The sequence below is a fragment of the Eucyclogobius newberryi genome, unplaced genomic scaffold (assembly GCF_026437365.1).
Source record: "Eucyclogobius newberryi isolate DKJ021-1_F unplaced genomic scaffold, fEucNew1.0.hap1 SCAF_21, whole genome shotgun sequence".
Lineage (NCBI taxonomy): Eukaryota > Metazoa > Chordata > Actinopteri > Gobiiformes > Gobiidae > Eucyclogobius > Eucyclogobius newberryi.
In genome coordinates, this window is record NW_027315846.1 from 13380115 (window position 1) to 13503375 (window position 123261).

Consider the following 123261-nt stretch of genomic DNA (forward strand, 5'->3'; position numbering starts at 1 on the left):
GTACTAGCCTGAATGCCCTAAGCTTTGAAGCTACAGGCTCTTGTGGCGGTTGTTTGGGTTGTCAAGACTAGACTTGCAAACTTCCTCTGTGGTAGTAAAAGGTGATTACACCAACTAAAGCCACCTTGACTCAAAGGGTCTCAAAAATGGTCCCTTAAAGTTGGTAAAAAGTTCATAGATCAGATCTCATCAGACTACTATAATTTTGCATCTCACTAGGGCTGAAACAAGTTCATTTATAATCAGTTGTAACTAATAGATTGTTGAAATAATTGACAACTAATGTAGTGATGGAATGATTGTCATCTGAACTGTACAGACTCCACGGAAGAGGTTTTATGACTCGGACAAAACAAGAATTACACCAAGATGACACAGAAAAAATGTACGTTTAGTGTTCACTTTAGGCTTCACTTTAGCCTCATCTGGGTCTAATTCAGTAAAAGTCAAATTTACAGGCCTTTTGCAATCCAAACAAGTAATCAATTAACCTAAAAAATGGTCGCTTGACTTATCGATGAGTAAAATAATCATCTGTTGCAGTTGCTGTCCAGTTATAATGCGCATATTCTTTGGATGCGGTGCGTTCGGGCTTGTTGCCATGACGTTTTTTCCCCTTTTATACTTGGATAAAGATGCATGGACTTTCTTCTCCCCCAGATTTTTTGTTCTTTCTGTCTGACATTTGTTTCTCAGCTGTTCTCTCCAAGGGCAGTCTGTATGACGGATGATGGTAAATTACTTTTCCTCCACAATAATGGACGGAGACTTATCTTCTCTGGGTTTCTGGGGAAATGATTTAAAAGTTTGTGAGAAAAGGCGGATGTACCTTTTATCAACAGTTTTTACAGTTTGTATAAAGGCAGGTATTTGAGACTGTGAGAGTAAGCATAAGCATAAGCTGGTCTAAATTGGGTATTTGGTTGATACTTGATATAATGTCTTTTCTTGCATTATTGTTGGTGAAATCTGTCAAACAGTTGCACAGTTGGTGGTTGGTATCAGTAGTGCAAGCTGTTGGTTTAACCTCATAAGTTTCTTTATTTTTTGTACATGTTTTAAAAGAATAAACACAGAACACAACACGGCCAGAGAGCAAATATCATAGCAAGAACATAACATCAACCAATCATCAACAACAGAAAAGCACATTTAAATTAGAATAAAAGTCCAAAGTCTGTCAAATTTGTCCGTTGCCAAATCTAGTCTGAAAAACCCCATGAGTTTCACATAGTATTTTGGGTATTATCTGGGCTCTCGCTGTTCATTGTCTTTGGGGATGAACTCTGTGGCTCCGAGCTGAGCATCAGGAGCAGAGAAAGTGAAGCTCATTGTTGGAATTTGCTGCAGCCGGGCTGTGGGAGGCCTCCGTCTCTGCAGCTCTATGGAATGCAAAGGCAAAAATCCCTGAAGCTTTGCTCATTTGCACTGGGAGATTGGACCCAAGATAGTTGTTGAGAGGAGCTCCGCCGGCCTCGCTCTTCTTGTGCCCTCCAACGCTGCACAGCTGAGAGAATGTGACCCACTGGATCACGTTTCATGCTGGATGTTGCGTTTAAATCCCTGCTATTTATTTTGAAGTTAATAATTACTTTAAAAAAAAAGTTTATCCTTGATTATTTTCAACCAGTGAAAGTTATTGAAGGGACATGACTTGTTTTGTTCAGATTGTGTTGATCACTCATAAACATTTACGTGTATTTTTTACAAAGAGTATAAGTAGTATAGTTTTTTTTTTAATCTGTTATTAAGTTATCTGCATCTTTATTATTATACTTCTGTACCTAATCTGTGTTGCAACATCTGAATTTCCCCATTGTGGGACAATAAAGGTTATCTTATCTTATTTTAGTTCTTACAGTTGATTCTATATCGTTATCTTTGATTTCATTTCATCAGATGAAAAAGCAAACACAAATATAAGTGTATATATACAAGTCAAGGTGGCTTTCTCAAACGTCGGTTCATTAAGGAGAATTCCTAACCCTGTCATGCTCTGAAAAGAGAACTTTAAATCTTCGAAGGGGTTTTCTGCAGCTGACAGTCAAACAATAACTGTCCTACAAGCGCAGCGACAATCTGTCCCTGCTCGGCTCCGTATGACTCATGCAGAATGGCTTTGGCACGTCCACATGTGTCTGCCCGAATGACTTGCCCCACTTCGGAGGAGCAGAGGGTCCACACATGGGCCTCAGATGGGCTGGGTCAAGGCCAGGCGCTCTCGTCATCTTGGCTCGGACAAGAATAAACTCAAAACGTTTAAAATGCTCCGCGCAGCTTTTGCCTGCATTAAGTCCATCAACCATCATGAAATTTGTTTGGGGCACGGTTGCGCCATTTTTGTAGAATAGAGTAAACCACGCTTGTGTGTAAGTAGACATGGCATGGTTTTATTTTTGGATAGTGAGGCAATGACATCGTATAATCTGCCTTTTTTGGTGGTGCAAGTACCACGTTATTACCGTATATAACCATATTATAGATGGCTTGCAAACTTTGTAAATAAATAAATAAAATGTATTGATTATGGCATCTTTTTTGGCCCACCGTCATTAAAATCAATTACTTTCTAACTTGTTTCGTCGAGTGTACAATAGGGAGTTAGAGTTGTGGGGTGCTTTGTGCTTTGTGCAGTATACGCAGCCAGTCTGTGCAGGGCTCCAGACTGTTTTATGACTCCCGCTTTCTATGTCTTGAGAACACATTAATTGACTCTTTTAACAAGTCCTGGAAAACCTCCTTAATTTCACATTTGCTGACTTGGTCCAAACCTAATCTCCCTTCAGAATGGTATTGTTTACTAAACATGCACAGTACAGCTTCCTCCATTCTTTTCCATGTCGACTGAGTCACTCCACTCCCCGTCCCTCAAGCTTCCTGAAACAGCACAAAGCAACAATAAAAGACCAGCTTGATTTCTGGCACAAAAAGGCTCTGTTATGGTTCAGTAAAGCTATTGTTTTACATGATGAGATGCACCTCGGGGACTATAGATTAGCTTGGACGTGGAAGGAATGTTTAGTATGACAATCTAAAGACAGAACAATAGCTGTTTAAATATAGTCTGTGGTGTATTAGTGGTTATGCGTAGCTGAAGTATTTTCATTGGTACAATTGGCAATGGCTTTTCTTTTCTTGGGTCACTCAGGACAAATCATTGGGCTTGTAGCTTGCAGTGATTTTAGTATCGGTCTTATGCTGGTTGTCTTTTGTACTTGTGTACTTGTTTCATTTTCTCAGTTGCATTTACTTCAGTAACTTTGTGAAGACATTTTACTTCTCAATTCTCTCAAGTGACAAACGTTTTATGTTGACAATATTCAATGATTTGAGCGTTTGTGTTTCTTGCAATGCTCCGTTAGATGTGATTTAGTGTTTTGGTTTTGTTAAATTGCCACACATAAACTGTAAATTATATGTCACGTCCAAACAGTTCCAATTACAGTTATTCTTACATGAGGAATAGTTTCCTCAATTACTTTTTCACTCTTCCTCAAGTAAATTCTTATACTTGAGTAATATTTTTGTTTATAAGAGTTTTTGTTTATAAGAGTTCTTCTATTAAAAGTGTTTTTTAAAATTCCTATAAGTTATCTGTCCTTTTCCTCTGTATCTACCTGCGTTGTAACAATGAAATTTCCCCATGTGTGGACAATAAAGGAATATCTTATCTTATCTTATATTATTTTTGCATAACGTAACTCTTGAGTGTGATTGTTGGCTCATCCATCCACCTCTGCTTGCGGTCTGACATTTTGATCTGGAAGTGAAATCCTGGTATTCCAATACATAATATCTGTGAGTGATGATTACATGGTATCAGTGGTACATCTTTAGAGGCTCTCTCTGACTTCTCGACAGAGCTCCAGGCGAGTATCAGGACATGTCTGGGCACAGCTGTCATCCCTCCACCGCCGCCCAGCCTCAGAGAAGTGTTGTCAGAAGGTTGCCCCCCTCCTCACCTGGAGATCACCCCCCTCTCCCCAAAAGGATGATCACACGCAGAAGAAAGTACCTTGGAAAATATTTGACATTTGAAGAAACATCTGTTAAGCACGGCTGGATCGCTAAAGAAGACGAGGACTAAACTGACACTACAGATCCCACTAAAAGATCTTGAACATAATTATATTTAAGGTTTACCCAAAAGTATTGCCTTCTTTTCACCAGTTTGACTCTTGGTGAAGTTCATAATGTTACTTCCAATTATGCAGACGACACTCAGATCTATGTTTCACTGTCGGCAGGTGAATATGGACCAGTAGATTCACTCTGTCGCTGCATCCAACAGATCAGTTTGTGGATGTAAAACAACTTTCTCCAGCTGAACTCAGACAAGACTGAAATAATCGTTTTTGGCCCACAGAAACAAAGAGAAAGTGTTCGCGGTCACCTCCAGAGTCTCGCTCTAAAACCTACAAACCAAGTTAGAAATCTGGGGGTAATAATGGACTCAGACTTGAACTTTAACAGTCACTTCAAATCAATAACATCAGCAGCGTTTACCATCTAAAATCACTGCCAGAATTAAAGGTACTATTTAGTGTCTAAACCAGATTTGGAGAGACTTATCCATGCGTTTGTCTACAGTAGATTAGACTACTGCAACGGCCTGCTCACTGGCCTCTCCACACAAGCTGTAAAACAGCTGCAGTACATCCAGAACGCTGCTGCTCGGGTCCTGACCAGAACCAGGAAGTACCATCACATTAGTCCTGTTCTCAGGTCTCTGCACTGGCTCCTGTGGCTCAGAGAAGAGACTTTAAAGCTGCTTTGCTTGTGTAAGTCTCTCCACGGCACCAAAATCTACCCAGTTAGATATGCTCTTACCATATTAACTACCTCGTACTTTGATGACCTCGGGGTCTGTCCTCCTGCTGGTGCCCGGAGTCAGGACCAAACATGGGGATTCAGCATTTATGTTTAATGCAGCTAAAATGTGGAACGGTCTCCCTGAGGTTGTGAGACCCCTACACTGAACGTGCTCATGTCAAGGCTAAAGACAGTACTATTAAGCCGTGCCTTTGACGGAGAGAATTGTATCTATATTGATTATCTTGATTTTAATGTGAATATTTATGCTTTTATTTGATGTGTTGAGATTTTAATTCATGTTTTAATGTCTGCAAAACACGCTAAATTACATCTGTACAAATTGTGCTCTACAAAGGCATTTTGCGTGCTTACGAAAGGAATGTTTAAACTGCCAGAAAGATTTGTTTGTTGCTCACATTTTGTCCCTGCATCTTGGACGCTGTTTTGTGCACTAACCACAAAGAAAGAGGGATCTTTTAGTTCTACTTCCTGAAATGGGGTTTTTTCCCCAACCTTTCTTTCCAAACTGTCAAACTTGACTGATGGAATGGATACATTTTTATCACACCAAAACAAATTTATCGTTAGAAAAAAAAACTCCATGGCCAAAACCTAAATTAAACTAATACACTCTTACACTCTAAACTATGTAGTCAACACTTCACACAATCACATCTGGCACTTTTTTTTTCTGACTGAATAATACAGTGGGATCCTGTCACACATTAGCTGCCTTTACAAGAAGAAAGAGCGCATATAATAAAATGGCCGACTCACTCTGATAAGATCCATATGGGAGGATTTTTTTTCTGACGAATTACAGGCTATGACCTCATTTTTGTTATTTGGCCAAGATTTCACAAACATCTTCTCGGGTCTTATTAAGTTTACAGAGGATCACAAGTACCTAATACATGTTCATAAGTCAGGATAAATGGAGAAGCTGTGACAAGGAAGGCATTCAGGGTAAAATACTAATTGTTGTGTCAAAAAGGAGTGTGGATTTGTGCCGCTTTCCTTGTGTCACCATGTCACGTTTTGTCATGATCTGTAAATGTAGTGATGTCTTTTATGACCCCATGGAGTACAAGACCACAAAGTAATAAAATTCCACAGATGGTAGTAAGATGTTGTTATGAACAGGAAAAGGTTTTATCCAACTTGTGTATTTTAGGCAGAATTAGCTGTTAAAAGCAAGAACAATACAGAAAAGTGATAAGAATCAACATACGCATGAGCGTAGTAGTGTGTTTTCTAGTTTTCACGGACAATTCATGGGTTTCAATTTCCGGTTTATAACATTTTAAGGAATGTTAACCAAGATATGTAAACGTAGTGACTGTTGTCTTGGTTATCTTACTGTTAGAGGTAAAGTAGTGCTGCCCAATGCCCATGACTGTAACAGCTGTTGAAAGTATTCGCTGTCAATGCTTTTTGCTCACTCAGCATTCTTTTTCCTTTCTCTGCAGAGATTTAAGATTCAACAAAATCAAGGATCTGCAACCGGGTTCCTTCAGACGCTTGAAAAACCTTAACACACTGTAAGTAACAGACATTTCTCACACCATGCCACAAGTTTATTGTCATTAGATGTTACATGTGTTAAAGGTGTTACCTGTGATCCAGAATACACACTTTTCACATAATTGATCACACACACTTATTTACCAAGATTTAGTCTGGTCACACTGCCCCCAATCGAGTCAAACTCAAACCGTAATGTGCAATCAGATGTGTTTATGTGTTTAAGTGATGCAAGTGAAACAAATGAGTCAATTAGAACAGAATCCGGTCTCACCTCAGCTTAACAGTGTTTTGTGCTTTGCTCATTGATCCTGACTTGTCTGTCTTTTAGTCCCTGTGATATTTTTGTCTTGGTTTTTTCCTACATTGCAGCATCGTTTTGATACAGATCTGATTGGTTACTCCTCCTGCCAATCAATTTAAACTCAAACTGGAGATTAAATGTCAACCAGACTGATATTGATCTGTATAAAAATGCAGAAAATAATCATTCATCTAAAAAGTGTCAGCACTACTTTATTTCTGTGTTTAATGAAGGTGTGCCGTTTCTATTCTATTCCATTTATTTTTGTAATGCCTGAAATCACAAAAGCAGTTGCCTCTATTATGTATCCATCTGACTATAATGTCAGAATCAGAATCAGAAAAGGTTTATTGCCATTGTTAATTAACAAAATTCACAAACATAGGAACTTTGCTTTTGTGATTAAATGTGGACATTTAAATGCACGTTTTTAATGGATTGCCAATATACTCTGGATATTATTATTGGGATGATAATAAAGAATAATGAGGGATGTATGTTTTTGTCAACATTGTCTACCCCAAATTTAGAGATTGAAATGTAGGGTTTCAGTTCAGCAACATAGAAAAAAAAAAAAAAATTTCAGGATCCAGTACACTTTTAAAGAATTCTAGAATATAACGGGCCAACTTTGTCTATAGAGATCCAAAACGTCTTCACGTTCTCGTCCAGACACTGGCTAAAGCTCATGTACAAAACGCACATAGAGATACATTACCAAAAACCATGTACCAGTAATAAAAAATAAATAAACAAAAGAGCCGTGGAACATGCAGACAAGTTGCTTTTAAAAACTTACTTTTCAATGAGCTCTGAATTTAGAATGTATCATCATAATTTATCTATACTGGTTTAACATTGGCTAACTGAAACTGATATGATGTGGGACGACACAATCTTGAGCTCTATTAAGCTAAAGAACGGAATAAATAATTGCTTTTACATATCAGCCTACTTCTTACTGGTGGAAAACTCATTCTCCTAAGGAAGTCCGGATTCATGTCATATTTTCACATCCTAAGGTCAGGGGTATTTACACAAACATTCTGTCTCTTTATCTCACCACTGTAAACGGAAACTAGCCTATTGTAACCCAAAATAACCTATGCTTTCTGTGTCCCCAGCCTCCTTAACAACAACCATGTACGAAGAATCCCAAGAGGAGCATTTGAAGACCTGGAAAATCTCAAATATCTGTGAGTCATCCCCCCTTCTTGCTTTTCGATTTTCGGTCGAGTTAAATGAGGCTGCGTGCCAGGAGTCAGGACATACATTAGTAGTTATAAAGTGCCTGCTGTGTTGTCGTAGCTGCGGAAGACATCGGCTGTAAATTAAACGATGCCTTGTTAGACCACTGATTCAGCAAAATGTGTCATTGATGTTTATAGAATGGCTCCTCCTTTGAACCTGATACGGGTTGTGCTGACTGGGGACATTTGGTAGAAATGGCTGGAGCAAAGCTTTTCCAAGGGATAATATAGTCATAAAGGCATCTTAGTACGTGGTTTGAGCATCAGGCGTTTTCGCTCAGATCATACAAAATCAGCTGCCAGGAATTAAATGTGAATATAATGTATAATAGTTTAGGATTAAATAAATAGGATTCTTTTTCAATGTAACTTGTATTTTACCAGGAAAATCCCATTGAGATTACTAATCTTTTGCAAGGGAGTCCTGGCCAAGACAGCAGTAAAGATCATTCACACATTTAACCTTAGATCCTATAGATTTAAACTGACCTATTGAATTCATTTTATTTAGTTTCCAGACCTTTTGTAAGTCATGCCGTTATGTTGTTATGTTGTGTAAGCAGAATGAATAATTTGAGTGGACTAAAGACGTACATGATACTGTATAAAAATGATATTGTATGTATTATTGTCCGTATCGAGTGGATCAATTGTATGCACTTTCCGGACTGATTGTGAACCTTTACCAACAAAATATGGATTTGACAGCTCTAGTTAGGTGTTTAGATTTGTATGACTTTAACCAGCAGCAGTTTCTTCTGACTTACTACTACACAAGTACCTGTTTTATCAGCGGGTTTAATTACAGAGTGGACTTTCAGCTGTATTGTCTTGACTTGGTGATTAGCTGATTCAGTGTGCTTGGGGGCGAGTTGTGTCTTTGTGTGTGACACCTCCTCCCTTCCCCTGGACTTTGGCAGCCCCACTCTCTGTCATCTCCCATGTCCTTTACACTTAACGGCTGGGTGACTGTCTACAGCAACACTCTTACCTCTCCCACGACCGCGACCTTAAACAAGTCAAGCAAAGGACGAGCTTTGTTTGACTTCCGCCACTGCTGCACTACTGCTGTTTACGTATCATGGTTAAGATTGTAAATGCAGACAGATTGCATTGAGAGACTTTTTCGTACCGGTTAAGATTAGAATGAGCAGCTGCTAATTGAATATAGTGGTGGTTCATGAATAGTCAAGAGAATGTACACATTTTGGGTGCGATTTGTCTTGTGCTGTGATGAAACGCACACATTCACACAAGTGGCTTCATACAATTTGTTGGTTACTTTTTCTGTAGTTCCACCGACATGATTGCCCTATAAAAGGTGCGTGTGTGTTTGTGTGTATCATGTAAAATCTTCTCTTTTCCAAATACCATGTACGATACACCGAGGGTCTGTGGGTTCATCTTCTGTGTAACATTTCACATTTCATTTTCAGATAATTTAGACCATTTCTCTCGTAGACGGTGGTTCAGTGTGGCATCTGGTGTGAGTGTGTGTGTGTTACTAATGGTACCGATTATCTCTTCTTTCAGCTATCTGTACAAGAATGAAATCCAATCAATTGACAGACAGGCATTTAAGGGGCTTGTCTCTCTTGAGCAACTGTAAGTGACCAACTTCTTTCTTCACATTTTGTCTCCTCATCTCTGTCTTGTTACGTCTTTAATCTGCTGCTCCAGAGACTATGAACAATGCATGGGGCCTGGCCAAGACTAAAAGTTTAGATTTTACAGTGTATTTAACAAAGAGGGCTATGACATAATGGTCAAAAGCATTACTAACTGTGTGGGCCTAATGCAGGGCCCATAATATATTATTTCATTTGGGTGCTTTTCCTCTCCCCCTCTGTGAGCCTCTCTCTCCTGCTCAATCACCATGCATGCCATCTGTGCCCTTTGTATGCAGACTGTGCTGTCCCGTTTGACCTCTGCAAGTGTCGCATGTGGTCAGGAACCATCTCTGCAAAACTCCCATACAAAGTATTCCGCATTTGTGAATTTGTTTGCATAGCTTGCATTAATTTGCTAAAGATTGTGCTTCTGTTGCTGCATTACGACCAAAGTAGCTTCAGTGTTTAAACCTTTATGTCCAGCTGCCATTATTTAACATTCCAACACAGATAGATGACATGCTGTATGTCATTATATGTCCCTGTATTGTGAGTACCTTAAGGCCAGATAAACATCGTTTGGATCAGGTCGGACTTCTGATCGCATGCCTTGCTTTGCATTGTACTACATTGAGTTGTGTGTGCATATGTGTGCATGAGTTGGTTCTTTGTCAGCATGGAGGACTATTTGATTAGTTACTGCAGTTAATGAGTTTAGTTTTTAATGTTAAATCTTGTGCTTTGTTGTTATGTCTGGATGGACATGCTTTATCTTCTGTGCAGTTTCTATTGTTGTGTTGTCCTGTTTTGTAATAGACCAAGTTGAATGTAATTTATAACATCATATATAAATTACCATTTAACTTAGGGTCTGAACAATCAAATTATTCTCAATTTATTCTTAGATTTACATGTGATAGACTGTACGTTCTAACCTTCAGATGTGCTTCGTTCATACTTTTCCAGATACCTGCATTTCAATAACATTGAATCTTTGGAGCCAGAATCCTTTGCTCACCTGCCAAAGCTGGAGCGCCTGTAAGTCTATATTACACGTGTAACCAGCAATTTATCATGACCAAATACATCCTTTTCTTTAGCTATTCAGTACATTGTTTTGGGGGCCCTATGTTTCCCCAGTCCTTTCCTGAGATATTATTACTTGATATGAGAGGAATGCCCCTAAACATATTACATTGGCTAACTTGAAAACATTCCTCTTTGTGACGTGTTGATAATAGGGCTTACTTTTGTCCATCTATTGCTTTCCAACTATAATCAATGTGACCATGCTCTGAATTTGCAGTAACACGATTCTTTCTCATCAGATTTTTACACAACAACAGAATCACCCAGCTGGTGCCAGGGACGTTTTCCCATCTCCAGGCCATGAAGAGACTGTGAGTCAATCTTTGAACTTTGTACCCATGCACAGCTGATTTTTTTATACTCCAGTCAGTTTGAACATAACTTAAGGATTTCAATTAATGCAATCGGATGGTGTTCCCTATATATATATATTATATCCCACATCGATGTAAAAACTGTATTAAAATGGAAAACTTGATCAGTATCCAACAGACAATAACCAGTGAGCCATGCACTTTCCCACACCAAACCCCTTTGAACTCGGTCCAGCAGACTGCAATGTTTGGATTTAGTTGCTCAAGGTCAACTACACCCAAACAAATGTAGATATAACTTTACCCCAAAACACTTGTATTTATTTATTTCTGTCACACAACACCGCACAGTTAATATTACAACCCAAAACGGCTGTGTGTAATCTCTCTCTTCTGTTTCTTTCTGTTGTTCCCATGGCGATCAGACGACTGGACTCCAATGCTTTAAACTGTGACTGTGAGCTGCTGTGGCTGGCCGATCTGCTCAAACAATACGCCGAATCGGGAAATGCACAGGCCGCTGCCACCTGCGACTACCCCAGCCGCCTTCAGGGACGATCGGTCGCTACGCTCACCGCGGAAGAGCTCAACTGTGGTACGAAAAGATCAGTCTGTAAACGCATCTGATGTCTTTCTTATCTGGTTAGGCCTTAGTTATTGTATTACTTGTTTTACGGATCTGCCGCTCTTAGATTATTGATTTCTACACTATAAATAAAATAAATTATTATAATTTTTTTTTTTTACAAAGCACCGCCGAAAACGCAAAATGCATTAAATTAAATGTAAAAAGCGGTATTAAATCAAAAGATAAGAGCGCGTGAAGCAATTTCTCGCCAAACTCCTGCGGGAGTCATTTATTTTGGAAAGCATTGTTGTGACCGTAAAAATCTGTAAACGAAGTAATAAAAAAACTGCGGCCTTAATCATGAAGAAATGACAAAGAAACATGTCTATTGTGGATTTGTAAGCTTGATTTAATGGTGCACTTTGTAACTTTTCTACTCGAGAGTCCTTGTCCCTAGATATGTTATTTCTTTTCCTGAAATGTTTCACAGTATGGCTTTAAAGTTATCCCTCTCCAGACAATTAGATGACGCCATTAGCCTAAACTAGGTCCAATTTAATGCCATACTGTGAAACTTTCCTGAAAAAGCAATAACATCTGAAGCGAGCATGTGGCAAACCCTCCACATTTAAGTAAAAAAAAGAAAAAAAAGGTTGTAATATAATTGTACATTGTTAACAAAGGTGTATCCTCCCTTTGTAGTGCATGTTAAAATAACCAGATGTGTCTCAATCCCGTCAAAATATATCTTTGAATTGAGACCACATGCTGTTTTTGCTGCCGCTTCCTGTCTGTGAATCAGTGGTATATTGTGATAATGGGGCCCAGTGGCGCTATGCATTGAAACTGTGTCATGTTTATTTATTTAACGTATCACATGTATTGAATATCCTCTTTGTTTGAACTTCGACTGCTGTTTTTGAAAGCATCTATTTGTGTTTTCATTGTAATTTATTTGATACACCCAAACTAATAGGCAGTTTGTTCCTTACCAACCAGCTTTATATTTACAGTGTTGTCAGAAAGGAAAATAGTACTGTCTTTGGGAGAACATTTAACTGTAAACACATAATTGGATGGATCAAACTTGTCTATTCTTGTTCACTGTAACCCACTGCCTCATTTTTCTCTAGACCAAGGAAGTCTCTCCTGTTTAGCTCTTTCTTTTTTTAATTTTCTTTCTTGTGGCTCTTCTGTGAATAACAATATGTGTCTGGTTGTACAGCTGTTTAAACACCGTCACCCCCCCTCCCCTTCATCTGCATCAAAATCACTTCTTCAGTATCTTCCTGCTTCACTTCCTACCTTTTGTATTTTGCGTCAAACGTAGTTACAGACTTCAGAAATAAGTCGTAATATGTCAAACTTACATTGCAGAGGTACCGAGGATCACATCGGAGCCGCAGGACGTCGATGTTACGTCAGGGAACACTGTTTACTTCACCTGTCGGGCCGAGGGCAACCCAAAACCACAAATCATCTGGCTCAGGAACAAGTGAGCTTTTATTTATTCAGAGCATAATAAAACTTTGCTCTTAGTGATTGTCTTAAGGAAGTTAAAAATCAATTTAATAGATTTGAATTGGCATGATACACCTTGAATAAAGGGATGTCACGATATAAAATGTTACGATTATTGTGATTAATAACATCACTATATTCATGATTATTGTGACTGTTACTGAACAACAATGGAGTCTTTCATTTCTTCCTCTCCCATTGTCTGACCGACTTTACGAAATTGAACTTTCTGAAAGACAAAATGTGAAATTTGACAAAAACAAGACAAATTTAAAAAGGTAGTTACATTTAGAATACTTAATTTTGCTTCTAAAACGGTCACGATTATTCATTTTTGGTTCTTACGATTATATTGTGAGCTAAATTATTGATCCAGCAGAATAATCTTGACATCCCTACTTGAATATTATCTTGGAGTAAATGAAACAATTGATGAGGATGACCTACTTATTGAATTTTCTTTCTCCAGTAATGCTCTGAACATGCGCGAGGACCATCGTCTTAACCTGCTTGAGGACGGGACTCTGATGATCCAGGATACCAGAGAGACTGACCAGGGAGTCTATCAGTGCATGGCCAAAAATGTGGCCGGGGAGGTCAAGACGTCCCAGGTCACACTCAGATATTTTGGCGCTCCTTGTAAGTGCTGACAGAAAACAGATGAAAACATGTCTTAGATTATGTATTCTCAACGTATGAATTGCTTTTCCTCACTCCTTTTCTTTCTTTCTTTCTTTCTTTTTCCAGCCCGACCCAGTTTTGTGATCCAGCCCCAGAACACAGAGGTGCTGGTGGGAGAGAGCGTCACCCTGGAGTGCAGTGCCACCGGACAGCCCCAGCCCCGTATCACCTGGACAAAGGGAGACAGGACACCCATCCCCAGCGACACCCGGATCAACATCACCCCATCCGGAGGACTGTTTATTCAGAACGTGGTGCAGGCTGATGGAGACCAGTACACCTGCTTTGCCTCAAATAATGTGGACACTATACATGCCACAGCCTTCATCATTGTTCAAGGTACAACTGTTTAGGGTGAATAAAGTACAGCTGCAACATGAGTGTTATGATAAAGGCTTTAGCTTGGTTATTATTGTTATTGACTATTGTTTAACTTATACGGTGTTTGCCAAACTGAATATATATTAATACTTTATATCAATACTTTATTTTTATAGTCCATTTGTTCCTCCTTCATAGCTATCCCCCAGTTCTCAGTGACGCCACAGGATCAGTCAGTTTTGGAGGGTCACACAGTTGATTTTACCTGTGAAGCCACCGGTTACCCTCAGCCTGTGATCGCCTGGACGAGAGGAGGCAGCCCCTTACCCACAGACCGACGCCACACTGTCCTGTCCACTGGCGCTCTGCGCATCACTCGTGTGGCCGCTCATGACGAGGGTCAATACGAGTGTCAGGCTGTCAGCCCTGTGGGAACTGTTCGCACCGCAGTGCAGCTAAGCATTCAACAGAGAGGTAAGAATCACTTACTTCTTCCAATCTTCCAAATAAATAGATGAGAGATGTGAGAGATAGTTTTTCATTTGATGTTGTTATTGGACAGAATTCCATCACACTGTAAACATTTAGACTGTGTGTAATCTCAGATAGGAACTTGCAGTCACTTTTTTGGTATTTTCCCATTTTATTAAAATAAGAAATAGCTCTTCTAATCCTGAGTTTTCTGGTGATTTGCAACTACATGTTTGACGTAGAATAAAAGGTATTGTCCTTCTAAAGATTTAATGCAGTATAATGTGGGTGTTAGCTTGGGTATTACAACCCATTTTCAAACAGTGTATGTTTTGTTTGAGGAAGAGGGCGGGTTTAGGTGGTAAAAGTTAAGAGGGTGGGAGTGGAGCAGTTCCCGCCATTTATAGTAATTTGTCCATATAAGTCTCTCCTTGATAGTTGTAATATGGACTCACAGACACAAACCTGCATTATTGTGCAGTGTGAAGGCGTTGTTTGTGCATCTGGACATTTAGAGAAGTAAAGACACATGGCAGTCTGTAATCCCGAGATGACACCATGTTTTTCCATGTAGTAATGGCTGTTAACATGATTTAGAGTACACACTAAGTCGAAGCCGCCCACTAACCCAATGTAATATGTTTGTTCTTTATAAAGAGGGGGTTTCTCTTCTTAATGAGCTAAACCCACAACTAATTGTGTGAGAAATTAGACATATGCTTTAAATTCTTGTGGGTTTTGTTGTAGATTTTGCAAGAGAACAGTATGGCCTGCTGATAGAGTGCTGTGTTTTGTGGATAACAGTGCTTTAGCTATGAAAACTCAGGCTTGATTTTGAGTCAGACCTGATAATGAACTACACTCTGTTTGTGTTCTAAATGTGTGGGATTTTTCCAAGGCCAGGTGCGCAGCGTCTGGCCTCTGCATGGGAAGCTAGATGGAATTTGATGATGGTTTGTGGGAGGCAGCTGTGTGCCCTCTCCCCTTTCCTCTGTGGAGTTATGTCATCATTGTAGACAGTACAAGTCAGTGAGATTTGGTCATTGAGCAGACTGAAGGTAGCAAGTAGTAAGAAGAACAGATATTTTTGTCTAATGTGGAAGCATTCTCAATGCTTTCTCACTTACACATGGAGTATATACTAGTATTATAGACATTTTACAACTGATGTGTTTCATTTACGTCATAAGGCGCTGGTACAGCTGGCAGCCCGGTGTAAACCATGGACGCTCTCTCTTCTTTCTCACACTTATTGTGCTTTATCTCCTATATTTTGTAAATATAGTTAGTATATTTTTTCTATTTTACTGTACGATAGGGACACGCGCTGGAATAGTTTTTTAATTCAACTGTTTTTGACTTTTTTAGGCTGGATTTGAGCGTTTTTCGTTGCGTTCGTTGTGTTGTTGTGACGTGAGCTAGCTCCGAGCGAGCCCACCAGCCCCCCCCCCGCGCCCTCCGGCCGCGCTAAAGTACGGCGTGTCGTCGGTACACGTTTATATACACGTTTATATGAAAGAGGAACTTCACGAACGATCAGGACACGCACTGGAATCGCTTTAAATTAACTTGTTTTGACTTTATTCGGCTGGATTGTGTGTTTTCGTCGTGTCGTTGCGATGTGTCTTGGCTCTGAGTCCCCCGGCCCCGCCCCCCGGCTCCGGCCCCGCCCCCCGGCTCCGGCCCCGCCCCCCGGCCGGCGCCGTACCGCGTTTCCACAAAGGAGGAACTGATGAAACTGCGGAGAACAGTCGTCTTACCCGGAGATCGTCACGTTATCCCGTCGCAATACTGACCTAACCTAATACTGATGTGCAATTCTGTCATATGTGCAATTTCTGTTGGAATTCATGTGCAATTCATGTGCAATTACTGTGAAATTCATGTGCAATCTATGTGCTGTCGTGACACATATTCATGTGCAATTACTGTCGTGATCACATGCAATGGTATTTATTTATTTATTTGTCTATGGGAGTTTTTATTTATTTATAGGAGATCTTCTACTGAAAGTGTTTTTCAGACTTCCTATAAGTGATCTGTTCTTCTGTATCTACCTCTGTATCTACCTGCGTTGCACCAATGGAATTTCCCCATGTGGGACAATAAAGGAATATCTTATTTAATTGTGTTTGAATATGGTCTTTGTTTGTTATTTTAGTACTTTTTGCATAACCATTAACTTGTTTGTATGTTTTAACTCATTCAGTAACGCCTGTTTTCACAAATGCTCCAAGGGATCTGACAGTGGAGTCTGGCCAGGACGTCCAGATCCCCTGCATCGCTCAAGGCCAGCCACAACCTGTGCTCACATGGAACAAGGTTGGAAAGCAACCCTACTCAAATGACTTATTCATATTATTGATATTGATATTATATTGATATCCATTAACAAATCAACGTTACAATTTAACCAGCGTATACTGTACAGATATAATACAGATCCTTTCACACTGTTTCATAGAAGATAGTAGCTGTTATATATGCTATCATCTATACTGTCATTTAACCATCCACTGTCTCTGATAGATGTGAAGTAAATTAAGGCTTTATGCTGAGTCTTGTTCAAAGATCTGATCTCTTTTGGATTCTCTCTTGTTTTGCAGGACGGTATACAAGTGACAGAAAGTGGAAAGTTTCACATCAGCGCTGATGGTTATCTTGAGGTCAAAGATGTGGGCACCGCTGATGCCGGACGCTACGAATGCATAGCTCGCAACTCTATTGGTTACCAGGTGGCCAGCATGGTGCTAACTGTCACAGGTAGAGTTTGGCTTTCTCTGCCTACTGGCCAAAAATCCATAAAAATATATATATGTAAAATAAAATGAATTAAGAACCTTCTTTGGCTTTTTATCCTACCTAAACAACTGAGGGATTGCACAGACTTTTCCTTCTGATGCTTGGTTTCAACATCAGTAGCTCCATTTCAAGTTTCTGCCTTGTTATTTATTTATTTATTTGTTAAAGTGCATTAACAAGTGTACCCACTAAAATGGCCATTAGGTTTATTGTGATATTTTTCAAACTTTTCATTTTCTGTCTTGGAATGCATTTTTTCACACCTCGCGCCCGCCGCAATAATCTGATCATGTGTGAACAAGGCTGTATTATTTTCACATCATGCCGGATTTCATGCAGTGATTTTACTCACACGTTGCCTCATTTCCGCACAATTCCTTTTAGCTTTTCTCTCAAAATGTTGTGATCCTGCTGTGAATTCTTGGGTGAGATAACAGTGCTCCGCTGCTAAACCGTAAGCCACATTAACAGACTCAGTTGTTGTTGGATTCTCCTCTGGCTCGTGTAACAGAATCACTATTTTTCATGGCTTTATCACATGTCAAAATGCCAGAAACGTTTTACTCCAACTAGAGGAAGGAACTCAAAATGCCATACTAGTTGTATTACTTGGTTCCATTTTCTGGCTTAGAAATATTGCATACAATGAGTGCAAACTATAATGTTACATACATGATACAATTTTACTTCACTTCTTGCCTTTCAGTTCCCCCAGTAAGCAGAGAGGGAGACACGTTTGTTAGCACTTCTATACAGCAGGCCATAAGAAATGTGGACAGTGCCATTGAGTCCACAAGAAGGCGCCTTTTTGATGGGTAAGATGCGTTTTGTGTTTTGTGATTAGTCAAATTAAACGGAATTAGATTTGGATCATGTCAATGGGAGTTAGAACACAAATAGTTTGCCTCAAATCGTTCTGGCTCATGACCTGCATATTCCCAGCCTGAGTCAGAGCTTTCAGAAATAAAATATGGCCATTCACAAGCCCCTTTCTTCAAAATGTTTCAATTCACTTGATAAATTTTCAATTTCGATGTCTAATTGTTGCTTTTCTCTCTCCAGTCAGCCTCGCACTCCAGGGGAAATCCTCTCTCTTTTCCGGTATCCTCGCGACCCGTACACAGTGGAGCAGGCCAGGGCCGGAGAAATCTTTGAGCAAACACTTCTGTTGATTCAGAACCATGTTAACCAGGGCCTCATGGTGGACACCAATGGCACAGGTAATGCAATGTATCAAACAAATGTTTATTTTCTCTGAATACTGGAGGGGGGAACATTAATGCAATAATAGTGCAATAATAGTGCGATTATAGGGCAATAATAGTGCGATAATAGTACAATAACAGTACGCAGTCATGCATGTTTGCTGGTGAAAGCATGCTGGAAAAATATTTCCATCTGTAACATAAACACTGCATTGCTGAGTTATTACACACATCAATCCTGTCCACATTTCTGTTTAAAGTGTATGAAAGCGAGTTTGGACAAGTTTTTTGTGTGCTTTGAGAAGATTTTTCCAGGGGTAACAGCACTATTACACTGACGAGGATGAATTCATACTTTTAAAGACTGGCTTTCTTAATACTCTACGCTTTTGTGTGTTTCCTTTGCACAGTCTTTCGCTACAATGACTTGGTCTCCCCTCGGTTCCTGGATATGATTGCTAATCTGTCTGGCTGCACAGCTCACCGCCGTCTGAACAACTGCTCTGACATTTGTTTTCACCAAAAGTACCGAAGCCATGATGGGACCTGCAACAACCTTCAGCACCCCATGTGGGGTGCCTCTCTCACTGCTTTTGAGCGTCTCCTTAAACCGGTCTATGACAATGGCTTCAACTTACCGAGAGGAACCATGGAGCGGCCGCATAATGGATACAGGTTACCTCTGCCCAGACTAGTGTCTACCACCATGATCGGCACAGAGACTATCACCCCGGATGACCGCTACACCCACATGCTAATGCAGTGGGGGCAGTTCCTTGACCATGACTTGGATGCCACAGTTGTGTCTCTAAGTCAGTCCCGCTTTTCAGATGGTCAGCTATGCACACAAGTCTGCACAAATGACCCTCCCTGTTTTCCCATCCAGTTCCCCCCCAATGACCCGCGTCAGATCCGCAGTGGCGCGCGCTGCATGTTCTTTGTGCGCTCCAGCCCTGTGTGTGGCAGTGGCATGACCTCCCTCCTCATGAACAGCGTGTATCCCCGAGAGCAGACCAACCAGCTCACGTCTTACATCGATGCCTCAAACGTTTATGGCAACTCTCGACATGAGTCTGAGGAAGTCCGCGACCTGGCCAGCCACAGGGGACTGCTGCGGCAAGGTATTATCCAAAGAACAGGGAAACCTCTGCTGCCCTTTGCCACTGGACCTCCCACAGAGTGCATGAGGGATGAAAATGAAAGCCCCATCCCGTGTTTCTTGGCTGGAGACCATCGGGCCAATGAGCAACTGGGCCTGACTGCCATGCACACAGTGTGGTTCAGGGAGCACAACCGAATCGCCACAGAGCTGCTGAGACTCAACCCACACTGGGACGGGGACACCATTTACCACGAGGCCCGGAAGATTGTGGGGGCCCAGATGCAACATATCACATATAACCATTGGCTGCCAAAGGTAATCCTTCTGCTTGTGTAAAATGTATTTTGAGATCCATATCAGTAATTCAGTATCTAATTGAATATGGGTATTTAATATAGAATAAATGTTTCTTATCCATTATTTCAGGTCTTGGGAGAAGCTGGTATGAGGATGATGGGACAGTACACTAGTTACAACCCAAATATTAACGCCGGCATCTTCAATGCTTTTGCTACTGCTGCGTTTCGCTTTGGACACACCCTCATCAACCCAATCCTGTACAGGTTAGATGAGGAATTCCAGCCCATTCCCCAGGGGCACATCTCCCTGCACCGGGCCTTCTTTTCACCATTCCGTATTGTGAATGAGGGGGGCATTGATCCCCTCCTGCGCGGGCTCTTCGGAGTCGCTGGTAAAATGAGAGTTACCACACAGTTATTGAACACAGAACTGACAGAGAGGTTGTTCTCCATGGCTCACGCGGTGGCCTTGGACCTCGCAGCTATGAACATTCAGAGAGGAAGAGACCATGGCATATCTCCATACAATGACTTCAGGACATTCTGCAACCTGACATCAGCCCAGACATTTGAAGATCTGAGAAACGAAATCAAGAATCCTTCTGTGCGAGAAAAGCTGCAGAGGTAATCCTAACACAGACAATGCGTGCATAATCAATAGACAGAAGCTAACAAGTGTATGTAAATGTTATAGACTGTATGGCACTCCCCTTAACATCGACCTGTTTCCGGCATTGATGGCTGAGGATCTAGTTCCAGGCAGCAGACTGGGGCCGACCCTCATGTGTCTGCTGGCGACACAATTCAAGCGAGTACGAGATGGAGACAGGTAAAACATTGGTAAAGCACATCTAACTATTAATAATAGTTAGTTTTCTTACAAACTGATTGTGACTGCTTTATTATTGTCAATTTACTAAACATTTTTGAATCTGTAAATAAGCCATCTATACCAAGAACATATTTAACCATTCTGCATGGCCTTGTGTGTAGGTTCTGGTATGAAAACCCCGGTGTGTTCACCCCTGCTCAGCTGACACAGCTGAAGCAGGCCTCTCTGGCCAGAGTGCTCTGTGACAACGGAGACAACATCACTCGAGTCCAACAGGATGTCTTCAGCGTGGCCAAGCTGCCTCATGGCTTCAGCACCTGTGAGGACATTCCTCATATTGACCTGCGAATGTGGCAGGACTGCTGTGAAGGTCAGACTTGTAGATTCATGTACAATTCATGGCATTACTACATTAGATATCAAAATTTTATGGTTTGGTTGGCGAGTTGCTAACACAGTTACACAGTTGCCTTTTTATATTCACCATTATGTACCATCCATCTCTGCAATTGTGTTCCTAAAATTGTTTGGGTCTGCAAGTTTCCAGTAATTAATGGTAACATAGTTTTGTTTTAATGAATGACTCGAGGCAGCTATAACACATTAACATCAAGGACCTACTGCATTCTTGTTTGTGACTGTTGTAAAACAGTGCTGGCCCAACTCTAGAACTCTTACATCATCAAGACCATGTTTACAAGCACTGGTCATTCTAATTGTAGAGACTTGAGATGGCCTTTGTGGCTAAGCCCTGGATGTTTCACCTGAGGCTGTTGCAAATGAGTAAAATGGAGCACACTGTGGACAGTTAAGAACTAATTTTAATCAAACAAATTATAAAAATAAGACAACAAAAACATTAATAGCGTGTAAAAGAAAATGGAGGCGGGTCTAGGGGCTTTTGTTTCATAAATTTGCTTCATAAATGCAAAACCAAAGGCATTTTGAATGATTATGCCATCTACAGCATAATGAGCCTTCTTTCATATGAAACTCTTTGATGCCTTTATCTCATGCTTAGCATGTCCCAGATGAGAAGTCAAGCTAGAGCAGGTCTGTGTTGTGTCTATCACGCACTTTGATGTGGGCTTTGTGGTGCTTTTAATGTCTGGTAATACGATAAATATCAATGTTTCTAATCTGTGACGAATTGTGTGACATATCCATAATTCCCCTCTTATTAACATATAAAATGTGTTAAAATGTGCCACATTTGACTTTCAGACTGCAGGACCAAAGGCCAGTTCAATGCTCTTTCGTACCACTTCAGGGGACGCAGATCAGCAGAACACAGCTACAATGAGGACAAACCGGTCGACAGGTACCACATGACCGTCACCTGACATCAACAAGCTCTGTTTTCATGATGTGCGTAATGTATGTAATGTTTCCCTCCAGCCCAGTGGAGTCATCTGCTGAAAATGTTACTGTGAAAACACAAAAAACAACTGAACCTACCGTTAGTGACTTTCAAGACTTTGTCTCTGAAATGCAGAAGACTATTACAAGTTTACGAAAGCAGGTTTGGGCTTCAACCTTGTTTCTTTAACCCTTGTAATTCTCTTCTAGTGAACTGTAACAGTTAAAATAATATTGGTCAAATCTTTGCAGATAAAACGACTTGAAGCCCGCCTGAAGAAGACTGACTGCACTGATAGTGAGGGGCGAGAGCGAACAGATGGAGAACAGTGGAAACAGGACCCTTGCACCACCTGTGAATGCACAGTACGTCCAGCACATGCCCGTCATCAACTACACATCTGACACCATCCAAGAAGCTTGAAACACTACTGTGTAAACAACATGAATGGCCTTGTACTTAAAAGTTTAAACTACTTACTTGGACACAGATGCAATTTGTAGTTAAATGTTTAGTGTCTGTGGTGTTGCTTCACCCTTTGGCAGCACCATGCCCCTGGCACCAGCATAGACAGTCTGTATCTTTTACACTTTATAAATTGCTGGTGCACTAGTCATCCTGCCCCACTATCACTTGGCCAATGCAATGCCTCCACATTATTTATGTATTTGTTCTTCTTTTTTTGTTTTCTCTTATTTATTCAGTGCTTATAAGAAGTACCATACTAAGTCATGTGGCTCTATTGTCCAGAAATACAGTAATATCTTACTATTATTGCACCATGTGCCTGCTTTGATCTAACTATACTGTACTATTGTGTGTCCTGCAGGATGCTCAGGTGACCTGCACTGTAAAATCCTGCCCATCAGCTCAATGCAAACATCCTGTCAAGCTCAAAGGAGGCTGCTGCCCAGTGTGCCTTCAGCAGGAAGACAACAGGCACATCTGAAATGAGGACACCTTTGTCTAGTGCAATTTAGTGACTGTCAGTCACAGACGTCCAGCGCAGAACAGACTCCTAAGGTGTGCTATAATGCAACAACCTTGATTGACCCAATAGCCTCACTTGTTTTCATTATGCATTACTCTCTTTGGCTGGAGAGGGTCTTTTGTGGCCCCCTCCAGGGGCGGCAGCCTAGAGCCTGGTTTGGATCGGCTGGCAACAAGCCAACCATCGCTAAAAGGATTTATCTCTGAACTGACGGTTGGATGGATGACTGGGCAAATTGTAAACCCCAGAGACAAACCTCTTCTCTTCGAGTCCCCTGGGGCTTCTGAAGTGAAACAAACAGCCACTGTGTTTGCTCAACATTCCCAACAACGCAGAGGCCAGTGGCCATTGACAGGAAAAGGAAAAAGATGACGAGGCCACCATTTTGTTGACTCTATGAATATTCTCAGGTCAGAGATGCAGAAAACTGGTGCTGTTTTACAATTTTCTAATAATTTTATCAATTAATGCATACCCTAAGTATTTTTGTGTACAAGCCACACTATATATACATGCCACATACAGTATGCCTTTTTGCGATAAACAGTTTTATTTGATCTTTTAAGGACAGTATCTGAAAAGAATTACTTTTTTATCTAAGGTGCTTTAAAACATGTGATAAACATGTTTTCCCTCCCATTTTGTACAAAGTATTTGTGTATGAAGTAATGTGAAGACCTACAAAATGCAAAAAATCTACTGATGCTTGTTCCGTACTTCATAAACAACATGTCAGTTTAGTTATTTTGTGTGCTGGCCTGAGACGGACCATGTGTGCCCCCTTTCGGAAGGACGCCAGCGCTTGCACTGTCATCCTCATTGTTGATTTTTTTTATTAAAATGGTGTAGGAAAAGTGATGTAACCACTTAAAGCCAAATGTATTTAGTTCAATAAGCACATATGTATCTATAAAACAGCATGAATGTTGCAATAGGGTCAGGGTTAGCCTCTACTGTTGCTAACTTTACCACAGCAGTATTTTCTGGCTACATCATGAACCATTTTCATATCAATCCTCGTCCCCTCTGCGCCTGAGGACTTGCAGTATCAGTTTTGCAGGACTACTTCATGCCTTCCTTTGTCAAGCCTTCATGTGGCTTCATGTGTGTTAAGTCATGTTTCTCTAGCAGGGCCATCTGCAGTGTCGATAGAGTTTAGGAATGCTCAGCCCACAACATAATTTCTTTGCATGTTATAGTTTTTAAACCCAGGCGACGTCATGTATCCAGGCATGTGTGGAGCACAGCCCTCTGACCTTCATTCCGCTGTAATGGAAGCCATATGAAAGGGGAAGCGAGGGTGATGTTGGGGGAGGAACAACGATTGGGATTGTCAAATTAAAACAAGGCTAGACGCGCTTTGAATGGAGCACTACCTCCTGTCAGTCACTTCTATTTATGTACTTTTTATGAAGCCTCATGCACTGGTTTACCTCATGTAACACAAGACACATGTATTATCTTCAGATTGTTGTCAAATGGCTGCATCAGTTCTGTTCCATTGTTTTCATTATGTGGTCATGTCCTGTGCAAGTATCCAAATCAATTCTCTGGTGAACTTTCCACTCATAACGCTAAACACAACTAGCAAGGTGATGTGTGCGTCACGATCAACATCCATCACATTTCCCAGTATGACCGTGTTTTGCTTTGGCCTGTATGAGACGTGTGTCTTTTATCTCCAGGCTAAATCCATTTGAGCGTGTTTCCCATGCTCTGGTTTCAAAAGCACTGTGAGATGTCTCTATCACTTGCTGTCAAAAGATATATTTGTTGAACTCAATTTTGTATTTTTCTTACCCACCCCTCTTCTGGATTATCTCTGTAGTATGTGTTAATGGAATGCACTGCCTTGCAAGACTGAACATGGTTTACTCACACTGTCGCCGGAACAAGTGGTCAACGAGGATATGAAATTACCTACATTTTGTATTGTTTGCCAAAGAATGGATTGCACTGTAATGCCTCTCAACAGTAATAAAAAATAAATAAGCCATGGCTCACTATAAGTCCTCTACTCCTGCCCCTGTTTAGTTAAATGGTTAAGATAACACAAGGTCAACCGATCTGATTGCCTGCAGATGTTCTCCATTCATTAGTTGTCATTAGCTTATCAGAGCTAATCAGCACAGTTAAATGTGTTATTTAGTAGTTCAACACTAATCTAGGCATGGTCTTGAAGCCCTGGGAACCGTGCACAGTATTTATTTATTTTTTAATAACGAAAGTTAGCTCAAGTGACCCAATGAGCAATACATCATTGCTTTTTGCATTTATCTCAGTCTGCAGCCTATTTGCCTTTGTCCAGTTCTCCCTCTCAGTCCCGGTGTATCTCCCCCTGAAGACCAGTTTGGCAGCTGGGTTAGAAAAGGGATGTAGGCTCAGGAAAGAAAACTGTAACAGGAAATGAGGTTTCCAGTGGTTTTGTTGCACAGATAAAAGTGCGCCCTTCTCTGGGCCGGCTAGGAAAAGACATTATCGCACTGACAAGGGACTAACAGTAAAGGGTATATGACATGGACTCAAATAACACTTCCCTTCAGCTCGGGAAGGGGGAAATGCAGAGTACACAGATATTTCCTATATTTGTTTACATCTCCTGTATTATTTTCTTCCTCAGCAGCAACTCAAGGTCATTTTAGTTTACATTTGAAATAGAACATCATTAGTCAACTTTGGAGGATGGAGTAAAACATACAGCATTGGAACTGGATGCTTGAAAAAAAATCTAAAGTAACCTTCCTGAAATAGAGTTCAGGACAAGTATTTTCCTTTTGTATGGTGCAGGGCTTTGCAGCTGCATAGATTTGGCCCTGAGGCATGCCTCTCACACTCATCACATATTGAAATTTCATTTAGGCAATTGGCTCAATGTGTTGTGCCTTCATTGGCCAAGGTGGAGAATTCTTTCCTTTCACTGATGGAACATCCCTCTCATTTCAAAAGTGGGTTGGATGAAAGCGTGTGAAGCGACTTCCACCGAGACAAATGGGTTTAGCATCCCCAAGACCAAAGGACCACAGAGATACCGTGTCACCCCCAGTGGGAGGGAGATTCATGAGATTGCTTCCCACTAATATCAGTGACTTTACACACAATACTTCCCCCCCCCCCCAAGTTGTACTGTACTTCAGATTCAGTTATGGCGCATAAAGCAACCCGAAGAGTTTAGTAATAGATGTGTGAAACCACAGTAGGAAACACCATTGTATAATGTGGTTCCTTAGTCCTTACCCTCACATAGTAAACAGACCACTCCAGGTTTGGCTGTATATTTAAGGGTTGAGTCACAGGATTTTATGACATTTTTAAAAGGATTGCATTTATTGACTCGAACTATTCATATATATAACTGGTCTACAACAAGTGTTTTCAAAAGAAACATTAAAGTAGATTGCCCCTGTTTAATCAGTGTTCTGCTTAACATTGTGTGTCTATGCTGCCGTGTGGTCACTCTTTGAAAAGCTCATACGTGTATGACCAGCAGTTGTTAATGGATGACATCCCTCTTGAGCTGCTCCACAGCTGTGCTCCCTGTGGTCCCTGGTGCAGTTCTCAGCTTTTGTTGTCTTGAACTCGCAGTGCTTCGGTTACACTAATTAGATTAACTGTTGTAACTCAGCACCAAATCCAAGTTGTATTTGACCTCTTTCTTACTTCAGAGTATTTCGCTCCCATTTGGGAAACCAAAACTGTTTCCCCATGGTTCAGCAGACTAAACAGGTTAGCGATATAGGTTTAATGTGCAACAATGACCCTGCGATAGCGTGACTGACCCTGTATCTGACTGCTAGACTTCAGCTCATTTGGCTGCATTCCTCAGTGGACTCTACAACCTGACCCAGTAAAATGACTCCCTCTCACACAGTCAGGGGCATCCTCATCAACAACTGATGCAGGACTAAATTAATCCATTTGAGTTTATTTGTAACTCATCCCACAAACACATTAAAAATGATTTCCATGCTGCCAAGAAGAGAGTACAAGAGAGTAATTAACCAGCAGCCTTTAGCTTTATTGTAATGGCAAACTGACTGATGCAATCGTGACAGATGTGGATATACAGTGTGCACATGTGTAAACTTGTAATCTTTACATCATTTCAAACATCTTAAAGTTTCATATCATCTTTGCAAACTGCAGAGAAAGCCTCTGGGTGTCTTAAGTCAAAGACATAAAATCCCACAAATTGGAAATCAACCCGCTTTTCTTGGTTTATATGTAAACAATAGTAGTTATAGTCTGTAGTTACTCTAGATAATGGAGATACATTCTAGCCCATGGAAACGTACCCTACACTGCATTTTATGAAATGCACCAGACCCAGAGCCAACTAAGGACCAAAAAGCAAAGGCCACTGCAACATTAACAAAGTTTGCTTGGTTTATAGTGTACTACTAACAAACAGGGCCTTAGTATTCAGTCAGTATCAGACTTGCAAGTAAGGACTTGGACGTTTTCAAGTTCACATTATATAAAGTGAACTGAGGCATGTTTCAAGTTATTTCTTTCCCTTTAGAGTGCAATAGCATAAGTTGGCCTGAAGATGACTCTCTTTTCCTTGTCCTTAGCCCAAGCAGCCACAAGAGAAACTAGGTGACACCAACTCTCTTATATTATAGGCCTAAATGTATATATATTTTTAAAGTCCTTGATATACAGTGATCTACTAGAAGACACGACAGGCAATCTTCTTTTCAGTCTGTGTGGCGTTCTTTAACATTGTCTGTAAAAAAAAAAAATGAAATTACATAAAAAAGTAACAATTAAAAAATGCATTGTTTGGCATAGTTTCCCTTGCGTAGGTTAAACTTCCCCAGCAGAGAGTTGGTGGCATTAGTCTCAATGATTAATGCCACCATTAGTGTGTGGCACTAATGGTGGCATGTGTTTAGCAATCGCCTAGGCAACCTAAACAAATCTCTAATTATTGCATTGTTAACACACTTATGAATTCACTTATAAAAAAGTACACAGAAATCCTTTTACATTTACAGTAGTTTATTTGCAATGTATTGTTTGTAAAAAATAATCCACATAGAAAATAATAAAAGTGAATATACAGCACAATAAAGTAAAGTAAAGTCAATAATATTTAAAAGTGAAATAAAAATGGGGAAAAAAAATACCTGTGTGTTTGTTTGTTCGTGTATATGTATGTATATATATATATATATATATATATATATATATATGTATGTGTATATGTAAGGCAAGGCAAGTTTATTTGTAGAGCACATTTCATGAACAAGGCAATTCAAAGTGCTTCACACAGCAGGAAAAATGCATTAAAATCACAAAGAAATTACAGAATCAGAAATACAATAAAATTAACTAAAAAATGAAAACACCTAGCCAAATCCAAATTTATCGGACCACAATGGCAGGCATTCCAGACACTCCTTCCCATATTTATTTGACATTGCAGCATGACAGGTGTCTCCGGGATGGACACATCACTTTTAGATTGATTTGTTCCCATATCTGCGCGCTTTCTGCAAGTATGTATATATATATATATATATATATATATATATATATATATATATATATATATATATATATATATATATATATTTCCTCTGGGACTTTCCGGATACAGACAGACCGAATGATAATGGCGAACCAACCAGATATAGTGGTGGTTGACATGGTGCAGAGGAAAGCAGTGGTGGTGGACAATGCGGTGGTAACATTCGCAATAAGGAATACGAGAAACAAGAGAGAGGAGCTGGAGAAGGCCTGGAGTGAAAGTATCGGTGGTTCCCGTAGTGATCGGAGCACTTGGAGCAGTGACCCTCATTTGTTATTGTTTGCGAAAATATATGCGTACATACCGGGGTAGTTTATTTTTTTACCTTATTTTATTAATACATTCTTAAATTATGTATGCCATATTTGACTCTATAGCTGTTGCTAATATTATTATTTTACTATTCATTGTTTTGTTTGAAGAATGTCCCACGTAATGGCATTAAACACATCTATCGCATGGAGACAGGAAGTACAACTTTGTTATGGTTTAATTTATTTTTAAGCCAAACGCCTGCAGTGGTTTAAATTAATGCAAGACAGATGCACCGAATGCCACACTGGAGAACATTCAATGCAAACAATAGCATTTCCACGGAGACAAGCCTGGGGCATCCCTTCCATCAGAAAAGTTACACTGTGCACCTTTAAAACAACTTAAAGTGCAAATGACGGATTAGACTGCACATCTCACTAAAACGTAGAGAATTTTTTTAAGATTTAACAAAAAAAAGTCTTCCTATTATTCCCTAGTTTGACAATATTGGTGAAGCAGCAGGTAATTCCACACCACAAATATTTCCCACATGGACTATCCCATCAAACTAAATCATAATCAGACAAATATTTTAAGTCTACTGCACTGTGACTGTGACTGTGACGGGTTTTTATGATTTTCTCATTTGGACTTTATTTGATGTATTTATAACTATTGTACTTAAAAATGATAGTTTTACACCAAACAAGTAGGGTATTTCTGGAGAAAACGTTGACAAATCTGAAAAAAATGACAGGAAGTGACGTCACATAGGGCTACTCATTCCAGTCAAAGTTTATGCAGAGTTTACACAAAGAAACTTTTTCAACTATCAACAAACTGTCAAAAAAAAAATTAAAAAAATTCCATTTAGTTTTTGCCCAATGTTTGCTGGGTAATTTCCTACTGTGATGTCATCAATTACCAAATCATCAATTAGAAACCTAAAAAAATTGCTATTCTGAGGCAACATTTTTATAATATTTAGAAAAATGCTAAATATATATAGCATTTTAGTTCAATGAGTGGTCCAACCTGTCAGGGGCACTTTAAGCCAGGCAGGTCCAAACTAGGGCCCGGGGGCCAAATGCGGCCCCCAAACCAATTTTTGTTGGCCCTCCAGCTTCCTGCTATGTTGGCCCAAACAAAAAGTAGAACTTTTTGCTGTGAAATTGGGAAAATTCATTAATATTCTAGGTCTAATTAAAGGTGTGGAGGCTCATCGCAATTACGTCAAATGCAAAATGTCAAATGATTCACTTTGTCATTCAACAAATTCTACATTGTCAAGTTGTTTGTGGCCCTCTGCCCCGTTTAAGTTTCAAAATGCGGCCCTTGGTGAAAAAGTTTGGACACCCCTGCTTTAAGCACTAAAGGAGGACATGTTGGAGCTTTCTGCAGACTTGAACCCTATGGAGAGGCCGGTGATGCCAGTGTCCGAGACGGTGCGTGACGGGCGCGCGCTGGACATGTACTTCTTACTGACGCACCACAAATCCACAGCGATCTGCCTGAAGTGGCTCCTGAACTTGACCCCCACAAAGGCGTAGAGGATGGGGTTGAGGCAGCAGTGGAGGTACGCCAGGCTCCGAAAAAAAGCCATAATCTTGACCTCAAACTTCTCCATTGCGCAGCTTCTCTGTTTGAACAGCTTGAGCGTCTGTTGGAGGAGCGACAGGTTGTAGGGAAGATGGCAGAGGATGAAGACCACCACCACGGCGAAGACCACGCGGATCGCCTTGTGTCGCTGGCTACTCTTTGCCCTGAGTAACGTGACGAGGATGCAAGTGTAACAAAACACCATGACAAGAAAGGGGAGCAAAAACCCTATCGCCATCTGCAAGCACGCGACCAAGACTTTCACAACTGCGGCCGTTTCATTCGTGTCAAACTCCATCCCGCACAACATCAGCGTCGAATTTAAATGCTCCACTTCGAAACGCCGGGTGTAGATGAGCGTGGGAAGCGTCAGGGACAGAGAACAGAGCCAGACGGCGGCGCAGATGACGCGGCTGCGGAGGAGAGACCGCGCGCGCGAGGAGCCGAAAGAGCGTCGCGCCCTCACTATGGCAACGTAGCGATCGCCGCTGATGCACGCCAGCAGCAGCATGGCGCCGTACAGGTTGACGCTGTACGCGGAGCGAAGGACCTTGCACGCCGCGGAGCCCATCCACCAGCCGGTCTGCTCGTTGTGGATGATGAGAGGCAGCGCCGCGACGAAGACCAGGTCGACGACGGTCACGTGGAGGAGGTACACGTCCGTCATAGTCTTGGTGCGTTTGTAGAAGACGTACGTGACGAGGACGAGCGTGTTTCCGATCAGGCCGAAGGCGCAGATGATGGAGTGGAGGACGGTCTGGACCAGGAGCTCCTGCGGGTGCGGGGTCAGGTCACAGGGTCCGTCGTCCGTGTCGGGGCCGTAATCTTCTGTGTAGTTGGAGTCATAGTAGCTCTCAAAGTAGCTCTCAGTGGTCATACTTTCAAAAAACAACTGTGAACAAGAAGAGTTACATTGAAAAATAAAGTCCTGTAGTCCAGAGATGAAAGAGTCAAGACAAGACTACTTCACAGCACAAACATATTTATATTCTAAAAGGGATCACGTTGTAATTGAAATAAGAGTGACACGATTTATTGAGCAATGATGAATAAGGGGTGGGATCAAATACGTTTTTTTTACTTTCGCCCACTCCTTTACAGACATTACAGACATACTATTATTTGTTATGAAGAAATAAAGTTATTATTGTGAAGTAATAATGTTTTTTGGTTTTCTGAGGGAGAGACCGCCTGAATCAGAATGTTGTTGTCTTCATTGCTTTGACTTGATACCTATGATAAAACATGTTTGGAAAAATAAAAGTAATAATAATTAAATATGTGTCTGTTTGTATTTGTTGAGCTATGAATAGTATTGTAAATGCAAACATGATATGGCTCTGATGAGAAAAACGATTCTCTAAAATAGGAAACTGTATAAGAGAAAGCTATTTACACCATTAGATTTATCTTTTAACTGGAAAGTATTTTAACAAATTGTACATTTATTCATGTTACTTCGCAAAGTCAAAATTAATAGTCTCAATAATATTCTATAATATTAGTGGTACATTTCCGTATATTTAGGTAGCAGGAAAGACAAACAAAGATGGGTCAATTTTTTACAGTACACAACATGTGCTCTATTTACTTTCTTCTGGTTTGTGTAACCTAGTTTTGGTTCAATTTGACATTAGATGAGCGCACGCAATGCAAGGCTGAGCAGTGCGTTTCTGCTGATGTCAGTGATTATTATTATCTCAGATCTTGCAGGTTACAGTGTGTAGGAAGATCACAAAGGTGTGAAAATGGAATGGAAGAACAAACTTATCAAAGCAACATCAAAAATAACACTTGTGCTTTCTGACAAGTTTCGCCTCTCACATCTTCTACAATGATTACATTAGAACTGTATGTGCTTAAGTTTGCAATGAGGAAGGAATCATTTTGAAAGCTATCATTATCTGAAGGGGAACACACAAGAACCTGAAGCAAATAATACTCTAGTTCCATGTTTATGTAATGTGTAGAAATGTAGAATTTCCATATCACAAATATAAACGGTTTAAACCTCACAGCAAAAGTAATTGCATTCCCATTAGCAGGTTTTAGTGGTTGGCTGATAAAAGTGTTCATAATGATCTGTAGGTCTAAAGAAAAAGTAAAGTACTTTTTTAAAGTTTACTTTTGCAAATGTAGTCTGTGTTCAGTTAAATTCAACTTTTAATAATTGTTCTTTTCCTTTACTATTTCCACCTTTGCTATAAATATATATTTTTAATGAATAAATATGAATAGATCAAAGTAATTTAACATACCTTTAGTCAGCTCTGATTTGAAATAAGGCAAAGTTAAAGATGTTTCACAGGCAGAGCTTCTGAAACAGAAGGGTCTTTGATGTGCTGCCTCAGAAGAAGAAGCTCAGTATTAGTTCCTGTGAGTGTGACCTGTTCTGTGAGTGTGACCTGGTATACATGTGTACTGGTCACACTGCACAGGAAGATGAATCCTCTGTGGTCTGATCTCCATATTCAAATGTGATGTTTTACATACTCATGGTGTACTCAATGCTGTCTTTGTGTTTTTGTACCAGGAAAGGATTAAATTATAGAAAATAAAAACATGTTTTTTCCAGCCCTATGTCCTTTTAAACTTATTTGGAGAAACAATCTAAATTAAAGCTATGGTAGCCACCCGTGCAACCGCCTTCCTGCGCGACCGTGTTTTGTTGTTGTTGTTGTTGTTGTTTTATGGCGGTTGACATCCGAGTGTTGCATTACCGCCAGACTTTATTCCTCAGACTTTGTCGTAGTCCTAAAAGTTCTTCTTCCAGTGCCTTGACTTCCAGTGCTTTGTTGTCGTTGTTGTTGTTGTTGTTGTTTTATGGCGGTTGGCATCCAATTGTTGCATTACCGCCAGACTTTATTCCTCAGACTTTTTGTAGTCCTCAGACTCTGTCGTAGTCCGTAAAAGTACTCCTTCCATTGCTTTGGTTTTACAAAGCCCATGAGGTCATGATATGTCTTTGTGACTAGAATAGTTGTTGTTGTTTCAGAGACCAACCGGCTTTATTGTTGTTGTTGTTGTTGTTGTTGTTTTATGGCGGTTGACATCCGAGTGTTGCGTTACCGCCAGACTTTATTCCTTAGACTTTGTCGTAGTCCTAAAAGTTCTTCTTCCAGTGCCTTGACTTCCAGTGCTTTGTCCTCAGACTCTGTCGTAGTCCGTAAAAGTACTCCTTCCATTGCTTTGGTGTTACAAAGCCCATGAGGTCATGATATGTCTTTGTGACTAGAATAGTTGTTGTTGTTTCAGAGTCCAACCGGCTTTATTCCAGGGAGACTCTTCTTCATCTTCCTCTCCTCCTTTGACGTTCGGTGCTTCCATCGTACAGCTTTGTTCTTTAGGCCTCATTCTATAGGCTTTAATATTTCCACTGATGTCGCTGCTTGGTAGCCGTGCGCCTACGAGACTGGACGAGGACAGGAGACCACCCCCTCCCCCACCCCCATCTCGTCCAGTGCTTTGTCCTCAGACTCTGTCGTAGTCCGTAAAAGTACTCCTTCCATTGCTTTGGTGTTACAAAGCCCATGAGGTCATGATATGTCTTTGTGACTAGAATAGTTGTTGTTGTTTCAGAGACCAACTTTTAGGACACTCGGCTGTCGACCGCCATAAAACAATAACAACAGCAACAACAGTCTAAGGAATAAAGTCTGGCGGTAATGCAACACTCGGATGCCAACCGCCATAAAACAACAACAACAACAGAGTCTGAGGACTACGAAAAGTCTGAGGAATAAAGTCTGGCGGTAATGCAACAATTGGATGCCAACCGCCATAAAACAACAACAACAACAACAACAACAACTTTTAGGACTACGACAAAGTCTGGGGAATAAAGTCTGGCGGTAATGCGACACTCGGCTGTCGACCGCCATAAAACAATAACAACAGCAATAACCATCCATCCATCCATCCATCTTCTGCCGCTTTATCCGGGGCCGGGTCGCGGGGGCAGCAGTCTGAGCAGGGACTCCCAGACTTCCTTCTCCCCAGACACTTCCTCTAACTCCTCCGGGGGGATCCCGAGGCGTTCCCAGGCCAGCCGAGAGACATAGTCTCTCCAGCGTGTCCTGGGTCTTCCCCGGGGCCTCTTCCCGGTGGGACATGCCTGAAACACCTCCCGAGGGAGGCGCCCAGGAGGCATCCGAAACAGATGCCCGAGCCACCTCAGCTGGCTCCTCTCGACGTGGAGGAGCAGCGGCTCTACTCCGAGCTCCCCCCGTGTGGCCGAGCTCCTCACCTTATCTCTAAGGGAGCGCCCAGCCACACGGCGGAGGAAACTCATTTCGACCGCTTGTATCCGCGATCTTGTTCTTTCGGTCACTACCCAAAGCTCATGACCATAGGTGAGGGTAGGAACGTAGACCGACCGGTAAATAGAGAGCTTTGCCTTTCGGCTCAGCTCCCTCTTTACCACAACGGTCCGATGCAGCGACTGCATCACTGCAGCCGCTGCACCGATCCGCCTGTCGATCTCACGCTCCATCCTTCCCTCACTCGTGAACAAGACCCCGAGATACTTGAACTCCTCCACTTGGGGCAAGGACACCCCACCCACCTGGAGAGGGCAAGCCACCTTTTTCCGGTCGAGAACCATGGCCTCGGATTTGGAGGTGCTGATTCTCATCCCAGCCGCTTCACACTCGGCTGCAAACCGTCCCAGTGCATGTTGCAGGTCCGGGATTGATGGAGCCATCAGGACAACATCGTCTGCAAACAGCAGAGATGAGATCCTGTGGTCCCCAAACCGGACACCCTCCGACCCCTGACTGCGCCTAGAAATTCTGTCCATAAAAATTATGAACAGAACCGGTGACAAAGGGCAGCCCTGGCGGAGTCCAACATGCACTGGGAACAGGTCTGACTTACTGCCGGCAATGCGAACACAGCTCCTGCTCCGGTCATACAGGGACCGGACAGCCCTGAGCAAAGGGCCCCGGACCCCGTACTCCCGGAGCACCCCCCAAAGGACACCCCGAGGGACACGGTCGAAAGCTTTCTCCAGATCCACAAAACACATATGGACTGGTTGGGCAAACTCCCATGAACCCTCGAGCATCCGATGGAGGGTATAGAGCTGGTCCAGTGTTCCACGACTGGGACGAAAACCACTCTACTCCTCCTGAATCCGAGGTTCGACTATCGGTCGGATTCTCCTCTCCAGTACCTTGGAATAGACCTTACCCGGGAGGCTGAGGAGTGTGATCCCTCTGTAGTTGGAACACACCCTCCGGTCCCCCTTCTTGAACAGAGGGACCACCACCCCGGTCTGCCAGTCCAGAGGCACGGTCCCCGAACGCCACGCGATGTTGCAGAGACGTGTCAACCAAGACAGTCCTACAACATCCAGATACTTTAGATACTCAGGGCGGATCTCATCCACCCCCGGAGCCCTGCCACCGAGGAGTTTGCGAACAACCTCAGTGACTTCAGCTTGGGTGATGGATGAGCCAGCCACCGAGTCCCCGGTCTCCACTTCCTCTTCGGAAGACGTGACTGAGGGATTAAGGAGATCCTCAAATTATTCCTTCCACCGTCCGACGACATCCCCAGTTGAGGTCAGCAGGCCTCCACCCGCACCGTAAACGGTGTTGGTGAGACACTGCTTCCCCCTCCTGAGGCGCCGGACGGTTTGCCAGAATTTCTTTGGTGCCGACCGATAGTCCTCCTCCATGGCCTCCCCGAACTCCTCCCAGGCCCGGGTTTTTGCCTCTGCGACAGCACGAGCCGCGGCTCGCTTGGCCTGCCGATACCCGTCGATGACCTCCGGAGACCTACAAGCCAGAGTGGCCTGATAAGCCTCCTTCTTCAGTCTGACGGCATCCCTTACTTCCGGTGTCCACCACCGGGTTCGGGGGTTGCCGCCACGACAGGCACCGGAGACCTTGCGACCACAGCTCCGAGCAGCCGCATCAACAATGGAGGCGGAGAACATGGTCCACTCGGACTCAATGTCCCCAACCTCCCCCGGGACATGGGAGACGCTCTCCCGGAGGTGCGAGTTGAATACCCTACTGACAGAGGGCTCCACTAGACGTTCCCAACAGACCCTCACAATGCGCTTGGGTCTGGCAAGTCTGTCCGGCTTCCTCCTCCGCCAGCGGATCCAACTCACCACCAGGTGGTGATCGGTTGACAACTCTGCCCCTCTCTTCACCCGAGTGTCCAAGACACGCGGCCGGAGGTCTGATGACACGACAACAAAGTCGATCATTGACCTCCGGCCTAGGGTGTCCTGGTGCCATGTGCACTGATGGACACCCTTGTGCTTGAACATGGTGTTCGTTATGGACAATCCGTGGCTAGCACAGAAGTCCAATAACTGAACACCGCTCGGGTTCAGATCTGGGAAGCCGTTCTTCCCGATCACCCCTCTCCAGGTGTCACTGTCATTGCCCACGTGGGCGTTGAAGTCCCCCAGTAGAACAACGGAGTCCCCGGTCGGTGCACTGTCCAGTACCCCTCCCAAGGACTCCAAGAAGGCCGGGTACTCTGCACTGCTGTTCGGCCCGTAGGCCGCCACAACAGTGAGAGACCTGTCCCCCACCCGAAGGCGGAGGGACGCGACCCTCTCGTTCACCGGGGTAAACTCCAACACGTGGCGGCTGAGCTGAGGGGCTATCAGCAAGCCCACACCAGCCCGCCGCCTCTCCCCGCGGGCAACACCAGAGAAGTGGAGCGTCCAGCCCCTCTCGAGGAGATGGGTTCCAGAGCCCAAACTGTGCGTGGAGGTGAGGCCGACTATATCTAGTCGGTATCGCTCAACCTCCCGCACAAGCTCAGGCTCTTTCCCCCCCAGCGAGGTGACATTCCATGTCCCCAGAGTTAGTCTCTGTGTCTGGAGATCTGGTCGCCGAGGCCCCTGCCGTCGACTGCCGCCCAGATCTCTCTGCACCGGCCCCTTATGGATCCTCCTGCGGGTGGTGGGCCCACGGGAGGGCGGCCCCATGTCGCTCTTTCGGGCTGTGCCCGGCCGGGCCCCGTGGGGTAAGACCCGGCCACCAGGCGCTCGCCATGGAGCACCCATCCCAGGCCTGGCTCCAGGATGGGGCCCCGGTGACGCCGATCCGGGCGACGTAAACGGCCTTGTTCGTGTCGTCGTCATAAGAGGCTTCTGAACCGATCTTTGTCTGACCCGTCACCTAGGACCTGTTTGCCTTGGGAGACCCTACCAGGGGCATGAAGCCCCCGACAACATAGCTCCCGGGATCATTCGGGCACTCAAACCCCTCCACCACGTTAAGGTGTCGGTTCAAGGAGAGGAACAGCAATAACAGTCTAAGGAATAAAGTCTGGCGGTAATGCAACACTCGGATGCCAACCGCCATAAAACAACAACAACAACAACAACAACAACAACAACCGGCTTTATTCCAGGGAGACTCTTCTTCATCTTCCTCTCCTTCTTTGACGTTCGGCGCTTCCACCGTACAGCTTTATTCTTCAGGCTTCATTCTATAGGCTTTAATATTTCCACTGATGTCGCCGCTTGGTAGCCGTGCGTCTACGAGACTGGGCGAGGACAGGAGACCACCCCCACCCCCATCTCGTCACTCTGATCACTCTGACTCCCCAAAAGCAGACCCCCATCACTCCGACTCCCATTTAGCGCCTTTAGCCTGTTTTCTATATCTGCCCAATCAAGCTCCTTTGTTCCAAGGAATCTCCCTGCAGCTTTAGCAATGATCCTGATCCTTTCAGTTCTACTTTGAGTCTGAGCAGCACAGTTTACAACATCCACCATAAAGAGTACAAAATCCTCTCTATCCACAACCAGGGTATTCTCATTAATTCTGGAACCTGCACACTTGGGACCTCCACTCTTGAAACCTTCACACTTCTTGGGAGCCACGCTGGCCTTTCTCATTTCGCCCTGGCTGGGAGCAGCGCTGGCTCCTCTCTCTATATTTACTCTAAACTCATTACTTGAAACTTTCTTGACTGCATCTGCATAGGATATGCCTTGAGAGACCTTTATTTTATGCACCTCAGCAGCTCTTTTGCTAAACCTGCATCCTCCGTAGGCAGAGCTATGTTCTTCCCCACAGTTACAGCACTTCAGTTTTGCTCCCACATGGCGATTGCCCCGACACTGCATTCTCTTAGACTTTATTCTTTATTCTATAGACTTTATTCTTTAGACTTTATTCTTAAGACTTTACACTGTACCCCCTCCTCCCTGGCTGTACCTCCCTCACCTAGCAACAGAGACCTGCCGTTAATGCTGATGCTAACGCTAATGCTAAGACCACGGCACGAGAGGAAATGTTCCATCAAAATAAAAGAGGAAAAGGAAGTGAAGTTAATTGCGCCCCTGCTGGCCAATTGTGAAAATACACAATATCTGCAATGCACTTTTTTTCATGGCGTCTCGAGGAGAATATAAGATAAGATAAGATATTCCTTTATTGTCCACACATGGGGAAATTTCATTGTTGCAACGCAGGTAGATACAGAGGAAAAGGACAGATAACTTATAGGAAGTTTAAAAATGAATAGAAGAACTCTTATAAACAAAACTCTTATAAACAAAAACTCCTATAGACAGAACCTCTCATTTCTTAATAAGGAATGCAGGGGGGAAATAAAGATAAAATAAAATAAAAACAGCTAGCGTAAGACAAAATAATACTAATAATAATGGTAAAATAAACACTCTATTTACATCAGTTATATGCACATGAATGTGACGGTATTGCACATGGTTAAGTCAGTATTGCAACTAAGTGTTCAGGGCTAGCAGTGTTTGTTATAAAGTCTGACAGCAGCAGGAAGGAAAGACCTGTGAAACCTCTCCTCACACAGCGAGGGTGGATCAGTCTCTCACTGAAGCTGCTCTCCAGAGCGGACAGAGTGTCCTGCAGGGGGTGAGACTCATGGTCAAGCATAGATGTGAATTTAGCCAGGACCCTCCTGTCCCCCACCTCCTGCACCGAGTCCAGAGCACAGCCCAGGACGGAGCTGGACTTCTTGATTGCTTTGTCCAGCTTCTTCCTCTCCCTCTCTGTGATGCTGCTGCATGGACCCGCTGCAAACTGTCCATGGCTGAGCTCACGGTGGAGCGGAGGTGGTCCAGGAGGCGTCATGGGGGCATAGACGCGATCGGTTCGGCCCGAACCATAGACGCGATCGGTTCGGCCCGAACCATAGACGCGATCGGTTTGTCTATGCCCCCATGTGTGACTTTCATCAATGTTCAGGGGGTCAAAAATGCCAGAGTTGTGGCAAAATTATCATGAATAATAATAATAGTAAAAAATTAAAGCCGCGGTAGCGGCAATGATGGCTCTCGCCTCCCGCGCGACTGCCTTTCTGCACGACCACCTTCCCGCGCGACCGCCTTCCTGCGCGTCCATGTTTTCTGCTGCATACCAAACGACGCTCAGTAATTCACCGTTATATTGCAAGATTGTGCTGAACGCAGACCTGAGCAGGGAGAAAGAGAGAGAGCCTCGGTGACCCGCAACTTTTCATTGATGTTCAGGGGTCAAAAATTTCCGAGTTCTTGCAGAAAGAATAAAGTCTTAAGAATAAAGTCTTAAGAATAAAGTCTAAAGAATAAAGTCGAAATATAAAGAATAAAGCCTAAAGAATAAAGTCGAAAGAATAAAGAATAAAGCCTAAAGAATAAAGTCGAAAGAATAATAATTCTAATGCTAATGCTAATGCTAATGCTAAGACCGCAGCACGAGAGGAAATGTTGCACTGTTGCAACGGGCGTTCGCGCAAGCTCTATTTCATTCAAGTTCGGGCCGAGCCTTTTAATCGATGTTCAGGGGGTCAAAAATGCCCGAGTGGTGGCAAAATGACCATGAATAATAATAATAAGAAGAAGAAACCGGGCAAGAACAAAGACTCGTCGCATTCCATTCCATGGAATGGCTCCAGCCAATAATAATAAGAAACCAGGCAAGAACAAAGACTGATTATGACAAAGTCTGAGGAATAAAGTCTGGCGGTAATGCAACACTTGGATGCCAACCGCCATAAAACAACAACAACAACAACAAGACTGATTATAATCATGCAATGACACTGTTCATTTTTGCACTAATTTGACCGACTGTAAATTGTGTATGTATTCAGACCATCTATTTGATTTAATTTGTACATTCAAAATTTTATGCATGCCATTTTTCATATATTTTGCTACTATCATTCGTCATTGTTGTACAATGCACCTTAATGCCAAAGCAAGTTCCTAGTTTGAGAATTCTGATTCTGATGACATTTAACATTTAACATTCTTTAAGGTTATTTTTTATTTTTGATTGTCTGGAATCCAGAATATACACTTTTGTATTTAAAAAATATATATACATTTCTGCACATTTCAAAATGCCCAGCAGATAGAGCTGTTTAGATCATTTGACTTTGCACTAGAGCGCTGTGGTCCCCCTGTCTCCAACCTTGGCTACTAAAGGCTATTTTTGTATTTAATATGTAGACATCCCGGGTTCGAGTTTTACTCCCAGGAAAAAAAGAACTTGTTATTTGGATTTCTTGGATCACTCACAAACATGCATTGTTACCAGCTACACTGCACTTGCGCACGCACGTGCACGTAGCACTGGTAACACTGTCTAAGTATTCTTAAGTCTTAAGCATCCGCACACGCGCACACGCGCGCGCACACACTTCTACCTGTGGACACCTGAGGCGCGCGCTCGACGTGGGCAAGTCTAAACTGCGGCGCGAACCCGCTCTGCAGGTTCAGCCCCGTGAATCACTTTGAGCTCCTCATGGTTTTGTTTTCTGTCTCCTGACGAGGACCTGCTGCCGCAGCCATGAGCAAATCCAGCACTTTAAGAGTCAAGAACTTATTTAAATCTAAGTCTTTGGACAAGGAGAACAAGGATAGAAAGAGGGCAGCGACCAGAGATGGGACCCTCAGCAGTCCCACGTCTTTACCCACGAGTCCCGGAGCTTTCAGCCCGGAGGATCCCAGCACCCTGCCCTCACACATGTCCCCAGTGTCCCCCAAAGAAAAGAAGAGCAAAGGGAGATTCTCACTGAAGCTCAAGAAGAGGAAACCCAAGCAGAAAGCAGAGGATGTGTTCTACACAGAGACCGGAGAGCCAGACAGCTTCAGCCCTGGACACATGTGAGAACATATTCTATATTTTAATACATGTATTATTCTCTGCCTGTTTATGTATAAGGAAGCATGTTGTTGAGTCCACTGGGTTTCTGTTGAATTGTTATTAGTGGTGTGCTAATAATGACAAGCCCCCTTTGGTGAATAAATGGATTCACAAGTTTGTAAAATTCTACTTAATGCCCCAAGTGCTGCACCAGCTCCACCCTCACAGACCACCAGGTGACAGGCGAGGAGAGCATCTAAGTGAGGAATTAGAGCTGCGTGAGGTAGCTGTTATTCCCTTTGGCTATTTTTTTGATTTGTGACTGATTGCTGAGAGCTTTGGACGAACTAGTTTAGTCATGCAATGCATACCCAGGTATTTTGTGGTAAATACATAGTTTCTGCATCATTAATTATGAGTAAGTTTGAGAATTCACTTTGCACAGAAGTAGAAAGTCTTGCCTTGTTTCTTTTTGCAATACATAAGTCGCTCCTCCCTGAATACAGCAGAATTATACAACAATAGAAGTGTATTCGGGCAACAATACACTTTGAACTGCCTTTTCAAACACGTCAGGTTCATCAGCTCTGCACACGATCTATTCAAAAATGACCCGACTCAGCTCTTGTTGATATTTTGACTATTGTTTGCGGTGTCTTGTATTAAATGGCAGGTGAGGTGACTCTGTGAGGAATAATGAAGAGAACCTGCTTCATGGGTGTGGCATCAGGCTGTTGAAGGAAATGACATCTTTTTTCTATTTGTGCCGGGTTTAAATCATCATGAAAACAACACATTAACAAGGAAATCGAGAAACAAAGCAATTTATTGACCCATGGCACAAGATAATCGTGATTATTTAGCCAGGCGATTTATAGAAAAGTGTTTTTTTTAGAGTTCAATTGAATCGATTTTAGAAGCTCACCCTTTCCTCAAAAAGTGCTTTTTTATCTCACTGTTTATGTCAAATTAATCATTCAGACAGTTTGATTTCATAAAGCAGGTCACGTATTGAGGACATTTTTGTTGTTGTTATTTTGATCATAATGTTAATAATCGCGAATATTGTTAAATTGCTACGTTTATTCTCACAATAATTGATAGACTGAAATTTTAAATCGTGACATTCCTTGGCATTTTAAATTTGTATTCTCAAAAACAACAGTAATAAACACTGTACCATTTAAAATATTGTTGACGATTTCAGTAAATGTTGATTGTAGGCCAAGTATTAAATAATAAAGGTTGGTGTAGTGGTTTAAAGTTGCACATATGTGGTTGTTTTTCTCTTCTTCTCCCCATTTCACAGCCTTTGATCTACATCCCTGTTGTTGTGATGATAGTATGCATGAAGTGGAAGTGCTGGTACAGTTATGGTTAAAACACTAGAGTGAGTGATCTTCTAGCTCTTGATCCAATTGAAAAAAGCACACTCACAAAACTGTTTATTACTTGTTTTTCTGCTTTAGTCTGTCACCCCAGAGTTACTCTCCTCCGTGTCCTCCACAAAAGAGTTTAATAGTCCTGCAATAACAACAGCAAACTCACCTGTGAAGAGAATGGCTAGAGCATGTAAAGCTTTAGTTATTACAGTCATATCTTCATGTTTTTGATGTATTTTGATGCTCTTTGTGCATGTAAATAATGGCAAAGGGAAGTGAACTTACTGTAACCTCCTCTAATGCTATGTTACGGCAGCGTTAAGGCTATCATTTTGTGCCTTCATGGAGATGCAGTTAAGTAGCCGACTTGGAAGTAGAAAGTTATATGGCTGTAAATCCTTTTTGTCGTTTTAATCGGTCAATAGTACATTAGGACATTAGTCGACCAAGATTTTAAATTATTTTATTCAGATTGAAAGATAAGATAAGATATAGAATGAGTTAGCTGAAGATTTTGGAGTGAATCACGAGTTAAATCTAACCTCTATACCTCACATATTGTTTAAATACACTGTTTACTAGTTCTTCTCTGTAAATGTTTTTTGCATTAACTCAAGTTGTGGTCTTTTAACCGCTTTATGACTCAAATACATCGCTATATTTCATAGTTTTGATTGCTCTTTTTGAATCTCTTTCGTCGTTGTTAATCCTCTCCAAATCTATAACGCTACATGATGAAGATTGAAACGGTATCTTGCCTTCAGGGCCGCTGCGTCACGGCTGTATTGTGCAAACATCCAGACCTGACTGTGCAGGCCCATTGCCCTGGCCTATATTCACTGTGCGCCGCAGAATCTGTGTTGAAACAGTCAAACTTATCAGAAAACGGCCTATTTGGTGCGTGACTTCGTGACATGTTTGCTCTGTCTCTGAACGCCGGAGAATAACTCATATTTTACAGCTCTGCGCTAGTATCGTCATGGCACAATACTAAAATGACAAACAATGATAGTCAAAAATGCTCTTTTATTAGGTCAAGGTTTTAGACAATACATGATAGTGCTGTCTGTATTAAACATTGCGGTCATTTTAGTTCTGATAAAGCTCAAGATCATTCTAAAACTGTTCAGTGGAAGTTTGTCCTGTAAAAGCATTTTTTTAGCATCTAGTTTTAATATTAGATTGAGCATCGATTAGTATTTTTGATAGTTTTCACAACCCTTCTCTGTGTCTAACTGGAATCTGCTGGAGCTGTTGTCTGCCATGCACAACACACTCTTTTTCAACTATAACTAGTCGTAATAGTTTATGTGTAGTTTATTTTACTTAGAATTTGTGTGTAATTAAGGCATTTTCAAGTAATGGTTCTGTTATCTGTGTAACTTCCTCTATGAGGTGAGTCTTGTCTTTTCTAGTCTATTTGACTCAATGAATTTGTCACGCCCAGAACAGGCCTGTGGGTTTCTGCTCGTTTGAAGACAACCCCTGAGGTCAGGGTGTGGAGGTCGCAGGCAATCTGAGGCACCAGACGGAAATACAAACAAACAGACTGCAGCGGAGTAGCTTTCAATACTGACCTTTGTTTTGAATGGTTATATCGAAGTTAAATGATTGATTATAGATTTACCTTTTAACAGATATTCTGGGAAGCCAGGGCCCTTCTGTGTGAGTAGTCTTGTACCTCTGGTGATACAGACTCACTTCAACTTTCCTCAGACCTTTACTTGAGGTTAATGTTCCATCAGTATCCTTTAACAATAGCCTATAATGAATGAAACGTGTTAGCCATAAATATACCTCCCTTATAAATGACATCAATAGTAGGAAGTATTTCATTCTGATGATCTTCAATTGTGTGACCTCTGCACTGACCTCTACTCAAGGCCACACTCTCACACATACTCTTTATGCAGGAATGCTCTTTGTGACAGCTCAAGTCTGAGTAACTGGTATAATGTATTGATTTTTCATTGACACACAGTACTAGAAACTCCTCTGCCTGAAGACAATGGAGTAAAATAGTTACAGTTCATGACTCGTACAAGACAGTTATTTGTAATAATTCTTGCACCATAAGTGTAGGTGAGAAATGAAGCTGCTGCAACAACCTTGAATAACTTTTCAATACTTTCAGTACTTCTTTTTACAGTGTAACAGTAGTCTAGTAGTAAAGGTTTTGGTTGTTCTTTGCGCTGTAATCCTACAAGTACCAAAAGCTTTATCTTGACAATAATAAATAATTTGAACATTTGTGTTTCTTCTACCGCTCCTTCAGATATTATTTAGTTTTTTCGCATTTTTGTGGAGAAAATATATGACAGGGACCGAGCCGACTATCAAATACAACTCTAATTACTCTTACCTCCCCAAATAAATGTTTTACTTTGACTTAAATAATGTCTTAAACAACTACTTGAGTAATATAACATGCACCATCAATAAAAACAGAAATGTTAATGCAGGTTGAGATAAAAAACATCTGGGGCCAAATTACTGTTGCCTAAATAAGCACATTTGATTATCAGAGGCATGTGAAGTGTCAGAACCACTGTTGACAGGTACACAGTATGTCCTTCTCATTTATGTATTATGAACTGTGCTGTTGTCAGAGTACATGTAATGCTATGTACACATAACTCGCATACTATGACATCATTTTACTTTTCACAGATATACTACTTACACAGTTGTATCAATGTTGATTCAGCCAGCAGCAGAAAAGGCAGTGCAATTCTCATTTTTTTCATCAAATCTAAATGTTTCAAACTGTCAATGGTCAGGATTTGAATTGAGAGTTGTGGAGCCGATCCTCTGTCATTAAATGCATGTGGTTTGGAGTAAACGAACACGTGTTATGGAGCTGAATGCATCTGAATTCAAAGCAGCAGTTAAATTCATTGAAACTTGCACAACTGGAAACTCATCCAACACCAGAGACGACAAACGGCTCTTGTTGGATCCGTGCCAAAGGTTAATGACACATACTGTAGTCAAATATGGATTATCTATCACCAAACATCAGTTATCTATGGACTGACACAACAGGGATCAGATCTCGGCTCCTAGGTTACGGCCCCACAAGCAGATTATAAGAGCATTTATAATTTTACTTCTATGAGTAGTTTTCATGCACCTTAATTATAGGCTATTTTACAGTGAAACAGTACTTTAACATGAGTTGTTTATTCTTTGATTTTTTACAACATTTTGTGCATTACTCCAACATTTACGCCTGTGTATAGTTTCCCTAAATACTGTTTTACTCCTATATGAGTAATTTCTTGGACTTTTTCCTCTTCTACTTTAGTGATTATAAGTAACTGTAACTGGAAGTAACTGTATTACTTAACTTAAGTACAATTTTTGACTACTCGACCTCTGCCCTCAAATCTCTCTTTTGTTGTCGTTACCTCTGTTAACTTTTGTCAGTGCAGTATAACGTTTGTCAGGAAAGTTAAAACATACTTTGCTCAGTACAGTGTATGAAAGGTATGATCATAAACATCATATTTGTCAGAAGCCTTTAAATATCCTTCTTACCACATGCAACAGTTGGACCAAGTACTAGAGTAAACATGATGTAATCCTTTGTCAAAGCACGGCCACCTGTTATACACATACGCTAAACAAATGTGTTTTTCATGGTTTGAGTGTCGGCTGTTGAAGTACATGTTGTAAAGGAAATTAAGTTACAAAATCATTTCAGAAAAAAACATTGGGTTGCAAAGGAGCAGAAAATTCATGTTCATTTTCAAATACATTTCCCATGAGAACGTTTGAGAATAAAAAACATAAGAAATGATTGAAAGGCTTACAAAATATCATATTTTTTTTATTTTTGCAGCGTATTGTATTTTATTTTTTTCAAACATGACATTTTTTAGAAATATTTCTTACTTGTTTGAACAGTTAGAAATGTTTTAGGGTGAAATAATTCCTCAACCGACTTATATGATTACAGTGATACAATAAGTGCCTCCTTCCAATAATGAGGTCGCAATAACGACGGGAAACGTGACACAAATGCTGTGTGTCTGAAGTATGTCAGGTCTCATTGTCCTACACCTCCGTTTGAGGTGTAGGACAATCAAGTTTAGTGTCGAGTCACCAAACTTGATTGTCATTTGTTTGTGTGTCATTCTTGTAGCTAAATGATTACCAGTATTGATGTTTAGATGTGAGTGATCGTCATCCGTTTTAGAATGTTTTAGAAATTCAGAAGAACAAGTTCATCCCTTAAAGAGGCACTTTTTGGCCTGGAGGCCTAAAGCCCAGTGCACTACCATCTGCCCGTAGGTTTGAGAGCATCATGAGGCCCTTTAAGGATATGGCCCCCACAAGTTTCTGTCTTTGTCAAGGAACAATAGGAGTTGAATTTTCATCTGGGCAAAAGAAAAGGTGTGTAAGCACAAATATTTAGCATTAATATTTAATATTTTCATATATTCAGATTGCTGTTCTTCTGTACATCACTCCTTGGTAAGAAGATGCCCATTCACATGAATTCTCATAAATTTCGTACTCTTTCCATGGTCTTTGAACATTTTTTTGCTCTGAGCCAGATTCAAGGGGCTTGTCAAAAGAGGATTGGCTGTATTTAAAGTGAACATGTCCCAATTTTAGGCCATTTCATAATCTCAACTGCGGAAATTTGATAATTTTCTTGAATACAACAATGACGGTATAAGTTGCTCTTAAACAACTTTTTATTACTCCAAATGCGTTACTCACACCGACACGTCCTTGAGTTCTGCCAATCTGAATAAGATGGAAATGACTGAATTATCTCTCTTTCCAAAAACAGCTTGTCAACATCATCATGTGTCTTCTTGGATGCAGTACTGCTGCCTCAGGTGACTGGAGTATTTATTACTTACACTTAACCCCCTATAACCTACAACAAAGATCAGTTGTATTTGTGCTTGTAGCTAGAAACAAAGTCGCAATAATCTTCAGTTTCCATTGCTGGAGCTTTCCACTGGACTCGTGTGGTCCAAACAGAAGTGACTGTGAGAGACCCACCCAGCATCTGGCAACACTGCGGTGCTACTGCAGGCCGTCCCGCTACATTCACCACCACAGCACTTACAAAGTCTTCTGATATAGAGTTACCTCTGTGCTTTGGGTTATTAGATCAGTTCAAACTTGTAACTGAATAAACGCTATAGTTCAAGTTTGTACTGTGAAACATTCAAGGCAAAACAGTAACATTTCCATGGAGATAAAAAGGCGTCAGACAAAATTACATTTTGCCCCTTTTAAATAGTGCATTAGACAACAAAATGTGTGGGTATTTGCTTAATCTGAAATCAAACACCAGACTGCACTGGAAAGAGAGTGGCAGTTATTTGTGGAGCGAGTGGCAAATGTCAGAAAAGGCTGGTTCCAGAAACAGACCAAAATATGGCCACTTTATTAGGAACAGGAAGTGTCTGATAAAGTGTGTGATAGTATCAGTTTCTATTTGATAACCCATTCTCACTGAATCATTTCCATTCGATATTCTCCAGTGTGGTCTTTTTTATTACGCACATAGATTAGAGGTGGGAGATGGACAAAATGTGGTTTTAACAGACTAACAACCACACAGCCTTTTACTAAAACCTATTAAAAAGGTTGCATAAAGAACTGATTATAAATAAAACAACCGTGTAATATGACATTCAAAACAAATGTATAAAATGATATTGCTGTCCATTTAGGGCTGCATGATTCATCTCAATTGAGTGAAAATCTCAATTTAAATGGATGCAAATCCTAGTATAATCTCCACAAACAACAAATGATCTGGTCTTATTCTGCATGAAACTGCCAACTCTGTTTAGATCTGTACAAACATGTTCTGAAATAGATAGGATTATTTTATTGGTTCATTCATTTTTTTTTTGTAGGACGTGTTTAAAATGTGAAATCACAATCACACAACTAAAAAAAAAATGCAATTCGTATTTCCCCAAATTGTGCCTTCCACTGCCCGCCACAGTGACTCATTGTACCCCTCGTGTGGCACCATGACTCAGCCGCTGCACCAGCTCCAGCCCTTGTTTGAGTTTGAGTTTGTGGCAGTCGTTTGTTGAGCTCACTGCAGGCGCTTTATTTTATTTGTCTGTTTTCATGAGCGAGTGTTGAGAGGCCGTTTGGCTGTAGCTTGTTGAACCAGTCTGGGGCCAGAGTCGGTGTGTTTACTGCAGAAGCTGGAGTTCTAAATGCAAGAGTTTGAAATGTGCACTCCAAGGATACAATTTCCAAAAATGTTCAGCCCTACTATTGCTGCAAAAGAAGTTGGTTTTATTTAACTGTCTAGACTAAAAGTATCTTTCTTTTTTTAGGATTCTCAACTTAACTTGAGCTGCACAGTCAGGTATTATTGGAGTATTGTCTGACGTCTGTTGTAAAGTTTCTCAAGAACCTGATCAGTAGTGTTAGGGAATTCCACAGAAGATTTTTAGAAAGGCCGCTTTGTAAGTTTGTCAATGGAGGGTCTTATTCTACATGGAGAGGTTGTTGTTTTGACTGGAATGTTCCAACAAAAGGCATAAAAACAAAGTGGGTTTTTTTTGGGCAATTCAGGGGTTTTACATTCCTGTTACAGTACTTTTACCAGTCAGAAGATATATATATATATTTATTAATTGAATTGTTAATTGCCCCCACGACCCGGCCCCGGATAAGCGGCAGAAAATGGATGGATGGATTGTTAATTGCTGCAGCAACAGTCCCAATTTTGCCAATTGAAATGATAAATTGATCATATCGAGACTTGGCGTTACTCTCGAAGTATTCTGAAACCATAGTGTGATAAATGTATTTACCAGAAGTGGTCCTGCAGCTTCACAGCTCCTTTGTTGACTTTTTAATATTGTATTTGCTAATGTGTCTCTAATTTTGGCCAGTAGCGTAAAGTTTTTGAGTTTCGATTCTGAACTCTATATAAACACGGGTAATTGATTAAATAAAAGATAGATACGTTCATAAAAGCAGGTGACAGACCCCCTACCAGAAAACATACACGGGACACCTTTAAAACAGAAACAAATTAAATAAAACTAAGCCAGAGAGGTTATTCTACTGTAACGTTGAACAAAAGTGCAGTTAAATCACACACATAAACACACACTTCCTGGGTTTGCAAAGACATTTTCCTCTCTCCCTCGTTCATCTTGTGCACACGTGCTATCTTGAAGTTTGGGCTAAAAGTAACCGCTGGAGATTTTCGAAAAATCTGTTGCCATGGCGCATCGAAAGCAACTGTAAACATCCCTGGTTGAAATCCCACGAAATAACAGATGAGCTTTGTGTGAGTGAAGCAACAAAAGCGGAGCTGAGACAAGTCGCTGCCCGTTTGTAACATCGAGGAGACTGATAGATTTTAGCCCCTGGATCAGGAAACGTTCTCAGGGTCAGAGGTGACACGGGGTTTGTAATGAGAATGTGACTGAATATTTCTCTCAGCAGACACAAAGCCCCAGAGAAAGGTTAACAATCAGCTTACAAAGAATGTGGAGAGTGTGATGGAAGTTTGACACTACAAATGGTCTAATATGTGTATTTTCTGTAATTTTTCAAGGCTACTTTAAACCAGAATCGAATAAAACTATTGGCATTTTTATCTTAATTTGACTGTTTTAACAAGGTTTTGCTCTGTTTATTGTATTCTCCAATGGTGAAAGTACATTTCAAATCTGGAAGATATAGAATTTCTGTCTCTGAGTATAACATTTAAAAGTATTTGATTTTTTTGGTGGCAAAGAAAGACTGTGTAAATTGTGTCTTTTGTTACAGTGGTACTAAGAGCTATTTCAACCATTTGGAGGTTAATTATTGTAATACATTTATTTTCTAACCTAAACTTTATACACAGTACTTTTTAAGTTCCCCCTGTTATGCTCTCATGCTCTCGAGTCTTCAATTCAACAGCTCATTCCATATGTACAAGACAAAAGTCGAGTTAACTTAACAATGTGATTGTATTTCTGACCAGTGCTACACTATGTACAGCTCATCGCATCTCATTGCTCATGTACATTAAGAATACGATGTGAAATCCTGCATCTCTTTATATCTGCCCCCTCCTCCTCATGTATCTGCACGATCACACTGATGTCACTTCAGTTATATATGACCACATTCAATCAAAGCAACGTGTTTCTGCAGGTTTATCCGATACAGACAACTCGAATATGAATATGTCTCACATCCAGAGAGGGAATGAGAGGTACTTGTACTCACTAAGTCAAGTCTCACAGCTTCAGACTAGTATTACCCAATTTAGTGAAGTGAAATGTAAATACCTACCAATATATTTGTTGAAATGACCTAACCACTGTAGGACTAATATGTCTTACAATTGAGGTGCAACAACAACAACTTAGTTATGCAAAAACAGGAAAAGCAAAATACTTTCAAATTCTTGTTAACGTACAGCATGTTTGTAACTACAGCAAACTGTTGTGATGTCGTTTTAACAGAAAGGGTGTCAGAGTAAACAAGTGGTTATTTTACTACAAATAGAAGCATTTTTTATGTAGGAAAAAATATGTCTCTTGTGTATTTCGAATTGAAGTGATTGTCAGTTCTGGAATGACTTCTGCAAACAAGGCCAACAATTAAAAGCACGATGATGAGGTAACGTAGCTATTTGAAATATCGTTGGATTGTTATCAGAAACCTTTTCTGGCAGGAATGGACACATTGAACATGAGGAAGTGCATTTCATGGTAAATATTGGGTGTATATTATTGGCCTCTTTCCAGTTTACATGGAGCGATCCAGTTCTGCCCTCTTGTGGCCAATATTTGCTATTGTTGGTTTGTGACCTGCTGATTAAAAGTTGTAAAAAATACAGGAAAACAATTTAGTAAAGCACCACAACATCCACATAATGTATCTTATCTTTGCGTTATTTATATTTCAAAATGCATCTATTTTAAAGGCACACTGTGTAACTGTTGTGGTCTACAGTGGTTACAGTCCACCACCTGGTTGTCTCCGTGGAGATGTTTTATTTCGCCTGGAATTTTGCCCAGTATCGGCATTAAACTTATCTATATCCATTGAGACAGTTTGAGCAATAAAACCTTAAATTGAGTACATGATAGCTAAGTTTAATGCCATACTGTGGAACTATTTAACCAGACAAAGCAGTCACATCTTCATGGAGACAAGCAGGTGGCGGACACTTTTAAATATATTCCAGTGTAAAGCATTTAGTCTTAGTTGCTCATATTGTGCCGTTCTGAGGGTGTGACTTGTCTCTCAGCACGCTAAGCTCCTTGAAACGCTCCTCTTTAGTCCGTGCACCTCCTCAGGTCTCACACGTGCTACACAATCCTCAGTGTGGCTCTAATTACTTAGTGTTCATGGCCTGACACAGAGCTCTGAATGTGGTCCGTCCACTGTCACTTCAACAGGCTGTTGAGCTGGACTGGAGCGTCAAATGTTGAACATTAGGATTTGAAAACGATTAGAAACAAATTGCTGTGTAAGTGCACAGGAGTGTGTAGGGCTGTGTTGTGCACTAAGAAGACTAAGCACCTTTGAAAATATGTCTTATCATATAAGTGCACTATGTAACTTTTCTGCTTGTGCCGTCTTCCTGTCTCCATAGAGATGTTATTGCTCTGCCTGAAATGTTCCTCAGTATGGTATTAAACCTGCAGTATCGTTTCATTACTGGTGTTTTTATTTCATGCATTCTAAGTGGTTGCCTCTCCACGGATCTGATGCCTGGTGGTGTTGTCTTCGTGAAAATAGTAGGATTAGATAACTTTAATTTGTAACTGTTCTAGCTAGGCAAAGCAATATCTCCATGGAGACAAGCATGTGGCAGACCCTCTACCACAAATATAACATGCTGAATATTGGGATATAATAATAATAATATTTTTTATTTTGACATTTAATACAAAGTTAAATTAATTATTTATTAAATGAAATGTATGTAAGCCAAAACATTTATAAATGATTTAAAATAGAATAAAATAACAAAAGTACAGTTGCAGTACACAAACTGTACCCACGTGCAGTCCACCGGGAGTGTAAATGGCACTCGATTCATTCATTCATTTTCTACCGCTTGTTCCCGTTCGGGGTCGTGGGTGACTGGAGCCTGTCCCAGTGACTTTGGGCCTTAGGCGCCCTGGACAGGGGTCAGCTCGTCGCAGGGTTAATACAGGCACATTTAGCTGCGTTAAAATTGCGAGCAAATACCAAAACATTGGTCTACCATGTCCTTCTTAATCCTTATAAGTTATAGGTATTTATGAAAACAGACATAACTACTGACTGTGTTTTGTCCAAGAGAAACAAAAGGCAGTGAGCTAATATCCTTTCTGCCCCTCTGCCTCCCCCTTTGCCTCCCCCTCTGCACTTCCTGCCTCTCTCCTTCAGGAGCTACGACCAGATGAGCATTTCCACTGAATGTAGTTACCGCACAGAGCTGGACTGGGACCTTCAGAGTGAGAGCACCTCCATGATCAGCTTCGACATGAGCTCGCCGCAAAGCCCAAAGTCGCCATCCAAATACTTCAAGGTTAGTCATTTTACAGTGAACATACTTTACTTCAAATCCTGTGAATCTATGCAGTATTTGTAGTTCCATCTGGTCTCTGCACATGTGTGACCCTCTGCATGTTTCAGGACAGAGTGCATGTTGTTCGTTTGTGGGCGTGGAGCAGATCATTGTACAGTTCATAAAAAATATGAGGGCTGTTGTTAGCTTTTAAGAAATATGTAAGATTTAAACCACATTTTCTAAGTATAAAGTTATTGATTGTTTAGCTGACGCAGACAATTACTTGCATTTCAGCTGCATTATTTAAATTTTATTGAAACTATGAAATATACTCATAAAAATGTGTTTTTGTTGGTTTATTTATAGAAAATGTGCACCATATGTTAGAGACTCCTTTAGAATACTGTTTAAAACTTTATAGAACACCCTTAGAAGAAATTTGAACATTAACGTTGACATTAATAATTACTTTAGTTTATTATGATCATGAAGTCATCTATTTAAATATTATAAGTGCTGAGTCTTTTCCTGTCCCCCTCGCAGAGTTATTATATTGTCCCAGCCATGTCCCAGCCATGTTTGTTGTTGACATCTCCTGTTTCTGCCTGTAGGGGACACTCGTAGTGTAAACAAACCTGACAAGTTTAATGTTTCCAGGCTCCTCCTCTTTGCAATCATTAATCCTCCGGGATTTCTTTTCTGAATGAGAAGAACCTGTTTTTGTGAGTGGGGTCAGTCATGTACACGGTCATTGCTAGAAATGCACGTTTTCACACAAAATTACAAGGCTATTGTTAATGGCCAAGTTGGACTAAATGAGTTCATATCTACTGTTTGTGTGTTTTTTTATTATCATCAAAGATCCAGGGTCAGTACATATTGACCAAAAAATAGACAAAAGCCACTTAAAGAGTCGACAGGTTCCTGTAAACCGAGCTACTGACCTTAAAATGTTTGTTCAGTAAATGTGTTTAGATTCTAGTTAAACTGGGCTGTAGCTTGTTGTACCAGTCTGGGTACAGTCGGTGTGTTTAGAGCAAACATATAGAAAATAAACATATGCACTATAGGTTTATGATTCATTGCCAATAAAGGCAGACCTCTCTCTGACACATGGGGCACTGGAGATAACAGATTGTTATGAATTTGCTTTGCTTTAGAACAAGGAAGGGCGGGTTTCTATCCACACCCTTTCATTTTACCAGGATCGGGGACTGTTTACCATGTGACCTGTCTCTGAGCTCGGATGCAAATTATCATACCTTGGAGTGAAACGAGCACTCAAACCAGAGAGACATCCATCGCATGCTGGACCAGTGTGTGCAAGGAGACCGCACAGGACTACTTTTTGGGCTCAATTTCATCTCTACATTTGTTATTTTGTGGAAATATTAGTGTATTTAACTTCTCCAGTATCCTTAAGTGCCAATGGTATGTTGATGTTGTTTAATGTTGACTTGTCGGTACATGTGTTCACTTGAGCGTGATTTTGCAAGCCGTGTGCGCGGGCTTAGAGTTTCCATTGTTTGCCGTAAACCTTTTGGAGGGCTTGTCTGTATTTCTCCTTCCTCGTAACTTTAAACACTTCTCTTTTCCTTTTATTTGTAATTTAGCTGTAGAACTGTCTTTATACCAAGACTGCTTCCTCATTCAGCTGACCCTTGTACCAAATAGACGTTTTATGTGTTAAGTTACTTATTAGCCTTTCATTTTCAGTGATTGACTGGAAGTATGTCTTTGCTTAAGAATTAAACAACTTACTGACTTTTCTCTTATTGAACTTGTTGTTAGTCTTTGAAGTATGTGTGGTTTAAGTAATTAAGAACAGCACTGTCTGTATGTTTTATCTTCTTTAGTAAATCCATAGACAGGGTGTGGCATGTGCTGTCCCACTTTCATCTGCTGTGTTTTGTCTGTTCTTCTTTCAGAATTCGGATGACAAAAAGGGAGTGTTGGACCGCATCAGCAGTTTTTTTAACCACAAGAAGAGGAAGACCAGCAGCAGACTTCCTTCAGACGCCGAGTCCCCTCTGTCTCCACGATCACTCCAGTTTCTCGATGATGGGTTAAAGACACCAACTCAGTCTCCCAAAGCCAGTCTGCACGATGTAAAGAAAGGAGCAGAATGTGGCGATAGTCTCAGTCAGACGTCCAGCACCACCAGTCTGGTGTCTGTTCTGGCAGGTAACTCGGAGCTGCCCTTTGCCGACAGCAGCAGCAGTGGAAAAAGCAGCGTGCGGGAGGTGTCAATATGCAAGGTTAGCACCGCAGAGGGGAATTTTGAGAACGTAACTTCTTCCACGTTTGAGACTGGCACTCTACCCAACGCTGGGTCAAACGCTGCATTAGGATTTACTGACTCAGTCGTAGAGGAGGTGAACAAGAGGCTGCATGTTCATCTGGAAGAACACATCCACACGGAGGAGAAAAAAAGCAAGAGAGCGGTGCAAAGACTCACACCAACTACAGTTACAAGCACTTTATCAAACAACCTTGAGCCCCCAAAGTCGCCCAACCTCATATCCATCAGTCTAGCAACAAAGAAGAGCTCAGTGAAGATAGGAGGGAATGGACACAGCACAAGTCTGTCAGGAATAACTTTAGCGAGTCATTCATCCACACCTCAACCCTTCAGCCCACGGCAGGATCAATCACATGTGCTAACCGACAGCTCTAAAGATGTTAAACAGACTGGGGCAGGTAGCAGTGCCGTAGAGGAAGCTGTTGCAGTGAGCTCTTCACACCGGGAGGATGAGGCTGCCCTGTCCCCTGTGCTTGTCAAAGCCATATGGGTGGAAACGCACCTGGGAGAGGAGGACTGGAGCAGGGAGGGGAAGACAGATGGTTTAATCAGAGGATCGGAGGAGGGCTCCAAAGCGGACTCTCCTCCTGTGCTGGCTATACCTGTTACAGTCATTCCTGAGGATGACTCAGTTAGTCAGAGTGCCACTGACAGTCCAGCCACCCACGGAGTGAGCGCACCATCAAGTGGCAGCCTGCCAGAGCTCGCACCCACCCAAGAGTCTCACAGAGCCTCTCCAGAACCAGGGAGCACCGGTGCTGGCACTGGCTCAAAACTCAAATCTATTACAGAGACATCTCCAGACGAAGTCCACGTCACACGTAAGACAGTGAGCCTGCCTTCAAAACACAGCTTCTTTGCCCACAGGGTGAACATTAGCTCCGAGAGCAGCTCCGACGAGTACAAAACAGCAGAAGAGGAGCAGAGCACAAATTCAAAGGCTGTGGACAGAAGCAAGGCTAAGTTGTAAGTACATTTTTTTTATTTTGCTGTGGTTATTGTTGAAAACCTCCTTTGATCCTGATGGAAAAGTAAGCACAGAGAGCAAAGCTGTGTGCAACCCGAGCACTGAGTTCCCATGCTCCTTTGTACCAGCAGAGAACAATACACACACTGCTGCAGAAAACACTGAAATATTCATACACATAGCTTTCAGTCAGACCACACGGACCCATGCAGTTGACAGCTTGAATCACAATATTCAAACCTACTTTTATATTGTCTTGTAAGTTTAATAGGAAGGTCTATAGCAGTTGTGCTTTGCCATTCTGAATAAGTCATTGGTTACAAAAGTTGACAGGCAACCGCTTAGAGTACTGCCCTGTTTGACTTGCGTTTGCATGACTACAATCACACATATAGGTAAAAGGTGTGGCCTCACAAAATGAATTGCAGCTTGGCATGTGAATGGCATTGTTGGATCCAACTTGTACTCGGTCAGTTCTAAAGAAATGGGTAATGCTATTTCCAATTTATGTTTTTATTTAAGTTGAGAATTGTTTTAATTGGTGGATAGTTATAATGCAATACAATATGCAACTCAATTTTATATAGACAGATTTTAACATTACCATTTGTGTTTTATTATTGTTGTTTACTCTTGTATGTGTATGTTTGAGTCATTATCTTTTTGTATAATTTCATATGTCTGTCTCTGTTGTCCCATTAGACCACCAGCTTCTCCTGTTAAAGATGATGTCATTGAAGAGTCCAAGCCGGATCCCAGGGCAGCAGATGATACTTCACAGTTTAGTTTCAGAACAGAAGACCTGTTAGTGATTGAGAAGACCGACTCTGAGACCTCGGACTTTGACGACCCCTCTGTATTTGCTGATATGCACCGAGCTAAACCCCAGCTATCGCTAGGCCAAGAGGCTAAAAAGGCTTCCACTACACCAGGCAGGACATCGGGTCTTCAGAGTCCATCCGCTACATCAGGAGGCGGGGCTAAAACTATGACGACAAAGGCAAAAGTATCCACAGATACAGCCGCAAAGAAAGATACCAAAACTCAGAGAGAGAGCAGCAATGACAGAACTGTTTCAAAGGACCAACATTCTTCTTCAAAGACTAGAATTCCTAAAAGCTTAACATCCCCGATCACTCCGAATAAAACCTCTGAGGCAGCTGTGTCAAGTTCCAAAGTCAAGAGACAAATCAGGACCAAAGAACCTGTCAAATCTCCGGTCAGCACCAAACCGGAAAGAGGGTCTTCTATTGAAGAAGTCAGAAAAAGAGGAGAGATTTCCCCTTCGAAAGCAGCGCACAAGACCACCATAAAAACCATCAGTGAAAAGTCAAATGAAGGCGATGCCAGTGTGAATCTTGTGAATGGTTTGGAGAGGGACAATAGTGTAAAGAATGCAAGCAGCTTAGCAGAAAATAAGTCTCTCCCAACTTCAAGAAGCCGGCTGCCTGTCACACCTCAGAATCAGAAACCTTCAATCAGAAAGAAGAGTGAAGAGAATCAGGAAGTGCTTTCACCAACCGAGACACAGCCTTCTGAAAGTCCCGACAAAGGTGCGTTAAGTCTGAACATGCTCCGGCATATAGTTTATTGACAAAAGCCACGTTTCCTTCCTTTTCCTCTTCTTTTTGTGATGCTTTTTTGTGTTCCTTTATATTGACATGTAAGCCACTGCATTCGTCACTAACACTGCGATCCTTTTTTTGCTTTGTTCCCAATAGGAATCACATCATCCAGACACCTGTCCAGAAGAATCAGTGAAGATGACACAACTGGCTCTCCGCCCAAGCCGACATCCTCCAGGATTAGTGAGTCAAAATACGGAAAAAAGAAGGAACCAGTGGAGCTCCCGTCATCTGCCAGTAAACTTCCAACGCTCGGCCAGAAAATCTCCAAACCAAAATCAAAAAGAGTCTCGGCGACAACGCCTTTGTCACCTACATCCAAACAGAAGGAGTCGCCTGTCAAAGGATCTGACATTTTAATGGATAACGTGGAAAAGGACAATAATAGCAATTTATTAACCAAAGCTGACACTTCAAATATTGACAACACCACTGCAACTGATGAAACAGTGAAAAAGGAAATGAAGTCACGAGATAGCACAAACCAATCTGCAAAAGAAGAGATTTTGTCAACAGAAAAATGCAATAAAAATGCTTTTAAGGATGGGAGTGGCTCTGTCCCCGAGGGTAACTTACATTCAAAAGAAAATGCCTCTAAAACAGATGATAAAAAACAGAGACTAATTCCGGAAAATCTAGATTCTTCGGATGCGGAAACGCAGGCCACAGTAAAAACCCCAAAGGATGAAACAGACACCGACGCCAAACCTGCTGCGCGTGACGAGAGCCACAGCGACATTAAACCTGATCAGGAAGCTGCTTTGTCATCTACATGCTCACCAGAAGCGACAAGTGAAGTGGAAAAAGACTCAGTTTGTCGCCGTAATGTGCAGCAACAGTCAAACGACCAAGCGCTGGCACCAGAACAAGCAGTGTTATCTGATTCTGCGAAAAAGGATTTAGTAGACACAAGTTCTAAGGACACTTCTGGCCTGAAAGCCTCTGGTATTTTGGACATTCAAAGTGTGACTGTCAGCGAGGCGCCAACTGATGTGCAGCACAAAGAGTCCATTTTTCTGCTCGAGGATGTTACAAAAAAGAGTGAGTCACAGCCTGAAATCAAGCGCTCAGAAATTAGTAGCAAAGCAGTGCCCAATGAGAGTGTGGAAACAGTCAACAAATCCACTTCATTGCAAGATAAGACATCACATTCATCATCAGAATTGTCCAAACTACAGACGGAGATTTCGAAGGTTCAAGAAGGAAAACGATTGGAATTAGAGGTCAAACTTGATGAGCTTGCACAAAAAACCGAGGCCAATTTGAAAGAAAATAAAAACGATAAAGAAATACATTTGCCTATAAAAGAGGGTGAGCGTGCAATGACTGTGAACAAAACAGACACGATTATAACCCAGGAAACACCTCAAGCGGAAATGAGCAATACACCAGCTCAGACTTCAATATCTGTAAATGAGAAATTAGAAAGCGTGGAAAAGAGCGGCACCGCCACAGAGTTAAATACAGAGTTAATTATTAACGCTGGACTGTCTCAAGTATCTAAACCTGTCACGGCTGAAAGTGAAACAATGACAAGCTCAATCAGTGATTCAAAAGAAATGACAACGGATGAAAGTCGAGATGTTGTTAGCAACCAACTAGAGCAGAAGGCCACGATTGTTCAAGGAAAAGCAGAGATTGTGAGAAGCAAATCAGAAGTTAGAAATCTGAATGTGGAATCATTAGAGAGCAAAGTGAAATCAGTGACCGAAGATACGACGGCAACGGTGGAAAAACTGAGCACAACAAAGAGGGATGAAAGTGGTAGTGAAATAGCAAAACGACCAAGCGACTCTGCTGATAGTGAAGCCAGCAAGCAAGCAGAAGTGTCTAGTCCTGTTGAAAGTAAAGTTGAGAGTTCAGAGGTGTGGAGTAAAGATGAAAACCCACAATCTATTAGACTTAAGGAACCTAAATTAACAGGATCCAATATGGAAATGATTTGTCAAGGTGAAAAAAGGAAAACAGAAGACAAAATAAAGGCGCCTCTACAAGAAAATAACGCGCCGGAGACTTTAGAAAAACTTGAAAATGTGAGTAAGATTGAAAAAGAGCACAGTAACATCGAAGCGCCGGGATTAAAAGAGTCGGAGTCGAGAGCTGTTGAAAGTAAAGACGGCAATTTAAAAGTAACTGTTGCTGTGGAGCGTTCAAAGGTTTCAAGTAAAGATGACAACCAACAAGAGAAATCTATAAAAAGTCTCCAGAATGAACCTAAAGTATCAGAATCTAAAATTGAAATTAACTTGCCGTGTGAAGATCAGAAAATAGAAGACAAAATGACCCCGCCTCGAGAAGGAACGAAACAACTACAGACTTTAGAAAAAGACAAAGAAAATAAAAGTAAGATTGAAAAAGAAACATTGGAAAAAGATCGCGGTAAAACGGAAGCGTCTCGATTAAAAGCTGAGCAAGAAATCAGAAGTGAAGCTCAGACTGATAAAACAAAGAGAGAAAGTGAGGTGAGCAAACTGGAGTCTCAAAGTGCATCTTTAATTAGTAATGGTCAGGAACTCAAAGAACCAGAGTCCCAACCTTTCGACAAAGAGAACCAAAAGAGCGACATCAAATTAGCGGCTGAAGATATTAAGATAGACAAGCTGAGCACAACAAAAAGTAAGGAAGGTGAAAATGAATTAGCGAAACAACCAAGCGACATTGTACATTCTGATTGTAAAGTTATCCTGCAAGAACAAGAGTCGAGAGCTGTTGAAAGTAAAGACAGCAATTTAAAAGTAACTGTTGCTGTGGAGCGTTCAAAGGTTTCAAGTAAAGATGACAACCAACAAGAGAAATCTACAAAAAGTCTCCAGGATGATCATAAAGTATCAGAATCTAAAATTGAAATTAACTCGCCCTGTGAAGATCAGAAAAAAGAAGACAAAATTACCCCATCTCGAGAAGGAACGAAACAACTACAGACTTTAGAAAAAGACAAAGAAAATGACAGTAAAATTGGAAATGAAACATCGGAAAAAGCTCACGATAACACTGAAGAACCTCGATTAAAAGCTGAGCAAGAAATCAGAAGTGAAGCTCGGACTGATAAAACAAAGAGAGAAAGTGAGGTGAGCAAACTGGAGTCTCAAAGTGCATCTTTAATCAGTGATGGTCAAGAACTCAAAGAACCAGAGTCCCAGCGTTTCAACAAAGAGAACCAAAAGAGCGACATCAAATTAGCGACTGAAGATATTAAGCTAGACAAACCGAGCAAAACCCAAAGTGCGGAAGGTGAAAGTGAATTGGCGAAACGACCGCCTCTAGAAGGAATGAAACAAGCTCAGACTTTGGAAAAAGACAAAGAAAATGAAAGTAAGATTGGAAAAGAAGCATCAGAAAGACCTCACAGTAACAGTGACGCACCAGGACTTAATGCAGAGTCAGAAATCAAGGTTTTTGATCAAATATATGAGACTTCTCCCATGAAACAAAACACATATGTCGTCAATGATGGTCAGGGACTCAAAAAACTTGTGTCCCGACTTTATGAGAACGAGGACGAAGAGGAGGATGGAGTCTTTGTCGAAAAGATTATCATAAAGATGTGCAAACACGACCTGAACGTCAAGGAAATAACCAAAACGACTGAAACTGTGAAACCGGCGATATCAGGAAACGCATCTGTAAATCACTGGTCAGAACCATTAAAAGGTGAATTATCTGGCAAAGCGTCATCGGCGATAAAGGATTCTCCATCGGGCTGGCTGGACGTGGAACACGGTCAGAAACGTCGGCGAAAGAAAGAGCACAAGCGCAGACTGGACGCTTCGACCAGCGAGGACGAGTCGCTGGAGTCGGACGATCTGGAAGACTTCGTCAAAAGCATCCAAGAAGGCGGCATCCCGTTCTCACTACCCCCAAGGAGACACAGGGGGAAGAAGAACCTGTCCCTGCCGTTTGTAATGCCCGCCATCAAGGAGGTTAACTTGGAGAAAACGTTCGATCCCGAGAAATTCCGTATTGGATTACGAAAAAACGATTTCTTCAAGGATCTGTCCCCAGCCATGACGATCAAACAACAAGCAGCGGCGAGAGAGGAACAAAGTCAAGAAAACGCTTCACAGAATCAAAAAACAGACGAAGACAAGCCTTTAATTGAGGAGAACGGCAAAAGTGCAGTGGAAGAGTGGATTCTGAATGAAACTGGGCAAGAGGACGGCGTAAACAATGGGGTTGGGAAGCGTCCCTCTCGACTGGGCCGGATGTCCATTCTCTCCAGCCTTCTGTCAACCCCCAGGTCCAGCAGGAACCACAAAGAGGACCCTTCCCCTGCCCCGAACGGCATTCAACCTGCGGGTCAACAACAGGACGTACCCGCCGCAGAGAAGACGTTAGTCCTGCCCCCGCTGTCTGACGTCCGAGCTGATAACGAGGGCGTGAGGACTTCGGATCAAGGCGTACCTTTCTCGTCTTTAAGTGAGAGCAGTGTCAACAGTGAGTCAGCCTTTAGTCCCTCTTCTGCTCCACAGTTCCCAGTCTTTACAGAGGTCCAACTTCCAGAGCATTTAGAAAAGTACCTCGAGAAGAAGGGTGAACCGGAGGCTCTTAAGAGTTCGGAGGAGGCTAGTAAACCAAAGATGGATCATGGGACAGGTGTTACAAAGAGCCAGGCGATAATATCTGATAAAAGTGAACAGGATGCAGCGCTGAAGAGTCCTACAACACCTGCCTCAGCTCCAAAGTTCACCTGCCAGTCGTCTCTAACCAGGACCAGGACCAGGACCAGGACCAGGACCAGGACCAGGACAAAGGTAAGGATCAGATATACTGTATTCACTCACACAGATAGTGGGGCGTCAGATACAGTATTCACAGGCTTTTCAAAGTTCTGTTTGCCAGAGGTGTGCAATTTATTGACATTTAGATCATGTCCTGAATGCTGTTTGTATCATTTATATTAAGAAATGATCTGAAAAAGGTTACGTTGTAAACTCTCAAATAAGGGAATTAGGTGATATTTCTGCATTTTTGTGATTCGTTTCACAATATGTCTGAATTAAACCTCAACTGTTGCGTTTAAAGATGCGAGAGACTCATATCCATGGTAACCTCACTTTCATTTCCTGTTTCACAAAAAAATGACTCATTTTCAGAACTTCACTCTGAACATTTTGTCTATAAGATGAAAAGCCAAAGATATCGATCTAGACTAGACTAGTCTAGATACATCATTTAAATACATTCAAATAACATTCAAACATAACTATTCATAACTATTCAAACATCGTCCTCACTGAGTTCAAGCTTCTTTTATAAAACACATTTTGCTTTACAGATTCCAGTCATTAAAGGCGTTCACAAAAGACCTGGAAAAGTATGTCTAATTTGCGCAATTTTGTGTCAGCAAATGTGGTTGTTACATTGTTTTTTAATACATTATGTCACGATTTTCTAGATTGTTATACAAGAACAAGCAGGGAAAGCCTTTGAATTGTTCCGCAACATGGAGGATGCCACTTCACTAAAGCTGTCACCTGTCATCACTGTCAGAGTCATCAGAGGATGGTACAAATACTGCTCATTTTGGCTTGTTTTTAATGTGAACGTAACGCTAATAATGATAATAACACGTGAATTCTGGTTTGTTTTGAAAGCTGGCTGCTGTATGAGAAGCCCGGGTTCCAAGGTCGTACCATTGCCCTGGACGAAGGCACCACAGAGCAGATAGTGAACATGTGGGCAGAAGAGGAACCGCCAGTGCCACCTGAAAGCTTAGCTCAGCATGTGCCCACAGCGCCCATGGTCATAGGGTCCATAAAGCTGGCAGTGAGGGTAAGGACGCTTTATCACATGATTTTGACGTATTGTGTTATTTTGATTTAGTTATAATGTGATGCGGTTTTGTGTTTTAGGATTACACTGTGCCCAGGATCGACCTGTTCTCAGAGGTCAACGGGATGGGGATTATGATGTCCTACCAGGATGAGGCTGAAGAGATCGGCTCTTATGGGATTCCACAAAGCACCGGCTCCATCAAGGTCCATTCTGGAGTGTAAGTTCTGTTCTATAAATATTTGCAGTAGCTCCTTGTTTAGAACTTCTAGACCAGATTTAGCACAAATTTACACCTGGAATAATCCAAGTTTAGGTGGTAGGTTTAGTGGTGAGTGGTGAGAAAATATGTAGAACCACTGGTGTAAGGCATACATTTGAGACAACGATGGCAACTTCTCTCCCTACACTAGAGTTGTCAAAATGATCGAAAATCAGATGCTAACTGTTACTAGTATCAAAACTAGATACTATTTGTGCAATATTGATACCAAAAATCTCATTAGGAGGACAATATTTGACCTTTACTGAAGAGTTTTCGAAGGATCTGGAGCTTTATCAGAACTATTATAGGCCAATATGGTCAGATAAAGAAAGTATTATTATTTAGTCTTGAAAATGTCAATGTATTGTCTAAAAAAAATCCTAATTGTGTTATCGAAATCGGTATCGAGAATCAAGGATCGAAACGCCACTAATAATGTATACGTTTCATGCGATTTGAGTCTTTTAATCACAAACACAACCATCTTTCACTCCACAGGGCCGTTATCCCAGCTTTACACGTCATTAAAAAAAACATAATCTTTATTTTCTTATGAGATACAGTAAAACATTGGAAAGCCCCTGGCTCGCTGTTTCAACATCTGTTTTCTGTTCATAAAAGAATGCATACGATCAGCTGCAGTGCGTAGTTTCTCTCTCAACGTAAAGTTAATGCAATTATTCTGTCTGGAAACCCCTCGTTCTTTCTGTCCGTCTCCTTAGGTGGCTGGTGTACAGTGATCCAGGGTATGGGGGGTTTGTGGGGGTCCTGGAGGCTGGAGAGTACCCCTGTCCTCAGAGCTGGGGGTTTCCACAGCCCTTCATCGGATCCCTGCGTCCTCTGAGAATGGTACAAAGATTCACATTCACACACTATAGAAGCAGATGTTTTAGTGTCGTGATGCTGCTGTGGAAAGACTGTTCAAGAAATACTATACTAGATGATTTTTATTTGATTTGAACTGACGCTAATTTGCCAAGCGCTATTGGTTACTAAAGGAGAAGCGAGTTGTAGAGCACGGTTCATACACAAAATAATTCAAAGGGCTTCACAGAACAAGATATGTTTGAAATTACAATGATAATCAGTGTAAAACAAGATTATTCGGTTGATATAAGTGTGATTTTTCAGGTCACAATATAATCATAAACACTACAAAATGAGAATTGTGAGAATTGTAGGAAGAAACGACGAGTGATTCCTCAATCTATAGTACTTTTCCTGTTCAATCTATAGTACTTTTCCTGTTCAATCTATAGTACTTTTCCTGTTCAATCTATAGTACTTTTCCTGTTCAATCTATAGTACTTTTCCTGTTCAATCTATAGTACTTTTCCTGTTCAATCTATAGTACTTTTCCTGTTCAATTTATAGTACTTTTCCTGTTCAATCTATAGTACTTTTCCTGTTCAATCTATAGTACTTTTCCTGTTCAATCTATAGTACTTTTCCTGTTCAATCTATAGTACTTTTCCTGTTCAATCTATAGTACTTTTCCTGTTCAATTTATAGTACTTTTCCTGTTCAATCTATAGTACTTTTCCTGTTCAATTTATAGTACTTTTCCTGTTCAATCTATAGTACTTTTCCTGTTCAATCTATAGTACTTTTCCTGTTCAATCTATAGTACTTTTCATGTTCAATCTATAGTACTTTTCCTGTTCAATCTATAGTACTTTTCCTGTTCAATTTATAGTACTTTTCCTGTTCAATCTATAGTACTTCTCCTGTTCAATCTATAGTACTTTTCCTGTTCAATCTATAGTACTTTTCCTGTTCAATCTATAGTACTTTTCCTGTTCAATCTATAGTACTTTTCCTGTTCAATCTATAGTACTTTCCTGTTCAATCTATAGTACTTTTCCTGTTCAATCTATAGTACTTTTCCTGTTCAATTTATAGTACTTTTCCTGTTCAATCTATAGTACTTTTCCTGTTCAATCTATAGTACTTTTCCTGTTCAATCTATAGTACTTTTCCTGTTCAATCTATAGTACTTTTCCTGTTCAATCTATAGTACTTTTCCTGTTCAATCTATAGTACTTTTCCTGTTCAATCTATAGTACTTTTCCTGTTCTATAGTACTTTTCCTGTTCAATTTATAGTACTTTTCCTGTTCAATCTATAGTACTTTTCCTGTTCAATCTATAGTACTTTTCCTGTTCAATCTATAGTACTTTTCATGTTCAATCTATAGTACTTTTCCTGTTCAATCTATAGTACTTTTCCTGTTCAATTTATAGTACTTTTCCTGTTCAATCTATAGTACTTTTCCTGTTCAATCTATAGTACTTTTCCTGTTCAATCTATAGTACTTTTCCTGTTCAATCTATAGTACTTTTCATGTTCAATCTATAGTACTTTTCCTGTTCAATCTATAGTACTTTTCATGTTCAATCTATTGTACTTCTCCTGTTCAATCTAAAGTACTTTTCATGTTCAATCTATAGTACTTTTCCTGTTCAATCTATAGTACTTTTCCTGTTCAATCTATAGTACTTTTCCTGTTCAATCTATAGTACTTTTCCTGTTCAATCTATTGTACTTTTCCTGTTCAATCTATAGTACTTTTCCTGTTCAATCTATAGTACTTTTCCTGTTCAATCTATAGTACTTTTCCTGTTCAATCTATAGTAATTTTCCTGTTCAATCTATTGTACTTTTCCTGTTCAATCTATAGTACTTTTCCTGTTCAATCTATAGTACTTTTCCTGTTCAATCTATTGTACTTTTCCTGTTCAATCTATAGTACTTCTCCTGTTCAATCTAAAGTACTTTTCATGTTCAATTTATAGTACTTTTCCTGTTCAATCTATTGTACTTCTCCTGTTCAATCTAAAGTACTTTTCATGTTCAATCTATAGTACTTTTCCTGTTCAATCTATAGTACTTTTCCTGTTCAATCTATAGTACTTTTCCTGTTCAATCTATAGTACTTTTCCTGTTCAATCTATTGTACTTTTCCTGTTCAATCTATAGTACTTTTCCTGTTCAATCTATAGTACTTTTCCTGTTCAATCTATAGTACTTTTCCTGTTCAATCTATAGTAATTTTCCTGTTCAATCTATTGTACTTTTCCTGTTCAATCTATAGTACTTTTCCTGTTCAATCTATAGTACTTTTCCTGTTCAATCTATTGTACTTTTCCTGTTCAATCTATAGTACTTTTCATGTTCAATCTATAGTACTTTTCCTGTTCAATCTATAGTACTTTTCCTGTTCAATCTATAGTACGTTTCCTGTTCAATCTATTGTACTTTTCATGTTCAATCTATAGTACTTTTCCTGTTCAATCTATAGTACTTTTCCTGTTCAATCTATAGTACTTTTCCTGTTCAATCTATTGTACTTCTCCTGTTCAATCTATAGTACTTTTCCTGTTCAATCTATAGTACTTTTCCTGTTCAATCTATTGTACTTCTCCTGTTCAATCTATAGTACTTTTTCCTGTTCAATCTATAGTACTTTTCCTGTTCAATCTATAGTACTTTTCCTGTTCAATCTATAGTACTTTTCCTGTTCAATCTATTGTACTTCTCCTGTTCAATCTAAAGTACTTTTCCTGTTCAATCTATAGTACTTTTCCTGTTCAATCTATAGTACTTTTCCTGTTCAATCTATAGTACGTTTCCTGTTCAATCTATAGTACTTTTCCTGTTCAATCTATTGTACTTCTCCTGTTCAATCTAAAGTACTTTTCCTGTTCAATCTATAGTACTTTTCCTGTTCAATCTATTGTACTTCTCCTGTTCAATCTATAGTACTTTTCCTGTTCAATCTATTATACTTTTCCTGTTCAATCTATAGTACTTTTCCTGTTCAATCCATAGTACTTTTCCTGTTCAATCTAGAGTACTTTTCCTGTTCAATCTATAGTACTATTCCTGTTCAATCCATTGTACTTTTTTATCTGGCTGTTTATGTGACAATATCATTACTTTTTAATTCGTAATGCTAGTGAGGAATTGTAACAGTTAGACTAGAGTTAACATTAGATTAGAGAACGTAAGCGAATTGAGAAATTGTTGGTCATGATGCCAGCAATCTTGAATAATCAGTACATTTCTTTAACACTAAAGATTGATATCATGACATATCTGTGCAAAAAAAATCATATGCACAGCTAAAACAAACTATTAGCTGCATAAACCTAAAAAAACTGATTCTCCATGCTTTGTCCTTGTTATATCCAGGACTATTTAAGACATCGTAAACCAGTTTGAATCATAAAACGACCTAGTTATTTACTCATTACCCTTAATCTAGAACATTGGAGTCAAAGTCAAGTTTAATATTATATAATTTTGCTCCGTACTGAATGTTAACATGTATTTTTGTCTTTCTTCTGTCACAGGGAGCCATGAGGGTGGATCATCCCAATGAGGTTAAGGTGTGTTTGCCGATTGCTTCACGTGTACACTATACATTAAAGCTGCTGTTACGGAAGAGCCACAGGGATCTCGAACTGTCAACAGAAAGTTTTGGGATTAGGAGAAGCATTTAGGAGGTTCTGGATGACTGGCACACAGGTTTCTACCGTGAGCCACAAAGTCAGACAGACATTTATCCGCTCCGCATCAGAGTGTGGTTGGCTCTAATCTCAGGTGAAGAAACACCGAAGCTTGTTATTGCACGTCTGTAGTCTAGTGAGATTAACAAGAGGATCGTACAGGAAAATACAGCTAATTATGGAGTATCTGTCACAACATAGTTTCCTAGCCTGCTAAGAAATAATGATAGTGTATTTACCGTATGGTTTGTCCTATAAATGTCATGAATTATAACTTTTTATAGCAATCTAAACACTTGCAAAGATTTTCTAACACACAGGATGAACAGCATTTCACCATAGGACAGGGAAGGGCTGAAAAGTCATAAAACACACTCGCACGGATAAGACTTCCAGCTGAGGATCAAGTTTAACCCTTTCCTCTCTCTCTTCAGGCTCTGGTGTTTGAGAAACCCAACTTTGAAGGAGACTGCATCGAGGTGGACAGCGACCTGTACAGTTTCGATGAGCTACGGGAAGAGGAACAAACTGACCAGCCCGATGTGAACGAGAAACTCCTGACTTCAGTGGGCTCTCTGAAGATCATTGGTGGACTGTGAGTCAGATTTCAACTGCAGGACTTCTCTATCATTTAAAAAGGCGTGGCCATGGCTACAGGATATCATACTATGGTTTGATGTCATGTTTTCTGCAGCTGGGTTGGATACCAGGAGGCAGACTTCGAGGGTCAGCAGTACATTTTGGAGGAGGGCGAGTACGCTCACTGCAGTGACTGGGGAGGTGCTGAGGACGGGCTTCTGTCACTTAGGCCCGTTCACACTGTAAGTACAAAAGTAGGCCAGATGTGCTTAGTTTAATTTATTTACCTCGTCATAATATTGATATTTGATGTGACACGCTCTTGCAGGACTTCGCGTCACCTCATATTAAACTATTTGGGGACAAGATGTTCAAAGAGCTGAGCCTCAACATAGACCTGACCGTCCCCATCTTTAACTTTGATGCTGTCGGACACAGCACAAAAACTCAGTCTATCAACGTCCAGAGTGGAGTGTAAGTTTTATAAAACAAACTCACAAAGTGCAATTACAGAGGTTCAGGCTTTAATGTGTCTCTGAAAATGACCCTAGAGACCTAACTGAATGTTATGTCACTAAATACACAGAAACGTACACACCTCTACACAAACACAGTTACATACATTTGTACTGTTGCAGAATCGCCCGCAGCATTAACATAACTCATTTATCAAACATGTCAGTGAGGTTTTTGCTCAACGTCCACTTTAAAGAGTACTGTAATTACTTTACTGTGTCTGTGGCAGTTGGGTCGCTTTTGAAAACCCAGGATTCTGTGGTGAGCTTTACGTCCTTGAGAAAGGTCTTTATGCAAGTCCAGAAGACTGGGGATCACCAAACTTCAGAATATCCTCCATACAACCTGTATTCTACGTAAGCAAAACGGTTCAGTCATTTTAGACGAGTCTGCCTGGGATTTTGTGGTTTCATAATTCTTCTCTTATCTGTCCCTCAGGATTCAATGGACAACACATCCAAATTTAAGGTACTACGAGTTATTACTTTGTGTACAAATGCATCATGATTCACAAAGATTTGTCTCATTTGTTGTGCAGGTTCAGTTGTTTTCTGAGCCCGACTTCCGGGGACAACACATTCTTCTTGAAAATAGTTTGGATACTCTGGATGACTTTGTACCTCAGTCTTGTAAAGTTCTGTGCGGCAGGTAGGCCCCAAACACAGCAATGACATGAAACAAAATGCATGTGTTACTAGTACATTTAAAAGGCAAAGTTCAACCCGTGTGCTTCTGTGTTCCAGCTGGGTGATGTATGAAGGGGCCCAGTTCACCCAAAGAATGTATGTGTTAGAGGAGGGACAGTACCCCAACTCAGAGGCGATGGGATTCCAGTCTAAAGACACTAAAATTGGCTCCTTACAGACAATTGGACATGTAAGTACTCACAATATATGTACATGTTTAGAACCGGTTCATTGATTTAACCCTGTGTTTTCTGCGCAGGAGTTTTCTCTGCCTTCCATAGTATTATTCAGTAAGACGGGTTGTAAAGGACGCAGAATAGTGATGGACAATGGGCGCGTGAGTCTGAACAAGGCTGGACACGATGGACGTGTGCGCTCCCTTGTGGTGGGAGGGGGAATGTACGTGTCTTTCAGCACATTTTCGTCTGCGGTTTTGCTAAAAATGATTTGAATTATTGATCATTCTGTTTCCTGGAATAATCTTTTACATATTACTCAATAAGTGAAACAGACTGACAGTTGTGTCTACTTTGCCACAGGTGGGTGGTATATGAAGGCTGCAACTACCGCGGTCGACAGCTGCTTCTTTTGCCTGGTCAAGTGGAAGACTGGTGTCAGTTCAGTGGATGGAAGCAGATAGGATCTTTGCGGCCTTTAATTCAAGTAATCAAGATACTACACCAATGACATATATAGTTTATTTATTTATTGACCTTTATCCAACCAGGAAAGAGCCACTGAGATTTTGTTTTATGATATTCACGTAACTTTTTTTTCTGTTTTGTCCAACAGAAGCGGCAGTATTTCCGTTTGCGAAGTAAAGAGAACGGACATTTGTTCTCCTTGACTGGGACACTGGACGACATCAAACTGATGAGGGTTCAAGCTGTGGAAGAGACTGAAGGTTTAGAGCAGGTGTGGCTCTATCAGGACGGGCAACTCTCCTGCAAGGTACACTGCTTTTTATAATGTTACTGACCACCCACTTAAAATAAAGAGAGTAGAGAGTGAATAGAGTTCGCTTAGAGAGAGTTTAACAGTGTAGTAGTAACATTAACAACATTTATTAATTCATCAATCAGACAGTAAAATAGTATATCAATTGCACCTGCAAATTATCTGAAAACAAGGGCGTGATAGGAAGTACAGGAAGTACAATGGAAAAGGAAAAAAGGAAACAACAACACGTCCTAGCATCTTCCAAAGGACTAAAGAGGTCACTATGTATTGTTTCTTTACTATAGACTTTTGTGTCATCTAATGAAAATAGGTCGAAACTTCACATGAAAAATAGAACCCAAATGAAATGATTGTTGTTGTTGCCCTTAGCTGTTGGAGCACTGTTTCCTGGAGACCACTGGCGGCATGCAGATGGCAGGAAGTCGCATGTGCGTCTCTCCCAACAAAGGAAAAGAAAATCAACTGTGGAATTTCACCCCCGACGGTTTAGTGCGCTGCCATCTGCAACGCGACCTGGTCCTGGAGGTCAAAGGTCAGTCATGATTTGTCCATGTTATTCATTTCTGCTACGTTTTGTACGTAGGTAAGTGAATATGCAGTGCAATGCTATTAATAATGTACTCCTGGCATTGCCTTTCAGGTGGACGCCAGTTTGACAAGAATCAGGTCATTCTAAACCAGTTTGATGAAAGAAAATTGAACCAACGATGGGTTTTAGAGGTCATCTGAGTTCCACTTCACATACGTTTTTTTTTTTTTTATCCTTTGAAACCAAACACTTTTAACCTAATGTTTAACAGTGTAATAGGACACTGCCCTGTATTATAGCTGCATTTGTCTCCCCCTTGTGGTACTTCTGTGCATGTCAGGCCTGCCAAACATGAAGCCACGACTGGAAATGCAAATGTGGTGTACTTTGTTTCCTTTTGTAAAATGTTGATATTTCCTTAGGTTTTTACATTTTGAATATATTGTATTAGACAAGATTGTAAATATAATGGAACACAAGCATTTTGTTATTGAAGTTTCAAAAATAGCACTGCCCACACTGTGACTGTAAATATGTAAATATAAAATTCAGTTCTCTTAAAATAAAAATACAAAATCTACAGAATGATGGTCTGTGTCACATTTTTATTTAAAAAGTTAAATATGTTTATTTGAATTTGTTTTATATGTATCAATGTCATTATTTTACAAAAACAAAAGTCATCATATTGCAATAACAGAGAAATCAAATCAATGAAATGTTTACAGAAAAATAAATCCCATCCAAACAGAAAAAAACAACAATGTATGTTTTGCAGCATTAGGTTCATAGCAGCAAAAGCACAGTGTATCATGTGCTATCAGTCATCTCCCGGATTACTGATGTGGACAACTGTTTTTCCTCGAGCGTGTCCTCTGTCCATCTTTTCAAAAGCCTCAGAAACCTGGGAAAAGCTGAAGATCTCCTCAACAACAGGTCGGATCTAAGAAACCAGAGGAACTTTAATTATATTATGTGTAAGATGAACGTATGCAGCTGAGGCTTCACAGTTATTAAACAATGGATTGATTGATTTATTTGATCAGACTTGTTATTAGCTAAATTAAGTTGAGTTATATGTAAATCATACCTGTCCATCATCAACCATTTCTTTTATTTCGTCCAGTGCAGGGCCGCTTGGAGTAAAAAATCCCCATCGATAGTGCACTCCTTTTGTCAGGTGCTGAAAAACAGAACAAACCACCAGATGGTGCTATAGAATTTCGGTTGATTAACCTGACAGGCAGCTTTACTGTACTTTTCCTTGAAAGCGTCTTTACAATTCTGCCCTTTCCAGTGCAGAAAATATAGCTAGAGATAACATTTCAAACATCAAAAGGTAAAAAATAATAGAGACTGGCTGATGACGTGGGTAAGAAAATAATAATTTTGTTTCCACAAAATCAAATTTTTACACATAGCCAAATTGTAACCACGATTTACCTCATTTGTACTCTAAAAAACTCCATTAAAATGTAAAACTCCTCAGGAAACAAATATTTATCGTTGGGACCATGATGCAAAAATCGTAATAAAGGAAGTTGCTTCAAATTTTCCATAAAATGTTGAAAAATAGCTGAACTGAAAACAGTGACACACTTGGATCATAAGACTTGACGATGTACGGGCGGCAAAGATGCATAAACCACCAAAGCATTTGCAGTTTTGAGCACCCTTTTCACAAATTCAGTGACAGGAAGCCATGTAGGGTAGACCACAAGAACACTGCTCAGGTGACACAATGGTGGGATGAAAATGAATGTGTTAATTTCACAACTTTCACAATAAAAAGTTAAAGGAATTTGTAGTTTGGGTAGTTTGTTTGGACTATGGGAGACGGTTCCTTTTCTAGCAAATTAACAGGAAGTGACAGTGTTAAAGTATAGCATTACTCACTTTGAAACAGAACTCCGTTTGGGTGGAGTTAAGAACTGATTAAAAGGCTTTAAAGACTATTCTACAAACATATATTTTAATAAATTCAGGTTTAATTCTTTCATGTGTATGGTAAGTTTAATTATTGTATTCACGCTTTTTAAACAACCTTAGCATAGGCGTTTGGTTTTGGGTGCTCAAGAGTGAGACGTTCCAAAACATGTTAAATAATCTAGTAAGGATTACTCCTCAAGGGAAGAATGAATGAAACGTGTGAGTAAAATAAAACACATAACTTGAGGTATCTTTTTGATGAAGAAACAAGAACAAAAAAGCTTTCCAGAAAAAAAAGCCAGTTTTGCCTAATATACAGGATCTTGAATAATAGTTAAGATAACCTTGAGAGCTTTTGTTGTCATGGTAGCAGCAGTCTGCATCATGCCGTCTGCAATCCCGAGTAGGTCCATGTTTTGGAGGAACGGGGTGACGAGTGTAACATACTTTGCACCCGTCCATGGTTTAAGCAGATCCAGTGCCCATTGCTCCGTGTCACCCCCAATGTTGTCAAGAATTAAGTCAAATCTGCCACAGAAAATTTAAACATACATATTTAAATTACATGGATTTATCCACAACAAACCAAAATTTAACAAAAAACTTAAGGTGCAGTGTAACAGATTTGTATGATTTTGTCATTTTGACTTTTGAAATACATTTTTACACCACTATTTGTGTAGAAAATATGAAGTCACAGTGACATCACGCTAGGGACACGCATTCCATTAGTCATATTTTACACAAAAGAAAGTTTTTTAATATTAATTCAACAAAATATATTTGTATTTATCAAATGAAAAATTGTGACGTTAGATGAGTTTTGCCCAGTGGTTGCTGGGTAATTTCCTAGTGTGATGTCATCAATTATAACCAGAAGGTAAACTTATAAACCTAAAAGCTGGATAAAATGTTTACATTTTTTGTTCAATGAGAAACTCAATTAAGGAATACATTTTAAAAAATCACCTAAACTGAGAATGTATAACTGAGAGTATACAAATCATTTTGGGAGGTGGGCCTGAGACGGAAACTCGAAAGATTTTGTCACCATGGAAACAAACAAACAGGGTTGATTTATGCATGAAGGGAAAGTTTGTGTTGGTTTATAAGTTTTAGATGACATATTTACTTTTCCAACGCTCTAAGGGGCTGCTCCACTGGTCCCACAGTGTAGTCTACCACATGGTCCGCCCCCAGGCCCCTGACAAACTGCTCTGCATTCTGGGAGCAGGTAACAGTCACATGACCTCCCCAGGCCTTCAGCATCTACAACATAATAAACAATCTGAATAACATTTTGATTCATAAATGTTTCGTTTGTTCCAAGTTTCATGTGTCGTGTTGGCAAATAGACAGTAAAAGACACAAGTAAAGACTGACTTTAGACTAACTTGTTATGGAGTGTTTGGGGAGCAGAGATATGCATTATTGATTTGATGACGTTGTAATGTGAGCTGCCAGCGTTCAGGTCACACGATGGAGAGTGGGATAGTCTGACACTGGTGCATAAACCGCAGTGTAGTCAATTTACACACGCTACGATAAAAAAAATAGTCAAATCACCTGTATGGCAAAAGTCCCCACACCTCCAGCACCACCAATAATAAGAAACCTGCAACACACGAGCTCCATTTAGGACAAAGAAACAATAGAAAGCTAAATGGGATTTGTCTGAAATTGTGGTCAAATACATGTGTTCACTGACCGTTTGTTTGCACAATTGTCTTTGTTGAGTCCACCAGTGTTGACCAGTGCGGACCAGGCTGTGTTTGCTACGTATGGGAGGGACGCGGCTTCTGTGTGGTTCAGTGATTTGGGCTTGAAGGATATCTGTACACAACACGTACAAAACGAGAATAAGCAATTACCACTAGTACGCTAAGTAAGCAAATTGTGTAAGAAAACTATTGGTACTTTATTGATAGTTATAGAGGTGGGCAATACATCAACATATATAGAAAATATCGTGATTTTTTTTTTTTTTTATTAAGATTCAACATTTTTATATCAAGTATGTTGTTTATAGTTTAAAAAAAATCTAAAAGCTACAAAAAGCTGATTTGAAATGAAAAAAAGAAAGAAAAAAGTTATTAAAACTGTAAACTTTCAAATAAGGGTATAAGGCGATGTCTTCATTTGTCTGATGATTAAGTTTGAACACATTTTTGTTGGATTGACCTAATTTTGTTTGTATAGCATTATAAAACTTTAAAATATATAGCACATTATTATAACCTTAATCTGTGTTACCAGTGACTTAAGGGTAAAAGGGCATAAGTCAAAAGATGCCTATAGCAACTTCATGGAGGGAGAACATCATGACATTTTAATATTACAATGTTTCAACAAAATAATTGTAGGTACAGAATACACTGCACCTTCTTTAGAGAAGCTTCTAACAATGTTTTTGAGTAATACCTCGTTGCCACTCAACACCACAAATTCAGCTAAACTGCCTTGCTTCCACGGAGGAATGGCAGCCCAAACCTGTGAAGTTAAAACAACCAAAGTATTACAAACGTCTTCATAATGTTGTGTGTGGTACTTTGCTTAACCATTATAAATAAAATAACTAGTAAATGTTCCAGCGTGTCTCTGGATTACAGTTTATATGAATCCTGAAGGTTCACATGAGTCACTAGGCTTATTTGTTTGTATAATGTTGAGGTTAATGGTGCGCACACGTCAGTCTACTGCATTTGTTTACCTCATCTCCCCCTTTGAAATACTTGACGTCCAGGCCACACTCCATGATGACCCCGGACACGTCTCGTCCCAGAATCAATGGAAACTCATTGCCTGATTGCTTGATATTAAGAGGATCTCGTTTCATTGACAGAGTTGCTGCGCCATACCCAGCTAAAGACAGAGAAGAGACACAAAATATGAAATGTATTCAAACTATTTCATAACAACAATTCTGCTACATTTGTATTGAAAATGTGTATTATTGATTGAAAACATTAATAATATGATTAAAGTAGTAGAATAGTAGTAAGAACATTTTCCAATTCTAAGAAATGTGTCTGTCAGTTCCTGTTTTTGCTCCCGCCCCAAAACCCCCGCCTTTACCAATGACTCATTTAGAGAAAGCAGAAAAAGTGAATCTACAGTAGATGTTCTATTTATGGGTACAACTAACTAACGGTGTATTTTTTCAAATTATTAATCTAGAAATTATTATTTTTGAACAATCAATTAGTTATTAAGAATGCCTGTGAATATGAAATGTTTACTAAAGTAGATCAAGGTGAAGCTTAAGTGATTTCATAAGTCATAAAACCACTTCTCTCAGCACATGGCGTGTTTTGGTGGCAATGTGTGGACTAGTATAATGATTTGAATATTAAAAAGTATTTCAATAATCGATTAGTTGCAATTAATTGATTAAATACTTCCAAAAATAATTATTAAATAAAAAAGATAAAGAGGCCTTGAAATGACCAAAACATTTTTTTAATGAATGCAAGAATGTGTGGTTATATATCAGTTGTGTTCATTTTAGATTAGTTTTGCTCAAAGTTTCATAATATTTCTTACAATGACAATAAATCTCTATCTTAATTAATCAGACAGAAAATAAAAACAGCAAGAAATAAACATGCATATGACGGTTCTGGCCCCAGTCTTTCTGTAAATCTAAGCACGTCAGTCCTGGACCGTCTGCAGCCTGTCTGTCTATGGGAATAGGATCTCTCCTTCACTGTGGAACTCGAGGTTTCTGGGCTTTGTAGTTTTTCCCTGTCGAGCAGGGGGGTCTAAGGACAGATGTGTTGGGACATTTGACAATTTTCCATGAACATTTTTTAATATGGTTTCACTGTCTCCCGCTGAGACAACAGCTCTAGTGATTTCAGCCCTTGCAAATAAATTTAATTGAACATCTATGAAATGAATACAGGAATTTCCATCTAAAATATTTACAAACACACTTTTCTGAGAGATTAAATCATTCCTTTAACAAATAAAGGTGTAATAATGTATTTGTATTAGTCCCAAGCATAACTATTGTGCATTTGTGGGTCTTATTAACATTACGGCTGCTAACTGCTATGGAATCATCTCTATGTATACCTGCAGTTCATGTCCAACCTGGAAGTACAATTATAAATGTTTAAAAATAAAAACATATATAAAAATGAATGAATGAATAGGTACAATTTTAGGTTAAATATTAAATGACCACGATCATTGGTTATACAAATAATGTTGACATGTATTTCCAATCCATGAGTTCCAATATTTTTATCTAAGATTTTCAGTCACACACATAAATATTGCACTTAATAGACAACTTACCCCTCATGCTGACATCCAGAGGGTTCAGTCCTGCAGCACACACTTTCACTATCACTTCGTTGGGATAGTTTATTATGGGAAAGGCAGCATTTTTGGTGAACCTTAGAACATCATTACCCCCATATTTATCTATGACCCAGGCAGGCATGATATTCAAGCAGTTCTTTGTACTACTGAATTGTCTCGTTCTGGAAATTACTGAATTTAGACATAACACCTTATTTTTAAATAGCAACGCGCTATTTCTACAAATGAAATGCATTGATATACTCATAATTTAACTTCAGCCTGGCACAAATAAATGGAAAGCCAAAAAGCTACTCTGCTAGCAATGTCAACGCTCATATAACAACACCTTTTTGCAGGCATGAAACGAGTATCCCCCCAAATAAAATATGTATTACGTACTGTGCAGATTTGGTTGTCTAAAAAAAATCATAATAATTGTTTAGAAAAATTAGAAGCTACTCGAAAATGATTTTTAAGTAACATGCCGCTTCCGTGTCGTCCCCTGAATGTGACGGTAGACAAAACTGACCAATCACGTCCCAGCTATTTGCTTCACGGACCAATCAAGGAAGACGTTGTTTGACGAGCGGAATGGAAGCAAACATGGCAGCCCCGTTGAGAGCACATACTCAACGAAGGTTGTTGACAGTTTAATGACTTTATAGAGAAATATCCGTGGACATATTATGGCTATGCTCAGTTTGACAATAAAGGAGGTTTGTACGAGCATGTTTTATTTTTTTATATATCAGTGTTTTGCGTAATTGAAGTGTAATACTAGCTAAATCTGACACTGTTCCAATGTATCCCATTGTTTTCCATGACAGTACATGTATACTTTATTCCCCAGGCGTCCTTAGCGCTTAGAGAGGGGAGAATATCTCCTATTGAACTGTGTAGGAAATGTTTGAACCGAATCAAGAAGACACAACATCTTAATGCTTACATCACAGTGATAGAGGAGCAAGCTTTGGCACAAGCACATGAGGCAGAAACAAGACTTGCGAAAGGTATTATCATAGTATTTTGCAGGCTGATATTTTCACCCTTTAGCACGTATTGACCTGCGTTGTTTTTTCCCATCCAGGTTCTCCCAAAGGCTTGTTGGATGGAATTCCTTTCGCAGTCAAGGATAACTTCAGCACACAAAACATCAAAACGACATGTGGCTCCAGGATGCTCAAAGGTTTAGGATCTATACATTTTGTAGAATGTCCACGTAACACAATGAATAATGCTACATAAACTTGTGTTTTTCTTATACAGACTACACTCCTCCATTCAATGCTACTGTTGTGCAGAAGTTGCTGGACCAAGGAGCTGTCCTAGTGGGGAAAACCAACATGGATGAATTTGCTATGGGGTAGAAAGAGATGACTTATTTAAATATTTGGCAAAATATGTGTTCCTGCTATCCTGTCATTGTGCTTTAATTTAGATCAGGAAGTACAGATGGAGCATTTGGACCAGTGAGAAACCCCTGGGGTTATGCTGCTCCATACAGGGAAAACACAGGACTGGATCCGGACTCTGACTGGGTCGTGACTGGAGGGAGCTCTGGCGGAAGTGCTGCTGCTGTGGCGTCACTCACCAGTTATCTGTGAGGACTCGGATAAATACTTCAGTAACTTACGCTATGTAACTTTTCTGGTAGATGTTATTATTGCGCTTATTCAATTACACTTGCATTCTTACTGTGAGCGGAATCGCTTCTCCACAGGTCTGACCTGTAACTTGGTCTGGTGATGTCAACTGTTTATCTCCATGGAGATAGATATGTTTTATGCCAATTTGTGAAACACTCCAGGGAAAGCAATAACACCTCCATACCAGGCCAGTAGGTGGTGGATCCTAGGCCTGTGTTAAATATTGCTACAAAAATATCTAATATAAACACTAATATTGATACTGATTTATGCCACAGATACAAAACAGAAATTTACTGTTTTTAAAATTAAAGTGTTTTTTTTCATCCAGATTTTTTCTTTTATTCTTAAAAGCCTTGATTTAGTCTTTGTTTTTGTTCTATATATTGTTTCTTTTTTAATGCAGCTTGTGTAATAAATTAAGAAATGTTCATTTTGATTTTAATATAACTAAAAATATTGTGTCAAAGATTATATAAAAATAATATTGTTATTGCAGCACTTAGCACTTAATAGAATAATCAAACACATACTTAGGATGTTTAATTAGCTACGGAAATTGCACATTTAACCCTCTACAGCACAAATCTCCCCCTACAGCTCAAGCCCCCTCCCAAAATGAATACCGGTAATGTCAATAGTAATTATCTTGGCCTTGCAGATCCTCCATCAAAAAAGTTATATGCCTACATGGTCCAAGTTCAGAGTGATGCACACATCAATCTGGCAGATCCAGATGAATATAGTCCATTTTTAACTATACATTCTGCCTCAAATTATTTAAAAAACTGTGATTTTATTTGCAGAGCACTTGGTTCCGACACGGGGGGCTCCACTCGAAATCCAGGTGCGCTGTGTGGAGTTGTGGCTCTGAAGCCAACTTATGGTCTCGTGTCTAGACACGGCCTTATTCCTCTCGTCAACTCTTTGGATGTCCCAGGCATCATGACCCGCAGTGTTGGTGATGCAGCTGTGGTATTAGGTGCGAAATGCAACAACCCCATCATGTATGTCAAAGTGTGTCTTCAAAATATATTGGGGGAAAGGTCCCATTCACCTCTTTTGCAAAATTTTGGAAAGTTCCGCTTTCCAGGCAATGATTTAACATCTCCACGGAGACCAGTGTGTGGCGGACCCTTCAGAAAAATTACATAATGCAATTTTAAATGAAACCAGTTCAAATCTTCCACATGAATTAAACCAAAAAAAATATAATCCTTTAAAATAACTCTTATTTCTCATAGATGTTCTGCAAGGTGTCGATGTAAAAGACTCAACTACCATCCAACCTCAGTCATCACTCGCACAACTCCCAGAAGATTTTGATATCAGTACCTTACGAGTGGGAATCCCCAAAGTAAGTCACCCAGACGACTACAACTGAATCTTTCTCCATCGTAGAACACTCCTGGACGAATGTGGGATTACACCAATTTAAGTCAACATTTAGTCATGATTGCACTGTAAATTAGAGTAATTGATCATCATAACGCTATGGCAGTGTATTTATAGTAACAAAGTGCTGTGTGATGTCAGGAGTATCATGCCCCAGGCCTGTCTGAGGAGACATTGGAGCAGTGGAGTCGTGTTGCAGACATGTTTGAGAGAGCGGGCGCCCGAGTGGAGCAGGTGTCCCTCCCCCACACCCAGCACTCCATTGTGTGCTACTACGTACTGTGCTGTGCCGAGGTGGCCTCCAACATGGCCCGTTTTGATGGGTTGGAGTATGGTATGTAATTCCCACATGTACACACATTGGTACAGAGTTTCCTATAGAGTTCAGTGATACAACTCGAGTTTATATTACATTTAATTTCTCATACAATTAGTGAAGTATAAAAGTATCACATAACCTATGTCAAGCTGCCTTTTTGAACAGTTTTGAAAAGTTACTTTTTATGTTTAGTACAATACAATAAGCAACAAAGTGGGATTTTGTTGTAGAATGTATAGTCCAGGTTGTTTTTAATTATGGGGGAATTTTAGACTGATCCCCTCTATTAATGGGAAAGACTGTATTGTAATAGATTCAATAAACAACATTACCATATTTTAGTGAAATAAATAGGATATGCCTACAAGCTAAAAGCTGCTGTGTTATGAATTATACTGATAATAACAAATGTGTACATGTGTTTTAGGACATCGCAGTGCAATGGACAGCTCCACTGAAACCATGTATGCCACGTCCCGGCACGAAGGCTTCAACGATGTAGTGAGAGGAAGGATTCTGTCTGGAAACTACTTTTTACTTAAACAGTAAGTAAGAAAAGGGGAAATAGACTATGTTCTTATGTATTATCTGTTGATTAAGCTGATTGTAATCCTTATTTTCAGGAGCTATGAACATTACTTCTTAAAGGCCCAAAAAGTCCGACGTCTCATAACAGAAGATTTTAGACACGTCTTTAACTCTGGTGTTGATGTACTGCTGACTCCCACTACTCTGTCAGACTCTGCTCGATACTCTGACTTTACACAAGAAGATAACCGAACTCGCAGTCAACAGGAGGATGTCTTCACTCAGCCTGCCAACATGGCAGGTATGAGAGAACAGCACCGATCTGCTGTACACACAGAATGATCACGTCTGTCTACATATGTGCCACAACAGAAGCCCTTACTATACAAACACACATTTTATACATTACATTTCTAGTGCAATATATGAAGATCTGCCACTGTTGTGATAATAATAGCCATAACAAAAGCAATAACATAACCATTTGAATGTTCTATTATTTGTGTAGGTCTGCCCGCTGTTTCTGTACCAACGGCTCTGTCCAGACGAGGCCTTCCCATTGGACTTCAGCTCATCGCTCCAGCACGTCAGGACAAGAGGCTTCTGTCTGTTGCCCAGTGGATTGAACAAAGGGTCGGCTTTCCCTCCATCAGTGACTTTGAAACACCCAGTGAAGACAGTGAACGATGCCAAAAGACCAAAAGAGAACATACTATATAAAACATAATGGTGACTGTGAACAAAAACCCATCATTACTTATGACAACAGTACAGTCCAAGTGTTGGAGGGAACAAAGATTTCTTTTTTCAGCTTCCTCCTCAAACTGTATCAGTTCCATGTGAAGTTCTGCACCTTTGCTGTATCATATTCTAACAGTAAATAGGAACTTATTGGCCATCCAAACCTTGTTCAGTAATGTTTTGTCTGCATGTGGACCTGGTATTACTAGGCATTAATGAACACGGACATGAAAGTCAGTTATGACAGAAACACAAGAACACACAGCTTTGATGGAACTGCATCACTTTTGACATTCTCAGTACTTTACTATCCCCTTCTTTCTCCTTTTAGTGCATTGGCTTATTGGCTCTCATTTCAGCTTGATCTTGGTGTTTTTGATGGCTTCTTTCAAGTATTATTTTGCTTTTGGATTACTCAGTTTACATTAGACACATGTTCTCATTCCCGAGTTGTGAGAAGAAAACTACAAATATTTTTATCTAAGCATGTGACATGTGACATTTTTCCCAGCACATTCATATCAAGGACAGAGGAACCAAAACAGCCCATGAGTTTCGAATCCGAACCCATAAGCTTCAGTTCATGTTACTAGTCACATTAGGAAGACTGTTCCACTGTTCAGAAGAATTGATATGTCTACTCAAGAAAGACAAAGCAGGTGTTGCAGGTTTCCCCCCCCTAAGTTAAACACATAAAACACAGAATTATGCACACGACACAGAGAGAAATTGAAAAAATCGTGCTGCCAAACATGCTCCAAAGCACATTTGTGTCCATGGCAGGAGTTTTGATACAAATACATACTGTAGTTCTGAAATTGAGTGTGAAGGTAATGCCAAAAACAGCATACAACTGCCTTGTTATTCTCAGCCGAATATTTTTAAGATTTTTATAATTTTTAAACTTATAAAGACTTATAGCACATTTTCCCTTCGTCCTACACCAAAGACCAAGTCCATTCTATCACAGTATACTTGGCTATTCCACCTTTTAAATTGTGGTTTGTGTAAGAATCATTACAGCTTGTCACAAAAAAAACGACAGAAGAAAACTAAATGTTTGCGATATTGTCCGCCATTGCATATACTTGACCTAGTACTGGTAAGGTAATGCCACAGTAAAATAGCTTGGGTGACAACACTTGTAAGAGAAGCTTTGGATATGCCGGTAATCTGCTCCCATCACACGATCACATTTTACTTATTCATAGCACTTTGAGTGAGTTGTAAATCTGGAAATAAAACAATCCCTCTGATGTGAATTCAGTCTAACATTGAGGAATTTGTGGAATGCAAAGGTCTGTGTCCTGAATGTCCTTCACCTGTGGCTGATACAACCCACCTCCCTTTTGTTATTTACACTCCACCTCACCTATAGGCTTTATCAGGAATAGGATGACGGGAAAGGGTTTGTTTTTTTGCGGTCACACACACACACACTGGTTGACTGAAGCAGGGCTCTTGACCACCACACTCCAGTGGTGCTCAGGTTTCAAGGAGCACCTGTAGGAATGTGCCCAGCACCAGTGTCAAGCCTTTTTTTACAGATGAAACGGGCACAAGTGTTGAAAACTGTGCCGAGGTGTGGACGACAAAAGCAGGGCATGAGAAGCAGGTTCAGAGAGTTTTTAATCCCACTCTATAGTATTGTGAAAGATAAGACAAACTATACAATACGGCCTTTGTCATGTGAGGAACAATTCCCACATTGATCTGCAGTGAGGTTGCCTTTGAGTGAACAGGTGAATCTTGCCTGCTTTACCAAGTCTCTTAGAAGTTACAAAACTGCCTGCATTTTAATGCTCCCTCAAGGTTTCACTCAGTCTGGTGTTGACTGACAAGGCACCATGGCAACAGAGGAATAGGCAGGTTCTCCAAACAAGTTTGAAACAATTTAGCCTTTTTCCCCCCCATAGTTCCATACTTTTACACAAAATCTAGCCACTAAAGACGAGAATTTAATTTTAGTGCCAAGAGGATACTTGAGATTTAAAGTTTACTATATTATTTAACAATTGCAGAGTGAAAAATTAGTCTCTTCTAACTCAATGTAGGTGACATTTTCTGGGTCAAATAAGGTCAACGCACCAGTTAAGACAAGTGTTCTAGTCATACCAATGTTAAACTGAAAAGCATACAAATAGTTCCTTGTAGTTTACAGTTAGAGCTTTATTGAACTTACAAAACGCGCCTCCTATTTAGGCAAAAATCATTCACATTTTAGCGCTTACAAAACTTAAAATCTTTTACATGGAGCGAGGCTAAAAGCCAAGACCTGAAGTATAATTTCAGTAGTTATAGTGGGCTGTGTTACAGATACTCTCATTTCCCGCAGAGGAACATATAGTCCATCCACACGCACTGGCTTGTGCGCATCGTGGAACCGGGCACTGGGCTTCGCGCGCTCCTTCAGAACTCAGAACAAAGCGGATTTATACCAATTTCTTGTCTTCAAAAAAGCACGTAAATTTTTTTGCGTTAGTCCAGTGCAAAGATCCAGCTTTAGGAGCAGCCGTGGAGGAAGCCCAGAGCCAGCAGCAGCAGCAGCGCAGTCATCTCAGTCCTGTCCCCGGCGCTCTTGTCCTTAGTAGAGTTCCCTGTTGTCATGTTGTGGGGGTGCATCGTTGTGTTCCCGGCCATGGTGGAGTTCATGGGAGACCATGTGGCGTTGTGGGGAGACTTTGTGGTGCCCTGGGCCTGTACCTGTGAGGCAGAGCAACTCATTAGGGTCACAATCCCGTTAAAGAAAGAGACATTGAGGAGTCGAGATGTCCTGTGCCTCAACTGAAACATCCACAGACACTACAGTAACTAAGCTTTAAGACCTCTGGGGCCAAACAGTTTATCTAAAGGAACAACACTACTTACCTGTGATGCGAGATGAAGAGCACACAGCAGGGCTCCAAGGAAAACTAGGCACAACTTGTTCATCTTGTCGGCGTTAGTGACCAGCGCTCTTGACGTGACTTGTGCGGTGCGGGAGCCGTGGATGCGCTGTGTGTAACGGGACACGCGCACCTGGGCTTTATACGCGACGTGACCTCATTAGTCCACCTGCGCCACTTCTGCTGCGTTCACGGGCGGTCCGACATAAGGCCTTCTGCCTCTGGGAGAGCACACTAACTCACAACACTGGATGTAATATGTTTTATTTTTCTTTGTAAAATGTGTATGTTATATGTTTTTCGCTAAAGAACGAAAACTGGTCAAATCTTGTTTCCCATTGATCTAAACCTAAAAGGCCATGAGTGTAGCCAAATAGACTTGGCTATTCTATTTCTGCATATAATACAGTAATGGCAAACCTTTTTATGTGTTTGTTTGCTTGTGTGTTTGTTTGTTTGTTTGTTTGTTTGTTTTCTCCATTTGAATCAATTGTTGTATTGCTTATATCTTTGGCGGAGCCGTCTCACATAGGAAATAGCTCCCTTGTGTGGCTGTCTGCACTTACTACACGTAATTAGAAATGTGTATTTTGGTCCTCACGACTATCCGTCGTTGTCATTCCACACTTTCTTCCGGAAGAGACACATTGCAGACGGAATATAAACACATTTGGAGGTACGTGTTGCCTCAGAGGACAAACACATTTATCTCAGTGGTCTTACAGCCCCTCGCCCTGTCGCCTGCACATGCTGCTGTGCCGGGTTTCTGCGGCTCTGGGGCGATGGAGCCGGAGGTCACCGCGGGTACACGGCCTCCTCCGCCGCGCGGTGCCTCTCGGCTCCAGCCGCTGTCACGGAGTCAGCGCCGGGGACGGCTCCTCTCAGCCCGCAGAGCCAGCCTCTGTCCAGGGGCTTTACCGGGACTCGGTGCTTCTCCCCAGGACAGACTTCCCAATGAAGCTGGCCGGGCAGAAACTTCTGGACAGAGAGGTGGAGATCCAACAGGTAAGAGGAACTCATGGCCATGTAAATATATGCCATGATAAGAGAAGGAAGTATATATGCAAGTTTTGACTGTGTGTCCTTAGGCTTCTGGGTTTGCAGAGCTGTACTCCTGGCAGAGAGAGAGGAAAGCCAAGAAAGAGTTCTGTCTCCATGATGGACCTCCATATGCCAATGGAGACCCTCACGTTGGACATGCACTAAATAAAGTAATTAGCCCATAGCTTTGAATGAGACTCAAATGTATTCATGCAAGTTACATGCATTCATATTTTATTGGTGTTATTGCAGATTCTTAAAGATATTCGTAATCGTTTTGAGATGCTGAGAGGTCGACAGGTTCACTACATTCCTGGTTGGGATTGCCATGGTTTGCCCATAGAGCTGAAGGCTCTGGGAGAGCTTGGCACTAGTGGGCTGACTCCACTTCAGATCAGACAGAAAGGTAAAAACAAAATCTCATCAACAGTCTAAATTATGTGCACATATAATACATACGACTTATTATTTTGTCAGCTCGGGAGTTTGCAGAGAACGCCATCGCTCGTCAGAAAGCCGCTTTCCAGCGCTGGGGTGTGATGGCAGACTGGGACCAGTGCTACTTCACCTACACCGGCACGTATGAGGCTGCTCAGCTCAAAGTGTTCCAAGAGATGCACAATAAAGTGAGGGGACTGATGCACTTTGACATGAACTAAATGAAAAGTGTATTAACCCTATGATGTTATGCGATTACAGGAGTTGATATACCAGGACTACAAGCCAGTTTTCTGGTCTCCTTCTTCTAGGTACTTTCCTTTATCAACCTTTGTACTTTCACTGAACGCTGCTTTGCTGTTAGTCATGTCTTGTTTTATCTTAATGATGAACTTTTACAGTTTTAACATTTTTGACAACTAGTTACTGTGGATTGTCATGGTTACTATGGTATTCTTATTGTGTAGAACGGCTTTAGCAGAGGCTGAGCTGGAGTATAACCCTGAGCATGTAAGCAGAGCCATCTACGTTACATTTCCAGTGGTGAAGTTACCCCAAAGTATAACAAAAGAAGCAGGTAAAACAGATCTTTGTATTAGTGTTATTTATTCTCTAAAATGCAAATACTATGTGCATTTATACAGCTTTTTTGCTACATAAACTGTCTCCATTAAACAGCTGAGGACAATGTGTCCGTGTTGGTGTGGACGACCCAACCTTGGACCATTCCTGCTAACCAGGCTGTTTGCTACATGCCTAATGCCCAGTAAGCTAAAAGGATTGTCAACTGAGATTATTATTATGATTATGATTATTATTGAATCATAACTTATATTGAAAGGACCAACATTAGTATAGGTTTTTGATTTATCTGGAAACCATATGCAACATTAGTATAGGTCTTTGATTTATCTGGAAACCATATGCTAAAGTTGCAGTTTTGTCCTGTAGGTATTCTATAGTGAGGAGGGCAGATACTGGTGATCAGCTCCTGTTGGCCACCGAGCGTCTTGCCAGTGTATCAACACTTCTGGGCACCGAACTGGAGACTGTGGTCACTTTCACGGGTAAACGTTAGGCTCCCGGATTACACTGTGTCCCCGAGCAAATGAATCAATACCGTTGTTATTGTATTTGCTCAGGTTCTCAGCTCGAAGGTGGGGTCTGTAAACACCCCACTATCTCGGCCAAAGAAGTTCCTCTGCTGCCAGCCAATCACGTGACTATGGCCAAAGGGACAGGACTAGTTCACACTGCTCCGGCTCATGGCATGGAGGACTATAGTGTGGCTTCACAGTTCAAGTTATCCGTGGTATGTCTCAATTTATTGGAAGGAATACATTATTTAGAAATATCTTTAGATTTTCTACATGCCTGTAACGAGTAAATGTAATGTGTCCCTTTTTAGGAGTGCATGGTAGATGAAGATGGGCTGTTCACTGAGCTGGCTGGTCCTGAGCTGCAGGGTCTTTCTGTGATGAGTGAAGGAACCAGTAGAGGTAAGTAGCTAATGATGACGTTTTTGTTAGTCTTTGTCTGAGTTGTTTGACTTTTCTGTCAGTGATCTCCATGCTGACGGAGAGTGGCGCTCTCGTCAAAGAGGAGAAGTGCGCACACAGTTATCCGTACGACTGGAGGACTAAGCAGCCTGTCGTGATCAGACCCAGCAAACAGTGGTTTATCAACACAGCATCGCTCAAAGACAAGGCAAAGGTAACTGCACCCTGGAGAGGCTCTGACGGAAGACGAGCTTTATGGTGCTCAGACCCCAGCAGGGGGTATGGTATAGATGGGCACAGGCAGAGTTGATGACATTTATGAGCTCCTTCGCCCGGGGCTGTGTCACTGGTAGTAGTGTTGTCATAATACTAACATTTCAAACTCAATTTTGATACTAATGAATAGGTTTGATTCTCGAAACAGATTACAATACCACACTGATGATAAAAACTGCTTTTCGTTTTCATTCGAACACCATATTGTCTTGCACTAGTGCTGATAAAGTACATTTTTCTAGTATCTGAGTATCGTGTATGAGTATGAGTGGGACATGAGTATGAGTGTCGTGGGACAAATAAAGGCTTATCTTATGTAGTTTGGATATGAGTTTTAATATTGATTAGTATCTGAATTTTGATACGTTTGACAACCCCAGGTAGAGGATAAGACTGATATGAGTAGAGTGAGACAATGAGAGGATGAGAGTCCGAGGGTGAGAAGGTGGAACGCAGATGTGCCGTATGATTTGTGGAGGTTGGTGCTGTTAGGACATTCAGGCTGAAGTTACACTTGCTCCATGTTTCATCAACTTTTGTTCCAGCTAAAATTGAAAATCTATTGAACGCTTTTGTCAATGAAATGTTCCTTTCCCCAGGATGTTCTTCAGAAGGTGCGTATCCTGCCAGAGTCGGCGCGCAGCAGCATGTTGGCCATGTTGGACAGAAGGACATATTGGTGCATCTCCCGACAGAGGAGTTGGGGAGTTCCAATCCCAGTCTTTTACCATAAAGAAACCGGAGAGCCTCTTATGAACAAGTAAATACACTAATCACATTGTTGACATGCAGTACTTGACATGATTGGCAGACTTGTTGTTGGCACACATTTTGTCAAACTGGTAAATGCATTTTGTGTTTGCAGACACACTGTATCTCACATCGCATCGCTGTTTAAGGAAAAGGGCAGTGACTGTTGGTGGGAACTCCCGATTGAGACCCTGTTGCCATCAAATGTCCTGAAGAAGGTCAGTCTTTATTTCTACGTTGGTGTGTTCAAGTTTCTTTATTCGTCTTTTCTGTTTTCTCAGAGCAAAGCGGGCCCTGTGTCTGACTACGTTCGTGGAGAAGACGTGCTGGACATCTGGTTTGACAGCGGCGCGTCATGGGCTGCTGTACTAGAAGGTAAAACGGCAAGCCTTGCACTTTTGAACTTGCTACTATTAATAGTTATTTTTCTTCATATCTGAAATGTCAAGAGAGTGTTGGACACACAAATACATGGCCATTGTGCACATATTTTATTTTGTGTCATTTTTAGAGGAGTTTAAGGCGGAGCTTGACGAGCCTGAGGAGCCTGAGCAGCCAGAGTCACGTCTTGGCTGGCTCCCTTCTCTGCTGCGTAAACCTTTGACCACCACAGGTTCAATAAACCACAGCTAGTCTTTCCCCCTTATTCTTTATTTCCACTCAGGCCTTCCCTTCTTCACATGCTCTATCCTCATTGTCATTGGACAGAAGGGAAACCTTATTTGTCTAACTATTAACACTTCATTTTGCATAAATACTCTTGAAAAGCTTGTTTGCGGTTAGGGACAAACCAAAAAGTTCACTTATTTGCATGTTAAAGGTGTATTTTGGACAACATAGTGGAACTTTCTTTTTCACAAATAGCTGGAGGTCTTGAACTATACTTTGCAGTCTTGTGCTTTTTTCTTTTTTTGAAAAACACTGTGCTATTTCAGCTTTTTATTACTACTATGTATTTCAGTACTGACTAATGGCAATGTCTATTTTCTTCCCCATTTCTCCCTTGCTTTTGTAAACCTTGTGTATGAAAACATTGTTTTTTTTGTCTTTATTAGAGTCTGACTCGAGGGCAGATGTGTATGTGGAGGGGAAGGACCAGCTCGGAGGATGGTTTCAGTCCTCACTTCTTACCAGTGTAGCCGTGAGGAACAAGGCTCCGTACAAGTCAGTATTTATCCTCGTCCCGATGCAAAGTTAATAAAAAATGCCTCTAATTATGGGCCCCTTGCGTTCATAGGTCTCTTGTGGTGCATGGTTTTGCCGTCAGTGAGAAGGGAGAGAAGATGTCCAAATCACTGGGCAACGTTGTGGACCCGGATACTGTAATTAATGGAGGAAAGGTAAATTATTTGATTATTATTTACTATTTTTATATGTCAATACAAAGTGCTATTTTTTTTTCTTCAGGACCCCAGCATGCCTGCCTATGGGGCTGATGTACTTCGATGGTGGGTAGCAGAGTCCAATGTCTTCTCTGAGGTTCAAATCGGGCCCGGTGCTCTTAACTCGGCCAGAGAAAGTATCAACAAGGTAAGTGCACTCCGATGTTGACGGTTCATGCTTACGGTTTTGTCATTATATTAATATAGCTATTTGTTTGTTCTAATTTGCTGTTGGCAGTTGAGAAACACTTTGAAGTTTCTGCTTGGAAACGTACACAGCTTTGACCCACGCACTCAAGCTGTGGACCCCAAAGAAATGCACTACGTTGACCAGTACATGCTGCATCTGCTACGGGAATACAGCATGAAAGTATGTCGCATTTTGACACACAAGCACATTATAAAGCCTACACATCTCTCTTGTCACAGAAAATGTTAAAACACAGTGTGCATTTGGGTGTATGTGCAGGTGACCGACGCCTACAGTGAATTTGATGCTGGTCGGGTCATACGCCTCCTGCAAGCTTTCGTCAGCAGAGATCTTTCTAGTTTCTATTTCAGCATCATCAAAGACAGGTAACGTTATGTACTGACGGTATCAAAGTGGATGTTTTATTTTTTGGTGCTTAGTCATTTAGTTGATTACATATTTTTCTAATGAAATCCTATGAGCTTGTGGTCATGTGAGTGCAATTTGAGTCAGATATTTAGTTTATTCATGGAGATACTTTGAGAGCTTTGCCACGTCACCGTCTCTCCCCTTTAAGTCAATGAATTGATGCTCGAGGCTTGTCTTTACTCAACCAAGAATTGATTTTGTTTTAATCAGCACTTTGGTAATGTACTAAATCGTATTCAGGCTTTACTGTGATCCAGAAGACTCTTTGGGAAGGAGGTCATGTCAAACTGCTCTAGAGGAGATTTTAGATGGCGTGGTCAGATCAGTAGCCCCCATCCTCCCACATCTGTCTGAAGAGGTGTATCTTCATGCTCCTGGACACGACGGTACGTGCTCCTTAATCGAAATCTTGAACAAAGCACATCATACATTATATTTTCTCGTGCAAAAATGTGACTTGCAGAAGGAGAGACTCTGTTCAAAAGTGGCTGGATCAAGAGTAGTTCTGTGTGGAAGCGGCCGGGGCTGGAGGAGGCGGTGGAAGGAGCCTGCGCTATTAGAGACTCCTTCCTCTCGTCGATTCCAGGGAAAAATGCGGCTCAGTATGACCTCATAATCGCCATAGAGCCATGTCTACTGTTTGAGCTCATGGAGGTAAAGCAACATGTAGGATTTTTTTTTTTTTTTTTAGATATATGCAGTACAAATATGAATTATTACCCTCTTGTCTAACATCTAGTCTCTACAAGATGAGCCTGTTTCCACCTCCTCTCAGCTAGTTGAACTGATGATGTGTGCTAAAGTAAGCCTCGCTAGTGAATTACCCCGGGACCTGCCCTCAGACGCCCTGCGGAGTCATGGGAACTTCCTCATAAACCTAGAAGGTAAGGCCTTTTCAAATATTTAGTTTAAATATACACTCCCTAATAAGTATAATACTTAATCATTCATTATTTGCAGGTGGTGTGATCCGTGAAGACAGTCGTTACAGTATTGCAGTGGTACCGTCCTCCGCTGCCCGCTGCCCAAGGTGCAGGCGCTTCACCTCAGACTCCACAGACTGTTTATGTCCACGCTGCCAGACTGTCCTGTCACAAACTCAGTGACCCCTTGACCAGAACTTTGGGAGAAATAATTTGGCAGTTTGCATACAGTTATTATTAAGCTGATTGACATGAATTGAGTAGATTATGGAAGCTTAAGCCTGCCATATGTTAAGTTTGACACACTAAATACACTGGCTGGACAAAAAGTCACCACCTGGATTCTGCAAATAGCTTTGCGCCGTCCATTGCATGCTCAAGAGATATTGCTCCGAGAATTAATCTGGCATGCTCAAAGTCACACACTTAAATTGTGTTCAATTTAAGTCTGAATTAACATGTCACTGTGTGACAGCAATAGTTATCTGTAAAATATGTTGAAAAATGTGTGGGTGATTTCTTAAAATATTCTTTCAGTTTTCCTATAATTGTGATGAAAAACGATGGAGTGTAAAACAGTTTATGGTGGGAATGACTACTGATACACATTTTTTGAGAAACATGTTTATTCTGCATTGATTAGCCCTGTGTGAGAAGATGCGTGTCAGACGACAGAATAGAGGGATGTACAGGCACAGCTAGTACAGATCGGTCTGCATATATAAATAAAAATATGTTTTTATAATACATCCATTCTTACACCAGTCAAGAGCAAAGCAATACATGAAACATGGCACTCAAGAGTTAAAGTAATCAGCTCAAAATTTAGAAATAGATCCAAGAAAAACTACAAGTGTTATATTTAATTCATGCACAAAATGTACATTAAAAGGTAAAATGCTTTTTCCATTATTAATTGCCAGACACTGATGTTTTGTTTTCCTGCCTGCATTGCAGTTACGTTCTAAGCAACATAAAACAAAATAACAGTAAATCGCAGTTTGAAGGTTTACAGATGTGTGACATGAAAACCGAACACTGGTAATGCAGGACCCCTTTTCATGTGTGAACATAATTCATATAGCAACAATTTAAACATGATGCAGATGATGTGATCTAAAAACAAACAACCACCTGTTGCGGTTCTAATGTATCCCTTGGGTCAATCGTCAGTGGACAGAGCCTCCGCAGCCTCCAGAAGGTGCAGGGCGAGGCTGTACTGAGCGTGGTTCTCTGGCAGGATTTCTGTCAGGCGGCTGATCAGTCTGCTGGTCTGGGACAAGGGCACAGCGGGGCAACGCAGCTCACTGGGATCCTTCCCACAAAACAAAAAACATGTCACAATTTAAAACAATAACTACATTAGATGCAATTGTTTATCTAAAGGAAACTCACCATCGCTTTGAGCCATGTGCAGAGCGTGGGGGGCAGACGGGCCAGCAGCTCCATGGCGGGCTGTGTTTGACTTTGACTGTGCAGCAGAGAATAGCTCAGTCTCTGTCCAGTCAGAACCAACAACTGAGAGCCAAGTACGTCTTTATCTTCCACCTCCAACATCATCTGAGAAGATATCAAATAAGCAAATTGAGAATTACAGCTGCAATTAACATCAATAACTCTCAAATACAGTGTCATATGCAATCACATTCTTACTCACTAAAATAATATGTATAAACAATCAAATTCTAGATTATTTTTGGTACCTGTTCAGCTCTGAGGTCGAGACCCTGATTGTAGAGTTCATACACAAGATGGCGCCGTAGGATGTCAGGGTTGACCTGCAGCAGAGAGCCCAGGTCCAGACACAGTGAAGGCCACCAGTCCGCCATTGGTCCATTAGAGGGAAGAGGTGAGGGGCCAGAGTCTGAGGAGGAAGGGGAATCTGTGGCCTGCACCCAGCTGGTCAGCACTCGCAGAAGAAACTGGTACAAGATGAAGCAACAGTGTATTGAGTAACATTTTTAGTTAGCAGACAGGATTATTAGTTCTTACATCTTGACGCAGCGAGACAATCGCAGGATCCATATCTCCGTTGGGCATCAGCTGGATAGTTGTTAAATCTCTAAAGAAAGCATTCTTACCCTACATAGAAAAAAACAGAATTCATAAATACTTACAAAGGTTTGGATGTTTTATTATTCTGTATTTAGACATGACATTAGTTGGGATGTCCACCTTGCTGTCAAACAAGCCGAGTGGTTTGACTTTCATACTGAAAGTCATAGCGGTGTGCAGCAGTGAGGCGAGCAGGCAATGATGCTGCACCAGTGGGAAATGGACTCCCCTCTGCTCCAAAGCCAGATCCGCGATGGAGGCCGGACCCTCGGCTCCGCTCCACACCTCCTCCACAGAAAACACAGGAGCCACAACCTCATCCGCCGCTGAGTCAGCCTGCAAACAGATCCATGAAACAACTTCAGAAGATGCTTGGACATTTCATTTCGAAGAAGATTATTCTTTAAATTTAATTTGATTTAATTTAGAAAGAAAGAACAAACACTGCAGACATTTCAATTACACACACTCCGACCATCACGCTAAAGTATTATAGAGGCCAAAAACATCCCCAGTTGTGAATATTGATTAGCAGTATTAGCAATATTAGTATTCAAACTAGAACACGCCAAGGTTTTCCAAAGCTTCTTGGGCTGGCCACGCTGCATTTAAGTTCAGGCACTGCCCAGTCTCCATGCTACGTCTTGGAGTATAATTACTTACAAAGTATTTTAAAAATGACAAATGGTACTCATTTTCGTTAACCAGTTGTCCAGTCACCTCCATGAGGATCTGCAGCAATTGGACACAACTGCTGAGGAAAGATGTCACTGCTTTGTCTCCCACCCCCACGTCCTGAACGGAGACATTTGTGTTGAGTGATAATCAAGAAAGTAAAATACAAAATATATCGAGAAGTTTAAAGAGAGACGTACCCTTCGACATAATCGGTCTTTCGGTGCTTTTCCAACCTACAAGAAAAGACATGGCATGACTTGAGTTGAAATATAACATTTTAAATATATATTCAATGTTTATAGCATACTTTTTCCATAAGAAAAGCAGTTGTAGAAAAACGTTTGACGATAAATGTACTCCACATCATTACCGAAATACCTAAAAATATTGTTAGAAATATTAGGATGTGACGTTTTAATGAATAAAATAGGAAAATGACAAATACCTAGCTGGATGTGTGCATTGGAGATCTGCTTTAGGTGTTCAACAGCCCAAGACAAATAACATCCCTCCTAGAAGGGGATAGTAATGTTGGTTTGAGTTTTGAAACAGAATTAAAATCGTAAAATTGTTTATACAACTTGAAACATAATTGTTGTGTACTTCTGGGTCCTTGTTCCACTGCACCACATATTCCCAGCAGCAGTGAGCGAAGAGCATGTCTGGAGAGAGCGAGTTTGGAAAACGCTTGCACAGTGCAACTAACAGCTCTAAAAAACAACAGATAGTTAGATTGCATTCACATTTAACTTTTTAATCATTTCTATATGAAGACTGAAAATAGGGCGGTGTCAAAAGGCTGTATTGTTTTTACAGACCTTCACTAGGATCTTTGTCATCTTGACTTTTGTTTTCATCCGTTTCTTGTTCAGTTTCTGTGTCTTTTATATCAAGAATTTCCTTTAGTCGCTCTGGAGCCAAGTTGTGCCTAAATACCCATTTAGAGACACTGTCTGCAACTCCACCTGAAGGGATATTATGGAAAAAAAAAATTTAGTATGTAATATAATTGGTCAAGTTGTCAAAATCTGTTTGTGGCTTTTGTAGAGCTCACCAGCGCCTCCTTCTAAGAGCATTTTAATTGAACACTGTGTTACAGGGCCCCCTGTGGTCCCCTGAGGTGGAGGAAGCAGCAGAAGCGTCTGCAGCACCAGTACATCCTCCAGCTGATGCACACACACCACCCACTGCTCCAGCTCCAGAGACACAGCCTCCCACTCAGACTGCAACTGCCACCAAAATATGTTCAGTAATTAAACCAAAAATAGTTTTCCTTTTAATTCGGTACATTAGAATGATTCCCTACCCTGCTGTCAGCTCTGCTCGTTACACTGGCCTTAGCAGCATGGTGGGCCACAAAGGCAGCCAACAGAGCAGCTGCTGCATTGTGGGACTGAACGCAGGTGTTGCGGACCTGATGCCACCAGGGGGAGATGGACTGAGTGTCCCAGGTCTCCTCAACTGCACCTACAGAGCAATCATAATACTTATTAGCACCTAACTTACAATCATTTGTTTGACTTAATGATACAAACCTTTCATATTGCTGAGCTTTACAAGTAAAGTGTGTAAATTTTGAACCATTTCATCAGGTTTCTGCAGCACCTCCTTCTCCCTCTGTAACCACATGCTCAGCAACAGAGACTAAGAAAAACACATCACACATTAAAGTATAAATACAGCCCAAAGCCAATATGTGGAGTATTACTAGTATAATGTGACATACCAGTAACTGTTGTGGAGTGATCCCAGCCTGCTCAAGTGTCGCACAAACTTTGTGTATTGGACTTTTCCCACACAGAGCGCTCCAAAAGAAGAAACTACCTGCACATGGACAATAAGACAATAACATATGCAATACAGCCAATAACGTCTCAAACATGCTGAAGTACCTAGCTGGTTCAATTCGCTCTCTTCTTTGTAGTTAATCTTTAGCTGGCCGTCCTCTGTGCACTCCATGTGTGAGAGAAAGACCTGCGCTGTCACGGGCAGGTCTGGGGAGTCCTGGGCAAACGTAACACTAGGTCTGGTGTGGAGCTGAGCATAGCGCAGCAAGATGAGGCCCACGCGGGACAAGTCATCCTTTATGCCCTCCAGAGGATCAGTCTAAAGAAAATGCAATTGTCATGTCAAACTAACATAGAAACAGAATGTAAATAAAAAGGATTCAGTCCTTTACTTCAGGGGAGGATTCTGTTGCGTCTGTGCAGGCGTTCAAGTCCTGAATGTCACAATAAAGTCTGAGCAGTTTTAACCGGGTGGAGCAAAATTGGAGTAATGTTTCATCGACTTCATCTGGATCTAAAAAGACAAGCAGAATATATTTTTTTAAATGAACAAAAAAATGTATAAAATATTCTCTGTTTACGCCCACCTTGGTTTTTGAAACTGTCATATAAGGTGCTAGTGATATTAGCGAGGCATGAAACCGGGGCGCTCTTGTGAGACAGCAGGGACTCTAAAGCCTAAAGAAATAAGAAGGCCATGATCATGCCATTTTTTACAAGATAGAAGATGTATGCATTTATACAGTTAACCAACAGTGTACCTGTTTTTTAATGGCAGGGTGCTTGATATCAAGCAGCAAACGTTTCACTTCACTTTCCAGAATATCAGCCTCTATATCTCTGCTCTTGAGCAAAGTAGTACATTTTTTCAAAAAGTGCATATCTTTGGCCCGTTCACTCTTCTTGTCACTGAGGTAAGGGAGACATATACCACTGAGCACATCACCAATACTTGGCTCATCAAATGGTTAGAATGGTCAGATGGTTAGTTATAAGAGCTAACCTGAGAGCCAAGTGGAAAGGAATGTTGACAGTCCTCAGCGCTCCATTCGTGGAGTCCAGGAGACAGACCTGCTGCGTGTGGAGCTGCCAGCCCTGACTGGTCACACTGTTCACTCCCATCAGACGATAGCCGGCATAAAGTAATCTGCAAATCACGTACAGCACTTTGAAACCAGCAAATCACACACACTCAAGCACTTTTGCTCTATAAGCCCAGTTTGCAAATCCCTGTACTAGAGTATAGTAAATACCTGCAGTGTTTTCCCACATTAAATGCCCCAACTCTTGGCCCACGCTGCATCGCCCAGACTTCCAGGATTCCTCTTCTCGGGGCATAAATGATTAAGAACAGGGCATGTCTCCTGGGGGCAGGAGCAGAAGATGCTTCTCGACTGCCTCGCTCCTCTGCAATCTGCATCCAACCCAACTGAGCATCTCGATAACCTGCATATGACATTCCATCCAGAACATTAATGAAAAATCTCCTGTCAATGTCATTAATGTCATTGTTTTATTTAACTTTGTCTTCCTTTAATTATGGACCACCTTGTGTCTGAAATAAAAAATAAATAAATTAAGGCTATCAACACCAACTGTACTCACCTTTCCACATTCGAATAGCAAAACCTCTGCTCAAGTCCAACAGAGTAACACGACCAAAATCATCGGTCACTCCCGCCAAAGTGTTGCAAGGCGAAAGGCAGATGGACTCGCCATGGCGACGAGAGTCAGGGAGACCAAATCTAAAGAGAGATAACATTTGTTTTAATTTTTTATGGCTAAATTAGTCCACGAAAATGAGGAAAACGCAGTACCTGATTGGAAGGGGCGTGGCGGCTTCTACTTTGGGTTTTTGTTTCTGAGCAGCTTCTTCCTCAGCTTTGTTTTTGTTTTTGTTCTTGTTCCAACCTAACCACCCACTGAAGAAGAAGTGAAGAAGAAGTATTGATGACTTCACACTCTCAAAATAATTAAACATGTTTAAATTACCTGGCTGCATTAAAGAGCGCTGATGTAAGTTTGCTGGCCACAGCCATAGCCACATGAGACAAAAGAGGCTGCGAGTTGCCCTACAGACACAAAGGGAAAACACTTAATATATGATGTTTTATTTGTTTTGTATTATAGTGACTATAGACTTGTTCTACAACAGTGGTTATAGTATACTAGAATCTTACTTCTACAGCATAGAAGAAGCCCGTGTATGGCCCAGTGCCCACAGTCACATACTGAGACATGGCAGGAGGGCTGCCTTTGATTGAAACATTGAAGCCTCCAAGAGAAGAGGCATTCTTCATTTGGTCAAAAACAGATGTTGCCATGACACCTGGAAGAATAAATGATTATATTATGACAGCATCACAAGAAAAGGAAATATTTTGCTTAATCATTTTGATTTCATATGAAAGAAAATACAATGCAGTGACTCTCCCTCAGTTCCACTTACCTACACTACAATGATCCACAATGCTGTCCATCTCTTGCAGACCCCACTTTTTATAAGCCAGAGGAGGAGGCTGAATCACATCATTACCTGCTGCTGTAGCTGATCATGTATAGAGAAGGAACAAAAATTAATGTAAGGTATGTAAAAAGTTTGTGTAAAATAGCTATAGCTGATTGTATCTCTCTACATCAAAGTGATAGGTTTGGCTAGGTTTTAACTAAGGATCAGAGCTATTTATTGTTTATAGCTAACAATATTGCAATTTCATCAAGTTTAGGTACCTGAATGCTTTGTAGCAATCGCTATCCATAAAACATGCAAGTACACATAATTTGTTATGTTTAAACACTGTTCATAATGAGGTATTTACTCTATTAACCTATATTTCGACACACAATCTTCACTGGCACAAACGTAAAGCTCAGAAACACCACCTCTTGCCACTTGGTTCCTGCAGGCACGAAGAGACTGAAAGAGGCTGAAGCCGTCGATGGTGACCAGAGAAGCAGGATAGAGGATACTCAGCTCCTCGTGCTGAGACAAGAGTAGATCCATATTGTCTCAGTGAGGTTATTTTAACAGACTGCGCAAACAGTACTAGAGACAGGAGTTTGTGTTACCTGCTCTGTGACTCCAGGGTGACGAGGGATCTCATACGTGCGGCACTTGAGCTTTAACACAGGGTCTTCATGCAGCAGCTGAGCCAGCAGCAGAACGCCGTGCTGAATGAACAAGATTTTTGATTTATTTTACGCGTCAGACAGCGTTGGAAGATGGAACATACAAAGGAACCGCTGTACCTCAGTGTAGAAGCGGACGTAGCCAGAGGAGAAGCCCACAACCACGCAGGTCCAGTCAGGACGCCCCGTTGAGCTCCTACACAGAAATACCTTGTACTTAATGCTAAATCCATGTGTAAATGACCGCAACATAAAATAATACCTGCCTTTTTTGACTGGCCAGAGGTATGCAAATGGCACTGCTCACAGACTCCCTGTCAAAATACATTTATGGTGATGTATTTGTTTCTTATATTTTAAAACACATCAATCATATTTTATTTCTTACCCTTCTTCATTGCAAAGCGTTCCAGACCAGGACACAGCAAGTGTCATCTCCTCTCGACCGCTGTCATCTGTTCGCCACTTGGCTGTAACAGACAGATTCATCACTTACTAATCACTATATCATCTTTTATATTAGTTATAATTATCTGTGAAGATAAATATGTCACCTGAGAGGAAGACGGCCTTCTGTTCACGAGCCAGAACTAGCAAATCTGAGCAAGGCGACAGGGCCACAACACAGTCCTGCAGCCAGCCAGGTGCAGTCTGCCCCACACTCTCCTCCGCCTGAAAGACAAGAACGAAACAACAAAATGTGTTCAGCAATGATACCTTTTCAAACATGCTCAAATGTATATAGAAGATAAGCTAAATATTACTGTTGAAGTGGGAGTTGTTGCATTCTCCTCTTTGACATCATTGTCCCAAGCAGACTCCCAGTCAGAGGTGTCCCAAGTCAACTCATCTGTCCAAACAGTTATTGTATTCATAATACAATTACAAAACAACACTTAGTGCTAAGAAGCAAGCCCTGGTTTATTTCAACTGCCATTGGATTTAACTACAAGCTTAGCCTAGCCCTAGGCCTATTAATCAATGAGTCATGAAAACAGTATCCCACTGTCAACTTCAATCCTACCTTAAACCTTTAAACACCATTTCTCAAGACATTCACGTCACACTGTGCAAGTTTTTAGAGCAAATTCACAAGCAGTGTTAACTTGGATTTCTTACCTGTCTTGTCCTCTTCGTCCGCAGTTTTCTGTCTTTGGAACAAATAGTCTCGGACTGTTTTCAGCTCCTGGAGCCTACAAAACTCCAACAAACTGCAAGACATTTGTCTCCCGTCCCGTTAGGACCGAAGGAAAAAGGTTGAGGCCAAATACAGCCTGGCGGCTAAGGCTAACAGCCCAATTGCACAAGATTAGCTTGTTGTCAAAATATTTCTTTGGCTAAACGTGTCTCTGAGAGACAGACATCCAGCTTAGTTTAGTATGTTAACTTTTACTTAAAAGGAAAAGCTTTTTCTGATTGACGCGCGCTAAATATTCCAATATTTTCCGATATTTGCAGCTTTATGTTCATGTAGATGTCACTTCGCTAGCACAATAACACAGGTCACTTCCGGGAAACAATGTGGCAGTTTTTTCACAATAAAACTGTGAACATACATTTCACACACAATTTTGTAACATCTGGGTCCTCTGTTTACAAAAGATATATAGCAGTCATATACAACAGTCAGTTATATAACTCAAGCATTTACCACTGGCCCTATATTAATTAATGTAATGCTTTTGATATACATTTGCACAATGAAAGCACAAGGGGGCAGCAGAGCACTGTAATGCCGTAGCAGTCGGGCTGATTCTGCTTTTTAGCCAACAGTGGAAACTTCTGATAAGTTTTTGTAAATATGCTTCATAACATCTGAATTACAATTTATTCTTATAGGTATACTGAAATGCATAACATTAGTGGCAGTGTGGACCTTATGAGACAGATGATTTTAAGTGTAGTCTAGACAATGTTAATTGGTGTGTTGTTATTTAGTATCTGGTCTTTGATGCTTCTTTTTTGTATTTTTTGTATTTTTTTCCCGGCAAAACTTCCTGCATCTTTGCGATCCCACATCATCCCTTGTCCCAAAGCACTACACAGTAAACACACACACACCAACTCATCTCTGGAGGGTGCCCAAAAGTTTCCGGTTCGGAAGGCCGCACACAAAGCCTCAGGAAACAATCGGGTGTCGGAGAGGTCTTTAGTCCAGTGGTGCTGCTGAAGTCACCGTGTAACAGGGGCCAGGGCACAGGAACAGCTCCCCATATAGTTCCCCCTTCCTCTGTTGACAAGGATATGAGCTGGCATCACTGTGTCCCAGGGCAATTACGGCTCTGATGCATAATAGGAGGTGGATGTAGCTTTATTTTGTCACACTGTATTAATGGTAAGCCACTTCTCACAAACCCCGACAAAAAACCTTTTGTAAAGAAATCATATGTTCGTAAAATTCTGCTTTCATACTAAAAAATAGCCCAAGATTGGGCTGTGTTTGTTTTTATTTGTATTTTGTAACTGGTAAACCTGAAGTTTAGTGCTTCAAATCCTGCCCTTCCTGTTACTGCAGGGGTGTCCAAACTTTTTTCACAGAGGGTCGCATTTTGAAACTTATACGGAGCAGAGGGCCACAAACAACCCGAAAATGTTGATTTTTTTGCATTTGACAGAGTTTTTATAGCTCCACGCCTTTAATAAGACTTAGAACATTAATATTATGTTGGTATAACATCGAAATGCTTCAATCTCTCCAATTTTACAGTAAAATCTACTACTTTTTGTTGTTTGGACCAACTTGGCAGGAAGCCGGAGGGCCGACAAAAAATGTTCTGAGGGCCGCATTTGGCCCCCGGGCCTTAGTTTGGACATGCCTATTTTACTGGCATATCCTCTTGTTGTGTCCCTGGACAAAATACTTCAACCACATTACCTGCATGAATAAATGGAATAATGCCCAGATTAAGTCAAAATTGAATTATGATGCCACTTATTTCTGAGAACACAAAACAACTACTTCATGTTACGTTTTATAACTTCTACATTGTTTTTGCATAAGACTTGAGACGCTTGCTGACACCTGGGTGCTGTGTGACTTCAGATCAGAGTGTGTTTAAGCCAGTCTGGTCATAATACGTTCACAAGTACACTCCACATCTGGAAAACAAACTTTGGAGGAAGTGCTCTGGTGTGAAAAATATCTCAGACACAGTATGAACCAAATCTACACATGAAAGGTGGTAAAGAAAGACTGAACATTCTATAGTGGCGCACACATTGACCTACATAGTATAAACTGATTTATGTTGTCAAATAAAAACAGTAATAATGTAATGATAAAAACATGAATAATACTATAATGATAAAAGCAAATAAAGTCTTGACACTTTTCATGTTCAAAAGACATAACGTTATAGAGTAGGTAAATAATATATGGCAATTCAAAAAGGGGGGCAGCCAAAATAAATTGTTAATACAGATTTTGGTTGAAATATTGTGAGTTTAGGGTCTAGCCACAAATCTAAATGAAACCTTGCAGGAACAGCAGAATATTAAATTAGTCTTGCACTAGCATTTTTCCATTTTATGAAGGCTCTGAAGGTCCAGATGTAACTAACTGTCATGTGATTATGATTCATCTTAGTTTCTTCAGCCTTGTCTTGAACTTTGGATATATTTTATGGCAGAACAATCCGGAATTTTGTAGAATAGCAGTCTTACCACTCCTAATGCTTTTACTCTTGAATGTATATTATAGGCGACAATTGAATGACCTGATTATGTCTGAGGAATTCCACAGAAACAAGACACTTGGTTTTCCATTGGCCTCAGCACATGTTTGCAGTCTTGATTTAGAGGCTGCAATCAGCAATGACAGACATAACTTAAATGTTGTTTTTCAAAACCTAAGATGTAAAGATATAAACAATGTCAAAATGAATGATTTACATGTTTACTAGGGGATGAATAGAAATAGTTGGGATTACTGTGCCTTTGGTTACTGAATAATAGGTGGTGTAACTCACAACTCACAATTATAGTTTGTCCAGTTTGTTTTCAACTAACCTGGGTAAATATTTTATTATTAATATTTATTAACATGTTAATAAAGCATTTACCCCATTATGTAGTCCGGGCATTACTGTGGAGTCAAATGTCCCCTCTCTATGTGACATCATTAAGCAGACCTTGAGGTGATACACAGATAAAAATGAACTACAGTGATTTTACATAAGTCAGTAATGATAAGAATGGATAAACCGTCAACGATGAATAACCTAAACTATTCAGTAAAGTTAATTCAATAATTCAAAAGAACTCCACTAACAAAATAATTTTGTAAAATGTTTATTATAAATGAAATGAAATGTACAGTTTTTTACAACAACATTCATAAAACATCAATAATTTAATGATAAAAAAAAGACATGACAAACACAAATGTTGGAGTCACACAGTAGAACAACCACAAAGAAAGTCATAGGACACATGGACTAATGAGTCTCGTTTAATCCAGAGACATGCAAGAATTCAGTCTTCACAAGTACCAGGGCGGTCTTTACACAGACCGTGTCAGATACAAGAGGTGGGTATGTGCTCAAATACTAGGAGGAGGAACAAAAGATCCTGTGTGCCCAGCCTCTTCCTTCAGCGAGTCACTAAAACTAAAATGTATCTTCTAATTTGCAGATTTAAGGCGGTTGACTGCAGTGTCACCTCTCAGCACATCGGACAGTGTGGTCTGCTGTTTACACAGAGCTACAGAAATACACTTTACTAGTCATTCAATCTGGCAGAAGAGAGGCCACTAGTTCAAAACAAAATAACACTGTTTCAAGTTTTCAGTGCATGCTCTAGAGTCTAGGCAATTGGAAAACAGACTCAACTTGAGTGAATAACAATCCCACATAACAAGGCTTAGGCAGTTGACAACTGTACAGTGAAACCGGGAAGTACAGCTGCCTCTGTCCCATGACCACACACACGCCAGGAGCATTGATCTGTTCCAAGATAACCTTGGTTAACATGAGCAGCACTTCAGTCACAGCACAGACAAGTCCCGTAAAACAAACGTAAGGCCATGTCCTGAACAGAAACAGAAGCTACTGTACTTCTGACAGAACAGTTTGCAGCCAATGTGAGCAATGCAAACAACAAAGAAAGTGAAAATAGTGTCACTGTGAAAGCTCCCATCACTTATGTAGATGAAGACAGTCACAGGCATGAGGGAGGCATGTTTGTGAATCAACCTACACGTGTAGGAAAATACTTTCAAGTCTGACAGTACTTTCTCAACTACTCATCACATGACTTCCTTGTGCTATACGTGTTCTTCAGCTTGTTCTTGATTTACTTTGTGACCTTAAGTGCAGTCAAAACCGGAATACTTTAAGTCAAAACAAAGAGATTTCACAAGGTTTTCACTGCACAGTCAATGACAAATAAGAAGCCCTCTCAGTTTCTTTAAGAACAAATGATCAGTTTTTTAAGAGAAGAGAGGACTTTGAACTGTCCTTATTTGAAGCAGTTGTGCAATGGCAGTGACAAACCCATTACAAGCCGCAGTCAAGTCCTTCATTTTTAGATTTTTTTTTTACAAATCTCACCAATATGATGAATAATAATGACTGGAATTTCCACAATCTTGTACAAAATATACCTCTTGGAAAAGGGCGCTAGGTATGAATATGTTACAAAATATACATGCGTTTCTCAAACCATATACAATACATAAATACAATATATCCGATTTGAAAGAAAGATTGTTGCTTGCTCGGTCAAATTTGAAAACAAATAGATTAACTGAAATGTTGATGCGCTGGCTGTGCAGGCTTTTATCATTCGACCTAAAAGTGCAATAAAATGTTGGGATTCTTCTTAATATTAAAATAAATTACACATACTTTTGAAAATGTTTGGACTCACTTTGTCCCCTTTTCTGTCATGTGTCCGTATTGTCCTCTTTTGAGTATTCCTCCACCAGTTTCTCATAGGAGTGACAGTGCTCAGAACAGTCACTGGTAAAAACCGATTCCTCAGATTCGGACCTTTGCTCTTCTTTTGAGTTTGTCTCGATATTTTCGTCGCACGTCGTTACGGACAATTTCGCTTTGGAATCGTTGTCCTCCTCTTCCTCCTCTAAATTGCCGGCTAAAAAGTTCTCCTCATCGATAAAAGTAATATTGGCGTTTTGGATGGTGAGCGCATGGTATTCTTTGTTGTCCCATGTTCGCTTACTGGAATCACCCACCCGGCCGTGTTCTACATCTACGTCTTTATCAAGCTGGTTTTCAAATATCGGGTCGGCGCCAACTTCCCCCTCCACGTGGTCTTCGGTGAGCAGTAAACCGCTATCCGAACCCAAGAGGTAGTTCTTTGATTTTGAGAAGGCCACGGTCACGCAATCGCTGAAACTGTAGCGCCTCTTTTGCCGAGGGGACCGATCCAAGCTCAAAATTGTGTGACCGTTAAATACTGGGGCGTCGTTGCAGCTGTGGGACCGGCTCATGTCTTTCGCTTTAACTCTATTGATAACCTTGATAGCCGAACCGTTAGGCCTGCTGTCCTTTTTACTGCCAATCTGCTTGATCAAGTCATTGTAACCCTCCTGCTTTTTGGACAGGAAGCCAAAGATGTTGACGTCATTAGGAGTCGGTGGTAGTCTGAGGGAGGCTTTGTGGGATTCTTTATAATGCTGCAGCTCATCCAGGGATAATTTGCGGAGTTTGCGCCGTTTCTTCAAAGCCTTGTGAGCTTCTACCACCATCCGCACTTTCCAGTTGAAGAAGAGGGAGAGCCAGGCCAGCCCAAGGTAAATCCACACCTCCACGAAGTAGCGGTACAGAGTTGGGTATTCCTTGTTTGGTTCCACACCTGAAGAGATCAGAAAAGTGGGTTATTGGAAGTTCACATTCTGTAAAGACTACTGCAATTCCTTTCAAAGTAGAATCCTTCCAGGACAAAATAGAAATGTCCAGATTTAAAACACAAATTCACTGTTTTTCTGCAAAAAATACATCTAATTTTTCTATATTTTTATGTATTTGATTGTGTAAAAAGTCCAGTTTCATGATTTGAAATATTATTAGCGAGTAGATTGTTCTCATAGCGGTGCATAAAGACCTGTTCTCAGCTTCAAAGTGTAAACTGACCTGCCACCAAATCTCCGAATCCAATTGTGGTTAAAGTGACAAAGGAGAAGTAGAGGCCTTCTATGTAGGTCCAGCCCTCCTGGGACATGAACACAAAAGGTGGGAGCACCAAATGCACCAACACGCCCCAGAGGAGAAAGATCGCTGTGCAGGTAAACTGAGCCTTCCTCTGCAGCACAAGAAAAAAGGGGTCTTAGATAAAGGGTCATGGGATACAACAGGGGTCCAATAGCGATAAAGAGCCTAAAGACATACCAGTGAGAAGCCTTTCTTAGTGAGGTACTGGCCGAGGTGCTTTGCTCTGCCTCCAAAGAACTTTCCCAGCTCACTGATCCAGGTGAGGCACAGAGGCACGCCGAACAGGCCGTAGAAGATGCAGAAGACACGACCAGAGGAGGTTTTAGGGGCGATGTTTCCATATCCTGAGAGAAGAGGAGATAGCTGTTGTTTAAAAGGAGTTGAATATTGGACTTAAGTAACTCTAATAATTCACACAGTTCACTCATACATTGGATGTTAAAGCTGGGGTCCCCGGCGTTTTGTTTTTGTAAATGAGTAAATGTTGGGTTTTCCACCAAAGAGTATATCTAAAATAAGCACTTTGTGACTAAATGAGACGTCTGTGTGCCAACTGCATCTAATCAAGTCAAATCAATCAAGTATTTCATGTCTCATCAACCCAGAAGAGCAAAATGCCGCCCAGGCTGCGCACCCCAACTTCACTTCACGGTCTAAAAGAAGCTGTTCCATTTCATTCCTGCTGACCGCCAACGCCACGCACGCCCCAAAAATGTGATATATTAATTATTATTAGATTTAAAAACCTACTTCCAGTTTCACAGTATGAAGATCAGGTACCTCAGCTTTAACGTTGGATATTTTAGTGGATAGTTTATAATAACAAAATAAAGACAAATACATGAAATAGATTCATTTCAATATTTAAATAAATATTTTTTATTTGCATCATAAACTGTCCATTAGGCCATTTTCCTTTTACACTTATTCATTCAATTCTACTGACTAATTTATGTTGGCCATGATTTGTTGCTTAGAGGCTGCCATCAGATATAATAAATACTAGATGCATACTTCTGGCAGCTGGGACAAAGGGCATCACAAAATATACAACAAAAATTGCGCCAACTATTAAGGACTGGACGAACATCATAATAAACACATGCAATACTCAATTTGAAAATGGACAAATTAGACAAACAATGGACTAAATTGGACCCCTATTTTCGACTTATTTTGTTTATTTCGGCTCCTGCCCGGTTTTGTCGTCATTTTATGTTCTAAAAAAAAAAAAAAGCACTAAAAGAAAATATACTAGACGCAATATAGACTGTCCAAAAGTTTTCATTGAATTGCCTTAGACATTCTTACCAATAGTAGTGATCACAGTGGCGGCGAAAATGACAGCGTTTGGCCAGTTCCAGTTGTTGAAGGTCTTGTTGCCGGTAATGGTCAACCCTTGTCCCGCAGCATCTGATACCGCCTGTGTAAATACAGAGAAAAAACAAATGAAATAACATATAAATTATTGTTATCAAGAGCAAACTCAGAGCAGAAGGAAGACAGGAAGTAAGGCTCATTTCTCTCACCACATCCTTCCTGTGATGCACTGATCCCATCTCCAGAACTACACAGAGCACCCTGGAGATCAGCCCTGACCTAAGGGTCTCATGACTTTAACTACTGCTCACTGCATGTGTGGATGAGGAAACCGCATACAGCACCTAAACAACCATTTCATAATCGCATGACGTAGGACTTCCAAAAGGAGCAGGTACAACTTATCACTGAAACCAATTGAACCTTTGCATCGGCCGTTGCGGTAAAATGAACCTAAGCAGTGGAGAAGTTCGGTTTCAAATATTTGTCTTGTTGTTATAGCCAATAAAATTATTTGACCACATCAGTATTTTCAAATCCATGAAAAGGCCCACAAATTGAAGTAAAGTTGTAAAAATGCATTTTCTTGGATATACTTTAAAAAGGGCAACTTCCAATCACTTCTGTATCTTAATTGTTCTTCCATTTCCATTCCAAGCTGAAAAATATGCAGAAGAAAAAGATAAATATATTGGAGTTTTACTGATACAGATATAAAGCATTATCCGATAAACATTAGCACCAAACAAATATAAATAAGTGAGTTGACCTGAAATGAAACAGATTTTTACATCTTTCTTTGTTCACAGCTCTCAAGACTCTGAATAAAACAAACATTTATTCATCAAAAAATACATTTACCCCCCTTCTAAGATCGTTGCAAATCAAATCAAATCAATTTATTTTTGTAAGGCCCAAAATCACAACAACAGTTGCCTCTGAGGGCAAACAATCTCAAGTATTCAAGCACAATTTTAAGCCTCAAGAAAACAAAACCTTTGAGGAAACGTGCAGAGGTTTGCAAGAAGTGCGTAATCCCCAAAGTGGTAGAATATTGTTGGTTGTTTAATAATGACAGGTTTGGGTCCGCGCTGCTCTGTAATTAGCAGCAGCGAGGGGGGCAGCCTTTTGTCTGCTAAAAACAACACTGCTGCTCCACTGGACTTTGGGGAGACATCACCATTGACATATGAGAAAAACATCATTCCACAAAGAAAGGCGCTGCAGAGGGAGTAAACGCACAGTGCATGAGGAACAGTGTGTGAGGGGCGCTACTGTGGATTACATCATAACAGAATCGGCTGGATATAAAACACCTACAAGCGTCAGAGGGATATACAATCTACAAGTTTCAACAGTCTGTGCTTATTACTACAGTAAAAAGTAAAAAAGATTATTCAAAAATCTTCCCATGTTGGCAAGTGTAAATGCATGTTTGGAGAGACATTTGCTAACATGACTTTATTTCCAGATGGACTGGTTTGGTGTGCACTTGACATTTAGGCGTTGCAAGAAGTTAAGGATGATGCAAAAACAACTGTCAGCATATTTTAGCTAAGCGCTTCTACGGTTTTTCTGCGGTCAGTTTTCAGATTTTCCTCAAACGAACCAGCGCGGTCGTCTTCACACAGATGGCAGATCTGTAGGACATGAGCTGTTTGGATTTGTTTTATAGCCAAACAGACACTGACGCACTGGAATTTTTGTCTTTAGAGTTTAGCTAATCAGTCCAATGATTTAGAGTCAGCAAGTGCCTGCACCTAGGCAACTCAATGAGCATGACTGGAGCTTATTATGTAAAAGTTTAAAAAATGCTTTAGTTTGAACACTAAAACTGCTGATGCACAAAACTATTATGGGGGCAGAGAGCAGACATCACAGGACAGGAATACAAGACCTTACTCTGCAGTTTCAAAGAGAAGAGGAGAACGCCCTTTGGTTGGCCTAAAAAGTCACGTACATAGTTCTTCTTTAACTTTTCTGGTGAGCCTTTTCTTTGAAATGTTCCACAGAATGAGGTTATACTTATATACCCTGCATTTACTCAACAGGTGGTTTTATTGCGCAAAAATGTAACTGTGACCTGGGATGCAACTCTGACCTGGGATTCCTCTCCACAGATGCGACCAGTCACTCATGCCCTGTATTAAAACATTAAGACAACCAATAAAATCTCCATCGAGAGAAGCAGGTGGCGAACTCTCCACTGCAAAAGTGACATAGTGCACTTTTAACTGTTTGTTTATAAGGTTTTGATACATAAACTGAAGAGTATGATATATTTGACAAAATGTTATATGCTGAACATTCAATGGAAAGGTATTAAACTCACAGTATAAATTTACTGATTATTCGCAAGGGTTTAAGTGCATATCTGAAGGGATCAAGAACATAACAGAAGAACTGAAGTCGTCATTGATGAGAATTAGCTCAGTCGACCTACCTGGCTAAATAATGGCTAAAAAAATAAATAATTGAGTAATAATGGGTTGAGGTAATACGTTTTTCATCAGGTTCCAAAAAAAGAAAAGTCTATAAATTAGTGGCACTACATATTGTTACATGCAGAGCCGACACAGAGGATGAAAGGTGGTCACCAGGCATTTAAAAGAACTTGTATCCTGCAAGATTTCCAAAAGGTCAAAGGTCGGTTTATGGCTCAACTCATGCCCATCACAGGTCACAGATGACCCTGAGAACAAGGAGTGAAAACCAGCCGCAGGGAGCAGAGATAAAAGAGACTGTGTGTGTTAGGCCGAGTAGACTAGAGTTCCAGAGGAAGTGGTAAACAGGACAACCTGTGGGACTTCAACAGCACTGACCACCACTGGAGGTCAATCTCCCGAAATACTAAAACATAGATACTTTATTGGTTTGAACATGCATTTGGCTTCAATGTTAAATCATCAGTCAGGGGCTTTTTAATTGAGATGTCTACATTGTCAGTCAGTAAACAGACGAGATTTTATTTAAATGTTCAATGGCACCGCATCAGTCAAGTCAAAGTCAAGTATTTAGAAGATCATGAAAATTAGGATTAAAAATGCTATCTGGTGGTCGATTGTCGTGAGTTTGAATCCCAACTCTGTCAATTTGGGAGAACTGCATGTCCTCCCCTCTCTCTCATTTCACATGGTCCTTTCATGTCTAATAAAAAAAGATCAGACAGACAGACAGACAGACAGACAGACAGACAGACAGACAGACAGACAGACAGACAGACAGACAGACAGACAGACAGACAGACAGACAGACAGACAGACAGACAGACAGACAGACAGACACACAGACACACAGACACACAGACACACAGACACACAGACACACACACACACACACACACACACACACACACACACACACACACACACACACACACACACACACACACACACACACACACACACACACACACACACACACACACACACACACACACACACACACACACACACACACACACACACACACACACACACACACACACACACACACACACACACACACACACACACACACACACACACACACACACACACAAACAAAAAAACAAAAACAGTGGCATTATTAAATCTAAATGTTAAAAAAAGATCTGGTTTTCATCAATAATACGCTTTAGTCATAGATATTTTCCATCTAGAAGTTTTTAGTCATTATTTTTCAACGTTTATCTAGTTGATAATGGATTTAAAAAGTAAAGTAGAATAGAAATAATAGTTTGATAAGTTGAAAAAATCAAAACTAACTAAAATAACAGTTAGCCGCAGCTCTACATTGGGGCTTTGCTTGTGTCACCCGTTTGTCTCCATGAAGTGCCACAGTCTGGCATTAAACATGGAGAAAAGCACGTTTGCACAGTAAAAAGTCATAACATGTAACTTTCTAATATTTGTCACTCCGAACAATCGAATAAACGAGCTACAAAATGCAACGCGAATTCAAGTTCGACCAGAGATTTTTGACCAGAACAAAAACTACAATCTAATTCCAAAATCCTTCAGCCATGTGACCATTACACCTTTACCTGTCATTTTAACTATAATTTAATCATTGCACTGTTCACTTTTTGCACTACATCTGTAAATTTAACTGTACATTTTATCTTATAGCAGATTTAAATTGATTTTACACATGTTGTTTTATCATCGTTCATTGTTTTATGTCGCTCTGAATCACCAAATCAAGTTCCTATGTTTGTGAATTCTGCTCTTTGACAATGGCAATAAACCTTCTCTGATTGTGATTGTGATTGTGAAACCAGCGGTCAGCACTAGGGGGCGGCCTCTGAGCCTCAACTCTTTATGTAATACAATGGTTTTACTAGATACATTCTGCTCTGCTCTAGAAATATAATGGCAAAACAAAGCTAATGCAAATTTGCAGCAACTGTTTTCTGTTGTATTATATTACTAAGCATATTATATCAACATTTTGCCTGTCATCACTACCCCCATGGAAAAGGGGCTGACATTGAAAGTATCACGTTTATGATGGAGAAGGTGCAGAATAAGCAACTCCTTTGAGAACTACAACAAAAAGAAAACCAATATGACATGCTCGATCTTTATCCGAGCAGCTGCCTCACGCCACTTGTGTTCCTATTGGCAATTTTCCACTTCAAATGGTCAAACACAACATTGTTAGAACTTCACGCGCTGTAACTGCAAGGTAAACATCGCATGAGAAGATTTTGTTTCACACAGAAAGTTGCCATTTTGAGCGCATCAAAGACAAGTCTGTTTGGATAATTCATCGTCTACACCTCCGAGCTCATGACATCCAGACCAATCGCTACCTTCTCTCGCTTCTGAGCCTTTGATTTATAGTCGGCACAAGCAGAAGAAAGAGCGGATTTCATTGGGCTAGCGCCTGAAGCACATGACAAAGTTGACTACTGAAAAAGCAAAAAAAAAACAGTGAGTTGCTTCTTTCATTCTGGCCTGACCACTGGCTCTGTTAAACCTCAAGCATGTGATACCACCATCTGTATTGATGAATGCATTGAAAGTGTCTGCAATATTTGGCCGATAAAACGTGATATTACAGTCATGTGCAGCCATGACGCTAGGGTAAAGGGTCTTCAGTCATGCAAAATGTCAAATCAGATCATCTTTCCAGTGAAGGAATTGGGTTAAAGAAGAGACAGTGGATTTGTTGGAACTCCTGATCCAAAAATGTCTGAGTCGAGCCCGTGAAGTCAGGGCGGAACAGTTTTGAAAAATATATCTCATTGCGTTTTCCCTGACAAGCAATAACTTTTGGATTAATGTTTTAAGTTGTGCAGCAAATTCTTAAGCATTAACGCTTGAAAGACGAGGACAACGATTATAATTTAATCGCTAAAAATAACTACCTAAGAATCTCACACATTTCTCGACGTGTTTGTAATCATGCTGCACAGTAATGGTCATTAACTGTAAAAGAAAATTGCAAAACGATGTGAATTTGCCAAAAAGAAAAGAAATGGGAAGAGAAAACACAGATGCAACAGAACGTATACTCTATAAATAACCAAAGAAAGAAAGAAAGAACTGGGAAAAACTATGGAAGGTAGGGCTGGGTGATATGGCAAGAACAATGCAAATATATATATATATATATATATATATATATATATATATATATATATATATATATATATATATATATATATATATATATATATATATATATATATATATATATATATATATATATATATATATATATATATATATATATATATATATATATATATATATATATATATGTGTGTATAGACTTGAATAAAAAGACTTAACGTGACAGACTTGACTCAATCAGTGCCAAATTCTTAAGCATTAACGCTTGAGAGAAGATGACAACGATTATAATTGAATCACTAAAAATAACTACCAAAGAACTCACACATTTCGACATGTTCGTCATCACGCTTTACAGTAATATTGATTCATTTACCCTTAGAAAATTGTGAAAAAGATAAGAAAAAGGAAGAGAAAAAACAGATGCAACAGTTTTAAATAACTTAAACTCCTTAAATAACCACAAAGAAATTACAAAGAAAAACTGTGAGAGGGCGGGGCGATAGGGCAGGGGTGATACGGCAAGAAAAACACAAAATAAAAATAAAATTGATAAATTCACAAAGCTAAAAGATCTATACAAGCTTATAAACATGACAGACTTGACTCAATCAGTGCCATTTAACATTCAAGTAAAATTTCCTCCTGCAAAGTCCGAACTCTGCTCCAAACCACATGCTTTTACTGACCCAGGATTGGCCACGGACCAGTTGATCTCCGATTAGAAATGACAAACTCTTGATTTGGATTAAAATTCAATTAACTGCTGTACTGTCGAATGGCTCTGCCCTTGCTTTGCCCATTTCCCCCTTCACCGTTTCATCAAATAAAGCCAATATATAGCGCAGTTCAATTAATTGTCAAATCCTTCTGGGAGGTAGAGTCATAAAAAAACAATAATAACAGAAATGAATGGGACAAAAAGGGATACATTAATCATGGACATAATTTAAACTATAGTGTTCATAATCAATTTGAAATAGACAGGACTTTATCAGATTATTATCACTCTTCAGACACGCCGTAGCGCAAACAGTCAACATTTGCCTGGCAGATACGTGAACACTTTCAAGAGCTGACACTGATGGGCCATAAAACCCAATCTGCAAACTGGGACCACTTCAAGGCCCGCGCCGTTAATGGCAAACTCTCTGTTATTGAGACACAGAAGACTAACTTTAACAAGACTGTCGCCTTCACTTGTAAAAGCTGCTTATATGATTTTAATTGCAAACAAAACCAAGCTGAGTTTCCACAGTGGAAATCTACCGACTTTGAAGCGGATAAAAGTTGATACACGGAGTCTGTTGTGCGCAAGTACGTGAGCGGGCGCTTCACAGTAAAACAGTGGAAAATTGAACCGAACTTTCTGAATGGCTAAATGTGTTGGTTCTCAAACTGTGGGATGAGGACCACTTTTGGTAAACGGGCTTTTTATGGTGAAGAAAGCGATTTTGTTTACGAGAATTACGAGATGGTTTTACTTTTTAGGGCTGTTTCAGAAAAGTTGGTAACTCCATAAACAGTTTGGCAAACTTGCTTACTGCTTACTCACAGGTTGGTCACTGCAGGAATTTATGCAGGAGTCGAGCTTGGTCTGGAAAAGCCCAGCGTGAGCTTTATGGAATGGGCTGAATCTAAATGCAGTGCAGCAAGCTGGACATTGCATGACTGCTGACCGAACAACCCAATGTTTGAAGATTGAAATCAAATTAAATTGTCATGGTTTCAATAGTTTTATTACTTGAATGCACCTTGGCGTTTGGGATAATTAGTGTATTCTTATTGAATCCGTACGGTAACTTCGTTATAAACTTTTACAATCCTAAGAGTGCAAAGAAAATGTGCTTGTTTTCCAATGACCCGTCAGTGAATGTCTGAGGACTAAAAATCTGAGTTTTTCGGTCAAATCCAACATTCCTTACAGTGTCGAGGAGCAGATTTTGTCCAGTGCAGTGCTCCGGCTGTTACTGAGGTGCCATGAATGGGGGAGGTTCATGGACATATTCCCTTTCAGAGACCCCCAAAGACAAAAAAGAGGCAGCAGGCAGCAGCAGAAGTGGGGGATGGGCCATAATAAATCTTTCCCCAATACAACTGTCCATGGGCCCAAAAAGGGGGACAAATCCCAACATGTTATGAGCAATACTGGATGGAAAATCTAAAACACAAAAGAACAAACAAGTATAAGCCATTTAAATAAAAGATTTCCTTAATTTGCACTTGTCGTATGGCCCCGTACAAAAGTCTGGTGCATTGAGAAAGCATTGACATGGCTCTAGGTTGCAATTCCCTCCAGATCTGAAGAGTTTGGCTAGGCAACGGTTATATAGCTCAATGCAAATCTTAATATTACATCTTTTGAATTGGGACAGGTAGTCACAAAATCCTCCAAATCTGGAAGCAATAATTTGCCTGAAGCCCATAAAGAGGTTGAGTTGTAAAATTTGATGATGCCATAATCTCAGCTGGAGGGAAAGGAAGATTTTTACTATTTTTGGAAGAAATATTCAAAATAAAATCCATAAATGTTGAACTTTCTAAATATTTGTTTGAGATTGGCCCCACAAACGTATTGATGTTATCGCTTTAGGTCCTTTTAAACGACAACAGTCATTTTAGAGTTGAATAATGGCAGTTATTTCACTTCCGTTTATTTCTGCTGACAGAGCGAAGACGTGGACATTTGTGTCCGTTTTGGTTTCATGTGGATATTCTCCTCTAATTACAGAGCTATTAGTCATAAACCAGGGCAACAAATCTGCAATCGCATAGTTAAACAGTAAATTACTGATTAATTCTGACCTGCTCCAGCTCAGTTTTAAAATATGAAATGTCCTGTCATTGGGGGTTAAATTGGGGGCTTTTCCCACAAAACCGACGCAGACATTTAACAGAGAAATTGCTACAGGTGTCGAATTAAAAAAGCAGTGTAGGCCATGTTGTTTGTTTACATGTTGAGGTCATATTGCGGCTAGGATCAACAACTGGAAAGCGGCAAGGTCACAGAGGAGCTCCTTGTGAACAAACAGAGACCGGGGCCAAACACCTGTGAACCACACACTGTTTAACCACTTTTTGTTCATTCAAGGTTGACGGGAAATTATCAAAATTTAGATCTTTATAGCCGGTTAAACTATTACAAGTGTTACAAGAAACCAACAGGAACACTGTGTCTTTTTTGTTTATTGGGGTAATAACTTCACTCAGTCCATCCAAAAATCATAACTTTCTGTCTATAACCGCTTTAAAAATGTTATGACAGGTAATAAAAACTACTCAGTTCATTCACAGTGAAAAAAAACCGTTTCAGGGTGAACAGTATTAGAACAGTATTGTCAGACTGTTTGGCTGATCATCTTTGGTTGTTTAATGCCAAATCCCAGTTTGGTTCAGTGCTGCAGTTTTCATACACTTCGTATGAGAGGCATGTCCACGCAGGTGCAGCAAACTTCTGCGAAACAACAATGTTTTTTTTCTCTGAATGCAAGTAAATACCAGGAAAAACAAACTGTTGGAGGAGTAGAAATGTGCAACACCTGCTTGTGCATGCTTGGAATGAAAATCTATTTTTCAATACAGGCAATAACAGGCAATTACTTTAGACTTAACACCAAAATGATGAGCCATTTGCTTTGTTTTAGTTTACTACTGAGCACAAACTTCAAAAGGCCATGTATGATTTACTGTGCTGCCCTTAGATCAAACACATGTACCACTGCCTTGAATGTGTGAAGTTGAAGAGTCATACCTCTAAGATTCTGTTCAAATCATCCCTCGTCAGGCAGGGGTAGTCCTGCAGTATTCTATCCTTTTGGGCCTTGTACTGTCTTGCAGCCAGCTTCCAATTAGGTTCCTCCAGCACTTGAAAAATCGCTGCCCCAATGGACAGGTAAAAAATAATTGCAGAAGTCAACAGGGGGCCTTTATCTACCATACTTCTGTGAAAGTGACAACAATGTCGGCGGCGCGGGACGGGGGGGGAAGAGCAGGCGCAGGACAGGGGGGCAGACAGCGACAATGGCCCGACAGACAGTGTTCACGCTGGAGGCATTCTCAGGCCGAGTCATCAAAGTCACCAAAAGTTTCTTCTTCCGCGCCGCGGCTCTGGAGAGTGTGAGAAAAGTTTGTCCGCGGATACCATCGGGCACGATACATAACCGACTAAAGTTGAGCGTTAACCGTGAGCAGGAGCCCGCTGCAGTCTGTCTATCACCGCCTCCACGTGCGCAGAGGGGCGGGGCGCAGGAGCAGCTGCTGAAGTAGTGCGCTCACGGAGACACGCCCACAAGTGACGACACAAACACTTGGAGGAGAGGTCCCCTGGCGGGCTCCTGCGCTGTGCGGGGGGCCCCTGTGCTCCTGTGCGCCCGCCTTATCTGCAGGTGTGCGCTCCTGAAGCTGCGCACGGCAGGTTCGCGACAAGAAAGAGTCAAGACAAAAGTCTGGGAAAGTCCAGGCTTCTTCAATCTGATAAATGTTTAAGCCAAATGGGAATCACGTGGTTAGTGGCTAAGGCAATAAATACAACTATCCTTGTCTGTGTTTTAATGATATGCCTGCATTTGACTGGGTTGTGATTCAGGAGGGGATTTGTACATTCTAAAACTTTCAGTGCAAGGTTAAAATACAAGAACTGAGTGAGTGAGATAGATAAATAAGTGCATTGAGTTCAAATAAATGATGATTGTAGGTTACTTTGAATTTACTACAGATTGTGTGCACTTGTGCATATGGTTTTATGATTGGTAAGTAATCCCTCTCCACCAGTTAGCCATAAAGTATTGATAAAAATAGATTTTTACTGCCTGTTTTGATTATCTGTTTGCTCAAAGGATTCATGAGTTTTCTTTGTCAAATCCTAAAGGACCAAAGATCAAACTGAAGAACCAGTTGCGTGTAAGCTCGGCGATAAAGAGCACAACAAAGCAAGAGAAGTCTGGGTATAAGGCAAATAAGAGGTGTTAAGAGATAGAATAAAAATCAAGCCCTCACTACTGTGGTCTGTGGATGTGTGGGAATGTTTGGTATGCAACAAGGCATTGCATCATCTACATTTGGTCCCAGCATTTTTTTTTCCTCCATTTGTGTGTCTTTGTCCATGCTTGGTAAAAAAAAAATATGTGAAACACTGACATTCTGACCCACTTTTTTCCTTCCCAGTGTTCATGTTAAGAACTACTTTGTCATTCACTTTCATAACCTGTTTCTCACTTTGATGGATATCTTGAGGCTAAACCACTTTTTTTTCTTTTCTTTTTTTCGTCTGTTGCCCCAGTGCCCGAGGACCCATCCCCAGGTCTTCAGCCAGGCTCGGTCAGGACCACTGTAGCCACTGTCTTTACATGTTGTGTATGGAGTGACTGGAGGAAACCCGCACAGACTCGGGGAGAAACATTCCAACTCTGCACTAAAGAGGTGCGGTAGTTTAACCCGGAACCTTCTTACTGCTAAGCCACCGTGTTGGCCATCACTGTGAATAATTGTCAGCACTCAGGAGACAGTGCATTAACCCAGATACACTGCACATACAAGTCAGAATGTCACAGTTTGGCAGACGATGCAGTCGTGTGTCAACTTGTATTTCAAACGACCAAAAAAACGAAAGTTGCCCTGAGGTGAGTCAAGCAGAACTAATGCAAAAGTACACTCACTATGATAGGGTTGAGTGTGCAAGACTAATAATTTTACTGTTCTGTTATTGGATTACACAAAATTATTAAGAAAATAAAATAGAAAATGAATTAAAATGATAGATTAGTAAAGAGCAGAGAAACATTCACAGCTGGATGCAGGAGTCATAGTATGTGCAAGATCTCTGACCACTGAGTCACACAAGCATGCACATTGTGTAAAATTGAATATTAAAAATAGACTTTTTATTAAATATTGTTTTGGTTTTCACAACATAAACGTGATAAAGTTTTACAAAAAATACTCTTGAGGTACCAATGATTGAACATGACTTTTAACATATTACATTGTGTTTTTTCACCATCAAAAGAAAAGAGTTACAGTTATTTTTGACAGGAGGAGATAGAGAAATGTCCGTGGGCTGTAGCATTTGTCATTTGCAGACTCAGCTGTTTTCTGGTGCAAGGACAGGCGGGGCTCTGGTCGTGTTGTCTGCTGCACACATTAGACTGTGAGCTTACATAACTGCTAAACCAGCACTGCTGCTCCCTGCGCATCCTAAACATGACACCACAATGCAAGGCAAATACTATGTTGAAATAGTTCAGCGTGTAATTATCTTGTTCAGTGTTTCATAATCTGATTTAAAGTCGTTTTTAAAGTAGTGTCTTTCAGATGTAACAAATTGAACAGCACAGTACCATTCTTGCTGCACAGAGTTTGTACCCCCTTCTGTGAGGGCGGGTACAAAAACACAATGGGGTACAGGTAGAAGAGGTGGTCAAATACAGAAGACACATCTCTTTATGAGGACAGTATGATACAAAATGAGTGGTAAAAAAGCTCTGTCCGTAATGGTTAAAGCTGCAATGTAAACGGTACTTGAAATGTAGATACACTTAAGCTCTGAATGTAACACTGAAGGAATTCAATGTTGTTTATTATGATTATTACATGCTGTATGTTGAGCCCTCTCTTCAGTGTGTTTGAACACTTGTGATGGGCCACATAATATGGTTGTGTTGTGAACTGCTTGTACATCAGCAAAGCATTTTAAGGAGTACGAGGATGTCTGTTTTCACATGTGACCGTAGAGGGAGTTTTGACGTCACAATTGTTCATGAACTTCAGCTGATAAATGTGCTTCTCTCACAGTTCACATAGTGCGAGGTCACAGCAGCAGATGGTCAGTGATAGTGGTGCTGTACTGTACGCTGAAGAGAAGGTTGCTGCGGTGGTCTGGACCAGAAAAAAACCCACTGGGATCCAAGGGGACTTCCGGAGGTTTAGTTTCACTTGATAAAATAAACCGGAAGGACAGCATCAGATAAGCCAGGATGCAGTTTGGATGTATTGACACATGAATCGTATCTATGAATGGGAGTACAGTGATTGGGTTCAAACCTTGCATGAGAAGATTGTTATTGTGCATCTGGGCTAATTCGCACTGCCTACTCCATTTACAAAGTCGTACTGAATGAACAGTACTTAATCCAATTTTTACACTCCCTCTAATGATAATACCCATGGCACTGGCTAAACAAGTAGCTCATTTTGACAAGTGCTGGATCAGAATACCTCAGCAAGAAAACTCCAAACCGGACATGCATCACTGTCAAGATCAGGACTGTCCGAATAATCCCCTCAGGAAGTTAGAGTAAGGAAAGGGAGCCCGGATGCTTCTTTTCTTTGCTCCTTTAGCTTAGGAAACTCAGGAACTTCCTAACCAGTGGCAAGGAGCCATGAGGTATCACCTACTATCCACTGAGACAATCTCTGCATGATAAGTTTGCACTGAATTAAACATTTTACTGCCTCAAACTGCCAGAGACTACAATTATCTGCATACAACAAACTACGTTCTATAAGGTTTTTTGCAGCACTTTTTATTCAACAGCAGCAATTTCATGTGCAAAATATGTTGTTTCAGTACATTGATATGTTGTAATTCTCATCAAAAGCATCACTGTAGAAGAGAAATAGGTGTACCGATAGTATTCCATTTGTGGGTATTGTAGTTTTTATTTCACAGCTGTAGAGACACATTTCCCTTGTTCCCGTTGCTAGATTGGACGCCCGGATTCCCTTGGTTGGACTCTTATGGTTGACCCCATGATGTAGCTCCAAGGGTAAAAGAGTTAGAGGCTAAGAAAAGGAGGAAGAAGCTACATATGCAATTCTTCTCTGCGGTGTCAGCATGTCCGCTCTGTTACTGTGGTTATCTCCATCTTCCTCCCACATCTAAAGGCATACATGTGTTAGGTTACGGCATGACTGTTCTCAAATTCACATTCAACAGCATTTCTTGTTAAATGCTCAGGTGCAATGACATTAATTTGAGCTATCCACAACAAATGCCATAAGCTAAAGTTATATTAAAAAACAGTGATTAAATTTGAAAGTAAAAAGTAAAATGTCTGCCCTGCTTCTAGTCCCTGCTCAAAACTAAAGCATTGAGGCGTAAAGAAAACATATAATGCTTCTTTGTTTTTTTGTCTAAATGATCCCGCCTCCTCATATGGGGCATTTTACTGTATCACAGAGTGGATTTTCACATGTTTTTATAGTTGAAAAATGACTATGGGACAGCTCTTTGTATATGTATATGGCCATGGTCTGAATTTTCATTTTTGCAAGTTGTAGAATGAGGGATTTGTTTCTAATAAAGCAAGCAGTTAGTGGATATGTGTCAAATTGATATGTGTCAAAGTGTCACCACAGAAAAAAATAAATAAAAAAGTCTGTGAATCACTTTGTTTAAGTTCATCCTTCTGACTTACGCCCAAACTGCTACGCTGTCATTGGTCAGTCACTGCGGCCAAGCTCAAACGAGCCTGACCAGATAGAGCCAGGTTAGGAGGAGATACGGCATAGGTGAAAACAGAAATGCACTCAAATCTCAAATGTAGTATGTAATATGCATGAATCAATCAAACATAGGCATTATAACTAATGATGAGGGAACATTGTTATAAGATGCTTAAAAGCTCATTTGACTAAAATGTATTTAGGATAGGCCTATGTTCCCTTTAACAAAAAAAAGAATACATCAGTAGTAACTGTTGCTCTAAAATATATATATATGTATATTTTTTTTATT

The 123261-nt window shown here is 40.7% G+C and overlaps 8 protein-coding genes across 10 annotated transcripts in view; 4 read left to right on the forward strand and 4 right to left on the reverse strand.

Moving 5' to 3' along the window:
- pxdn (peroxidasin) overlaps positions 1-25053 on the forward strand; it is a 26320-nt gene extending 1267 nt beyond the window's left edge. Inside the window, exons 2-23 of one of the 2 annotated variants that reach the window (XM_072457583.1) lie at positions 6285-6356; positions 7768-7839; positions 9427-9498; positions 10470-10541; positions 10832-10903; positions 11332-11501; positions 12852-12969; positions 13465-13634; positions 13743-14015; positions 14196-14471; positions 16678-16790; positions 17075-17231; positions 17977-18085; positions 18333-18490; positions 18886-19892; positions 20004-20500; positions 20571-20705; positions 20870-21078; positions 21933-22029; positions 22107-22230; positions 22320-22433; positions 22898-25053. In XM_072457583.1, the coding sequence (XP_072313684.1) occupies positions 6285-6356; positions 7768-7839; positions 9427-9498; positions 10470-10541; positions 10832-10903; positions 11332-11501; positions 12852-12969; positions 13465-13634; positions 13743-14015; positions 14196-14471; positions 16678-16790; positions 17075-17231; positions 17977-18085; positions 18333-18490; positions 18886-19892; positions 20004-20500; positions 20571-20705; positions 20870-21078; positions 21933-22029; positions 22107-22230; positions 22320-22433; positions 22898-23017 (4207 nt within the window). In that variant the 3' untranslated portion in view covers positions 23018-25053. Of the gene's footprint in view, positions 1-6284; positions 6357-7767; positions 7840-9426; positions 9499-10469; positions 10542-10831; positions 10904-11331; positions 11502-12851; positions 12970-13464; positions 13635-13742; positions 14016-14195; positions 14472-16677; positions 16791-17074; positions 17232-17976; positions 18086-18332; positions 18491-18885; positions 19893-20003; positions 20501-20570; positions 20717-20869; positions 21079-21932; positions 22030-22106; positions 22231-22319; positions 22434-22897 lie in introns of those variants that run through there. The other variant, XM_072457584.1, reaches the window with a different exon arrangement.
- A 5157-nt stretch (positions 25054-30210) lies between these two features.
- On the reverse strand, positions 30211-31323 carry ccr6b (chemokine (C-C motif) receptor 6b). The gene has a single exon (XM_072458287.1). It carries the CDS (start codon positions 31321-31323, stop codon positions 30211-30213), a length of 1113 nt encoding a protein of 370 aa, XP_072314388.1.
- Positions 31324-41216: 9893 nt separating this feature from the next.
- crybg1a (crystallin beta-gamma domain containing 1a) lies at positions 41217-72726 on the forward strand. The gene is made up of 24 exons (XM_072458378.1): positions 41217-41556; positions 53308-53449; positions 55360-56699; positions 57403-58253; positions 58422-60349; positions 60656-63076; positions 63601-63639; positions 63721-63830; positions 63920-64097; positions 64178-64317; positions 65085-65211; positions 68718-68753; positions 69308-69468; positions 69568-69694; positions 69781-69926; positions 70198-70324; positions 70407-70436; positions 70507-70616; positions 70712-70844; positions 70914-71053; positions 71194-71317; positions 71447-71605; positions 71984-72146; positions 72255-72726. Exons 1-24 carry the CDS (start codon positions 41240-41242, stop codon positions 72341-72343), a joined length of 9138 nt encoding a protein of 3045 aa, XP_072314479.1. The 5' UTR covers positions 41217-41239; the 3' UTR covers positions 72344-72726.
- Positions 72727-72731: 5 nt separating this feature from the next.
- On the reverse strand, positions 72732-78827 carry rtn4ip1 (reticulon 4 interacting protein 1). The gene is made up of 9 exons (XM_072458379.1): positions 78375-78827; positions 76783-76934; positions 76494-76562; positions 75781-75905; positions 75639-75687; positions 75205-75341; positions 74417-74600; positions 73234-73326; positions 72732-73086 (listed from the first exon to the last, which is right to left on the reverse strand). Exons 1-9 carry the CDS (start codon positions 78646-78648, stop codon positions 72964-72966), a joined length of 1206 nt encoding a protein of 401 aa, XP_072314480.1. The 5' UTR covers positions 78649-78827; the 3' UTR covers positions 72732-72963.
- A 126-nt stretch (positions 78828-78953) lies between these two features.
- Positions 78954-83081, forward strand: qrsl1 (glutaminyl-tRNA amidotransferase subunit QRSL1). The gene is made up of 11 exons (XM_072457910.1): positions 78954-79099; positions 79234-79393; positions 79471-79569; positions 79650-79746; positions 79822-79983; positions 80836-81011; positions 81274-81386; positions 81566-81758; positions 82171-82288; positions 82367-82572; positions 82780-83081. The coding sequence occupies exons 1-11, from the start codon at positions 79070-79072 to the stop codon at positions 82989-82991; spliced, it is 1566 nt and encodes a 521-aa protein (XP_072314011.1). The 5' UTR covers positions 78954-79069; the 3' UTR covers positions 82992-83081.
- Positions 83082-86530: 3449 nt separating this feature from the next.
- Positions 86531-93025, forward strand: iars2 (isoleucyl-tRNA synthetase 2, mitochondrial). 2 transcript variants are annotated; one of them, XM_072457585.1, is made up of 24 exons: positions 86531-86902; positions 86986-87108; positions 87191-87344; positions 87416-87564; positions 87638-87687; positions 87844-87953; positions 88055-88142; positions 88328-88443; positions 88519-88688; positions 88785-88875; positions 88938-89089; positions 89751-89911; positions 90017-90119; positions 90183-90276; positions 90413-90514; positions 90957-91065; positions 91139-91241; positions 91309-91431; positions 91522-91653; positions 91753-91859; positions 92143-92288; positions 92366-92556; positions 92642-92786; positions 92863-93025. In XM_072457585.1, exons 1-24 carry the CDS (start codon positions 86645-86647, stop codon positions 93006-93008), a joined length of 3123 nt encoding a protein of 1040 aa, XP_072313686.1. In that variant the 5' UTR covers positions 86531-86644; the 3' UTR covers positions 93009-93025. The 2 variants fall into 2 exon arrangements, with proteins under 2 accessions (XP_072313686.1, XP_072313687.1); XM_072457586.1 differs by lacking the exon at positions 90413-90514.
- Positions 93026-93433: 408 nt separating this feature from the next.
- Positions 93434-101984, reverse strand: rab3gap2 (RAB3 GTPase activating protein subunit 2 (non-catalytic)). The gene is made up of 34 exons (XM_072457588.1): positions 101594-101984; positions 101239-101324; positions 101029-101146; positions 100863-100944; positions 100741-100788; positions 100595-100670; positions 100415-100516; positions 100229-100328; positions 99795-99893; positions 99526-99674; positions 99338-99417; positions 99163-99267; positions 98951-99090; positions 98599-98791; positions 98349-98492; positions 98107-98254; positions 97933-98023; positions 97738-97859; positions 97451-97664; positions 97285-97382; positions 97094-97202; positions 96865-97025; positions 96613-96787; positions 96377-96523; positions 96162-96268; positions 96004-96070; positions 95866-95936; positions 95756-95791; positions 95601-95675; positions 95001-95216; positions 94818-94907; positions 94529-94747; positions 94221-94385; positions 93434-94140 (listed from the first exon to the last, which is right to left on the reverse strand). The coding sequence occupies exons 1-34, from the start codon at positions 101694-101696 to the stop codon at positions 93988-93990; spliced, it is 4089 nt and encodes a 1362-aa protein (XP_072313689.1). The 5' UTR covers positions 101697-101984; the 3' UTR covers positions 93434-93987.
- Positions 101985-104750: 2766 nt separating this feature from the next.
- Positions 104751-118766, reverse strand: kcnk5a (potassium channel, subfamily K, member 5a). The gene is made up of 5 exons (XM_072457574.1): positions 118279-118766; positions 108958-109069; positions 107824-107990; positions 107569-107737; positions 104751-107290 (listed from the first exon to the last, which is right to left on the reverse strand). The coding sequence occupies exons 1-5, from the start codon at positions 118462-118464 to the stop codon at positions 106359-106361; spliced, it is 1566 nt and encodes a 521-aa protein (XP_072313675.1). The 5' UTR covers positions 118465-118766; the 3' UTR covers positions 104751-106358.
- Between the last annotated feature and the right edge of the window lie 4495 nt (positions 118767-123261).

Excerpts from the sequence above, each read along its gene's own strand:
- crybg1a (XM_072458378.1), top strand. The coding sequence starts at position 41,240 with ATGAGCAAATCCAGCACTTTAAGAGTCAAGAACTTATTTAAATCTAAG. Across the intron at positions 58,254-58,421 it reads TTCTGAAAGTCCCGACAAAG|GAATCACATCATCCAGACAC; the intron begins GTGCGTTAAGTC and ends TGTTCCCAATAG. Across the intron at positions 70,437-70,506 it reads ACAACACATCCAAATTTAAG|GTTCAGTTGTTTTCTGAGCC; the intron begins GTACTACGAGTT and ends TTTGTTGTGCAG.
- kcnk5a (XM_072457574.1), bottom strand. The coding sequence starts at position 118,464 with ATGGTAGATAAAGGCCCCCTGTTGACTTCTGCAATTATTTTTTACCTG. Across the intron at positions 107,991-108,957 it reads CACTGTGATCACTACTATTG|GATATGGAAACATCGCCCCT; the intron begins GTAAGAATGTCT and ends CTCTTCTCTCAG. Across the intron at positions 107,738-107,823 it reads CTAAGAAAGGCTTCTCACTG|AGGAAGGCTCAGTTTACCTG; the intron begins GTATGTCTTTAG and ends CTTGTGCTGCAG.
- qrsl1 (XM_072457910.1), top strand. The coding sequence starts at position 79,070 with ATGGCTATGCTCAGTTTGACAATAAAGGAG. Across the intron at positions 79,984-80,835 it reads GCGTCACTCACCAGTTATCT|AGCACTTGGTTCCGACACGG; the intron begins GTGAGGACTCGG and ends TTTTATTTGCAG. Across the intron at positions 82,289-82,366 it reads AACTACTTTTTACTTAAACA|GAGCTATGAACATTACTTCT; the intron begins GTAAGTAAGAAA and ends CCTTATTTTCAG.
- rab3gap2 (XM_072457588.1), bottom strand. The coding sequence starts at position 101,696 with ATGTCTTGCAGTTTGTTGGAGTTTTGTAGGCTCCAGGAGCTGAAAACA. Across the intron at positions 100,329-100,414 it reads ACCCTGGAGTCACAGAGCAG|CACGAGGAGCTGAGTATCCT; the intron begins GTAACACAAACT and ends CTCTTGTCTCAG. Across the intron at positions 94,386-94,528 it reads TCGACCTCAGAGCTGAACAG|ATGATGTTGGAGGTGGAAGA; the intron begins GTACCAAAAATA and ends ATATCTTCTCAG.
- iars2 (XM_072457585.1), top strand. The coding sequence starts at position 86,645 with ATGCTGCTGTGCCGGGTTTCTGCGGCTCTGGGGCGATGGAGCCGGAGG. Across the intron at positions 88,876-88,937 it reads GAGTGAAGGAACCAGTAGAG|TGATCTCCATGCTGACGGAG; the intron begins GTAAGTAGCTAA and ends CTTTTCTGTCAG. Across the intron at positions 89,090-89,750 it reads CGCTCAAAGACAAGGCAAAG|GATGTTCTTCAGAAGGTGCG; the intron begins GTAACTGCACCC and ends TCCTTTCCCCAG.
- rtn4ip1 (XM_072458379.1), bottom strand. The coding sequence starts at position 78,648 with ATGAGTATATCAATGCATTTCATTTGTAGAAATAGCGCGTTGCTATTT. Across the intron at positions 75,906-76,493 it reads TGGTGTTGAGTGGCAACGAG|ATATCCTTCAAGCCCAAATC; the intron begins GTATTACTCAAA and ends TGTTGTGTACAG. Across the intron at positions 74,601-75,204 it reads CCCCTTAGAGCGTTGGAAAA|ATTTGACTTAATTCTTGACA; the intron begins GTAAATATGTCA and ends TTTCTGTGGCAG.
- ccr6b (XM_072458287.1), bottom strand. The coding sequence starts at position 31,323 with ATGACCACTGAGAGCTACTTTGAGAGCTACTATGACTCCAACTACACA.